This window comes from Erythrolamprus reginae, chromosome 1, assembly GCF_031021105.1.
Source record: "Erythrolamprus reginae isolate rEryReg1 chromosome 1, rEryReg1.hap1, whole genome shotgun sequence".
In the NCBI taxonomy this organism is placed as follows: Eukaryota; Metazoa; Chordata; class Lepidosauria; order Squamata; family Dipsadidae; genus Erythrolamprus; species Erythrolamprus reginae.
The window spans coordinates 393,899,448-394,032,249 of record NC_091950.1 but is presented as its reverse complement, the minus strand read 5'-3'; the positions used below and the strand labels follow the sequence as shown (position 1 = coordinate 394,032,249).

At 42.6% G+C, this 132,802-nt stretch overlaps 4 protein-coding genes across 7 annotated transcripts in view; 2 read left to right on the top strand and 2 right to left on the bottom strand.

Moving 5' to 3' along the window:
• PREB (prolactin regulatory element binding) overlaps window positions 1–2,990 on the top strand; it is a 15,215-nt gene extending 12,225 nt beyond the window's left edge. Inside the window, exons 8-9 of the mRNA XM_070734969.1 lie at window positions 2,279–2,429; window positions 2,528–2,990. Of these exons, the coding sequence (XP_070591070.1) occupies window positions 2,279–2,429; window positions 2,528–2,622 (246 nt within the window). The 3' untranslated portion in view covers window positions 2,623–2,990. The remainder of the gene's footprint in view (window positions 1–2,278; window positions 2,430–2,527) is intronic.
• A 6,806-nt stretch (window positions 2,991–9,796) lies between these two features.
• ABHD1 (abhydrolase domain containing 1) lies at window positions 9,797–32,816 on the bottom strand. The gene is made up of 9 exons (XM_070734968.1): window positions 32,612–32,816; window positions 24,524–24,684; window positions 23,132–23,311; window positions 22,918–22,963; window positions 21,165–21,277; window positions 14,156–14,329; window positions 11,592–11,640; window positions 10,654–10,819; window positions 9,797–10,576 (listed from the first exon to the last, which is right to left on the bottom strand). Exons 1-9 carry the CDS (start codon window positions 32,681–32,683, stop codon window positions 10,335–10,337), a joined length of 1,203 nt encoding a protein of 400 aa, XP_070591069.1. The 5' UTR covers window positions 32,684–32,816; the 3' UTR covers window positions 9,797–10,334.
• A 10,294-nt stretch (window positions 32,817–43,110) lies between these two features.
• On the top strand, window positions 43,111–56,978 carry CGREF1 (cell growth regulator with EF-hand domain 1). 2 transcript variants are annotated; one of them, XM_070734977.1, is made up of 6 exons: window positions 43,111–43,529; window positions 44,590–44,743; window positions 44,915–44,986; window positions 45,733–45,803; window positions 51,510–51,638; window positions 55,707–56,978. In XM_070734977.1, the coding sequence occupies exons 2-6, from the start codon at window positions 44,667–44,669 to the stop codon at window positions 56,066–56,068; spliced, it is 711 nt and encodes a 236-aa protein (XP_070591078.1). In that variant the 5' UTR covers window positions 43,111–43,529; window positions 44,590–44,666; the 3' UTR covers window positions 56,069–56,978. The 2 variants fall into 2 exon arrangements, with proteins under 2 accessions (XP_070591078.1, XP_070591079.1); XM_070734978.1 differs by having other exon boundaries at window positions 43,149–43,320.
• A 1,148-nt stretch (window positions 56,979–58,126) lies between these two features.
• On the bottom strand, window positions 58,127–93,351 carry KHK (ketohexokinase). Of its 3 annotated transcripts, none has more exons than XM_070734976.1 (8): window positions 93,140–93,339; window positions 91,904–92,020; window positions 82,339–82,474; window positions 64,336–64,408; window positions 62,571–62,762; window positions 60,933–61,021; window positions 59,181–59,338; window positions 58,127–58,469 (listed from the first exon to the last, which is right to left on the bottom strand). In XM_070734976.1, the coding sequence occupies exons 2-8, from the start codon at window positions 91,911–91,913 to the stop codon at window positions 58,384–58,386; spliced, it is 744 nt and encodes a 247-aa protein (XP_070591077.1). In that variant the 5' UTR covers window positions 91,914–92,020; window positions 93,140–93,339; the 3' UTR covers window positions 58,127–58,383. The 3 variants fall into 3 exon arrangements, with proteins under 3 accessions (XP_070591077.1, XP_070591076.1, XP_070591075.1); XM_070734975.1 differs by lacking the exon at window positions 82,339–82,474 and adding an exon at window positions 82,555–82,689 and having other exon boundaries at window positions 62,616–62,762; window positions 93,140–93,336; XM_070734974.1 differs by lacking the exons at window positions 58,127–58,469; window positions 59,181–59,338; window positions 60,933–61,021; ... (1 more) ...; window positions 64,336–64,408; window positions 82,339–82,474 and adding exons at window positions 69,374–70,852; window positions 71,764–72,514; window positions 82,555–82,830 and having other exon boundaries at window positions 93,140–93,351.
• Window positions 93,352–132,802: the final 39,451 nt, after the last annotated feature.

Here is a 132,802-nt window from a genome sequence, read left to right as displayed (position 1 = left end):
GCAATGCTCTCTACATGGGGCTACCTTTGAAGAGTGTTTGGAAACTGCAAATTGTGCAGCACGCAGCTGCACAAGCGGTCATGGGCCTGCCCAGGCAAGCCCATGTCTCTTTATTTATTCATTTTTTATTTATTAGATTTGTATGCCGCCCCTCTCCGTAGACTCGGGGCGGCTAACAACAATAATAAAACAACACATAACAAATCTAATATTTAAAATAACTAAAAACCCTTATTAACAACCAAACATACACACAAATATACCGTGCATAAATTGTATAGGCCTGGGGAGAATGAATATCTCAGTTCCCCCATGCCTGACGACAGAGGTGGGTTTTAAGGAGCTTATGAAAGGCAAGGAGGGTGGGGGCAATTCTGATCTCTGGGGGGAGCTGATACCAGAGGGTCGGGGCTGCCACAGAGAAGGCTCTTCCCCTGGGTCCCACCAAACGACATTGTTTAGTCGACGGGACCGGGAGAAGGCCAACTCTGTGGGACCTAACTGGTCACTGGGATTCGTGCAGCAGAAGGTGGTCCTGGAGATATTCTGGTCCGATGCCATGAAGGGCTTTATAACCAACACTTTGAATTGTGACCGGAAACTGATCGCCAACCCCTCCAGCCGGCACAGAGGGATACCATGGTCGATGGTATTGAAAGCCGCTGAGAGGTCAAGAAGCACCAAGACAGAGGATAAACCCCTGTCCCGGGCCTGCCAGAGATCATCCATCAATGCAACCAAAGCAGTTTCTGTGCTGTAGCCCAGCCTGAATCCTGTCTGCTGAGGGCCTAGATAATCTCTCCAACACGTTTGTTTGTATGCTTGTTTGTTTGATTGTTTGATTGATTGATTGATTTTTATGCTGCCCTTCTCCTTAGACTCAGTGCGGCTTACAACATGTTAGCAATAGCACTTTTTAACAGAGCCAGCCTATTGCCCCTACAATCCAGGTCCTCCACGGTTGGCTGCCCATTGGTTTCCGGATGCAATTCAAAGTGTTGGTTATGACCTACAAAAACCTGCATATGACCTACAAAAACCAGAATACTTGCGGGACCACCTTCTGCCATGAGTCCCAGCGACCAGCTAGGTCCCACAGAGTCAGCCTTCTCCAGGTCCTGTCAATTAGACAATGTCGCTTGGCGGGAGCTAAGGAAAGACCCTACTCTGTGGGGGCCCCAGCCCTCAGGAATCAACTCTCCTCCAAAGATTCGTATTGTCCCCATCCTCCTCGCCTTCTGCAAGAGTCTTAAGACTCATTTATGCCGCCAGGCTTGGGGCGATTAGATCTTGGTGCCCTGGCCGACGAATGCTTTGTGTGATTGCTGTTTGAATGAGTATGATAGATTTTTAACGTTATTGGGGATTTCAGATTTGTCCACCTGGTTTTAATTAATTGGATTGAGACACTGTATTTTATTGTTCTTTTTATATGTTATAAGCTGCCCCGAGTCCTCGGGGAGGGGCAGCATATAAATCCAATAAATAAATAAATTGGGCTGGTCTGCGCACAGTTGCAAGATCTTACAGCAGGCTCTATAGCAATGATGGTGAACCTATGGCACAGGTGCCACAGATGGCACGTGGAGCCATATCTGCTGGCACGCAAGCCATTGCCCCAGCTCAACTCCAACGTGCATGTTTGTGCTGGCCGGCTGATTTTTGGCTCGCACAGAGGCTCTGGGAGGACACTGTTGGCTTCCAGAGAGCCTCAGAGGGATAGGGGAGGGTGTTTTTACCCTCCCCCCGGCTCCAGGGCAGCCTTTGGAGCCTGGGGAGGGTGAAATGGAGCCTACTGGGCCCACCAGAAGTTGAGAAACAGGCTGTTTCTGCCCTCCAGAGGGCCTCCGGGTGGCGGGGGAAGCTATTTTCACCTTCCCTAGGAATTAAATTATGGGTGTGGGCACTTGCGCATGCATGATAGCGTGCAGGCACACTCATTCGGCACCCGAGGAAAAAAAGGTTCGAGTTGGGGGAAAGATCAGAAGCAATGTGAGAAAATATTATTTTACTGAAAGAGTAGTAGATCCTTGGAACAAACTTCCAGCAGACGTGGTTGGTAAATCCACAGTAACTGAATTTAAACATGCCTGGGATAAACATAGATCCATCCTAAGATAAAATACAGGAAATAGTATAAGGGCAGAGTAGATGGATTATGGGGTCTTTTTCTGCCGTCAGTCTTCTGTGTTTCTATGTTTCTATCACTGCTCTATAGGGAAAGGAGAGGAGTTACCTACCCTCCAATTCTGTGATTTTTTTGTTTCTACTTCTCCAGAGGCTGTACTACGTGCGGGAAGCCCATGGCATAGTGGTCACTGCTGTGGCCTTCCTGCCCGAGACCCCTGAACTGCTCAAGGGCAACGAGGCAGCCCTGCTAAGTGTGGCGGTCGACAGCCGCTGCCGCCTGCACCAGATTGCCTGCCGCCGTATGTTCAAAGCTGGGATGGTGGATTTAACGGTGGGTTGGGGATCCCGTCCTGCCAATACAAACTCTTTGGTGATTCCCTGCTCTTTCTGTCCCCAGGGAGCATCCCCATCTGGTTGCTGCTGCTCTTCTGTGCCGGGCTGATTGTGGGCACCGTCCTGTTACTGCAGTTGGCCTTCCCAGGGTTCCTCTAATCTTTCTTCACGGTGAGGTTCCTGGAAAGCTTGGACCGTCTCTGCCCTTCCTGTCAGGGATGCGTCTTCTCCTTTCTCACCTCTGGAGAGGGGACCCAGAAGCCAGGGCAGTGGTTGCCCCAGTGAAGTGCGTGGTCAGGTGGACTTGGCCAAGCTGGAGGCTGGACCTCACACCGATCAGGTTTTGGCCTTGAGCAGCTCTTGTCTTAAGCCCATCACGCCGAATGGGGATGAAGGAACTATATACTCCTCCGTTTTTTGACTGATCTGTGAGAAACATTCCAGCATTATTTGCTCTGAGCAGAGATTTCCTGTTTAAGCTCAGGGCTTAAACCTTGTATTATATTAAACACAATGATGGAGCAGAACCTTTCCTTCCTGCCTGCCTTGTTGGTTACTTCTCCATTTAATAATAATAATAATAATAACAACAGAGTTGGAAGGCACCTTGGAGGTCTTCTAGTCCAACCCCCTGCTTAGGCAGGAAACCCTACACCACTTTAGACAAAGGGTTATCCAATATCTTCTTAAAAACCCATATCTGGAGGCAAGCTGTTCCACGGATTGTTCTAACCGTCAGGAAATGTCTCCTTAGTTCTAAGTTGTTTCTCTCCTTGTTTAGTTTCCACCCATTGCTTCTTGTTCTACCCTCAGGTGCTTTGGAGAATAGGTTGACTCCTTCTTTCAGCTTGGGCAGCGCTGGAGGTCATAACAGAGGGGTTCTGTGGGGCTAGAAAGGAAGGAGGCTGCAGCTGCTCCGTGAAGACTCACCAAGAGACTTCTCCTTTGGAATAGCTCTGCCATATCAAGTCTAACAGGAACAAAGCTATTTTCTTATTTTTCTGACATGGCTATGTAGGAGAAGGGGTGGAGAATATTAAGGATTTGGGGATTCCTTTCCCTCTTGAGCAAGGTTTCAAGAACATCTATAACTCCACTCCAAGAATCTCTAAAAGACAGTGGTACCTCTACTTAAGAACTTAATTCGTTCCGTGACCAGGTTCTTAAGTAGAAAAGTTTGTAAGTAGAAGCATTTTCCTCCATAGGAATCAATGTAAAAGCAAATATAGTGATCCCCCGATTACCACGAGGGTTCCGTTCCAAGACCCCTCGCGATAATCGATTTTTCGGGATGTAGTGGTGCGGAATTAAAAACACCATCTGCGCATGCGCACCCCTTTTTCCATGGCCGCACATGCGCAGATGGTGGAGTTTGCGTGTGGGCGGCGGGGAAGACCCGGGGAAGACCCAGGGAAGGTTCCTTCGGCCGCCCAACAGCTGATCTGCTCCGCAGCGCGGCAGCAGCGAGGAGCTGAAGATGGGGTTTCCCTGTTGCCCAGGCAACGGGGAAACCCCATCTTCGGCTCTTCGCTGCTGCCGCGCTGCGGAGCAGATCAGCTGTTGGGCGGCCGAAGGAACCTTCCCTGGGTCTTCCCGCCGCCCAGGCAAAGGGGAAACCCCAAGATCGCTTGCTGCTTGCCCGTTCGCCCGCCCGCCCGGCTGCTCGCTTGCCGCTCGAGAGCAAGAGGGGGAGAGATAGAGAAAGAGAGAGAAGGAAAGAAAGAGATGAGAGAGGGAGGAAGAGAGTGTGAGAGAGGAAGAAGCAAGATAGAGAAAGAGAGAGAGAAAGAAAGATGAGAAAGGAAGGGAGTGACGTCATCGGGTGGAAAAATCGCGATATAGCGTTTCGCAATGATCGAGATCGCGAAACTCGGGGGGTCACTGTAATGTGTGCAAACCCATTAGGAAAGAAAGAAAAGCTCGGAATTTGGGTGGGAGGAGGAGGAGGAAGAAGAGGAGGAGGAGGAGGACAGTCGCTGCCGAAGGAAAAAGGTGAGGTGAGGGGGATCAAAAAAATCCAAAACTTTAAGGCTTAAAAAAAAAAGAGGGACTCTGAGGTGGCGAGGAGGAGCATGGGCCTCCCATGCACCCGGCGCGAATCTGCCTCCCCTACACTGCACCAGGGAGAGAAACCCAGGCGGGCGAGAGGGGGGAACCTATGTCGCCAGGCATGGGGAAATTGATTCTCCTGGCTGTCCCGCTTTACGTATGGTATGTTGAGTTGTGTGATTGTTCTTAATAAGGGTTTCTTAACTGTTCTGCTTTTTAACATTGGATTTGTAGACTGTATTGTTTGTTGGGAGCCGCTCCGAGTGCTTGGAGAGGGGCGGCATACAAATCTAATAAATAAATAAACAAACCTCCCGCTCCTTTGACTAAAAGGCGGCTGCTGCTGCTGCTACCTGCTTCCTCTTCCTTCCCATGCTGAAGGGCTCCTCTCTCCTATCACTCGCTCGCTTTGTAGCCAGCGCCTTTCCTTCAATGTCGTGACTCCTCGGTTTGGCTGAAGCCGAGTTGATCGGGCCAGGGTGAAGCGCCCCCTTTTGCCTTTCTGCACCCAGATGCTCCAGGGGGCAACTTCACGCCAGGTGTATAGGAGGCAGCGCAAGGGAGTCACCACACGAAGTGGTTTATTCCTTCTCCAAGCACCCAAAGGAAAATGCTTCATTCGCTCTGAACTGCCAAAGCCTAATTAAGCGACACCGAAAGGCTCCTCTGGCAGCCCAGAAAAGCCCGAGATGGCCAGGATTAAAGGGGGAATGGCAGGAAACTGGCTGGCCCTACATGCTACTCTCAAATTTCCTGGGAATTTTTTCCAGGCTAGAAAGTGGTTCTTAAGAAGAGGCAAAAAAATATTGAACTTCTGGTTCTTATCTAGAAAAGTTATTGTTCTGTCTGGGTCATTCTGGAAGCCAATACCAACCCAAAAAGAGAAGCCAGACACACCGATAAAAGGCAAAGGCAGTTTATAAAATTCAAGAAAAAACACAGGTAACAGAAAATGTCCTTACAAACAGGAAAATGCTGTATCTTCAGATATATCCACGAAGGCAAAAGTCCATGCAGCAGTACAGGATTCTTGCTGCCAATATGAGGCTGTAGATAACAGACCTACACCTCCCACAGGTCTTCCAAACTGCTGGGCCACAAGCCAGGAACAGAGACGCCCAGAACAAAGCAGGACACCGTAACTCCAATTGATAACACTCCACATGGCTTCAAGGGCTTGCCTGCCTTTTAAACACTGCTAAGGAGGACCACACCCAAGCCCAGCTGTTCCTAATTCAGTGCTGATAATACTTTAATTGCTCCTTTCTCTGATCTGAACGTCTCTGTTGCATGTCAATGACGGCTTGTGCTTCATCACCTAATGACTCCAAGCTACTGGCTGGGGAGAGGGCCCCCCCCCCCCAGGGCTTTCATGCTGTTCTCCTTCATCCCATTCCTGATTTTCCTCTCCCCCGTCCGACTGTTCAGCCCCCTCCTCTTCGCTGTCATCCTCCTCCGGGCATGGAGCCAGCAGAGACACAGCCGGTCCCTGAGCAGCCTCAGGCTGAACCACAACAGTTATTAAGTAGAAGTGTTCTTAGGTAGAGGTACCACTGTACTCTGAATGTATACATAGAGCAAAGATACCTGTGGTTGTGTTCGTGCATAGGCATCGTCTGTTTACAGTTTGCTTATGTCAGCAAATCATAGCTGTCCTCATGGAAAAACTGAATTCCATATTAATTTCAGCAATTAATAGTCCCTCCAGACATGGCTTCAAGTATTCTCCAATATGGATTTTTCCATGAAGTGTAAATTTATTTCCTCTCTTTCTTATTTTGGGACTTGGAAATATGTCAGCAATATCATGTTTGTTCAATTATTTTAAATCCCTAGAGTTTATTAGATCAACTTTTTCATAGAAGTACAACTCATGACTGCTGATAAAGTATTTGCCAGTCATAAAAAATGAAAATGGTTACAATTTTTTTAAAAATAGGTGGTTCTGCATCCTGCCATTTTTGTCAGGGAAGCAAGAGAGGGAATTAATGTTCCTTGAAAGTCCAGGTACAATATCTCAATTGAGTGAGCCACTAACTGAGAAGATGAAATGGATGGAAAGTTGAGGTTTCCTGTCCTTAATTGTAGAGAAAGCCTTGGATGGATCTAGTAGTGAATTTTGTTGGAGTAGCCTTTGAGGATCAGCCACAGTTGGTCTGTTGCTACATGACCTTCATATATATTATTTTTATGTTAGTAGCAATCTTTTTGGCTGTCGCCTTAACATATTTAACTAATTAGACGATGAATGTATTAAAATACCATGTGAAAGTTTTAGAGGATTTTTTTTGTGCCCAACTTTTTGGGCTAGATAATGATTCAGTATAGGGCAAAATCCGAAAATTGCTTATTTCGGTCATTGGGATATGCATGTTATACAACTACAACATGTCCTTGATGGTGTTTAATTAGTTCATTCTTCCATAACAAATATATTTCTGCTTCAAAAGATTTATGGTAGGGAAAATAGGACTATTGGGACAATCTGGACTTGGCAAGATCACAGAATCTTTCAGACCATTTGAAAAATTCCACCACTCAGTGCCCTAGTTTACACATTACACCATATGGCTTCTTTGGTTTTTCTCTTAGTTTGAAACCAGACATTCGTAGCTTGATAAATCACAGTTCAACGTATTATCTATAACAGAAGTCTTCAAAGTTTTTAAGACTTGTGGCCTCCAACTCCCAGAATTCTCCAGCCAACTATTCTGGGAGTTGAAGTCCACATGTCTTAAAGTTAGTTTTGGGACCCCTGATATAGAACAATGTGAACTTTATCTGAAATATAAGTCTACATTTGCCCTGATATATAGCTCGGATTTGTATAATGGTTTTTAAATTCAGAAGATACGGAGAGAACATTGCCTGTTATGCAGTTGAGTAAACTACCAGGGCTTTATCTGCTAACAGATGATTTCCAGAGTTTTAGATGACAGATCTTTCATTGGCCCAGTGCTTCTCAATTATTTTCTCTTACGCCCCCCCCTCCCAGGAAGAAGTAAACACTTCGTCCCCTCCCACTCTGCCGGAACAATTGTTTGCAAAATTCGGCACATTTTCGCTGAAAAAACTCAGTAATGTGTTTAAGTGACGCCTTAATTTATTTGGCTTCATGCTGTCCACTGTCAACATTTTTAGACGCAGTAAACATACCGTTCTTTCCTCGTCTCTCACTATAGTCACAGTGAACCCAAGCGCTTTGTCATATTCTCTCTTCTTAGCTTTTGTCTTAGCTCATTATCTCGGTCTCTCTCCTTTCTTTTCATCCCTGTTAAATATTTTTCCATGGTGTCTCTTAAGGATTTGTTATCTGCACTTCATATCTCCTTCTCTGTTCTATTGTTCAGTGCAAAAAAACCCCTAGGCCCTGCGGCAAAAAAAAAAAAAAGCACTTTCCCTGGGGTCACGTGCCCTTCCTGGCAATGGTCCGTGCCCCCCAAGGGGGGCCTGCCCCACTATTTGAGAAGCCACTGCATTGGCTCAATATTTAATAATTGAATCTATGCAGATACCCGTGCTATAAACATTCTTGCAATCATATTTCCTGATTGGAAGGAACTTGAGCAATGAGTATGTACTGTGATATAGTAGAGCAATTTTTCTGTTCTTCCCCTTCCTGAGTCTCCAACATACTAGCTGAAAGTAGGGGAAGCAGTAACTTCTCTTATTTTTTCTAGCTTTTACAACTTCATTCTGTTTGTGCCCTCTTTTCAATTGCATAATAATGAAATAGCCCAGTTTTGCATCTTATTGGGAAAAATATGTGCATTTACTAGATATGAACTGATTTGGTCTAGATCGGTGTTTCCCAACCTTGGCAACTTGAAGATATTTGGACTTCAACTCCCAGAATTCCCCAGCCAGCATTTGCTGGCTGGGGAATTCTGGGAGTTGAAGTCCAAATATCTTCAAGTTGCCAAGGTTGGGAAACACTGGTCTAGATTGATACCAAAGGTTATTGTAGAAGATGGCAGCAACTAAACATTGGCTGATCTTGACAGATTCAATCAAGACATGGATGAGCTCCCCTCCAAGAAATAGCAGTTGTTGGCTAGACCAGGAAATTGGAAAATCACGCCAGAAGAGGGCAGTGGAAAACTAGTCCCATTGTGCTGCAGGATTCAAGCTTGACCAAGAGAACTTTATTTTTACCAGAACAATGCCCCCCCTCCTAGAGTCTCCTCTCTTGGGGAAGAGTGATCCAGGTTTCATGCAATGGAAGTATTTGTAGCTGATTTTTCAGGGGAGGAAAAAGACCGCACATTATTAACTGCTCCCCAAGACATAAACAGAAAGAGTTCTAGAAGATAGAATGAAAGTATCTAACAAGTTACCTTCCCGACTTCAGCAGAGGCTGGTTGGAAGAAATTCAGACTGAAAATGCGGAAGGGAACTGTAGGATGAAATGTCTGGTAACCATCTCCTTTTTTGCAAAGTGTATTCTAAAATCAGGTGTTGCATACAACCCACTATTTTATCTGTGGTTTGCCCAAATTTTGAGCCAAATATTTTCATAGAGAAAAGCACACACAACTATTCTCAACCAGGGAATCCAGGATGGAGGAATTAAAACAACAGTGAACAGCTGGTGTCCTCTTCATTTATGGAACAAACAGCCATATGCCCAAATGCTGGGTCCTATTCTTTTTAATATGTTTGTGAGTGACATAGGGGAAGGTTTGGTAGGGAAGGTTTGCCTATTTGTCGATGACTCTAAAGTGTGCAATAGGGTTGATATTCCTGGAGGGGTCTGTAATATGGTAAATTATTTAGCTTTACTAGATAAATGGTCAAAGCAATGGAAACTGCAGTTTAATGTTTCCAAATGTAAAATAATGCACTTGTGGGAAAGGACTCCTCAATCTGAGTATTGCATTGTGAGGTCTGTGGTAGCAAAAACTTCAGAAGAAAAGGATTTAGGGGTAGTGATTTCTGACAGTCTCAAAATGGGTGAGCAGTGTGGTCGGGCAGTAGGAAAAGCAAGTAGGATGCTTGGCTGCATAGCTAGAGGTATAACAAGCAGGAAGAGGGAGATTGTGATCCCCTTATATAGAGCGCTGGTGAGACCACATTTGGAATACTGTGTTCAGTTCTGGAGACCTCACCTACAAAAAGATATTGACAAAATCGAACGGGTCCAAAGACGGGCTACAAGAATGATGGAAGGTCTTAAGCATAAAACGTATCAGGAAAGACTTAATGAACTCAATCTGTATAGTCTGGAGGACAGAAGGAAAAGGGGGGACATGATCAAAACATTTAAACATGTTAAAGGGTTAAATAAGGTCCAGGAGGGAAGTGTTTTAAATAGGAAAGTGAACACAAGAACAAGGGGACACAATCTGAGGTTAGTTGGGGGAAAGATCAAAAGCAACATGAGAAAATATTATTTTACTGAAAGAGTAGTAGATCCTTGGAACAAACTTCCAGCAGACGTGGTTGGTAAATCCACAGTAACTGAATTTAAATATGCCTGGGATAAACATAGATCCATTGTAAGATAAAATACAGAAAATAGTATAAGGGCAGACTAGATGGATCATGAGGTCTTTTTCTGCCGTCAGTCTTCTATGTTTCTATGTTTCTAAAACAACCCTGTGTTCTGCTGATTTGTCATTACAGCCATCTTCATCTCTGATTGCCATTCATAGCAGCAGATTCTGGCTAGGATTTCCCAATTTGAGAAAGGAAATGGGCAACCTAGGAGGACGGAAAGGATGTTGTGCATGGTGGCATGATTAGTTCTGCCGCAGAGGGGTTTCATCTCTCAAAGGGAGATCATATTCACCCTTCTGTATGGTGAACATCTTGACTCTGGATCATGTGCTGGTCATTTTTCTGTTTAAGTTCTGTCCAAGCAGCTGTTGGCTTTCCATGTCTACTGATACAGCTGCCAGCTCCTCCTGATGTTTGAAAACAGCATCCATAAACTGGCTAAAGACACGGTCCATGTAACCCTGATGGCGAGGTAGGAGTCCTTCTAGGAAGCCGATATGGCCCCCTCGCGCAGTCACCAAGAGGGCGAGGGTGGGCGCCTGCTGTGCTGTCTCCATGGGGATAGCTGGAAGAAGATGGGAATAAATGAGAGGAGGCTCCCTAGCGACCGTTCTCTACCTCCGGAAAATGTACAGGACTCACCATGCTGGGGAGAGAAGGGGTCATCTGAAGCATTCAGGCACAACACTGGCACTTGTAGGCGACACACCTTCAGGGAAGGGCTGGCTTCCTGGTAATACTCTTGGCACGACTTGTAGCCAAAGATCACCGACGTATAGCGCTCATCAAACTCCCGGATGGTGCGAGCCTGGGCGAACAAACCCAGCAGTGGGGTAGAAAAGAGAGAGCACGTAAGGGGACGGCATTGGCTGCCAATTGGTTTCCGGACCCAATTCAAAGTGTTGGTTATGACCTATAAAGCCCTACATGGCATAGGACCAGATTACCTGCGGGACCGCCTTCTGCCGCATGAATCCCAGTGACCCCTTAGGTCCCACAGAGTCGGCCTTCTCCAGGTCCCGTCAACTACACCAGTGTTTCCCAACCTTGGCAACTTGAAGACATTTGGACTTCAACTCCCAGAATTCCCCAGCCAGCGAATGCTGGCTGGGGAATTCTGGGAGTTGAAGTCCAGATATCTCCAAGTTGCCAAGGTTGGGAAACACTGAACTAGACAATGTCGTTTGGCAGGTCCTAGGGGAAGAGCTTTCTCTGTGGTGGGCCCGGTCCTCTGGAATCAGCTCCCCCCAGAGATTCGCACTGCCCCCACCCTCGTCAGGCTTGGGATGACTAGGCCCCAGCCTCTGCCCAGTAAATGTGTCGGATGTGATAGTATGCATGTGATTGTTCCATTTTAATGATTAGTTTTAAGATAATTTTTAAATTAAGTATTAATTGGCTTAGAAATGTTTTATATATTGTATCTGTTTAATCGAAATGTTGTAAGCCGCCCTGAGTCCACGGAGAGGGGTGGCATATGTCTAAGTAATAATAATAATAATAATAATAATAATAATAAGGGTCAAGGCATGGAGCGGAGCTTGAGTCTAGAAAAGGTTGGGAGGGTGGAGTGATGGTACCTTCAGCACGTGGTCCACATCCAATATCCCTTCGGTGACCTTTCTGTGCCTGGAAGGAAAAGAGCGTTATGTTGAGAATGACAGGTGTCCGGGGGGGGGGGGGGGGAGCATTTTGAAATTCCCTGATATTTCCCTGACATTTCCCTGTAATTTGCGATCTAGTTAAGGCGCAGTCATAGATGTCATACCAAACGGCTAAGCCATGGAGAAATATCAGTAGCTGAGGAAGGAAATTGTTGCCACAGTTATGCTCATTTTTGCTTGACTCCGCCAGGCAGCGCGATTCGTTGTTGGTTTTTAAACATGATTTCCCCCTGACTTTTAAACATTTTAATACAGTTTGGCTTTTCCCCCTGATTTATTCTGTTTTTTTCACGAATTCCCTGATATTTCCCAAACCGTCGATTTCCCTGATAATCCCCTAATTTCCCTCCTGTTCCAGGTTTGCTGGACATCCTGGAATGATGATTGTTAGCCGTCCTGAGTCCTGTCGGAGTGGGGGGCATATAAATAATAAACAAACAAAACAAATAGAAAGTAGATTTTTCTGGAAAGTAATCGTAATACAGCGATCCCTCGTTTTTCGCAGGGGATGCGTTCCAAGACCACCGGCGAAAAACAAATTTCCGTCAAGTAGAGGAAAGATATTTTTTTATGTATTTAACGAGTATTTGGACTTTTAAAACCCTCCCTGTATCATTAACAACCCACCGCTGCTGACCGCTGAGAGAGACAGGCTTTTCTCTGTGGTCAGCAGCGGTGGTAGCGGCTTTCCTGCAGTCGGGCGGTGGCGGATGATCTTCAGAGAGTTGAGAAACATCCACGAACAAGACAAGACAAGCCTTCCCCAATGACATGCGGCCTGGAGGAAGCCGCCGCTGCAGTTCCCCCTCCTCCCACACACACACAAACCATCCCTGCCGCGGTGTTCTAAGCCAGTGTTTCCCAACCTTTTTTGAGCCGCGGCACATTATTCACATTTTCAAAATCCTGAGGAACACTGAACGGGGGGGGGTGGGGGGGGTGGGGTGGCTAAAGAAAAGTTTTGACAAAAAAAAAATCTTCCTCCATTTCGCTCTATTTCTCCCTCACTCTTTCTCTCTTCCTTCCTTCCCTTCTTTCTCTTTCTCCATCCCTCTTTCTTTCTTCCTCTCTCTTTTGCTCTCTTTCTCTCTCCCTCCTTCCCTCCCTATATGTCTTTCTCTCTCCCTTGCTCTCTCTCTGCCTCTCTTGCTATCTCTCTTTCATTCTCTCTCTTTTTCTCTCTCTCTCTCTCTTGCTATTTCTTTCTCTCTCTCTCTGTCTCTCTTTCTCTTTCTCTGTCTTTCTCTCTCTTTCTCTTTCTCTGTCTCTGTCTCTCTCTCTCTCTCTCTGCCTCTCTTGCTATGTCTCTCTTGCTCTCTCTCTCTCTCTGCCTCTCTTGCTATGTCTCTCTTGCTCTCTCTTTCTCTCTCTTCCTTTCTTCTCTGCGGAGGCCGGCGAAGTTTTTTCTTATTTTAAATGTTCCGGGTGGCAGGGGGATGCGGAGCCCGCACGCACCCCCCCCGACATTCCAAATCCTGCCTCAGCTGTGAGAAGAAAAAAGCGCTCGGTGAAGGGACTGCATGCAAGAGGGGCCGGGCGGGCGTTAGCAGCCCGATGAGGAGGACGAGAAGCCGCTGCAGCCACCCCCAATCCCCCCCCTTCCCTGGGTACCTTCCAAAGGCCCCTGGAAAAAGGCAGGAGGTAGCAACGAGGCGCGAGGACAAGCAGGCAGCTTGGCGGAGGGGAAGCGCTGAGGGGCTCTCCTCCTTCCCCACCCCCGCGCTTCTCTCCCACCCTGGCTTTTGCTTCGCCCACAGATTTCCCCGCAGTTCAAAAGGAGGCAAGAGGTGGCCTGGATGAAATTGCGGGGAAATCATGGGGCGAAGCAAAAGCCAGGGCGGGAGAGAAGCGCGGGGGTGGGGAAGGAGGAGAGCCCGTCAGCGCTTCCCCTCCGCCAAGAGGTTATTGCCGCCGCCTCTGCCTCCACTCAGGGAGCCATCGTGGTTGAGCTGAGCGAGAGGAAAAGGCGCGGTGACCACGGTGGCTCCCTGAGTGGAGGCAGAAGCGGTGGCAATAACCTCTGTGCTTTCTACGGCAGCGTGGCTGAGCTGGACGGAGGGAAGCGGCAGCTCCCACTCGAGGAACCCACGGCAACGGGCGACGGCTTGGTGGGAGGCGACGGCGGGAGACACAGGCGGTGGGAGGAGAGGGAACCAGGAAGCGACTGTGAAGCCCAAGACCATCCACAGGACGACACTCAGGCAGGGGCGCCGGCAGCGCCCCGCCCAGCTGGAGCTTCTCGCGGCACACCTGGCCATGTCTCGCCGCACACTACTGTGCCGCGGCACACCGGTTGGGAAACGCTGTTCTAAGCCATAAGCCCCCATTGAAAAAAACCCATGTAGTAGCGAATCCGCGAAAGATGAATCGCAAAGTAGCGAGGGATTAATATACCTGCCTGAGTTAGCAAAACTGGGACTTGCCTATCTTTAAGTTTTCAATCGTGCGCTAGGCAAGGTCCCATTAGAACAGACACTTACCGCTTGACCAAGTTGCACAGGTTGCTTGTGAGGTGCTGGTTGAAGAGGAATTTGTTGAGAGGCTGCTCAAGGGAATGGGTTGTCTCAAACGAGTCCCAGGTCACTGAGCAAGTCATAGCAGCCACCAATCCAGCTTCCTGCCCCTTTTGGCCCAGATAGTTGAGCAGCAGGATTCTGTCAAAAGAGAGTGGTTTTGGGTTGGCCACAAATGGACATGGCTTCTTCCTGTCCCTTCTATGGTTAAATCAAAGGTCAGCCGGGAGCTGAGAAAGCGGCTACTTGAAGTTTTGCCTTCTCATTCCATTCAGGAGTCACAAATGCTACACTTTCCTAAAGGAATTCCCATCCTGGAATTTGATAAAGGAATATGTTTTGCTGGATCAAAGTTCAAGAGACGAGTTAGTGGACTGAATGGGTATGAGTATTTTTATGGTCTTTGAGTTTTTAGGTGGTTGTTTATTAATTGGATTCGGGATGTTGTAAGCTGCCCCGAGTCCACGGAGCAGGGCGGCATATAAGTCAAATAAATAAATAAGTAAGTGTTGTGGTTAGCTCTGGCCCAGCTCCTGCCCCAAGGAATGTGCAGGTGGATGTGGGGGAGACATCCACATGCCGCAGGCCTGTTTTGCTCCTGATGGAATCTGCTGTGAAGCCTCCTCTGACCAAGGAGGCATGAGTGACAGGGAAGAGGGGAGTTTGGCAGACAGCCCAGGAGGAGATCAATCATCTGTATCATCTTTGGATTCTGAACAAGAATTAATGACACATCCCCGCATGCGTAGAGTGATGCATAGGAGACAACAACTAAAGGATTATTACAAGAGAAAATGAGGCCACCTGTGGTTAGGTGGGGCTCTAGGAGTTCTTGAGAAAATATATTTACTTCCTGGTAGCAAAGATTACTTCTCTATTTACACTATTACTTATACTCTATCTTACTATACATAAGTGTTCTGCCAGTGTGTTTCAACCGCCCGTAATTACAGGGTAATTAGTCCAGGAAGACACACACCACATGATAAAAGGAAAACCCAAAAGTTTTTATAAACAGAAAAACAGAAACAGCTCCCTTTTTAAATGTCAAAGGGATTTTCTGGTACACACAAGGCACAGGTTAAATGCAAGCCAATTGCTCACCCCATAACTGGGAAATTGAGTCCAATTCTAAAGTCCAGAGAGTCCACACACAATCTTGAACAGCACAAAAACCACGATCTTGACGAAACAATGAATCAGATAAACTGCCATGAAGCTAAAACTCCAGGCTGTACTTTTATCTGTAGCACTAAGTACAGCAGCCCCACCCAACCACAGGTGGCCTCATTTTCTCTTGTAATAATCCTTCAGTTGTTGTCTCCTATGCATCACTCTATGCATGCGTGGATGTGTCATTAATTCTTATTCAGAATCCAGGGATGATACAGATGATTAATCTCCTCCTGGGCTGTCTGCCAAACTCCCCTCTTCCCTGTCACTCACACTTCCTTGGTCAGAGGAGGCTTCGTCGGCAGATTCCATCGGGAGCAAAACAGGCCTGCGGCATGTGGATGTTTCCCCCACATCCACCTGCACATTCCTTGGGGCAGGAGCTGGGCCAGAGCTAACCACAACACATAAGCCACACTACAACTAGTCAACCACTACTACCATTACAACAGCGGTGGGCTACGAGCCGGAACGCTAAATTGCGCTCGCTGCCACAGCTCAACTTCTTGCGGGACCAGCGTGATTTTGCTGCTGCACCTGTGGAGGCATAGAGCCGCGGGTAAAACCTCGCCATAACACGGGCGCAATTTTGCTACCTCCACAGGTGCAGCAGCAAAATCGCACTGGTTCCGCAAGAACCTATAAGACGCCACGGCGAGCACAATTTGGCGTTCCGGCTTATAGCCCCCCGCTGCATTACAACCACTGTAACCAAGTCAACCACAACCACTCAAAGATGTCATACATTTCTATATATACAAGTAATACCTTGTCTTACAAACTTAATTGGTTCCGGGACGAGGTTCTTACGGTGAAAAGTTTGTAAGACGAAACAATGTTTCCCATAGGAATCAATGGAAAAGCGATTAATGCGTGCAAGCCCAAAATTCACCCCTTTTGCCAGCCGAAGCACCCGTTTTTGTGCTGCTGGAATTCCCCTGAGGCTCCCCTCCATGGGAAACCCCATCTTCGGACTTCTGTGTTTTTGCGATGCTGCAGGGGAAGTCCGGAGGTGGGGTTTCCCAGCGAAGGGAGCATCAGTGAAATTGCAGCATCGCAAAAACACCAAAGTCCTTGAAACCCCACCTCCGGACGTCTGTGTTTTTGTGATGCTGCGACTTCACTGAAGCTCCCCCGCTGGGAAACCCCACCTCCGGACTTCTGTAGCCAGCGAAGCGCCCATTTTTCCGCTGCTGGGATTCCCCTGCTGGGATTCTCCTGCAGCATCACAAAAACACGGAAGTCCGGAGATGGGGTTTCCCATGGAGGGGAGCCTCAGGGGAATCCCAGCAGCGCAAAAATGGGTGCTTCGCTGGCAACGGAAGTCCGGAGGCGGGGCATCCCAGTGGCGGCGGTGGGTTTGTAAGGTGAAAATAGTTTGTAAGAAGAGGCAAAAAAAATCTTAAACCCCGGGTTTGTATCTCGAAAAGTTTGTATGACGAGGTATCACTGTATTTACCAACCAATCAGGTTGCAGCATATCTAGTTGATTCACAATGATTCAGCCTTCCCTACCTATAATAGCCATTACATTGACTATAGTCCTTCCTGCTTTGGGATATTATATCATGTTAGGCCTAATCCTGACACTCTGGATATAGAAAACTTTTTTTTTTACCCTAAGAGGCCACTGTTCCATAAGTAGATAGCAGAAATTTGCAATATCAGAGCAAAGTTCCTCTTTTCATTACTACATTTTAGAAAAAGTGTGTTTGGTGTTGCTGACTCATATCCACTGCCAACGTGACTGAGCAAACACAACCTGGCTACCTTTCATCTAGATGTATTAATCAGAGACAGAGTCCTATCTCAAATGCTTTGCTTTAGCTCTGTAATTGCTTCCAATATGAAATAACAGGGTGAAACTGATTTGCTCCGTGTGGGTCTTTCCTGGAGCTGTTTCACTGGCTCTCATTAGCCTCTTGGACTCTGAGATAAACCATCAGACGGTCCATGAGCAGCTGGGAAGGAAAAAACAGCCTCCGCGGAGACTTTCATCTCTAGTTTTCCATACAGAGCATCTACATAAAGAGTAGGCAGACTTTGACCTACATGCAGTCATCAATACTCTCATCTCAATACCACAAAGCATTTGCTTTTATTTGTTTTTTCCCATGGGAGAGCTTAAGGTTGAAATGAATGCCAGAAGTATTTATATCTGCTTTATTCCTCAAGAAATCCTGAATCACAATGACATTAGCCTGGTCCTTGGGAAGAGAGAAAGGCCTAGAAAGTTTAGAACTAAGACGCCTTGAACAAGATCTAAGTATTGCCCACAAGATCATATGCTGCAACGTCCTGCCTGTCAACCACAACAACACAAGAGCACACAACAGATTTAAACTTAATATTAACCGCTCCAAACTTGACTGTAAAAAATATGACTTCAGTAACCGAGTTGTCGAAGCGTGGAACTCATTACCGGACTCCATAGTGTCATCCCCAAACCCTCAACACTTTACCCTTAGATTATCTACGGTTGACCTATCCAGATTCCTAAGAGGTCAGTAAGGGGTGAGTACAAGTGCACTAGAGTGCCTTCCGTCCCCTGTCCTATTGCTTTCCTATATCTCCTATACCTTTCTTCTATTCCTATATCTCTTCTTCTATTCTTTCATTGATATGTTCTATTACTATATCTTCTTTTCTATTCTTTCTTAGATATATTTTACTATGAGTATCTCCTCTATAACCTTCATCATGTATTTTACTATGTGTATATAGATATATACCCACTAAAACCCTCATTGTGTATTGGACAAAACAAACAAACAAATAAATAAATAAATAAAAAAGAGTAAGGAATACTCTTTACCGGACTCCATAGTGTCATCCCCAAATCCCCAATACTTTACCCTTAGATTATCTATGGTTGACCTATCCAGATTCCTAAGAGGTCAGTAAGGGGTGAGTACAAGTGCACTAGAGTGCCTTCCGTCCCCTGTCCTATTGCTCTCCTATATCGCCTATACCTTTCTTCTATTCCTATATCTCTTCTTCTATTCTTTCATTGATATGTTCTATTACTATATCTTCTTTTCTATTCTTTCTTATATATATTTTACTACGAGTATCTCCTCTATAACCTTCATCATGTATTTTACTATGTGTACATAGATACCGATATATACCCACTAAAACCCTCATTGTGTATTGGACAAAATAAATAAATAAATAAATAAATAAATAAATTAAATTAAAATAAAATAAAATAAATAAAATGCCTCTGGTTTAGAACAGGTTTTTCTCACCCACATGCGGAAAAATATCCCCAAATCGATCATTCCTACGCCACTGCCATTAAATTATAAGCCATAATGGTTGCACATCTATCCTAGAACTGCAGTCTGGCTTCTACGCTACAGAGGGTAAGGAAAAGCCATTAAAAAAACAACAACTCCCAGCTTGCTAGGCTCAATCAGTAGGAACGTAGGGTGTGAGTGTACTGATACAAGGGAGAATAAGATTTGCATTTTCATTGGGAATATTATTGCAATAAATGACTCTGCTTTATAGCTTTTTTTTAAAAAAAACAGACTTTGTTCTGCATTCCTTCTTGTTTAAATAAAGTGCTTGCAGCAGTTTAGAAAAAAAGATGAAATCAGGAAATAAATAGAGCTGCTGAAATCCTTCTCTTGTCCACACCTCAAAATATGTGTGATGCACTTTGTTCCACGTGGCTTCTCACCTAAAAAAGAGGCTTACAGCAATTTTTTAAAAACTGATGAAATCCAGGGAATAGTGTGGTTGAAGTCATACATTTGCACACACCTTTGCGAACAATGAATGAATCATGCAAATTATAGGAAAAGAGCATAATCAAATAGCATTATCCCAAAGGAAAAAAGTAAAGCTACCATCAGAAGGTTGGGGGGAAGATGTATATCTGTAGGGAAAGTCATATTTATCGTATTTTGCATAGTATAAGATGCAGGGTGGAAATGTCGGTGTGTCTTATACATCGAATACAACCATGTCCTGAAACCCCACCCCTGCATCCCATTTTGGATAGAGGGTCTGGGAAGTCTGCAGAGCTATGGGGTGCCCCATTTTTGTGAGAACAAGCTGCTGTATTTTTCCAAAAATATTTTTCCAGCAAAAATGCCCGTTGTTTGTGAAAAAATGGCCCAAGGTTGTTTTTGCCTTCTAATTACCCCATCTAGCATGACCCAGGGATTAGGGGTGCAAGGGTATTATCATCATCATCATCATCATCATCATTTATTAGACTTGTATGCTGCACCTCTCCGGAGACCCGGGGCGTCTCACAACATACAATACAAAACAATATATGTACAAATCTAATAATTAAACTATGACGGTATGGTAAGTTTAAGATTTGTGGACTTCCATTCCTGAACTAGCGTGACTGGTGGAGGAATTCTGGGAGTTGAAGTCCCCAAGTCTTAAAGCTGTCAAGTTTGAAGTTTGTGAAAAGTGTATATGGTTGTAAAAAGTATACATGTTTGTAAAAAAATATTCTGCTACACTGGTATTTTATTAAACAATATATTGCACCATCATTTGGTTCAGAATACTTTTTTCCTTGTTTTCCACCTCTAAAATCCAGATCCAAAAAATATGGTAGTAGAAGTTGGTGCCTTATATGAGCCTCCAGCTAGGTTGAAGATACAGCAAAATCAAAGCTTTTGTCTTATAATTATTTTAAGGGTACAGTGTTCCCTCAATTTTCATGGGGGATGCGTTTTGAGACTGCCAGCAAAAGTCAAATTTCTGCGAAGTAGAGATGCGGAAGTAAATACACCATTTTTGGCTATGAACAGTATCACAAGCCTTCCCTTAACACTTTAAACCCCTAAGTTGCAATTTCCCATTCCCTTAGCAACCATTTAGATTATTACTCACCATGTTTATTTATTAAAGTTTATTAAAAAAATATTTATTAAAGGCGGACTAAAGTTTGGCAATGACATATGATGTCATCGGGCGGGGAAAACCGTGGTATAGGGGGGAAAACTGCAAAGTATTTTTTAATTAATATTTTTTTAAAAACCTGGTATAGACTTTTCACGAAGTTTGAACCCGCGAAAATCGAGGGAACACTGTATTGGCTTTTGGCTCTGTTGAAAGGGGGTTAGGTTGGAAAGTTTAAAAACACCCACTAGGTGTAAGTAGCACCTAGCACCCAATTACAACCAGTCTTCATGCACACATGCTACCCCTTATTTTAGCAAATTGCTGAAAATTGTGCTAAGTATATTGGTGATGCTATCTAGGAATGCTTAAGTCCCTGAAATAGATGAAACAAATCACAGAGAGTCTGAGGATTGTTCACCCTGATGTCTGTGTGTGAGTATGTGTGTCTCTGTGTGTATCTTAGGTGACGCAGATACAGCCAAATAATGTGTCACTGGTGGGTGTAAATTGAAATACACTGACATGCTGGAGGAGGAGGAGATCAACATATTTAGCACAATATTTTAACTGATTTGATTTTCTATCTTTAAACAAAACTACGATAATGTGAAATACAGAACCAGGTTGCCTCTTCTTCCTGGTATGTTCCTTGGGAGTGAGAAAAATTATGCTTCCTCATTTTTCCTTCCTTTGCCTTTGAAACGGATGTCCAAGTGCTGCCTCTATTTTGGTTGAGGCAGGCAGGATTCTCTTGAGTACCATTTGTTGGGAGTCAAGAGAAAAGGAGGGCCTTGCCTTCTCTTTCTGCTCAAGATCCCCATGGACAATTGGTGGGCCACTGTGTAACATAGAATGCTGGACTCAATGGGCTTTGGCCTCATTCAGCATGGCTTATGTTCTTATGTTCTCCCAATCTAAGTCTCACCCGCCAAGCGAAATGCCAACTGCCATCATTGGTGCACGGGGGAACCGGCGCTTGATGTGGTCCACTACCAGTTCCAGGTCCTCAGTATTGGTGGCACAGAAAGACCGGTGCGTCTAAAAATAAGAGAGAGGGAGAAAACACGATTTGAGTATTGCCCACAAGATCATATGCTGCAACGTCCTACCGGTCAATGACTACTTCAGCTTCAACCGCAACAACACAAGAGCACGCAACAGATTCAAACTTAATACGAACCGCTCCAAACTTGACTGTAAAAAATATGATTTCAACAATCGAGTTATCGAAGCGTGGAACTCATTGCTGGACTCAATTGTGTCAACACCTAACCCCCAAGATTTCTCCCTTAGACTCTCCATGATTGACCTCTCCAGGTTCCTAAGAGGCCAGTAAGGGGCGTACATAAGTGCACTGGTGTGCCTTTCGTCCCCTGTCCAATTGTCTTTCCTTTCTCTCACTTATCATATATATTTTCTTTCTTTCATATATCCTCTCCTCTAAGTTCACTTTACCCCTATATATATTACTACATGTCTATTTTTCTTCCTATGTATTTGTGTATTGGACAAATGAATAAATAAATAAAATAAATAAATGGGAAACCAAAAAGCATTCTCAAACAGCAGCAAAGAGCTGCCTCTTCTAAAAGAGAGGCATGTGTGTGCATATAGGTCAGTGTTTCCCAACCTTGGCAACTTGAAGATATTTGGACTTCAACTCCCAGAATTCCCCAGCCAGCAAATGCTGGCTGGGGAATTCTGGGAGTTGAAGTCCAAATATCTTCAAGTTGCCAAGGTTGGGAAACACTGATATAGATTACCTGCAACAGACAAGCCCTCCTTTCCCATGTAATCAAAAGGATTTGTACCTATTTCATCTGCCTACATGTACATACACACAGGGTGTCCAGGGAGAAACATTTTGAAATTCCCTGATATTTCCCTTACATTTCCCCGTAACTTGCGATCTAGTTAAGGTGCGGTCATAGATGACATCATACCAAATGGCTAAGCCATGGAGAAATATCGGTAGCTGAGGAAGCAAGTTGTTGCCACAGTTATGCTCATTTTTGCTTGACTCTACCAGGCAGCGCGATCCTTTTTTTTGTTTTAACATTATTATTATTATTATTATTATTATTATTATTATTATTATTATTAATTAGATTTGTATGCCGCCCCTCTCCGCAAACTCGGGGCGGCTCACAACAATAACAAAAACAATGTAAGAACAAATCTAATAATTTAAAAAGCACTAAAAACCCCATTATTGAAAGCAAACATACACACAAACATACCATGTATAAACTGTATAGACCCGGGGGAGATGTCTCAGTTCCCCCATGCCTGACGGCAGAGATGGGTCTTAAGAACTTTACGAAAGGCAAGGAGGGTGGCGGCAGTTCTAATCTCCGGGGGGAGCTGATTCCAGAGGGTCGGGGCCGCCACAGAGAAGGCTCTTCTCCTGGGTCCCGCCAAACGACATTGTTTAGTCGACGGGACCCGGAGAAGGCCAACATGATTTTTCCCTGACTTTTAAACATTTTAATACAGTTTGTTTCCCCCCCCTTATTTATTCCGTTTTTTTCATGAATTCCCTGGTATTTCCCTGATAATGCCCTGATATTTCCCTAATAATTCCCTGGTATTTCCAGAACCGCCAATTTCCCTGATAATTCCCTGATTTCCCTGTTTTCCAGGTTTGCTGGACACCCTGTTACTGCAATAGTTCTTACCAGCAATTCTTCTCCTCTGCATCCTCGATTATTAAACACAACAGCTCTGGAACAGAAAATGGGAAAATCTCCATAAGAAATCATCATTTTCTTATTAGCACTCAAACAGATCTCAACTCCCAAACGAATATGACGCTTGATCCAAAGTGAAACAAATCCAGTTCCTCAAATTTTAAAACATTGGGTGGCTTGTTCGTTTTTGTGTGATTCTCACCTGTAGCCGTGGCTCTGAGTGCTGCGAACCAAATGCAGAATGTATGTCTCTTGGCTGCTGCCTGTCAAGCCTGGCAAAAACAGGACAATGGGGCAGTTTTCTGGGTCAGGATGGGCCCCATCATCAGGATCAGCCCAATCCAAGAAGAGCTGCCCTCCATCTGCAGTTTGCAACAATTCACTGAATGAAATAGAAACATAGAAGATTGACAGCAGAAAAAGACCTCATGGTCCATCTAGTCTGCACTTGTACTATTTCTTGTATTTTATCTTAGGATGGATATATGTTTCTCCCAGGCATGTTTAAATTCAGTTACTGTGGATTTACCAACCACGTCTGCTGGAAGTTTGTTCCAAGCATCTACTACTCTTTCAGTAAAATAACATTTTCTCACATTGCTTCTGATCTTTCCCCCAACTAACCTCAGATTGTGCCCCCTTGTTCTTGTGTTCACTTTCCTATTAAAAACACTTCCCTCCTGAACCTTATTTAACCCTTTAACATATTTAAATGTTTTGATCATGTCCCCCCTTTTCCTTCTGTCCTCCAGACTATACAGATTGAATTCATGAAGTCTTTCCTGATACGTTTTATGCTTAAGACCTTCCACCATTCTTGTAGCCTGTCTTTGGACCCGTTCAATTTTGTCAATATCTTTTTGTAGGAGAGGTCTCCAGAACTGAACACAGTCTTCCAAATGTGGTCTCACCAGCGCTCTATACAGCGGGATCACAATCTTCCTCTTCCTGCTTGTTATACCTCTAGCTATGCAGCCAAGCATTCTACTTGCTTTCCCTACCGACTGACCGCACTGTTCGCCCATTTTGAGACTGTCAGAAATCACTACCCGTAAATCCATCATGTAAAAAGATCAGGCAAAATGTCAACAATAGTGCTCAATGTCATCTTCACTGCTCAATCCAATTATTATTTATTTTCTTTATTAATTGGACTTTTATACCGCCCCTCTCCAAGGACTTGGGGTGGTTTACAACATATAATAGAACAATGTATAACATCAAATCCAATATAAAATATTTTTAAAAACTAAACTATAAAAAACAGTCATTCCCATTTGATCAAGTTTTTCTCAACATATTCATCAGCCAGGGGGCAAGAGTCTAATGGCCCCAAACCTGGTGGCATAAATGAGTCTTAAGACTCTTGTGGAAGGCGAGGAGGGTGGGGGCAGTACGAATCTCCAAGGGGAGCTGATTCCAAAGGGCTGGGGCCCCCACTGAGAAGGCTCTTCCACTAGGCCCCACCAAACGATGTTGATGGGACCTGGAGAAGGCGGACTCTGTGGGACTTGATGCTGGGATTCATGCAGCAGAAGGCGATCACGTAATGCCCAGAAGTAGCAATGGCCTCCCTCCTTCATAGTGGACCCACCTGTTGTAGGAGACAAATGGGCAGGATTTGATAAAGACACGGACAATGGTCTGAAGCCGACCTTCAAAGCACCATGGTGTAGGGTAGAAGGTCTCCTTCACAATGGGACAATACTTCTCCAAGAAGGACTGGAAAGGCTGGCAAGCCACCAGCAGAGGGCGCTGTAAAGAAAAAGGTGGAATTACAGAGAGCGAACTTGAAACGGACTGCCCTTCAGTAGAGCCACTCCTCTACTTGCTTGCGGAGAAGGTGAATCACTCTGAGGCAACAAGGCAGGAAATCACTTGCAAATGCTTTTCTCCTCCCCTCCCCCCACTACAAAAGCTTCTCTCAATACCCAGAGAAGCTAATAAAAAGGTTATTTTAATTATGAGATATAACAGAGCTTCAAAAAGTACAGTAGAAAGCAATCATATTTATCAAGCAAGAAAGCAATCATATTTATCAAGCAAGAAAGCAATCATATTTATCAAAAGACTGCAATGACTTTCTTATGAAGAAAGTCTAGAATGGGTGGGACTCTCTAGCTTTGAAAAACACTAGGGGGGAGCACAGAATGAATAAAGGAAATAAAATAATGGAATCATATATAATTTTTCTTTCTCTCTGAAAATGCTACAGTCAGAAGCCATCTAATAAGAATAGAATGGAATGGAATTGGAATGGAATTGGAATGGAATTGGAATAGAATAGAATAGGATAGAAATTCTTTATTGGCCAAGTGGGATTGGACACACAAGGAATTTGTCTTGGTGTATATGCTCTCAGTGTACATAAAAGAAAAAGATACATTTGCCCAGAATCATGTGGAACAACACTAATGATGGTCACAGGGGACAAATAAGCAATCAGGAAAAAATCAATATTAATAAAAATCTTAAGAATACAAGCTACAGGTTACAGTCATACAGTCCTAAGTGGGAGGAAATGGGTGATAGGAATGATGAGAAAAAACTAGTACTAATAGTAGTGCAGACTTAGTAAATAGTTTGACAGTGTTGAGGGAATTATTTGTTTAGCAGAGTGATGGCGTTCGGAGAAAAACTGTTCTTGTGTCTAGTTTTCTTGGTATGCAGTGCTCTGTAGTTTTGAGGGTAGGAGTTGAAACTGTTTATGTCCAGGATGCGAGGGGTCAGTAAATACTTTCACAGCCCTCTTGTTGACTCGTGCAGTACACAGGTCTCAATGGAAGGCAGGTTGGCAGCAATTTCCCCCTCCCTGCAGACTGAGTGGGAAAAGATTTAGAACAGATTTTTTTTTAAAAGGAAGCACTTCTTCACCCGGCGGATAATGAACTTGTGAAATTCATTGCCACAGGATTGAGTGATGACAACTAATGGGTGATTTTCAAGGGCAACTGAGTAAATTCATGGAGGGAGGCCTGAAGATTCCTTGGGCTGGAAGACTTACTGTTCCTGCCCTAGCCAGTAGCTGCAAATGAATGATGGCTGAGACAGAGGGATCTGCCTCCTTGGCTTTTGAATATCTTAGAGGCAACTGGTTGGTCCCTCTGGAAAACACACTACTGGATGAAGATAACATTGGCCTGATCTATCAGGTTTGTTCTTATGCAATACAGGTATGTGTAGGCGGTCAGGCAAGCTAGGTCAAGATTACAATCAAAGAATCACGTGGAGAATTATTTTTTAAGGTCATTGTTCTGCCAGGTTTCTGGGAGGGAGAAATTGGAGGTAAATTGATCCCTCTGAAGGATATGCCCTAATTTTGCAATGCTATAACCAAACGACTTTGGCCTGTGATGCAAAGTTCAACTGAATGTAAAACACTGAACTCTGCCTGGATATCTCCTGGATATAAAAAACAGGAGGACGTGAGTAATAGTTCTACCATACGCATGAATAACTGTCTGAGTGATCTTGGGTCAGTCACTCTCAGCAAAACTCATCTCACAGGGGAGGGGGGGATTGCAGGGGAAAAATAAGAGAAGAGGGTACAGTGGTACCTCTACTTAAGAATGCCTCTACTTAAGAACTTTTCTAGATAAGAACAGGGTGCTCAAGATATTTTTGCCTCTTCTTTTAATCTCATATGAGATTAAAAGAAAATTTTACAACAAAATCCCTAGATGGCTATCTACCATGGAAGCCATAGTATATCCGAATTTGATAGACCCTACCAAGACCATAAAATATAAAGATATTTTACATCCAAATGGAGAACTTAAAACTAAACAAGAATTGGAAATACAAAATTATAGGATAGACGAGTGGACATATATACAAATAAAATCAAGATATAATACGGATAAACAAATATCAGGTATAGCAAATTCCACCCAAACTCTAGACAAGATCTTAACAGGAAACGCTGAAAAACAGATAACCAAACTATACCAGATTTTACTAGAACACGAGAAAGAAAAAGAGATGATTAAAAATCCAATGGTAGCCTGGGAGAAAAACCTACAAAGAAAAATCCATATAGCAGAATGGGAGAAAACATGGAATACAATAACCAAAATTACCCTATCATCAGCCTATAAAGAAAACTATTACAAACTATTCTACAGGTGGTATCTACCACCGGCAAGACTTGCCAAAATTTACCCAGCACTACAAAATGTATGTTGGAAATGCAATAAAGAAAAAGGAACTTTCTTCCATATGTGGTGGTCCTGCCCTAAAATCCAAAAAATTTGGGAAACAATTTACAAATGGTTAAAGGAAATCACGAAGGAGGAAATAGAATACTCACCGGAGGGGATGCTCCTCGGAATTTGGAAAAAATCTTACTCGAAACAAACCCTTTTTTAGTGACTCACATAAATACAGCTACAAGAATTGCAATTGCGCAAACATGGAAGAACAAACAGACCCCCAATGTAAATTTAATAATAGAAAAAATATATACATGTGCAGAAATGGATAAATTGACAAACCTACTTAAGGGAAACAGAATCAACGAAACTAAAAGCATGTGGAACAATTGGCACGAGTGGATTCAAAGGAAAAGATTTGTATAACCTTATACAAAATAGCAGTACAAACCTTAAAAAAAAAAGAAAATACCATTTGAATGTTTTTACCCTGTTTTGCATTGCATAGTATTAAGTTAATATTATCCATATAACAACTGTAACCGGTAAAAAAGTTGGATAAGACCTGTAAACTGTATAAACAAATTGTGATATATGTATCTATAAAACAATAAAAAGATTTGCAAAAAAAGAAGAAGATATTTTTGCCTCTTCTTAAGAACCATTTTCTACTTAAGAACCCGAGCCTGAAAAAATTTCCCAGAAAATTTGAGAGCGGCACGAAAGCCCGGCCAGTTTCCTGCCATTCCCCCTTTAATCCCGGCCATCTCGGGCTTTTCTGGGCTGCCAGAGGAGCTTTTCGGTGGTGCTTAAGGAGGATTTGGCAATCCAGAGCGAACAAAGCATTTTCCTTTCTCTGGGCGCTTGGAGAGAGAATAAACCTCTGCCAGCGCCCAGAGAAAAGAAACACTCCCTTCGCTCTGGGTAGCGACTGTCCTCCTCCTCTTCTTCCTCCTCCTCCTCCCACCCAAATTCTGAGCTTTTATTTCTTTCCTAATGGGTTTGCTTGCATTATTTGCTTTTACATTGATTCCTATGGGAAAAAATGCTTCTAATTACAAACATTTCTACTTAAGAACCCGGTCAAGGAACAAATTAAGTTCTTAAGTAGAGGTACCGCTGTATTACGTATATTTGCCACCTAGAGTTGTTTATAAAAGTAATGTGAGATAATAAGCCTCACAAGGCAGTGGATATTTGGACACTCTAGAGACAAAGTTCATTCATCTTTAATTCTGGATGGGGTTTCACTACCCCAGACAGACCAGTTACATAATCTGGAGGTTCTCTTGGATTTTTGGCTCCTGGTCAGAAAACAGGTGGCAGCTGGGGCCAGGAAGGTTTCTTCACACCTTTGAGTGGTATGTCAATTATGCCTGTATCTAGACTAGGAAGCTTTGCTCACAATAACCCATGCCCTTGTAACTGCTCATTCAGACTGTGACAGCAGCATGCAACAACTTTGGTCTCCTTATCAACATAAAGAAGACGGAAGTGATGCATCATCCAGCTCCGAAAGTCAAGTGCCAAGAGCCCACCATCCCAGTAAAGGGACAAAAGCTATAAGCAGTGGATCACAGTGCATAAACACTCTAGAAAATGTCCAGAGATACTTTACCAGAAGAGCCCTCCACTCCTCCACTCGCAACCGCATACCCTATACAACTAGACTTACAATCCTAGGTTTAGAAAACTTAGAACTACATCACCTTAAACATGATCTCAGCATAGCCCATAAAATCATCTACTACAACGTCCTTCCTGTCAACGACTACTTCAGCTTCAACCACAACAACACACGAGCACACAACAGATACGAACTTAATGTAAACCGCTCCAAACTTGACTGCGGGAAATACGACTTTAGCAACCAAGTAGTTGATGCATGGAACTCACTACCGGACTCTGTAGTATCATCACCTAACCCCCAAAACTTTACTCTTAGACTATCTACTGTTGACCTCTCCCGATTCCTAAGAGGTCAGTAAGGGGCATGCATAAGTGCACCAGAGTGCCTTCTGTCCCCTGTCCTAATGTTTCTTTTTAAAAAATTTTACTAGTATCATGTATATGAATATTATTATTATATCTTTATATACCTCCAATACGTACTTGACAAAACAAATAAATAAATAAAATATACCTTAGCAGCACCCTCTTCCCTTGCAGTGACAATTGACATTGAGGTCAACTGTAAAATCGCCAAGGAAACCTCTGCATTTGGCAGACGAATGACCAATGTGGGGAACCGACATAGAATAAGCCTTGCCACAAAGCTCTACTGAGCAATAATGCTAATTACCCTGTTGTATGCCGGTGAGACTTGGACTGTATACAGGAGATGTGCAAGGCAATTGAACCACTTCCACACGACCTGCCTCCATAGAAGTCTGAAGATCCGGTGGTAGGATAAGGTGCCTGGCACTGAGGTCCTCTCCAGAGCAGGCCTGCCATCAATTCTCACCCTGCTGATGAAAGCCCAGACACCCTGGCCATATTGCTAGGATGCCAGACCATTGCATGCCTACACAGCTCCTCTATGGATAATAAATAAATAAATAAATTTTCATAGCAGGCTTGAGTATCTGAAATGGAGTTTAGCCTTTCTAGTGGAGGCTATCTATTCTAGAGTGTCTTGGCTTTTGATGAAGCACTGATCCAGTTACAATATACTGTATATTTATTTTGGAGGTTTTTATGGTTTTAAAATGTCTTTAGTAACTTAATAATATGGTTTCATTTGTTATTCCTGTGGAACTATAGAAATTGAATGAATGAATGAATGAATGAATGATAGATAGATAAATAGATAAATAAATAAATAAATAAATTTTCATTGCAGGCTTGAGTATGTGAAATGGAGTTTAGCCTTTCTAGTGGAGGTTATCTAGAGTGCCTTGGCTTTTGATGGAGTACTGATCCAGCTGTCCAGGCTAACATGTTTCCTAGAACCAGTGTGGTGTGTAATGATCAAAGTGCTGAACTAAAAATTGGAAGACTGAGAGTTCAATAGTGTTCCCTTTGGCCTTGAAACTGTCTGGGTGATTTTGGACCAGGCGCTCTCTTCCAGGTCAGGCTACCACACAGCATGGTTGCTGAGGGGGAAAAAGGGGGGATATTATGTATGCTACCTTCAGTTGTACAAAGTAAAAGCAGAATATAAAAGTAAATGAACAATTAATTGATTGATTGATTGCATTTGTATGCCCACCCCCCGCTTCTGAAGGACTCAGGGCGGCTTACAGCAAAGATAAAGACAATATAAAAATTACAAAATACAATTAATAATAATATAAAAACCCTTTAAATATTAGTGTACTACTATCATACCATCAAACATCCCAATCAAATCATGTCTAGGCCGGAATTAAGATCTCAGTTCTCACGGGCCCCAGGCCTGCCAGCAAAGCCAGTAGGGTGGGGGCGGTATGGACCTTGGAGGGTAATTGATTCCAAAGAGCTGGGGCTGCCACAAAGAAGTCCCTATCCTGCAGGCCCACCAACCGACACTTAGTCAATGGGACCCAGAGAAGACCAATTCTGCGGGCTCTGATTGGTAAATGGGAGATATGCAGCAGGACACGGTCCCGTAAATAGTCTGGTCCTAAGCCATGTAGGGCTTTATAGGTAATAACCTATTTATAGTGCGAATTAACCAAGCTGCAAAAGCATCCACACAGTGATACATGACAGCCAAGGCAAGCACATCTCCACCCACGGGAAGGGCATAATTGCAAAGAAACTAAATACCCGGAGAGCTTTTGGCTAGAGATATGATAAAAGTCAACCAAAAGCCAGTTTGTATAGCCCTGAGTGAAGAGATGCATATTCCATAGGAAAAGAAAAAAGAAAACGAAATAAAGGCAGTTGTATTATGGGCAGAACATGTTAACACTAAAATGAAGGTGGAAAAAACAGGAGTGGGCAGTGGAAAGAAAGCAGGTAAGGAGTTTCTGTTGCTAATTATTCCTGAAGCAAGAGCAGAAAATAGTAACTTATAAGTGCAGAATGCTTCCATTGAGCAGTTTCTGGGCAATCTGTTGTAGGGGCTCCCCTGTTAGTAGGACAGCAAAACCTAGAAGGATGGAAACTGGGCTCAGAGAAAGAACCTTGCTTTGGTGACCAAACGAAAGAGAGAAAAACATGATACGAAATTGGCCACCAAAGTTGCTATTCCCCCCTTTGTGGTTTTCATATAATAATAATAATAATAATAATAATAATAATAACAACAACAACAACAACAACAACAACTGGTAGATGGTAGTTCCGGCACAAGTTCCAGTTATTATTATTATGTCAATACAACTTATTAATAATAATAAGTTGTATTGACATAATAATAATAATAATAATAATAATAATAATAATAATAATAACTGGAACTTGTGCCGGAACTACCATTTCCCAGTGGCAAAGAACTGGTGGGATCATAAGCCCAAAAAAGTGGTCGAAAATGAGCAAGCAAAACTACTGTGGGACTTCAGACTTCAGGCTGACCGAATTCTGAAGCATAACACACCAGACATCCTGATTGTGGAGAAAAAGAAAGTATGGATCATCAACATCGCAATCCCAGGGGACAGCAGAATTGAGGAGAAGCAGCTAGAGAAATTAGTGAAATACAAAGGTCTAAAAATCGAGCTGCAACGACTCTGGCACAGGCCAGTGAAAGTGGTCCCAGTGGTACTTGGCATGCTGGGCGCAGGGCCAAAGGATCTCAGTGGACATTTGAAAACCATCAGAATTGACAAAATCTCCATCTGTCAATTGCAAAAGGCCGCTTTACTGGGCTCGGCAAACATAATTCGCAGTCCTAGGTGCTTGGGAAGTGCCCGACTGGTGATGAAATACGAAATCCAGCATAGTGATCTCGTTTACTGAGCTGTATTGATGATGATGATAATAATAATAATAATAACAACAACAACAACAACAACAAGAAGAAGAAGAACAACAACAGCAACAACAATAACAACAACATTATCCAACAACTTTTTAAAAACTTCCAGTGCTGGAGCATTCACAACTTCTGGAGGCAAGCTGTTCCACTGAATAATTTTTCTAACTGTCAAGAAATTTCTCCTCAGTTCTAAGTTACTTCTCTCCTTGTTTAGTTTCCACCCATTGCTTCTTGTTCTACCCTCAGGTGCTTTGGAGAATAGGTTGACTCCTATTTTCAACCTTCAAAGATCCACACTTTTGGTGGGAACCTTCTGATCAACTTCAGAGAAATTTAAGAGTCATTTTTATTGTCCATGACTCGGAAGAAAGAAAAGACTCAGAAGCCGCTCCTGATTGGCAAACAGGCTCTCCTCGGAACTTTTCCTGCCTCCCCCTAACTGAGGGGGTAGGCAAAGTTGGCACTTCTATGACATGTGGACTTCAACTCCCAGAATTCCTGAGCTAGCATGATTGGCTCGGGAATTCTGGGAGTTGAAGTCCACAAGTCATAGAAGTGCCAACTTTGCTCACCCCTGCCGCCCGTAAGCGTGCTCAAAAAGCTGCAGTTACCGATGTTTAAGGCTGACCTTGGGGACGCGCGCCCAATAGTACAGTATCCAGCCGGTGCTGCAGCCCAGCAATAGCGACAGTCCCAGCATCGTCTCAACTTCGTCCTCCCTCGTCGGTGGAATCCGGCTCAGCCGGCGGGCGGGCGGGCAAGGAAGGCACCGCTACAGCATACAAGGCGAACACAAAAGTTAGGCACAGCCCTGAAAGGCAGGCCCCGCCCCCTTTGTGACGAGCAGGCGCATTGGCTCCGTCAGCCCCTGCGGCCATCTTTGTGATGGGCGGGAAATCATCCCGTCCGGCCCCAGGCGGAAAAGAAAACAGTCTGAAAGTCGGATATCCAGTGTCAGACTTGCGAGCGGGGTTCAAAAGTGTTGGCTGAGTACAGCATCCTTGCACTTCTACTGCCCTGTGCTACCAATACGTACTTGACAAAAATAAATAAATAAAAACTTATTGAATCGACATCCATTACCGCCCCCATGGTGTCCGCTCCGGTGTTGCTTTGCATGAAAATGAGTATAGGGCAGTGTTTCCCAACCTTGGCAACTTGAAGATATTTGGACTTCAACTCCCAGAATTCCCCAGCCAGCAAATGCTGGCTGGGGAATTCTGGGAGTTGAAGTCCAAATACCTTCAAGTTGCCATGGTTGGGAAACACTGGTGTAGGGCAGTGATTTTCAACCTTTTTTGAGCCTCGGCACATTTTTTACATTTACAAAATCCTGGGGCACACCACCAACCAAAATGACACAAAATGACACCCTAAGACACTCTCCTCTCTTTTTCCATCCCTGTCTCCTCCCCACCCTTGTGTGTGTGTGTGTGTATACACTCTTGAACCCTTTCCAAAAACAAGTGAGGGCTGGTTGTTTCTCTCTCTTATTCTTTGGGTGCTTTTTATCATATGCTTTAAATCAGGAGTCACTTCTCTCTCTCTTTTGGTTTCTCTCTCTTTCCTCTCATTTTCTCATTTCTCTTTTTTCCTCCCCTTTTTGCTCATTTCTCTCTCTCCCTTTCTCTCCTTTTCTCTCTCACTCTTGCTTTCTCTCTCTTTCTCTCTTTTCTTTCTCTCTTGCTTTCTTTCTCTCACTCTTTCTCTCTCTTTCTCTCTCTTGCTTTCTTTCTTTCTCTTTCTCACTCTCACTCTCTCAGTAAAAAGTTACGAGAACGGAATCTGAGCTTCCTTCTTCGCGGCACACCTGACCATGTCTCGCAGCACACTAGCGTGCCACGGCACACTGGTTGAAAAACACTGGTGTAGGGGACAAACCAAATTTCCTGAAATGCTCAGTTGGGGATAAAACGGGAGAATGAATAGAGAGACTAATGAGAAAAAAAACCCTCTCCAAGTTAAGGCAATAAGGGGAGAAAGAAAATAGCAATAGCATTTACACTTATATACTGCTTCATAGTGCTTTTACAGCCCTCTCTTAAGCAGTTTACAGAATCATCAAATCGCCCCAAATAGAATAGAATTAGAACATAATCGAATTCTTTATTGGCCAAGTGATTGGACACAAGGGATTTGTCTTGGTAATATGATCTCAGTGTACATAAAAGAAAAGATACACTTGTCAAAAATCATGAGGTACAACACTTAATGATAGTCATAGGAGTCAAATAAGCAATGAGGAAATAATATTAATAAAAATATTAAGGATACAAGCAACAAGTTACAGTCATACAGTCATAAGTGGGAGGAGATGGGTGATAGGAATGATGAGAAAAAACTAGTAGTAATAGTAGTGCAGACTTAGAAATAGTTTGACAGTGTTGAGGGAATTATTCGTTTAGCAGAGTGATGGCGTTCAGGGGAAAACTGTTCTTGTGTCTAGTTGTCTTGGTGTGCAGTGCTCTGTAGTGACATTTTGAAGGTAGGAATTGAAACAGTTTATGTCCAGAATGTAAATATTTTCCCCGCCCTCTTTTTGACTGGGTCCTCATTTTACCCACCTCAGAAGGATGGAAAGCTGAGGAGTCAACCTTGAGTCGGTAGTGAGATTACATTAGGTTGCTGAAAAAGCGACTGTTTAAGAAAGAAAATATTACACTACCAGACTGTTCACACCAAGCTAATCGAGGCATTAAGGAAAATAGGAAGGATGAAACATGGGACTTTTATTATGTGATTTCAATTCCAATAAATAAATAGAACTTCGGAAGATTCTGAACACAATTTGTTATGTTTGCTAGGTGAAGCTTGGATGTCCACACTAATATATGAGCAGAAGATCAAACCTTTGTTTAATTGTTTAAACAATTGTTTAATTGTTATTAAATTTATCAATTATAAATTAAAGCTATGTAACACAAGTATCCTGTAACAGGAAGAATAGACTGACACTGGTGTTAAGGTCTTTTATGTACACTGAGAGCATATGCACCAAAGACAAATTCCTTGTGCGTCCAATCACACTTGGCCAATAAAGAATTCTACTCTACTCTACTCTACTCTACTCCTACTTCTAATTCTAGTCTAGTCTAGTCTAGTCTAGTCTAGTCTAAGGTCATCATAGTGAAGTCAGTTGAAGCACTAGGCTAGGAATTGCCTTTGCACTTCTTAATTTTGGTTAGATAAAACTAAATTAAGTTTCAGGGTGTAGTGTTTATGTCAACCCCGCTCCTAAATAGATTAGATTAAATGACTGTGGGAATTAAGCCACTGATAGGAGTCCAAATATTACATTAATTTTGTTATTAAAGACTTTGGAGGAGGAGATCCCTATTAGTCTGTGGTGATCAAAAATCAGAATTTTGGTAGCATCCAGTAAAGGAATGCAATGTTTCCATTCATTTGATGTTCTGATGATGTACCTGATGAAGTGAGATGATATACCTGATGAATTTTTATGCCCTCTAATAAAGTTTGTTAGTTGGAAAAGATCTTATCAAACTTTTTCTGATTTGGGTGTTACTAAATTAACAAATTTTTTGGAATCATGTACAGTATGTGGAATAGTAAACTAATTGTGCTGGTTTTACACAGCTTGCATAGACATAGTACAAAAACTAATTAAGGTTTAAACTAATCAAGCGTGCCATATTATGAAAATGCACCTAATTAAGCATGCTGGGCAAATTCAGCCTTTAAAAGAATGATGTACTGTACTTCAGATTCAGAATTCTGCCTCTTACTCACATACTGCCTAGGTTTAGCCAAAACGTGAGGTTTCTTGTTTCTAACTGGGTGCATTGGTGTGTTGAAACAAATAGTTATTGTAAATTGTAAATATGGGTTATTCTGTTCACCAGTCAAATAAAGAGCTTGATATGAACGTGATTGTCAATGTCAACAATTTCCAGAACCATACAGCAATTAAAAAAAACTTATTGGAACATTTAAACTTGATAATTGCATTATGAGAGAAGTATCAGCCAATTCTATAAATTCAATGAAAAATTCTGCCTTAATCATCTGCCATAAAGCTGTTTTTCTTTCTTTCTAATGTTTCTAAACAGATATTTCTAAGAAACTACTCAGTCTGAAAATAATTATTTTCTTGGATAATTGCATTTCACATTGCAAACAAAACCTACTCTTTATTTTATTGTGGGAATGAAACCCAATCTTGGAATTTAGTCAACAAATCATTTTCAGGTTCCTAAATGTAGATTCCGTGTTCTCCTGAAAATAAGACCAAAGTCTTTTTTTTCTTTAGGGCCCTAAAATAAAATACCTCTGAGACCGCCTTCTGCCGCATGAATCCCAGCGACCGGTCAGGTCCCACAGAGTCGGCCTTCTCCAGGTTCCGGAAACTAGACAATGTCATTTGGCAGGACCTAGGGGGAGAGCCTTCTCTGTGGGGCCCCTGGCCCTCTGGAATCAGCTCCCCCCGGAGATTCATACTGCCCTCCCCACCTCACCTTCCGTAAGACTCTAAAGACTCCTTTATGCCACCAGGTCTGGGGACATTAGATTCTTGCCCCCTGGCCAATGAATGTGTTGAGAGAATATTGAGTGTATGGAATGATTGTTTTTTTTAATACTTTTTTTGAGTTTTAGATTTTTAATTAATTAATTGGATTCAAGATATTATATACTGTTTATTATATGTTGTCAGCCATCCCGTAACATAAATAGTAAATAATGATAAAAGAAGACAATAGGAGAGCAAGACAGGGACGGTAGGCACAATGGTGCATTTATGCACGTACAGTATGTTTGGTATTTGCCTTGTTGTGAGCCGTTCTGGGTCTTAGGAGAAGAGGGCCAATGAAACTGATCTGCGGGAACTGATGGGATAATGGGGCAAGGTAAGAGGATATATGGTCAGTAGAATTCAAAACCAAGCTACAAGGAATAAATTAGAATCACTTTATAATATGTAAATAGATATATTGCTCTTGAGTTAAAATGATACATACAAAATACGCCCCCATTTTGGTGGAGGGGTATGAATGTTGTCAGGTGGCGGGCACTAATCGCTGAGCACTTGTATGTTGTGTGTGTGTTTTATATTATAAAATGAATAAAAATATTTTTTTTAAAAAGAGTCTTAGGAGAAGGGCGGGCATAGAAATATAATAATAAATAAATAAACAAACAAACCAATAAATAACATAAAAAACATAGAAGTCTGACGGCAGAAAAAGACCTCCTGGTCCATCTAGTCTATATTTCCTGTATTTTATCTTAGGATGGATATATGTTTATCCCAGGCATGTTTAAATTCAATTACTGTGGATTTATCTACCACGTCTGCTGGAAGTTTGTTCCAAGGATCTACTACTCTTTCAGTAAAATATTTTCTCATGTTGCTTTTGATCTTTCCCCCAACTAACTTCAGATTGTGTCCCCTTGTTCTTGTGTTCACTTTCCTATTAAAAACACTTCCCTCCTGGACCTTATTTAACCCTTTAACATATTTAAATGTTTCGATCATGTCCCCCCCTTTTCCTTCTGTCCTCCAGACTATACAGATTGAGTTCATGAAGTCTTTCCTGATACGTTTTATGCTTAAGACCTTCCACCATTCTTGTAGCCTGTCTTTGGACCCGTTCAATTTTGTCAATATCAACAAATAAACAAACAAACAAACAAACAAATAAATAAATAAATCTGTCGTAAGTGGTCCCATCGGCAAGACGAGCCTTGTAGTGTTTAGCTGTGAGCAGCTCCATCGGCGCAGCAAGGGAAGCGGGTTTGGGGTGCATGGGGCGCCTCTATTCCTCCTGCCCTAGCTTGATTTCTACACATGTGCCTCACCCCACCTTGTACAGCCAGACAATAGGCGGGGCTTCACTAAGCCTTATTTTAGGGGTGGGGCTTATTTTAGGCGCATGCATGAAAATCAGGCTAGGGCTTATTTTCTGGTTTGGTCATATTTTTTGGAAAACACAATATTTCACCATTTGCCAAAATAACTTTGTTTGTTCGTTTATCTATTTGTATTTCTAGGTTGCCATTCTCCTGTGGACTCAGGGTGGCTTACAACATGAAACCAATGCAAATACAAAGTGTGAGAAACCCAATATAAACTAAAATACAATTTATTTATTTGTTTGTTTGTTTTGTCAAGTACATATTGGAGGTATGTAAAGATATAGTAATATTTGTATACATGATACTAGTAAAAAGAAAAAAAATAAGAAAAAAACCCAATCTAAAATCCCCACATAATACAGAAACTTTCAACTAGCATTAATTCAGAAACATTGGTTCATACCATGGTGGTGGGCACAAATCACTGAGCACTTGTTGTATGTTGTGTGTATTTTATATTTTAAAATCAATTGTAAAAGTTTTTTAAAAATACCGTTGGCCGAAGCATGAGGCAATGCTCAATGGCCCCAGGCCTGCTGGCATAGATGTGTTTTAGGGCCTTATGAAATGCCAGGAGGGGGGGGGGGCGGTGTGAATCTCTGGAGGGAGCTGATTCCAAAGGGTCCACTTCATCAGGTGTTACCAGTTCAAACTCCTCCCATACAACTGGACTAAGATTGATCTCTGTCACCTCAGTCAAAACTGCTCAGTCGGAGTCCAGGTTCAGGTTATTACTCATTATATACCATCAAATCATTTTATTGCCCACTTTATAGACTCATTTAGATTTAAATGACTGAACAGAATTTCTTTTCAACAAAATAAAATAAATAAGAATGGAATTAGAAAATGCCACTACATATGTTTTACAATTTGACCATAGCTGTAAAAATTAAAACTCCAATTGTTATTTACATTTAAAATATTTTAATATTCTGTTATTTAATATCTGTCCAACTGTGTTTCTGGAGGCAAAAAATTAAGAAAGTGATGCTATCATACTGTCACTAGGTGGCAGCATATCATAAACATAGGGTCATCTTAAAATAGGATTGGATGTAGGTAGCCTTTTAACAGAAGAAAGAAAACTCACAATTGCGAACTAATTGGAAAGGGGAGGAAAAGCAATGACAAACCATTTTATAATATTGCCAAGAAAGCCCTGTAGCTGGTCCATGAAATCACAAAGAATGATTTGAAGTAGGCAGATATTCTTTTATTGAATCTGAACTGCAAGCTGTTGGCTTACTCAACTGTTTCAAATAAGAGGACCTTTGGGAAGTGACAACAGAGTGAGGGCCATAATTTTATAGGGGGATAAATCATGAGTAACATGCTCTCTTCCTACATCACTGGATGGTGTAGTTGCAGGGTCACTTCTTCCCCATTTTTTCTTTCAAACACTTTAAAAAACAGGTGGCAGCTGGGGCCAGGAAGATTTCTTCACACCTTTGAGTGGTAGGTCAATTACGCCTGTATCTAGACTAGGAAGCTTTGCTCACAGTAACCCATGCCCTTGTAACTGCTCATTCAGACTACTGTGGACAGCAGCATGCGACAACTTTGGTCTTCTTATCAACATAAGACTGAAGTGATTCATCAGTCAGCTCCGAAAGCCAAATAACAAGAGCCCACCATCACAGTAAAGGGATAATTGACATTGAGGTCAACTGCAGAATTGCCAAGGCAAACTCTGCATTTGGCAGACAAATGACCAACGTGTAGAACCAACATGGAATAAGCCTTGCCACAAAGCTCAAAGTCTGCAGAGCAGTAGCTCTAACTACCTTGTTGTATGCCAGTGAGACTTGGATGGTATACAGGAGACATGCTAGGCAATTGAACCACTTCCACAGGACCTGCCTCCGTAGAATTCTGAGGATCCGGTGTCAGGATAAGGTGCCTGACATTGAGCTCCTTTCCAGAGCAGGCCTGCGATCGATTCCCACCCTGCTGATGAAAGCCCAGACATCCTGGCCATGTTGCTAGGATGCCAGACCATCGCATCCCTAAACAGCTCCTCTATGGTGAGCTGTCTAAAGGAAGGCGATTGCATGGGGGACAAAGGAAGCAATACAAAGACACACTGGGACTGTAATAAACAATTATCATATTTTCTTCAGGGTACAAATATATATGTAGTTTCTAGAACCGCTAAGTTTATAGTCAGGGCTGTTCAGATGAGAATACGTTTTATAGAACATACTGGGGTGGCATGCAAAGAAGATAAACTCACTTAAGAATATTTTATATCAGTATCTTAGATATGTTTAATATAATCCTTTGCACGAGTTATATTCTCATGTTTTACTACTCAATTTTAGCATATTATACTGCATTTTAACTTATTATTTATTCAAATTCCCTCTATTCTAGCCAATTTTGTTGTATTTTAACCAGTCACAGTTTTATGACGACTGATGTGGTCCTTTTCCTTGCTTTGACATGGTCGATTGACTAATCAAATAAAGTTGATATATATATATACAAAGACACGTTGAAAGTCTCCTTCAAGTCCCTCAATATTGACACCACCTCCTGGGAAACCCTGGCACAAGATCGACCAACATGGTGCATGCTGATCCAGCCAAGGCTGCCAGACATCTGAGGCCAGAAGAACATTCGTAGCAGAAGAGAAGCAAGCACTCCGCAAAGCCAGAGCTGCAAATGCTGCGACAATGGTGTCCACACAAGTCTGCCCAACCTGTGGCAGAACATTTCGTGCCTGTATAGGCCTCACCAGCCACCTGCAGACACATTGCGTACAACCCACAACCCATTAGATGTCCAGGTCCTCTTCAAACACAGTGGACAAACATCAGATGGATAGATTAAATGGATGATAGATAGATAGATAGATAGATAGATAGATAGATAGATAGATAGATAGATATTGAACTATAGCTTAAGTTTGCATTATATCCCTTTACAAATTTATCTATATCCATATATTTGTTAAGGAATGTAATGTATAATTTATATATAGAAGAAGATTGAACTATTCTACATATATAGTATATACATGATCATTTTTAGCTGCTGTCTGTTCACTGCATGATGAAAGCCTCTTCTGCCTATTTCCAACCATTATGGTTCTGAGCTTCCTTTTGCCAATTGGCCCCTCAATACTTGCTGGTGTTGTCAGTCCAACTTGTTTTAAGACTCTTTCATGGATGTTTTTTTATCATGTGAGATCCATTCTATGACTGCCTTGGTCCACTTGCCATCGGTTCTTCTTGCTATGTGACCAGCCCATTCTCTTTCAATTCTTTAACTCTCTTAATGATATTGTTCCTTCTCTAATCCATGTGCAGGTCTTTCTATCTGGTCCTATAATGCTGAGCATCTCACTTGTAGCTTTTGTATTGATTGTGAGTGTCCATATTTCACCCCGAAGAGAATCACTCTTCCCAAAGGGAAGATATATAGCATAGCGTATAGTTCAATCATTAAATGTTGTACCTCATGATTGTTGACAAATGTATCTCTTCTTTTATGTACACTGAGAGCATATGCACCAAAGACAAATCCCTTGTGTGTCCAATCACACTTGGCCAATAAAAAATTCTATTCTATTTTGATTATATATTGGATGTTTTTTTCTTTGGTTGTGAGTCACCTAGAGCAGTGATTTTCAACCTTTTTTGAGCCACGGCACATTTTTTACATTTTAAAATCCTGGGGCACACCATCAACCAAAATGACACCCTAAGACACTTTCCTCTCTTTTTCCATCCCTGTCTCCTCCCCACCCTTGTGTGTGTGTGTGTCCAAAAACAGGTGAGGGCTAAGTTTTTCCCCTCTCTTATTCTTTGGGTGCTTTTTATCATATGCTTTAAATCAAGAGTCACTTCCCTCTCTCTTTTGTTTCTCTCTATTTCCTCTCATGCTCTGTCTCAATCATTTTCTCATTTCTCTTTTTTTCCTCCCCTTTTTGCTCATTTATCTCTCTCTCTCTCTTGCTTTCTCTCTCTCTCTCTCTCTCTCTTGCTTTCTTTCTCTCTGACACTTGCTTTCTCTCTCTTTCTCTCTTTTCTTTCTCTCTTTCTTTCTCTCTCTCTCTTTCTCTCTCTCACTCTCTCCCTCATTCAGCAAAAAGCTGCAAGACTGGAACCTGATCTTCCTTTTTCGCGGCACACCTGACCATGTCTTGCGGCACACTAGTGTGCCACGGCACACTGGTTGAAAAACACTGACCTAGAGCTCCTAGGGAGTTGGGCGGCATACAAACTTGAATGAACGAATTCTATTCTATGCTATGCTGTTCTATTCCAAGTTACAGTCATACAGTATATACTACTATTAATTTAATTTTCTTTGATTTTCTTCTGAACTTGTTATTTTATTTATTTTATTTTGGTTGTTTTGTCAAAATACACAATAATACACAATGAACGTCATAGAGGATATATATGAGTAGAATGTATCAAAAAGAGTATAGAAGAGAAATATAGGAGTAAAATATAACTAGAGAGAATAGCAGAAAATATAAGAGATAAAAGAGATATAATAGATAGATGATGGATAAAAGAGAAGATATAGGAGATATAGGAGAGACTATAGGACAGGGAATGGTAGGCACTCTGGTGCACTTATGTACGCCCCTTACTGACCTCTTAGGAACCTGGTGAGGTCAACTGTAGATAGTCTAAGGGTAAAGTGTTGGGGGTTAGGGGATGATACTACGGAGTCCGGTAGTGTGTTCCACCCTTTGACAACTTGATTGCTAAAGTCATATTTTTTACAGTCAAGTTTGGCACGGATAATATTAAGCTTGAATCTGTTGTGTGCTCTTGTGTTGTTGCGGTTGAAGCTGAAGTAATCATTAACAGGCAGGGCGTTGCAGCCTATAATCTTGTGGGCAATACTTAGATCGTGTTTGAGGCGTCATAGTTCTAAGGTTTCAAGATCCAGGATTGTAAGTCTTGATTCGTAGGGTATTCTGTTTCGTGTGGAGGAGTGGGTTTTTTTAAAGTGGAAAATTAATAAAAATATTTTAAAAGAAAAGTCATAAGTGGGAGGAAATGGGTGATAGGAACGACGAGGCAAGAAAAGCAAAGACGCTCCCCGCAGTTTTCTCCTTCCCTCATCCAGGAGTCACGACGCTCTTTGGGAAGGCCGATTCCCTTGGAGGCTCCCAGCGCTTCCCAGCCGCCTCCCCAGCGACCGGCTCGCAAAGAGAAACGAGGGAGCGCCACAAAGCCAACCCGCCCGAGAGGAATACTAGAAGTCGGAAGGCGGGAGGAGAGAGACAGAGGCGGGAATGGACGTGTCAGCCGGCGCCCGCCTTTCCCGCCACGTGGCCCCGAGACTGCGGCCGATGGGCACCAACCGGCGCTGGCAGGAGAAAGAAAGAGAAGGCCGCGCTCTCGCTCCCTCTCTCTACGCGCCCCCTCCCGCCGCCGCCCCTCACCTCGCCCCAAAGCCCCCACGGGCGGATGCCGCGCCGCTTGGGAGAATTTGGTGAGGAGACCCAGGCTCAGCGGCGTTGCTGCTCCCGGCGGCCGTGCCCACGCCCTGCCTCGCAGAGGGTGGAGGAGGGCCGCCCTGCAGAATGGGTGTGCGGCGCCCGAGGGGAGGGAGGGTGGCACCGCCGCACTCTGCGGCCCGAAGTCCTTGAGGGCAGGAGCGGGGAGCAAGAATAGGGAAGGCTGTGCCACGTCCACCCGCAGGTCAGGCATCATTCTTTGTAACCGTTTCTGTCTACAGTACTTGTAAAGCCAAAATGTGGAGAAATTATTAATGAGAGAGTAACTGAAGGGGCTCTGCTGCGGATCTGTGTAGTAAGTGGGTTAGCTTCCTATTTGAATGACGGGAGAGAACATCCTGAGAGATGTGTTTCCCCTCAGCTGCGGCTAAATGTGATAAAAGGGTGTGCTGGAGAATCTGGGCTGCCCGCTGTCTTTCTGACAGGTAATGTGTGGGAGCTGCATGAAAGGGGTTGAGGCGACCTGGAATGTAGAAATAAGATGAGGGAAGGAAGGATGAAATACCTGCTTGATTCAGGTTGGTAAAAGATGTGGTTGTGTTCAGAAACTGACATCCTGGGTTATGGTTCAAAATAGGGTAAAAGAGATAGTAAACTTTGAATTAGAATTTCAGCCCGAGACATTTTTATTAGGAATAATCAGAGGACAACACGAAAAGGTGGACTATTATTTAATAATGCGTGTATTAATGGTGGCCCGATTGACTTTTGCACAGAATTTGAAAAAAATAAAACGTACCAACAATGGACTTGGTAATTTAAAAAAATATTAGAATGCGCAAAATGGAGCAAACTCACTTTAGAGTTACAGAACAAACAGGAAGAATATTATACTGTGTGGGGTAAATTTTATAATTGGATTGATGGACAGTGAAAAGTAAGATAAATGTAAATTAAACCAAAAATGGAGAAACCGAAGAATCGGATATGTAACGGTAAATATGTTTTCATGTACAATGTTTTGCTGCATATTTTCTCTTGTTTTTTGTTGTCACTGTGTTTTGTTTTTGTCTTTAAAAAATCAATTAAAAAGATGCTAAAGATGGGAATGATGGGATGGCTTGTTCTTAAAGGCAGTGCAGAGCTGCCGCTTGGTGGTAAATCAGACCAGACTGACTTTTCTTCCAGATGGACGGGTCGTGATATTGTCTTCTATGACTGGAAACTTTTGTTTTTGGGAGCCTATGACCTGCAATGGGAACCTCAGTGTTCATAGGATGCCATAAACATCTCTGTCGTTGCAGGTCTCCATTCCAGAGAGAGATTTCCACTTCCGCAGAACAGGGACTGAAGTGTCTTGTTCCTGCCCACCAGGACCAGAATGAGGGGGCTATGTCTAGCAGTTTGGTTCTTCATTGTGCCGGCTAGATGGGCAGCACCAAAGAACAGCAGTAGCAGGTACTACCTTAGTTGTAAGGGATGAGGGTTTCTGTGAGCACAGAGGCAGACAGGAAATTGTCTCCTAAAGGAGCCTTCCAAGCTGAAAATGGATCTACAATCCATTTTTCTGTTTGGCAGGGGTGATTTAAAGGTCTTTGTACCTGCCCCCACTCTTTTTATGTCTTCTAGGCCTGAGATCCTCCAGGATCCCATGGATCAACCCATCCTGCATCCTCTGCACCCAAGCCAAGTTTCTCTAAAGTAAGTATTTACATGTCATCCAACAGGTGTGCCTCTCCCAAAATTCAGTCCTTTTGCTACTGGGTACATACGATAAGACTGAGATCCAAGGGGTCCAAAATTTGGAAGCAGGTTGGCTGATTGCCTTTCTGTCTCTTTTCTCTTTCCATCCCAGGACATTCCCTTTCCATTTTATGTCTAAAATAACAGGGAAAGATTCCATCTCCACATTCAAGTAATGTGTGTACAATATTTCAGCTGAACTTGGGGACATTTTAGATCTGGTTTGCCTTGGCCTCCCAAAATGTTAATGTTCATAATCAATCAGGCATATTAGTAGCTGGATTTAAACTACACTAGCCTAGGCTAAAATGGGAGCTTGGGAACTTGTAGTTTAGCAAGTTGTAGGTCCCCAATTATTAGGAAGGAACACATCATTTATTTATTTGAGCATAGTATGGAATATGAATACAGCAACTGTATTTTGTTCCTTCAGATTTAGGGTTTAGTACGTTGGCTGAACTTGGGGATTAAAAACTTATCTCAACATTTGAAGAGTGTCCTTTCTGCACCATTGAGACTGGGCAGGTGTCCAAGAAAAAAGATTGGAGGCCCTAATGACTGCCTGTCTTCCAACACTGATTTTGAGAGCTACAGTATTCTCTGTTGCATTGGTTGCTATCTTGTCCTATAACTTGGTCAATATATCTATGCTGTGGTTTGTTCCATCATGGCAACATAACGGATGATGGCTTGGTCTGTTCCAGGGTGCTCCAAGACTATCTGGAGAACATTGGGCAGTTGAATGGGGATGCTGCTGCCATGACCAGGGAACAGGGTAAGAACTTTATTACGTAATGCATGTTTGGGAGGGCAGCTGATAGCTCCTTGCTCTAGGAAACAGATTAATTTTAAGCACACATTTAAAAACAGGGGGTCCAATGCTAGCCATGCAAAAGTTTATTTGACTTCTATGCTGCCCAATCCCGTGGGACTCAGGGAGGCTTACGACAATATAAAAATAATTCAATAATGGAAGAAGTCAAATATTAATACTAAAACCACAAAAACCAATTTTAAAACCATAATACTATCAAACAATAACATACATACTAATCCTCTAGTGCTATAGTCCTTTTGAAGTTGGAAAAGATGTTCCAGCAAAGTAGGCATGATTATTTGAGAAAACAACAACATATAACAAAACAACATAAGTTTTGAGTCCACAACAGCTAATTTTATAGATTGAGAGACATCGTCAGACCAAATAAAGAAAGCAAAACAAATTACATAAGCTGCCTGGATATCTTTTACCAAAGAGAAAACATCTTTTGAAATCAGACGGCTCGGCTGCAGAAAAGGTGCAGCTTCTCTTATCAGTTTGTCTCAGTCACATTATTCTGCTGGAAGGCAGAGCTGTTTCTGAGTTGGTAGTTATTTTTCCACCTTCTTTGAAGTTAACCCTTCAAGTTCGTTAAAATGCAAAGGATAATCAATCACCATTTTCCTCTTAAAAATACCTTTTTGATCACAGCAATGCTGACCCCAACAGACAAGTAAAAGGTGGTGGTTGCTTATGCAATAATTTGAAATGTTATCTGACTCAACGTGGCCATCTCTGATATTTTGCTTTCACTTTTTAATCTTTTGGTCAGTCTGAACCCACCCATGCAAAGTCTATTATTAGGTAGCCTAACATAAATCCCCAGCTCGCCTCGTACAGTCAAATGGCTAAAGTTGTGCTGGATGATTTCCCTTGCCTCTGTTCCCCTTGAGACAGAAGAAAAACAATCCAGGGTTGTTTTTTGGGTCTCCTTTACCTGATTTGCAAAGTACTGGAGACAGTTCATGGTTTTTAAAGCTCCCTTTCCTATGCTTGTTCTCCCAAATAGAACCAGAATGCTTTAAAAGAGATTCCCCCATATAGCTGTCTTTGGAAATGTATCAATGGCTAATAAATGTTAGACGTGAAGCAAATTATACAGTACTAGGCACAGATTTCCTGTGGCAAGAGAGTGCCCAGGATCACTGGAATTCAGCAAACCCTGTGCAGAGGTACACAGTTTCCTCTCCAGCAATCAGATATGTTACTGGACATGGACAAAATGAAATGTTCTTGTAATGGATTCTAGGTTTGTTCCTGTTGTTGTTGCCGATATGGATATAAATGCTGTCCTTTCAGGATGGATTCATTTTGTTACGCCAAATTTGGAAATTGATGCTTGTGATGTTTACAGCCTGCCTTGCTCATGTTATGCCAATTAAGCAGGAGACAGACAGGCCTGGTATTTTTTCAGGCATAAATTCCCACTCATGAACCAGCGAGCCCAACTTCCCTTAGAATCAGAAAATGCTTTTATTTTTATTTATTATTTATTAATTTGAGTTATATGCTGCCCAATTCACACAGGACTCACGGCGGTTTTTTAAACCTCATCGTTGAAGTATAAGAACATGAAAATGTAGTGAGCTTAATCTTTATTTTTTAAATCATTTAGCTGATATATCAACACAAAATGAGCCCAGCCAGGATCAACAAGTGTCAGAGCCAGGGGTGGGTTCCACTTAACTTAACCGCACGAATCCCAGCGACCAGTTAGGTCCCACGGAGTTGGCCTTCTCTGGGTCCCGTTGACTAAACAATGTCGTCTAGCGGGACCCAGGGGAAGAGCCTTCTCTGTGGTGGCCCCGACTCTGGAACCAACTCCCCCCAGATATCAGAGTTGCCCCCACCCTCCTTGCCTTTTGCAAGCTCCTTAAAACCCACCTCTGTCTTCAGGCACGGGGGAATTGAACTTTTCCCTTCCCCCCTAGGCTTATAGAATTTATACACCTCCAGACTTCCGTTGCCAGCAAAGTGCTCATTTTTGCGATGCTGGGATTCCCCTGCTGGGATTCCCCTGCAGCATCACAAAAACATGGAAGTCCGGAGGTGGTGTTTCCCATGGAGGGGAGCCTCAGGGGAATCCCAGCAGCACAAAAACGGGTGCTTCGCTGGCAACGGAAGTCTGGAGGCGGGGCATCCCAGCGGCAGTGGTGGGTTTGTAAGGTGAAAATAGTTTGTAAGAAGAGGCAAAAAAATCTTAAACCCTGGGTTTGTATCTTGAAAAGTTTGTATGACGAGGCGTTTGTAAGACGAGGTATCACTGTATTAGATTTATTTATATTGTTTTTTTAATTGTTGTTAGCCGCCCCGAGTCTTCGGAGAGGCATACAAACAAACAAACAAACAAACAAATAAACAAATAAATAAAACAAAACTTCCCTACTGGGTCGTATCGCGTCAGAAGTGCATGTTTTGCCCACGTTGGGTGAACTCGCACACGCGCCTACATCAAATGAAGCAGAAGCCTTTGGACATGTGCAGAGGGTTCTTTGCCAGCCGTGTTCGAGAAGTGGCGACCAGAGGACCAGTTCAGGGGAGTGGCCAGCCAGCCATCACTGCCGCTTCGGGGGCAAATTTCCGCCACCAGTTCAGGCGAACTGGTCAGAGCAGTGATTGGGTATTAAGGACACCAGTAAACAAAGGGGTTTTAAGCTTCATTAGCTCAAGCCACAGATTTAAAGGCATAATATAAAACGCATACCATACCAAGGAAGATGAAACTTAGATCTCTTACAAACTGAACCCTGAGATGGGCAGTAAATACATTTGATTTTTTTTTTTAAAAAACCCAACAACCTATCAGGAGCTCTTAATAACAACAGCAGAGTTACCATGAGGGCTGCCAGTTTCCACGGTACCCAATGCTGCGTTCTTGCAGAAGCTTCCAATGAATAACAGCAACCCCAAGATTTTTATTATTGGCATCAGAATTTCATGGCCCTGCTGTGGTTGTCAAACTGCGAGACCTGACCTTGGCTGGGTGGCACATGACGTAAATTCTGATATTTTCACAGGTTTGCAGCTACGTGGAAAGATTCTCTCTTTGATTCAGCAAGCCAGAGTGAAAAACAACCAGCTTAGTTCAGAATTAGCTCTGCACTTCCAGATTTTTTTTTTTTAATATGAAGGAGAAATCAAAACATGTTGCTAAACTCCTCAAAATAAGAATGGTCCTCAAACTACTCAAGAGAATCTGGGATTGCACTGTGGGAGAGGAAACTATAGATTCCTTAGCCACGCTGCCTCCCAGTGATCAAGAAAAACGGGAATATTATTTAGGAAAAAAACATCGGCATTCGGAGAATCGTTGAGTTGGAAGTGTCTGTGAGGCCCTAGAATCAAAACCCTTTGCTCCATCCAGGAATCCAAATGAAAGGATTCTTTAAAAAATGACTGTTCAAGCTCACAAAACAGTCCACTACCATCTCTTGAATTGGTCCATTTTCAGATGCTTTTATTACAGTGTTAAGAAGCTCTTGCTGACAAAGTCCAAAGACGGGCTACAAGAATGGTGGAAGGTCTTAAACATAAAACGCATCAGGAAAGACTTCATGAACTCAATCTGTATAGTCTGGAGGACAGAAGGAAAAGGGGGGACATGATAGAAACATTTAAATATGTCAAAGGGTTAAATAAGGTCCAGGAGGGAAGTGTTTTTAATAGGAAAGTGAACACAAGAACAAGGGGACACAATCTGAAGTTAGTTGGGGGAAAGATCAAAAGCAACATGAGAAAATATTATTTTACTGAAAGAGTAGTAGATCCTTGGAACAAACTTCCAGCAGACGTGGTAGATAAATCCACAGTAACTGAATTTAAACGTGCCTGGGATAAACATATATCCATCCTAAGATAAAATACAAAAAATATTATAAGGGCAGACTAGATGGACCATGAGGTCTTTTTCTGCCGTCAGACTTCTATGTTTCTATGTTTCTATTCATTGGGAGTCTGCTACAATGGGCTGTAAGAATATCTTTGAGGAACAGGGGGAAGAGCCCCAGCCCCAGAGTTGGCCTTCTCCACGTCCCATCAACTATACAATATCGCTTGGTGGGGCCTAAGGGAAGAGCCTTCTCTGTGGGGGCTCTGGCCCTCTGGAATCAGCTCCCCCCAGAGATTCACACTGCCCCCACTCTCCTCGCCTTCCACAAGAGTTTGAAGATTCATTTGTGTCGTCAGGCTTGAGGCCATTAGATTCTGCCCCCTGACCGATAAATGAAATGTATGTTTGCTGGTTTGAATGGGAATGATTGATTTTTTTTAAACGGAATTTGGGTTTTTAGATTAGTTAATGTTAAATTTAATTGGATTTAGGTATTTTGCATTGTTTCTATATGTTGCAAGCCACCCCGAGTCCTTGGAGAGGGGCGGCATATAAATCCAATAAATAAATAAATAACCAACAGATAAAAGAATTTGAGTCCAAAAAATGTAATCTGAGAAAACGTCTCAGAATTAACCCTTCTTAGTTATCTTATAAATAATGGCAAGGTAAGAGGGGCATTCTCAGGCTTACAAGATTGTGTTACAGTTAGTTAGTCCTTGACTAATGACCATAATTGGGACCAAAATTTCCATTCCTAAGGGTTAGGTGCCTGATTTTACAATCTTTTTGCTATAGTTAAGCAAATCACTGCAATTGTTAAATGAAATATGCAGTCAGTTGATGAATCCTCAGTGGTGCAGTGGTTAGAGTTACTTCTGCTGATCACCGGCTGCCAGCAGTTTGGCAGATCGAATCTCAGTAGGCTCAAGGTTGACTCAGCCTTCCATCCTTCCAAGGTCGGTAAAATGAGGACCCAGATTGTTGGGGGAAATATGCTGACTCTTTGTAAACTGCTTAGAGAGGACTTTAAAGCGGTATATAAGTCTAAATGCTATTGCTAATGCCACTGCTATTCTCCCTTGACTTTGTTGTTGGAAGCTGGCTGGGAGAAAGTAGACGATCATATGATCTCAGGATCATACGCAACCATCGTAGATACATGCATTTAAATATGTTAAAGGGTTAAATAAGGTTCAGGAGGGAAGTGTTTTTAATGGGAAAGTGAACACAAGAACAAGGGGACACAATCTGAAGTTAGTTGGGGGAAAGATCAAAAGCAACATGAGAAAATATTATTTTACTGAAATAGTAGTAGATCCTTGGAACAAACTTCCAGCAGATGTGGTTGGTAAATCCACAGTAACTGAATTTAAACATGCCTGGGATAAACATATATCCATTGTAAGATAAAATACAGGAAATAGTATAAGGGCAGACTAGATGGACCATGTTTCTATGTTTCTATGTCTGTTGCCAAGTGCCCAAGTTTTGATCACATCCACGGGGGTGCTATGACAGTTGTAAGTACAAGAACTGGTTGTGAATCACTTTTTTCAGTGCCTTCGTAACTTTGACTGGTCCCTAAACAAAAAGTTGTAAGTCAAGGACCACCTGTATATAAGCCTTTAATAAAAGTAGTGTTTAGTTTTCTAGCTGGGTCTGTTGTGAAGATTGACATCGGCTATGCTTTAGATTAAACCCATTATTCCACATCCTGCACCCTGATTCAGTGGAGAATAGCTCCCATCAGTAGCTTTCCTTAGGAACAGTGTTGGCCTCTGCTATTTTGGTTCACTGTTCATTCCTTCTCCATTTCCGATTCCTTCTAGCGCTCTTGCTTCTCTTTGCTCTTCATGACTATGACAAAAGTGGGTACTTGGATGGTCTGGAATTCATGAGACTGCTGAGTGAATTGGTGTCCCAACAGGCAAAAGGACAACCTGCACCAGACACGGTAGGTACATTTTATTCCTCGGTTTCAGGTAAGGTTGGCACCTTTGCCAACTCTTTTTTTAAATACTATTTTTAAAATTAAACTACAATTAAAGATAAAAATTAATGCAAACTAAAAGAATAGAAAGTGTTAACAAAATTAAAACAATAAGAATATAGAAAATAAAAAAAATATATACTGTACGAACAAATGACTTTGTCATAACAAATATAAACAATTTTGGTAAGTTTTCACTTTCTCTTAAGATACAATAAATGGTATCTTCCCAAATTGATCTCTTACCTATAAACAAATCCTTAAAACCTCATAATTCATTCCTGGTCCACAAACATCCAAGAAGTCTTACCAAAGTTATTATCTGGTTATCTATTTTTTACTTTGATCAAATAAATCTAGTTTTATGTTCCTTCCTTTTACTTTTAACAATTATTATCTTTAATCCCTTCAAATAATGTCAGAACTTGATTTCTTATTATTTTGCTTTGTTACCTCACAAAACTTTAAAAGGTTTCTTGTAAACCTAATATATGTAGCAAAATTATTCAATTCATACTTTTGATTATGTTATCTGTTTATTCCTTTTAATAATTAAGGTATCAACTTGTGTCATTTGCATTTTCAGTGCAGCATCTTTTCCCATATGATTTTTGTAGCCTCTCATCTTCAAATCCACTTTCAAATCAGTCTCAGTCTTGTCTGGTAAAATGTCTTCCTCTTAAATAACATATTTAAAAGACAGGCTATAATGGTAGACACTTTTAAAAGTAACTTTTGGATCCATTATTCATCAATTTCTCTCAATATGTCTTATGTCAAAGTATTGCTGTATTCTAAAGTAGTTCATCAACTTTAAATGTTCTTTTCCTATAATTATAATATTTAGTTCTTTCTGGGACCCTCGTAGTGTTCAACCTTCAAAGTCCCATCCTATCAAGGATTATTTCAAATTCAAAATAACAGCATTTTCCCATAGGAAGGTTTGTTATTATTAATTTTGAAAACTTATACAGTATCAAATCTATCTGTGATTTCCCCCCAAATCAATGTTCGTATCACCCTTTCGCTGTTTATTCCACATTTTTAAAAGTCTTAAGCTTGTATTTAAAACTTTTGTGAAAGATTGAAACTCACCTGCTGCTATAAAACATGCCCAACCATTGGTTCCTAATACAGTGGAACCCCGACATAAGAGCTGCTCTACTTAAGAGCAACTCGAGATAAGAGCTGGGAGGGGAGAGATATTTTTGTTCTACTTACAAGCCCAAATTCGAGATACAAGCGCCAAGGAGCTGTCTCCTGAAGCCAAACGCTAACTTCCGCGTTCGGCTTCAGGAGACAGCTGCGAAGCGGCGCGCGTGTTTTAAAAGGTTGCAGCCGGCCTGGGGGGCTCGGGGTGGTGGTGCTTGCAGCTTTCTTTCTTGCTCTTTTTCTTTCTCTCTTTTACCTTCCCTTCCTCTATTTCTTCTTTTCTTTCTCCTTCCCACCTTCTTCCCTCCCTCCCTCCCTTCACTCATTCCTCTCTTACTCTCCCCTTTCATAAGTTTCCTTGCTTCCTTCCTCTGTTCCTGTCCCTTCCCTCTTTCCTTCCTTCCTTCCCACCCTCCGTCCATTCATTCACCCATTCATCTCTTGATCGCTTAAAGCCGGTCCCTGGTGCAAAAAGGGTTGGGGACCTCTGTCCTACAGGATTGGGTGGCAGAGAAGTTGAACATATGTAAATTTAAAAGTTTAAGAAAGTTTACAAGTTAAGTGAAAGAAACTTCATTATTCATTTATATGTACATGTACATTTCTTCATTAAAAACATGTCTTTCTGCATAATTTAGACTAACTTTGTGAGTTTTTTGAGGGCTGGAACCAATTAAAATTATTTACATTAATTCCTATGGGGAAAAGTCGTTCGAGATAAGAGCTGCTCGACTTAAGAGCCCAGGTCCGGAACGAATTAAACTCGTATCTCGAGGTACCACTGTAGTTGAAAAGCAGTTAAGTAATTTCCAAAATTAAGAAATAAGACTTTAATGGACTTTGTGTCCACATAGGCCAGTGATGATGAACCTTTTTTTGCTTGAATACCCAAAGGTCACGCGCGCACGTAATAGCGCGTGTGTCTGTGCCCACACCCATAAGGCAATGCCTTTTCCCCATGCATGTTTGCATAACACCCCCCCCCCCCCATGCTGCCCCCCTGCACATGTGTGCAGGCCTCACTAAAGCCTCTGGACTTCCAGTAGGGTTGTTGGATCGTTTTTCATCCTCCCCACACTTCGGGAAAGCCTCTGGAGACTGTAGATGGTGAAAAAAGAGCCCAACCGGCCTACTGGAAGTTTGGAAATAAACTTCCAGTAGACCCGTTAGGCTGTTTTCACAATTCACAGGGTGAAAAACGGTCCAGCAGACCTACCAGAAGCTTGTTTCTGAACTTTCGGCAGGCCTGTTGGGCCGTTTTTCGCCTGGGGAGGGCAAAAAACATCCCAACGGGCCTAGAAGAAGTTCGTTTCTGAACTTTCAGTAGGCCTGTTGGGTCCATTTTTCACCACTCAGTCTCTGGAGGTGTTCCTGAAGCCTGGTGATGGCCTCCCCCTCCACCAAAAATCAGCTGGCCAACACATGCACGTATGCTATAGCTGACATAGGAAACGCCTCGCACGCCCTCAGATGTAGGTTTGCCATCATGGACATAGGCTATATTGCAGCTCTCAAGCACTCAAGTCATAAGTCAACCATAAAATGTCAGTTCCTACACTCTATTTATGAGGAGCAGCTGTCTGGATTACAAGTAGGCAATCTTACAATATCTCTTTTATCCAGAGGCTTCACTGGCCAGAATTTGTTGCTTGGCAACCAGTCTCTGCTGCAACGCCATCCCACTTTTATTGGGGAGATCACCATGGATCCTCACCAGAAATCTCCACATTTTACCAACTCTTGAGTAACACAAGAGTTGCATCTAGCTGTTCTCTCTTTGTCTGAGCCTTAGCTGAATCCCTGTATTCAGCAGATTTTTGTGTGTGTCCATTCTCAGGGATTGCTTAGACAAATCCCTTAGTTTTCTCAGCAAGAGTTTTCAGAAGTGGTTTGCCATTGCCTCTTTCCTAAGGCTGAATGAAAATCACTGGCCCAAGGTCACCCATAAATCAGATTTCCAGCCTGATACTTTAACCACTACACCAAACTGGCTCTCTCTCTCTCTCTCTCTCTCTCTCTCTCTCTCTCAGTAGATAATAAGCTGCAAAATAGTGTACACCTGTTTCTATTCTAAAAGTGTCTTGTTGGCCATGGTAGGAAAAGGAAGCTAAAATAATAATAATAGTAATAACATCAACAACAGAGTTGGAAGGGACTTTGGATGTCTTCTAGTCCAACCCTCTGCTTAGGCAGAAAACCCTACACTACTTCAGACAGATGGTTATCCAACATCTTCTTAAAAACTTCCATTGTTGGTGCATTCACAATTTCTGGAGCCATTCTGTTCCACTGATTGTTATAACTGTCAGGAAATGTCTTCTTAGTTCTACGTTGTTTCTCTCCTTGTTTAGTTTCCACCTATTGCTTTTTATTCTACCTTCAGGTGCTTTGGGGAATAAGTTGGTTCCTTTTTCTTTGTGGCAACCCCTGAGATATTGGAACACTGCTATCATGTCTCCTCTGGTCCTTCTTATCATTAAATTAGACATATCCAATTCCTGCAACCGTTCTTCATATGTTTTAGCCTCCAGTCCCCTAATCATCTTTGTTGCTCTTCTCTGCACTTTTTCTAGAGTCTCAATATCCTTTTTGCATCGTGACGACCAAAACTGAATGCAGTATTCCAAGTGTGGCCTTACCAAGGCCTTATAAAGTGGTATTAACATGATCTTGATTCTATCCCTCTGTTAATGCAGCCTAGAACTGTGTTGGCTTTTTTTGGCAGCTGCTGCACACTGCTGGCAAGTAAACTTAGCTTGATCCAGCTCAGTTTTTGATCTTTTTTTGCTTATAGAAGATGCCAGTTACATTGTTCCTTATCTTAAGTTCATGTTGATAATTGGAAAGCTTTCTTGATTCCCTCTGCTATTCTCCTTTCAGGTAGTGCCAATGGTAGACAGTATCTTGGAGACTCAGGACTTCAACTGGGATGGACTATTGGAGCCTTCCGAATTGTTTCTTCCTCCCCGGCAGGGAGAGAAACCAAACTTCCTTACTGCTGCCGGTGAAGAAGATGGTCCACTCCCGTGGGCACTCCCTAAGCCAAATGAACCAGTGATTGGTTTGCCAAGTCCTTCCGACCAAGAAATCAATGGAGACTCCCCACCTGCACCAAAAGTTCGGGAACAAGACATGATGGATGACCAATTGTGGAGCATGGAGAAGCATGGGGAACAGCTCAGCCAGGAAACTGCAGGAGACCCAGATCAACAAGGGAAAGAGATGCCTTCTGCTCCAGGAGATTGAAACACACCCTGTACAGACTTTAGATGATTAGCCAAAAACAAATGAGAACCGGAGGCCTCCAGGTCAATTTCAGAAATGGAAGGCAGATAATCACTCTTTTCCCAACATTTCCTTCTGTGCAATCTGTTCTGGGTTTCCAATTCTTCTCTTTACCAAAGCAAAACAGAATCGGACTCCCTGCTCAGTCAGCTCTGCACCTTGTTATCTAACGAGATCCTTTTTCCAGCTTTCAAGGGATAACATACCCTTGAGAAATGAGAGTCACTGAAATGTTATCCTAACACAATGGTTCCACTTCCTCCTCAGCGCACCTGAGTGCATCATTCAGACAGGGAAACCTCTTCCCTCCCTCCCCCAGGACCACAGCCTTTGCAGGTGGTGATGCTACTACGTAGGTAGGAAAGATTTCTCTAAACTGAAAAGCCTGTCTCAGCAGGTTGTCTTCCTGAATAGTCCTTCTCTTCACAGAGCAGGCTCTCAATTCCAGAAGGTCTATTTAGGATCTCTTGCTCTGCCTTCCTGAAGTAAGAAGCTGGTGCACAGAGACAGGGCTGAATTTACAACTAATAATTTCCCAGTCTGGCCAAGGATTTATATGTGCATTTCAGATGACCCTTCTGGTCATTCTCTTAGCAGATTCCTTTGGGGGAAAAAGTCTATTCAAAACTGCAGAAGGCATCACTTGTTTCTTTTGCCCATCTCATAGAAGTGACTCTGACATTAAAACGGAAACCACAACCCATGATTTCCAAGGTTAAATTCCAATCATGAAAGAGAACACGTCAACAAAAGCACAGCTCACCCAGTTCAACTGTCTGGTCCAAGTCCTAGGGATATAGCCAGAGATGCAATATGCTTCTCCCAAACTTCTGTTTTTTCAAATCTGCCAATAAATCATCTTCAAACTGAATTATGTTTCTGGGCCATATAGAAAGAGGAATCTTAGTGGCTTGGAGAGGCGAGGAGGAACTTCCCTTACAGGGTAGGGAATAATCATAGTACTGTATCTGGCAAAGAGGAAAATGTCAAGGACTGTGACATCAGATTAATGAACTGGGCAACTAGCTGTCTGTACTGTGTATTGTCCCTCACATATCTTCAGCAGGAAAAGAAGTAGGCTTAGTAGTGGGGAGGGCTGTTCTGGCCGTTGTTGGGTAGCATGGATTAAGTATTTTTTTTTCTCTGCTATTGCCATATTTTTGAAGTATAAGACACACATTAGTTTTGGGGGAGGAAAAAAGGGAAAAGAATCTGCTTACCAGATATTCATCTGGCTAGCAAGTCTGGTCAGCTTCAGCACATTATTTTAATCCCCTGGTTAGGGCTTTAAAATATCTTATTTGGAGAGAGTAACAATGAAAGAGCTTGCAAGCAGATAAGAGTTGGGAACGTCATTAGCACCGGGTTAGGGCTAGAAATAAACATTTGGAGCAAGTTAGAGAATAAAAAAAACTTGCAAAGACTTAGGGCTTGGAAAACATTCTTAGCAACTGGTTAGGGCTAGAAAAAAACATTCGGAGCAAGTAGAGCAATGAAAAAAACCTACAAAGACAAGGTTTTGAAAACAATGGAAGAGCTTGCAAGTGAGTAAGAGCTGGGAACATCGTTAGCACCTGGTTAGGGCTGGAAAGAAACTTATTTGGAATAAGTTAGACCAATGAAAAAAAAACCTGGAAAGACTTAGGGCTCGGAAAACATTCTTTGCAGAGAGTAACAATGAAAGAACCTGCAAGGTAAGAGCTGGGAAGATCGTTAGCACCTAGTTAGGGCTGGGGGGAAAAGCTACATTCAAAGTATAAGACACCTGAATTTTTAGCCTATTGGGGAGGAGAAAGGTGCATCTTATACTCTGAAAAATACAGTAAATTGCTCCCAGCCTTAGTGTCCCAAATAACAACAAGTGAATCACCAGCATCTTAATTCCATGTCCTCTCTCCTCATTACTTCTGGATCTGGCGAGGCACAGGCAATCCCTTTGCTTTCAGGCCTGCCTGTTTACATACACACACACGCAAACCTTGACTGTAATTCCTTGCGTAATCGACCAGAAGCAACCAGCAGCTTCAAGCATTTTATTTATCTTTTTGTGGTTATACAGCGAAACCCTCTTTTTCCTCCTGGCAAGAGACAGGAGCATCTGAGCCAGCTCAGCCAGACTGCATATGGAATGTGTGGCAGGCAGCCTGACATGTCTTCCCACCTGCAGGAGATGCCAGCAGTGCCAGTGCCACTAGGAAATAGTAAACTACTGTCAGAAATACAGTGTCAGTCTACGGTCCAGTGAAATCCAGCAGGTACAGCTTTCAGGATGTTGCTCACACGATCCCATCGTACCCGTGAACCCCGCACTTCCGGCCTGCCACCTGGCATCCGTGGGTTAACGCCGCAGGAAGTGTTTTCCCTGGCACAGAAAAGGAGAGATCAGTTCAGCTTTAGGGCAGATGGGCATAGCTGCTGTTCTTTAAAGTGCAGGAGGTGGAAGGACGATGGTCAGAAGTTTCCTCACCATTTAGATCTGCTACTCGATGCTATTAAGACAGTGGTTTGTTGTGCAGCTTAAAAGTATTCTGTCCAAGACACAAAAGCAATTGCAACGGGTTCTGCCATTCATGCCACACCTACAGCAGTGGTTTTCAACCTTTTAAATGCTGCGACCCCTTAATACAGTTCCTCATGTTGTGGTGACCCCCAACCATAAGTCTAGCGCCAATTCTCCCAGCAGAGCTTTAAGCTGATTGGCAGGAAGGCCAGAGGGACATCCCCACTGTAAACGCCTGATTGGTCGGATTGCAAAACTATGTTCCAAGGTGCCAGAATAGAAGCTTTAGTTCCTAACACCATGGGGATTTTGTCTTTTCCCATGGTCTTAGATCAGTGTTTCCCAACCTTGGCAACTTGGAGATATTTGGACTTCAACTCCCAGAATCCCCCAGCCAGCGAATGCTGGCTGGGGAATTCTGGGAGTTGAAGTCCAAATATCTTCAAGTTGCCAAGGTTGGGAAACACTGTCTTAGATGACCCCTGTGAAACATCATTTGACCCCCAAAGGGGTCCTGACCCCCAGATTGAGAACCCCGGACTTACAGGAAAATGAGAAGCACCCCGAACTTACCCTTGCTTAGAGCCAGGATCACAGCCGCGTTGAATGTGTCTCCAGCCCCCAGAGTGTCCACCACCGTTTCAGGGGAGAATGCGTCTGAATGCACCAGCAGCCCATCTGGTCCCATTGCATCAGCTCCGTACTCAGCCCAAGCACAGATCAAGGTAGCTCTAGAAATGGAATGCAGAAACGAACCTATGTAACGTTTTGGATTCATCAAATGAATAAATACAAATTGGTACACAAGCAGGCAGCTGCATGAATGCATTCCTTCTCTGCAATATTCCAAACCAGGAAAAAAATAAGATGCTTTCCAGGTGTTGCTAAAAGGTGGTACATTTTCACACCTGTCTGCTGCATAGTATTCTGGCGGGACTGAATCCAAAGCACTGGATAGCACTAATAGATACTTTCCTCCCTATTAACTTCCATATAAAAGATTCTCTGCTCCAGGTATTTGGGACCTCAAGAGCATATCTGAAGGCGTGTGAATTACTGCTAGAGACTTTGGCATATACAGTGATACCTTGTCTTACAAACTTAATTGGTTCCGGGACGAGGTTCTTAAGGTGAAAAGTTTGTAAGACGAAACAATGTTTCCCATAGGAATCAATGGAAAAGCGATTAATACGTGCAAGCCCAAAATTCACCCCTTTTGCCAGCCGAAGCGCCTGTTTTTGCACTGCTGGGATTTTCCTGAGGCTCCCCTCTATGGGAAGCCCCACCTCTGGACTTCTGTGTTTTTGTGATGCTGCAATTTCACTGAGGCTCCCCTCCATGGGAAATCCCACCTCCGGACTTCTGTCTTTTTGCAATGCTGCGATTTCACTGAGGCTCCCCTCGCTGGGAAACCCCACCTCCAGACTTCCGTTGCCAACGAGGTGCCCATTTTTGCGCTGCTGGGATTTCCCTGCAGCATCACAAAAACACTGAAGTCCGGAGGTGGGGTTTCCCATGGAGGGAAACCTCGGGGGAATCCCAGCAGCGCAAAAACGGGTGCTTCGGTGGCAACGGAAGTCCGGAGGTGGGGCATCCCAGCGGTGGCGGTGGGTTTGTAAGGTGAAAATAGTTTGTAAGAAGAGGCAAAAAAATCTTAAACCCCAGGTTTGTATCTCGAAAAGTTTGTATGACGAGGCGTTTGTAAGACGAGGTATCACTGTAATTGGAGAGGCTGACTGTTGATTGTCCACCCATTCTAATAATGTTCCCAGGCAAGAAGCTGGACCTGTCTGGGCTTTCCTTTCAGCTTTCAGCCTTTGGCCTAAACAGAAAGAAAGAGAGGACAGACCTTAAGGGAACACTAGATAGGAAGGGGCGAGATAAATCCAATCAATAAAGTATTAAAAGAATTGTGCTTCTGATATAGGATTGCTAACTAAAGCTGCTGCAAAAGACATTGTGCAACAAGCATTTAATCTGGTTTGGAGGTATCGGCAATTCAGACGTGATCAGTATAGTACTGGCTTAGCATGGTATGGTCAGCCTATTGCAGTTTATTCAACTGGGCTCAGTTATACGTGGTTTAGCACGGTCTGGTGTGACTTCAGTCTGAACTTAGCTGTTAAGAAATATCTCTAATGCTGTTGAAAAAGAGTCTTCTCCAAATCATTAAATGACTTGTGATTTGAAGTTTCTTACAATTGGTGAAGTTGGTTGACCTCTACTTTTGTCCCTGAGATTCTCTTCAGTCTGCTATTATTTCACACCACCCCTAATAACTGGTGAAGGATCCAGGTTTGTCCCCATGTTTTGGTTCCCTCCTACCCTGGCTTCAAGCGCCCGTAGAGCCCCTTCACAGCTTCAGGAGCTGAGTAGAATCCAAATGTCTTGGCCACATCTTTGCTGACAAAGACCTAGATGAAGAGAACCACAACAAAGTCACCACTTTTTTGCTATTACGTACGGTAGCATTTCTTGGTGATCAGATAGTACTAAGTGCCTTCAAGGGCTATGTATGAAGAAAATGACTGTCTCACAAGAGCATTGGGGTGTATTCTGGTCAGACATTTAAAGAATTTCACTTTACAGCTGTAGAAATCCCCCAGGAATATTGCTGTTTACCTCTGTGCACACAAAACTCATCAGGCAGAAAATCTCTGGAAATGAGTGACTGAAACAGTACCATTGATTCAGAAAGTGAACTCAGAATCCTTAATAAGGATTCTAACAGGGGATGCCAGTACATCTTCAGTAGCCACAGGGGGAGGAGATGGCAAAGCCTCTCAGGTTTATCCTATGAGAGGAACTTAACTGAAGGGCAGGTTGCTCTTCATCATTGTGCTTTCTTGACCAGCCATTCATTCATTCATTCATTCATTCATTCATTCATTCATTCATTCATTCATTTCATTTCATTCATTCATTCATTCATTCATTCATTCAACTTGTATGCCGCCCACCTCCCCTCTTCAAACAGGTACAACCTGGGCTACACATGGTCTTGGCCAGTGACAGCATCATATTAATTCTATCTGGCCCAGAAACTAAGCAGAGTCACACCAGGCTATTCCTTAGAAGGGTGGCTTTCCAGTAAATCTCAAGGTTACCGATGCTGAACTGGAAAGCCAAAAACACCTCTTGGGAGAGACAGTTGCAGTTTATTTGTAGGCTACTTTTAAGAAAACTCCATGGATGTACAGTATCTACGGAACCATTAAAAGTTAGGCCAAACACAAAAATAAATGACATTTTGGAGTATGTATCTCCCCTCCTAAAGGATTTCCCCCATACCGTATTTTAAACTTACGATCACAAATTTTTGCTGCTCAAGTGAGAAATTTGTTAAGTGAAATTTTCTCCAATTTACTACTTTTCCAGCCACAACTGTTAAGTGAATCTCTGCAGATGTTCAATTATTGACGCAATTGTTAAGTTGTAAGGTGGCTTCCTCATTGACTTTAGCAATAGCAATTAAGACATATATACTTCACCATGCTTTACGGTCCTCTCTAAGTTACAGAGTTGGCCTATTGCCCCCAACAATCTGGGTCCTTATTTTACTGAACTCGGAAGGATGGAAGACTGAGTCAACCTTGAGCTCTTCAGCAGAAGTAGCCTGCAGTAATGCCTTCTAACCACTAAGCTACCACTGCTTATTGGAAGATCACTAAAAGTGATCGCATAACTCCTGGATACTGCAACCATGCTAAATATGAGTCAGTTGCCAAATGTTTGAATTTTCATCACGACTATGGAGATGCTGCAATAGTTATAAGTGTGAACAATGGTCACAAGCCCCTTTTTTCAGTGCTGTTATACTGAAATAGTCATTAAATGAACTATAGTTAAGTTGAAGACTATGTACAAGGGGGTTTAAATCAACCAAGTCTGCATTGGCGTTTTATTCTCCATATGTGGAAAAGAGCTCCAATTAATGGCCAGAAGGAAGTGGCTTCCACTTACATCAACCTGCATCATGCCTTGACCTCTTGAGTCTTGACCCCTTACCACATCTCCATAGCAGAACAGCTGGTACAATTCTGGCCTGGTCTTTTCTACCTCCACAGATGTGGTCACTCGCTCAGATGGTGGCCAGGTTTGGTTATACTTTTCCACCCGTTGCAGCATTTTAACCTGTTCCAAAGCATTCCGCCCCTAGGAGAAAATACTATTGTTAGTGACACAATCTGAGATGTCTGGATTTGATATTATTCCTGGAATTATTGATAGCCTTTGTGAGCTTAGATGCCTCACCACTTATAGTAATTGGGCCATTTGTACTTGCTACTTCCAAAATAGATACCCAGCCACTTATAGAATAGAATTCTTTATTGGCCAAGTGGACACACAAGGAATTTGTCTTTATGGATTGAATAGTGGACTGTGGTGTATTTGATGATCCAAGAAACTCCAGCGAGTATGAAATACTTTATTCTCAACAGTGAATAGGCATGGTTGGTATGTATTTTAAAAGTTTTGCATTCACTGTTCAGCCTATTGCTAGGTTCATCTCAAGTTTCTAGTTGTTTATTATAGGCTATGTTAACAAAATAGTTAACTTGGTTAACCTATTTTCTGATTTCACACAATGCACTGAACCATAAACCAACAGGGTAGGTTCATACATGATAATTTACAGAATAATTTCATAAATCATCATATTGTGGAAACTCATTCTATGTGGCAAACATATGGTCTAATCCTAATCAAGTGCAATCATTTGTCCAGTATATTATTCTTGGCTAGGATTAAATCATTCATATGAATTCGTTAAAAGTAGACATGAATAAAGCTCTAGTCCCTGGTTTTCCTTGCTTTGTTGTTGAGTTATTGGTTTCATTGAGTATTTGGATTTTAGTTGTGATTGCTGTTTTGTTTTATATTAAAATGTCACACTCAAATTTTCTTTCAGAGGTACCATTCCACTGAGTCAAACAAACATAAATAGCATGCAGAAGATAGAAAATAGGGATACCGTGTTTCCCCGAAAATAAGACACTGTCTTATATGAATTTTTGTTCCAAAAGTTGTGCTACGTCTTATTTTCGGGGGGTGCCTTATATTTCTCAAATAAGACAAATTCACAGGCAGAAAAGCTGACACCCCCAAAGAAAGTGTACCGTACTGTACACTGATTACGGCACGGTACCTGTCAGTATGGCACCCACACACACAAACGACAGCACTTATATGGTACAACAGTATACTCCCGCTATTGCAGCTTCCGGCCACCAGAGGAACTACAGTCTACACACTGTAGTGGAGACTGTAATGGCGGTGAGACAGCAGCGGTGAGTCCAGTCTGCTGTACTGGACGGTACAAAGCGATGGAAGGGGCCAGCAGGGGACGCCACGTTATTACAGTACCGCTATGAACAGCTTTGAATGGTACCGTATGTTTTTCCACCGTACCATATGTAAACTTGACTACGCCTTATTTTCGGGGGGTGCCTTATACAAATTCTGCAAAACCTCTGACATGCCTTACTTTCGGGGTACGTCTTATTTTCGGGGAAACAGGGTAGGAAGGAAGAATGAAAGATTGGCCCAATAGAGCAAGCCGTCCGTAGACAAATGCTCAAAGAGATGGGAACAATTCAAACTGATACTGACAATTCACTGCCATGGAACATCACCTGCCTATATGTAAAAGGGTGCCCGCATTTGACCACCACCACCTTATCACAGGAACAATTGAGACCAACCCACTTTCCGGTCAAGGCCTTACCTCCCAATGGATCCACTTGTATTGAGACAGGTCAACTTTTTCAAAATCAGCAGCTGTCACATCTGGCAGATTGCTGCAATTGGGAGAATGGAAAGTGGGAAGAGGAAGACAAAGGTTTAATTAATGCAACAAACTGATTTCTCTTCCATCTTAAATCAGTGAAACGGTAAGCAAATGCATACTTACCATAAAATAAAACAGGAAACGAAACACCTATTGACTTACTCAGCTCAAACTGTATCCTGTGCAGCATCCTGTTTTCTTAGCACCAAACCCAATAATTCTAGCCAATTCAATGGGGACATGAATTGTTTTCTTATTGCTTGTCCCGAGTTTCCAATGAATAAACATATTGCCTCTGAATATGGCGGTTCAGTTATATGCAGAACTAATTTTGCAAGCTTAAAGTTAATTTCACCTCCTACTGGGAGCAATTCCAAAGTTCTTCGGAGCTGCTTTGAGTTACACATCCAAAGGCTTTAAGCTGCACAGGCAGCCATCCCCCGTCTCTATAACTTCATTCCTTTCCCCACAAATTTGACAAAAAGACATATGAAGAAATCTCCTGGTAGATGTATCACATACAATTGGTATGGAATTTATTTACTGTAGAACTGTACCTAGGCATCTAACGGAATCATAATAAACTATAATATGCCAACCTCTTTCTTTGTTTCCATAACAATCTGAATTTGGAGCCATTGCTTGAGGTTAAATTGTAATGTACTGAGAATAAAGAAAGCAGGCAGTATACAGTGAACCCTCGAGTTTCGCGAGGGTTCCGTTCCAGGAACCCTCGCGACAGTCGATTTTTCGCGAAGTAGCGGCGCGGAAGTAAAAGCATCATCTGCGCATGCGTGATCTCTTTTTTTAAAAAAAAAATTAAAAAAAATGGCCGCGCATGCGCAGATGGTGGGGCGACGGCAGTTCGGAGGCTGGCAATGTTTACTTTCCATGCCGGCCACCCCCCACCAGCGCCTCCGAGCTCCTCGCCGCCCGCCCGATTCGCCCCGATTCGCCCCTCTCCCCTATTCGCCCCGTTTTTTTGCCCTGCCCAAGTTGCTAGTCTTCAGTTGCTAGTCCTCAGTGAGGAAATTTATTTTTTGATCCCAGACTTCATTTCAAATCTGGTTTCTTGCACTGCCCAACCAATTTACTAGTCCTCAGTGAGGAAATTTACTTTTTGATCCCAGACTTCATTTTAAATCTGGTTTCTTGCACTGCCCAACCACTATGCTAGTCCTCAGTGAGGAAATTTATTTTTTGATCCCAGACTTCATTTCAAATCTGGTTTCTTGCACTGCCCAACCAATTTACTAGTCCTCAGTGAGGAAATTTACTTTTTGATCCCAGACTTCATTTTAAATCTGGTTTCTTGCACTGCCCAACCACTATGCTAGTCCTCAGTGAGGAAATTTATTTTTTGATCCCAGACTTCATTTCAAATCTGGTTTCTTGCACTGCCCAACCAATTTACTAGTCCTCAGTGAGGAAATTTACTTTTTGATCCCAGACTTCATTTTAAATCTGGTTTCTTGCACTGCCCAACCAATTTACTAGTCCTCAGTGAGGAAATTTACTTTTTGATCCCAGACTTCATTTTAAATCTGGTTTCTTGCACTGCCCAACCACTATGCTAGTCCTCAGTGAGGAAATTTATTTTTTGATCCCAGACTTCATTTCAAATCTGGTTTCTTGCACTGCCCAACCAATTTACTAGTCCTCAGTGAGGAAATTTATTTTTGATCCCAGACTTCATTTCAAATCTGGTTTCTTGCACTGCCCAACCAATTTACTAGTCCTCAGTGAGGAAATTTACTTTTTGATCCCAGACTTCATTTTAAATCTGGTTTCTTGCACTGCCCAACCACTATGCTAGTCCTCAGTGAGGAAATTTATTTTTTGATCCCAGACTTCATTTCAAATCTGGTTTCTTGCACTGCCCAACCAATTTACTAGTCCTCAGTGAGGAAATTTACTTTTTGATCCCAGACTTCATTTTAAATCTGGTTTCTTGCACTGCCCAACCACTATGCTAGTCCTCAGTGAGGAAATTTATTTTTTGATCCCAGACTTCATTTCAAATCTGGTTTCTTGCACTGCCCAACCAATTTACTAGTCCTCAGTGAGGAAATTTACTTTTTGATCCCAGACTTCATTTTAAATCTGGTTTCTTGCACTGCCCAACCACTATGCTAGTCCTCAGTGAGGAAATTTACTTTTTGATCCCAGACTTCATTTTAAATCTGGTTTCTTGCACTGCCCAACCACTATGCTAGTCCTCAGTGAGGAAATTTACTTTTTGATCCCAGACTTCATTTCAAATCTGGTTTCTTGCACTGCCCAACCAATTTACTAGTCCTCAGTGAGGAAATTTACCTTTTTGATCCCAGACTTCATTTTAAATCTGGTTTCTTGCACTGCCCAACCACTATGCTAGTCCTCAGTGAGGAAATTTATTTTTTGATCCCAGACTTCATTTCAAATCTGGTTTCTTGCACTGCCCAACCACTATGCTAGTCCTCAGTGAGGAAATTTATTTTTTGATCCCAGACTTCATTTTAAATCTGGTTTCTTGCACTGCCCAACCACTATGCTAGTCCTCAGTGAGGAAATTTACCTTTTTGATCCCAGACTTCATTTTAAATCTGGTTTCTTGCACTGCCCAACCACTATGCTAGTCCTCAGTGAGGAAATTTATTTTTTGATCCCAGACTTCATTTCAAATCTGGTTTCTTGCACTGCCCAACCAATTTACTAGTCCTCAGTGAGGAAATTTACTTTTTGATCCCAGACTTCATTTTAAATCTGGTTTCTTGCACTGCCCAACCACTATGCTAGTCCTCAGTGAGGAAATTTATTTTTTGATCCCAGACTTCATTTCAAATCTGGTTTCTTGCACTGCCCAACCAATTTACTAGTCCTCAGTGAGGAAATTTACTTTTTGATCCCAGACTTCATTTTAAATCTGGTTTCTTGCACTGCCCAACCACTATGCTAGTCCTCAGTGAGGAAATTTACTTTTTGATCCCAGACTTCATTTTAAATCTGGTTTCTTGCACTGCCCAACCACTATGCTAGTCCTCAGTGAGGAAATTTACTTTTTGATCCCAGACTTCATTTCAAATCTGGTTTCTTGCACTGCCCAACCAATTTACTAGTCCTCAGTGAGGAAATTTACCTTTTTGATCCCAGACTTCATTTTAAATCTGGTTTCTTGCACTGCCCAACCACTATGCTAGTCCTCAGTGAGGAAATTTATTTTTTGATCCCAGACTTCATTTCAAATCTGGTTTCTTGCACTGCCCAACCACTATGCTAGTCCTCAGTGAGGAAATTTATTTTTTGATCCCAGACTTCATTTTAAATCTGGTTTCTTGCACTGCCCAACCACTATGCTAGTCCTCAGTGAGGAAATTTACCTTTTTGATCCCAGACTTCATTTTAAATCTGGTTTCTTGCACTGCCCAACCACTATGCTAGTCCTCAGTGAGGAAATTTATTTTTTGATCCCAGACTTCATTTCAAATCTGGTTTCTTGCACTGCCCAACCAATTTACTAGTCCTCAGTGAGGAAATTTACTTTTTGATCCCAGACTTCATTTTAAATCTGGTTTCTTGCACTGCCCAACCACTATGCTAGTCCTCAGTGAGGAAATTTATTTTTTGATCCCAGACTTCATTTCAAATCTGGTTTCTTGCACTGCCCAACCAATTTACTAGTCCTCAGTGAGGAAATTTACTTTTTGATCCCAGACTTCATTTTAAATCTGGTTTCTTGCACTGCCCAACCACTATGCTAGTCCTCAGTGAGGAAATTTACTTTTTGATCCCAGACTTCATTTTAAATCTGGTTTCTTGCACTGCCCAACCACTATGCTAGTCCTCAGTGAGGAAATTTATTTTTTGATCCCAGACTTCATTTCAAATCTGGTTTCTTGCACTGCCCAACCACTATGCTAGTCCTCAGTGAGGAAATTTATTTTTTGATCCCAGACTTCATTTTAAATCTGGTTTCTTGCACTGCCCAACCACTATGCTAGTCCTCAGTGAGGAAATTTACCTTTTTGATCCCAGACTTCATTTTAAATCTGGTTTCTTGCACTGCCCAACCACTATGCTAGTCCTCAGTGAGGAAATTTATTTTTTGATCCCAGACTTCATTTCAAATCTGGTTTCTTGCACTGCCCAACCAATTTACTAGTCCTCAGTGAGGAAATTTACTTTTTGATCCCAGACTTCATTTTAAATCTGGTTTCTTGCACTGCCCAACCACTATGCTAGTCCTCAGTGAGGAAATTTATTTTTTGATCCCAGACTTCATTTCAAATCTGGTTTCTTGCACTGCCCAACCAATTTACTAGTCCTCAGTGAGGAAATTTACTTTTTGATCCCAGACTTCATTTTAAATCTGGTTTCTTGCACTGCCCAACCACTATGCTAGTCCTCAGTGAGGAAATTTACTTTTTGATCCCAGACTTCATTTTAAATCTGGTTTCTTGCACTGCCCAACCACTATGCTAGTCCTCAGTGAGGAAATTTATTTTTTGATCCCAGACTTCATTTCAAATCTGGTTTCTTGCACTGCCCAACCAATTTACTAGTCCTCAGTGAGGAAATTTACTTTTTGATCCCAGACTTCATTTTAAATCTGGTTTCTTGCACTGCCCAACCACTATGCTAGTCCTCAGTGAGGAAATTTATTTTTTGATCCCAGACTTCATTTTAAATCTGGTTTCTTGCACTGCCCAACCAATTTACTAGTCCTCAGTGAGGAAATTTACTTTTTGATCCCAGACTTCATTTTAAATCTGGTTTCTTGCACTGCCCAACCAAGTTGCTAGAATAAAACCCCCCAGCCCTCACCTGTGTTTGAATTTCATTCACTCACTCAGTCATTCATTCATTCTTCTCTATGCCACTCAGTCCCAACACTGTCAACCCACAAATTACCATTTCCCATCCCCTTAATGTACTGTACTGTACCTCTACCTGTACCTGTACTGTACACATTGAATAACACACTTAGTCATCCTGATAGAAATAACAAAAATATTTATTTACATTTTTACATTTTTTGGGGGGGGTTAGCATAACTAGGATAAATCTGGATCTTCTTCTATCACCATGTCTACAATGGACGCTGCAGGTGATGTTGTGGCAGACCTCTTGGTTCTCGTGACAAACATAGTTATGGGCAGTTGTTGGCGCTTTTTCTTTTCCTTGGCTAACAAGGCTCTGTATGGTGCAATGGTGTTGTCAAGGGAGGCCTTAAATTGAAAATAGCGAGTCATGTGGGGATCCCAAAGTTCCGCCATGCGTTGGAGATTTGCAGCAGCTTTGTTCATTTCTGCAAGCCGCTCCAGCGTTAGGCCAACATCTTCTTGTTCCTCACCTTGTTCAGCTCCCTCTTCCTCCTCTTCTTCACTCGCTGACCTGGTCAGCTCCTCCAGATCTTTGTCTGTCAGCGGTAGGCCATGCTCATCAAGCAAACCATTGACTTCCTCTGGTGTCATGTCAACGAAGCCTTCTCCACCCAGTGCCTGTGCCAGCTTCACAGAGTTCTGGACTGCAGCATCTTGAATTTCTTCGGGAGCAAACTCCCTGTGAGCATGCACCACTTCTGGCCACAATTTCTTCCAGCAGGCATTCATTGTCTGCGACTTCATATCCACTAAGGCACTCCGAATGTTCGTCAGACAAGATGCAATTGTGTACTGACGCCAGTAGGCCTTCAATGTGAAGTTTGCATCAGCATCCATTGCTGCCACGATGCTTGCAAGAGAATTGCGCATGTACAGTGCCTTAAATGCGCGGATAACACCTTGATCCATCGGCTGGATAAGCGATGTGGTGTTTGGTGGCAAGAATTCGACTTGCACCCCATCATGTTCATGTTCCAGGTCATCATGGCCTCCCGCATTGTCCATTAGGAGAAGCACTTTGAAATTGAGTCCTTTGCCAGCCAAATAAACCTGCACCTGTGGGATGAAGCACTGATTAAACCAGTCCCGCGTGAGGGGTTTTGTAATCCATGCTTTAGGATTATGCATCCAGTACACTGGCAATGAATTCTTGTTTCTGTTCTTGAGGGCTCTTGGATTTCGTGACCTATAGATTAGCCCTGGCTTCAGCAAAAAGCCTGCTGCATTCCCACACATGATCAAAGTCACCCGATCTTTCATGGCCTTAAAGCCAGGGGCTTTGGCTTCATCTTGCATCAAGAAAGTCCTTGAAGGCATCCTCTTCCAGAACAGGCCTGTTTCGTCCATGTTGAACACCTGTTCTGGAAGGTAGCCCCCTTCTGCAATTAGCTCTTTAAACGTGCCCTGGACAAAGTTTTCGGCTGCACCTGTATCTGCTGAGGCAGCTTCTCCGTGCAATGACACACTCTTCAGGCCATAGCGCCGTTGAAATTTCTCAAACCACCCTTTGCTTGCTGTGAATGTGGCTGGGGCTGAGGCTAAAGAAGCAGATGTTGACGGCTGGGGGTCTCCAGGGTCATCAGCGCCTTCATCTACAGAGAATGACAGGAAAGGGAGAGAGAAGTGACTTGAATGAAAGCATACAGTCCTTCCTTCCCTTCTCTCCTTCCCTCCCTCCTTCCCTCCTCCCTCCCTTCTCTCCTTCCCTCCTACCTTCCTTCTCTCCTTCCTTCCCTCCCTCCCTTCCCTCCCTCCTTCCCTCCTTCCTTCCCTCCTCCCTCCCTTCTCTCCTTCCCTCCTTCCTTCCTTCTCTCCTTCCTTCCCTCCCTCCTCCCTCCCTTCCCTCCCTCCTTCCCTCCTTCCTTCCCTCCTCCCTCCCTTCTCTCCTTCCCTCCCTCCTTCCCTCCTTCCTTCCCTCCTCCCTCCCTTCTCTCCTTCCCTCCCTCCTTCCCTCCCTCCTTCCCTCCCTCCTTCCCTCCCTCCTTCCCTCCTTCCTTCCCTCCTTCCTTCCCTCCTCCCTCCCTTCTCTCCTTCCCTCCTTCTCTCCTTCCTTCCCTCCCTCCCTTCCCTCCCTCCTTCCCTCCTTCCTTCCCTCCTCCCTCCCTTCTCTCCTTCCCTCCCTCCTTCCCTCCCTCCTTCCCTCCTTCCTTCCCTCCTTCCTTCCCTCCTCCCTCCCTTCTCTCCTTCCCTCCTTCCCTCCTTCCCTCCCTTCCCTCCCTCCTTCCTTCCCTCCTCCCTCCCTTCTCTCCTTCCCTCCTTCCTTCCTTCTCTCCTTCCTTCCCTCCCTCCCTTCCCTCCCTCCTTCCCTCCTTCCTTCCCTCCTCCCTCCCTTCTCTCCTTCCCTCCTTCCTTCCTTCTCTCCTTCCTTCCCTCCCTCCTCCCTCCCTTCCCTCCCTCCTTCCCTCCTTCCTCCCTTCTCTCCCTCCCTCCCTCCTTCCCTTCTCTCCTTCCCTCCTTCCTTAAAAAACACTTAAATACACTTATAAAAAACACCATTCCTTACCTCGGTCTACCCCATCTGCATCTGTGTGTTCAAGACGGTTGTACAATTGCTGCGCCTTGGTTCGGATAGTGTTCGTATCCAAAGCAATGCTCTTTTTTCGGCAGTCTTCTAGCCACACAGACAAACCAGCTTCCATCTTCATAAGCCTTTTGTTTCTAGGCGTCACTACTCTTTTGGCAGCCTTGTTGAATGATATCAGAGAAGTTTGCCTTATCTTCTTCTCATCTTTCTTAATGTATCGCACAGTCGATTCGTTGAGCCCATAATGGCGACCAACCTCTACATTAGAATGTCCCGCTTTCAGCATGTCCAACAGTTCAATCTTTTCCTTGATTGTCAACATCTTCCGGGTCTTTTTAGCATCGCCTCCACTCCGGATTGAACGTTTAGGTGCCATCTTCAAAGAAGATCCAAACAGATCCAAGGCACAGATGGAAGACACAGATGCAAAGCACAGCAACTCCAAGGCAGATGGAAGACACAGATGCACAGATGGAAGACACAGATGCAAACCACAGCAACTCCAAGGCAGATGGAAGACACAGATGCACAGATGGAAGACACAGATGCAAACCACAGCAACTCCAAGGCAGATGGAAGACACAGATGCACAGATGGAAGACACAGATGCAAACCACAGCAACTCCAAGGCACAGATGGAAGACACAGCTCGAAGGAACTGCTCGAAGGAACTGCTCGAAGAAACGTCTGGAAGGAACGGCTCGAAGGCTCGAAGGAACGGCTGCAAAAACTTTTGCAAAAGTTGCAAAACCGATTGCAATTGCAAAGCTGATTGCAATTGCAAAGCTGATTGGCCGAGATTTCGGCCAATCAGCAATGACGCGTGACGTCATCGGGCGGGAAAAACCAAGCAGTTTTTTTTTTTTAAAATTTTTCTTTTTTAAATTTTTTTTTAAATTTTTTCCGGAAAATCGCGATGTAGCGCTCGCGAGAATCGAGATGGTAACAATTGGTTTAAAATAGCGAAATAGCCCTTTCGCGATCCTTGAGGACGCGAAACTCGAGGGTTCACTGTATACACATAAACTCAAATACATTATCATAGAACTAGATGGACCATGAGGTCTTTTTCTGCCGTCAATCTTCTATGTTCCTATGTTTCTAGAAAACAATGATGGCTATTAGTCTACACAGTGGTTCTCAACCTTTCTAATGCTGCAACCCCTTAATACAGTTCCTCATGTTGAGGTGACCCCCAGCCATAAGTCTAGCGCTAATTCTCCCAACAGAGCTTTTGGCAGGAAGGTTAGAGGGACACCCCCACTGTAAACGGTTGATTGGTCGGATTGTAAAAATATGTTCCAAGGCGCCAGAATAGAAGCTTTAGTTCCTAACACCAGGGGAATTTTGTCTTTTCCCCTGGTCTTAGGCTACCCCTGTGAAATGGTCATTCGAACCCTAGGTTGTGAACCACTGGTTTGGTCAAAAGTAATGTGATGGGAGAATTTAGAGAAATAAAACAAGCACCAATAGAAAGCGCTCAGGCGGTAATACTTTTGGGTTGGAAGGATGCAACCAAATGGACAATGCAAAATTGGTATAGGTACATGGTGGACCACATTCAATTTGAGATTTATGGATAAAAGGATGAATTTGGTTAATGAAACTGACTTGCGACAACAGATGGGACGATGGGACAAGGCAAGACGATATATGGCGAGCAGAATCCGAGACCAAGCTACAAGAAACAAATTGGAATCACTTTATAATAAATAGATATTTTGCTCTTGGGTTACAATGGTTTATACAAGAAACACACCCGATTTGGTGGTGGGGTATGAATGTTTGTCTGGTGGTGGGCACAATTCACAAAATACTTGTTTTATGTTGTGTGAGTCTTATATTGTAAAAAATCAATAAAAATATTAATTAAAAAAAAGAGAACCACTGGTCTGCATAGTGCTAAAAAATAAAAAATAAACATGAGAAAAAAGTCTAATCTCAACTGCTTGCTAAGCCTGTAATAATTGCACATATAAGCTATTCAGTAACAGTGAGATTGACCTGCCTACCCTTGCTCTGCGTCTATGAATTGTCCTGGACTTTCCGCTATTACGGCAGCAAGCTTGACCCGAATTGAGTTTGATCCTCTGTTCTCAGTTTGTTCCTTTTATTTCATAGTCCCCTCACTTTGAAAACACTGCCTTAGCACTAGGCCATACTTAGGGGCTTCATCTGGAGATATTGAGCATGGAAATGGATGACATTTAATTCTCAGTCCTCAATTTTACTGTACCCGAAATGGATTTGGTTTTAATGATTAACCCACTATCCTAGGAGATAGACACAGAGACTGCTTTGATCAAAGGCCACAAGAATCACATTCAGAAAGATGACAAGCATGGGCCTTCGGCATGTCCCCAAATTATTAACCAGACCTTGACTCTCTATTGGTAATGGGAGACAGAAAACGCACACTTCCCACCCCTTGAAAAAAGCTAAGGGAAGGGAAGGTATCACATAAGCTTTTGCATATACAATGATACCTTGTCTTACGAACTTAATTGGTTCCGGGAAGAGGTTTGTAAGGTGAAAAGTTTGTAAGACGAAATAATGTTTCCCATAGCAATCAATGGAAAACTGATCGATGTGTGTAAGCCCAAAATGTAACCCTTTTTCAAGTCAAAGCGCCTGTTTTTGCGCTGGTGGGATTCCCCTGAAACTCCCCTCCATGGGAAACCCCACCTCCTGACTTCCGTGTTTTTGCGATGCTGTAGGGAAATTCCAGGAGGGGAATCCCAGGATCACAAAAACGGGCGCTCTGGAAGTGGGGTTTCCCAGTGAGGGAAGCCTCAGCGAAATCGCATCATCGCAAAAACACAGAAGTCCGGAGGTGGGGTTTCGAGGACTTCCGTGTTTTTGCGATGGTGCGATTTCGCTGAGACTTCCCTCGCTGGGAAACCCCACCTCCGGACTTACGTTGCCAGTGGAGTGCCCGTTTTTGCGATCCTGGGATTCCCCTCCTGGGATTTTCCTACAGCATCACAAAAACACGGAAGTCAGGAGGTGGGGTTTCCCATGGAGGGGAGCTTCAGGGGAATCCCACCAGCGCAAAAACGGGCGCTCCGCTTGCAACGGAAGTCCAGAGGTGGGGTTTCCCAGCAGCGGGGGCAGGTTCATAAGGTGAAAAAAGTTCGTAAAAAGAGTCCAAAAAATTTCGAACCCCGCGTTCCTATCTTGAAAATTTCGTATGATGAGGGGTTTGTATCACGAGGTACCACTGTATTTGTTTTATTTGTTCTTTCAATTTGTCTAGCCACCCATCTCAACAAGCGACTCTGAGTAGCAATCTTAAATAGGAAAGCAGTTGAACACCCAGTTACCCTATGGGATAATAAATACATTTTATAAATTAATTAATTAATAAATTCACATCACACATATAAAACCTAAAATAAACAGCAGGAAAATATCACAATTAACAGTTCCTAACACAGTCAGGAGACAAGAGCCTTCAGAAATTGGGCTCCACAGGCCAGGTGGAGGACTCGGACTTTAGGGCAGTGGTTTTCAACTCTTCTAATGCTGTAACTCCTTAATACAGTGCCTCATGTTGTGGTGAGCCCCAACCATATGTTTAGCACCAATTCTCTCAACAGAGCTTTAAGTTGATTGGCTGGAAGTTCGGAGAGATACCCCCACTGTAAATGCCTGATTGGTCAGATTGTAAAAATATGTTCCAAGGCGCCAGAATAGAAGCTTTAGATATTTATTTATTTATTTGTTTGTTTATTTATTTATTTATTGTTAGAGTTGGAAGGGACCATGCGGGTCATCAAGTCCAACCCCCTGCCTAAGCAGGAACCCTATAGCATCCCAGCCAAATGGCAGTCCAATTTCCTCTTAAAAATGTCCAGAGTATTGGAGTTCACAACGTCCGCTGGTAGGTTGTTCCACTGGTTAACATCATAAGATCCTAACACCATGGGAAATTTGTCTTTTCCCATGGTCTTAGGCCAGTGTTTCCCAACCTTGACAACTTTTTTTTTTAAAAAAAATTTAATTCAATTTTATTACAACACAAAAAATACTTAAAGAAAACGTGCCCAACACCAATAAAACCCCACCACCATTTAGGGGGTTAAATTATTTGCAATAAGTTTCAATTTCTTCCTTAGCTCCGTTTACATTTCTTTACATACAAAAAGTGATTGGAATTTATTTTTCACACTGTCGTCATAAATTCTACTTAAGATATAATTTTTCACCTTATTCCATCGTGCCATCAGCTTCTCCAATTTATTTTCATCAAAGTTATTTAATCTTATTTCCATAATTTCGAAGTGGATGTGATCCACCATGTACCAGTACCAATTCTGGATTGGAAAGCGCTCAAGCAGTAGTGGTATTAAGGTGGAAGGATAGCAATAAATGAACCAACCTTGACAACTTGAAGATATTTGGACTTCAACTCCCAGAATTCCCCAGCCAGCAAATGCTGGCTGGGGAATTCTGGAGTTGAAGTCCAGATATCTTCAAGTTGCCAAGGTTGGGAAACACTGTCTTAGGCGACCCCATGGGAAATGGTCGTTCAACCCCCAAAGGGGTCCCAACTCCCAGGTTGAGAACAACTGCTTTAGGGCATTTATGAAAAGTCAGTAGGGGCATAAAACACACTTACCGTAATTTGGTAAGAGGAAGTCCAGTACATAGAAATATACAAACTCTGTATAGGTTACCCTCAGTTATTTAATTTATTTTTGCAGTTGTACAGGCTTAACCTATATGAATACTGTAGTTGATTTTTGTATCCCCTCGTGACTGATCTGTCCAGCTTACATCTCACCCGCTGTTGTCAAAATCCCAGGTTGTTTCCTGCTGTGAGTTGGTGGGAGTCACATTTGAATTTCTCACTCTGTGAACCAAAAAGCTTCTTGGGAAGGAGAAGGCCACAAGATGACACAACCATATTTGGGAAGGATAATCAAAGATTAATATTGGGAATGGTGATTGGCAGCAATCTGGACTGAATTAGCAATTGACCAAGAATTAATAATAAATCAGATTTTAAATCTCCCACTGGGTGGCACCTCTGGAGGAATTGGAGAGGCATTTTAAGTCCTATTTTGACCTGCTCAAGCAACTCTTATTTTCCCCAATAAACTGCAACAAGAGCTATATTAATTTCTATATGGTCCAAGGAATTAAGAACTGGATACTGTTCTGCCGGGCTCTCTGATAGGAGCCTCCTGAAAATTCAAGGGTACAAATTTCAGACACACACACACATGTTTGAAAATTCAAAACAATGTTCTTTATCACAAAATTCAAAATAAACAAAGCACTCTTTTTGTATTGCAAAGAGCACTCTTCCCAAACAACTAGGTAGTCTGTACAATCTCCCTTAAGCAGTCATTAAGTACTTAGCTAGCAACTGTGAAGAAACTTCACACCCCTTCTTCTTCCAATGAAGTGAGACACACACACATTGCTCTGCTTTGGTTCCAAAGGCGTGAAAAAGCAACAAAGTCCAACAACACAAGATTCCTGACGAACTCCGATCAGATATTCTTCCACAACGGCCAAACCCACATGCTGCTATTTATAGCAGCAACCCTAATTACTGGAGCCCCACCCAAACACAGGTGGCCTCCCCTTATTTCCTGTAATATGTTCTTACTTGGTCTCTTCTACGCATAATTCTGCGCTTGCGTGTGTCCAAAATATCATCATCTGAATCAAAGGAAGATAAGGGAGATTGCCTGCCTGGGCTGTGTGCCAAGCCCTCCTCTGCCGAGTCACTCCCACCTTCTTCTTCGTCCGAGGAAACTAAACTCTGAACTGATTCTGTCGGCAATAACACAGGCCTATGACATGTTGAAGTTTCCCCTGCATCCACCTCCCCATTCCTTGGGGCAGGAGCTGGGCCAGAGCCAACCACAACAGATACCGTATGTTATTTCTTAACAAAGCTATTAAGCATTACACATGTGGTCCTGCTTTGAATGTAGAGAGGGGAATCTATTCATTTACTGGATGTTAATTCTCCGATGAAGAGGGGGTAGGTTTAATGTATCTTCCTTTATTTTGACTGGTTTTAAAAGAACAGGTCAGGTTCTTTTTGGTATCAAGCGGACCTGTAAGTGTAACTTAGGAGAAAAACATCTAGAAGAAAGCAATAGGAAAGAATTGTCATATTCTTCCCTCAAGTCAAGGAAGTTTTTACTTTTCAAAATGTTTATCGCTTCAAAATTATAATAAAATTTAACTCAGTCCATGTGACTCTGGATTTCTTGCTAATTCAGACATGCTATCTATTAGGCGATACCTATTTCTCTCGGGATCAAGAATCTCAATCTGTAAAATGGAATCAAGCTATCAGAAAAAGAAAACTTTAGGCAATGGCACGATGAGCCGGGGTGGCGCAGCAGGTAGAGTGCTGTACTGCAGGCCACTGAAGCTGACTGTAGATCTGAAGGTCAGCGGTTCAAATCGCATCACCGGCTCAAGGTTGACTCAGCCTTCCATCCTTCCGAGGTGGGTAAAATGAGGACCCGGATTGTGGGGGCAATATGCTGGCTCTGTTAAAAAAGTGCTATTGCTAACATGTTGTAAGCCGCCCTGAGTCTAAGGAGAAGGGCGGCATAAAAATTGAATAAACAAACAAACAAACAAACAAACAAGTAAGTAAGTAAGTAAATAAATGCTTACTGCATGCAAAGCAGAGTTTCTCCCTACACACAATAAAAACAAGTGACCGTCTTTATAATTTGCTAGCCCTAACTTCATTATGATTCTTTAATGGCTTAGCATATTGTGCAAATCCACTATATTCGGTTAGTTTATAGAACAGTGCATTGTGTCAATCCATGGGTTGAAAATAGATTGATTCAGTAATCTGGTTAAATGATGCATAAATATTGTGTAGGTGTTAAAACCTTGCTAGGCAAAAAAGTCACGTTATTAATATTTGACAACCAGCTTGATCGTTGTTCCATATGCACTTTGGAAGTACAAAGTGCTTTTTATTTTTAATTTATATCCATGTGGTTATCAAGTAATTATGAGATTAGTAATTAATATTAGCAAATAATTAGTAATAGAGAGGAAGGAATAAAACATGGTATATACATACATGTCCACAGGCTACCTTTTATTGTGGTAAGCAACATTATACAGAACAGAAAAGAAGTACGGAATTAAGGCAACATTCTTAAAGGCATGAGGTTAAGAAAATAAAAGGAGTTATAAGTAAATCTAGTTTTCACCAACATCATTCTCAATACCGCTCTAGACCTGCTTCAAATTGACTATTCACTAAACATTCAATTATTTTCATAAACATTCAATTATTTTCATGCATATTTTATTTCCATTTCATTGCACTTGGTAATCAACTTTCAACATCATATTTGCTCAAAATTCTATAATGAAGTCCTATTCTTTGTATCTCACAACAAAAACCATATAGTACCTACTTCTTTCAATGATCTTTTGAGGGGGGGGGGATCTGGTTTGCACATCTTTTGTCCACCATAAAGCTGCATTGCACTTGTGAAATAATGCACCCTGTTATTGCTCCCACTTTTTCTAACAGGATTCTACCAAATGTTTACTAGGAACTTAATATGCTAACATACTTGTATCTTTTTGCATTGTTCATTCTTGTTACTTTTCCTTTTAGTTAGGGTAACAGTAACAGCATACTTCCCATCTTAAGGCTCAGTAATAGCCTTTCAACACACTAAATAAACTATAGTAGACATATCAGAAGCAAAAGAGTTACAATAATCTACAGCTAACAAACTTAATTTTTCCAACATTCTTGCAGGATGAATGACTACTTAATAATCAATATGTTCTTAGACACTAAATGTTATTTTATTTGTTGGAAGGTCTTAGTTTAGTTCTCTTCACTTGCTGTCGTCATACAAACGTTTTGAGATACAAACCCGGGGTTTAAGATTTTTTTTGCCTCTTCTTCCAAACTATTTTCACCTTACAAACCCAAGCTGCCGCCACTGGGATGCCCCGCCTCTGGACTTCTGTTGCCAGCGAAGCGCCCGTTTTTGCGTTGCTGGGATTCTCCTGAGACTCCCCTCCATGGGAAAAACCACCTCTGGACTTGCGTGTTTTTGCGATGCTGCAGGGGAATCCCAGCAGCGCAAAAACGGGCGCTTCACTGGCAATGGAAGTCCGGAGGTGGGGTTTCCCAGCGAGGGGAGCCTCAGCGAAATCACAGCATCACAAAAACACGGAAGTCCGGAGGTGGGGTTTCGAGGACTTCTGTGTTTTTGCGATACTGCTGGGATTCCCCTGCAGCATCACAAAAACATGGAAGTCCAGAGGTGGGGTTTCCCATGGAGGGGAGCCTCAGGGAAATCCCAGCAGCGCAAAAACGGGCGCTTCAGCTGGCAAAAGGGGTGAGTTTTGAGCTTGTACGCATTAATTGCTTTTCCATTTATTCCTATGGGAAACATTGTTTCGTCTTACAAACTTTTCACCTTGCAAACCTCCTCCATAAGACAAAGTATCACTGTATTTCCATACACATTGCTTAATAAAGTGTCTCTTCTCTTTTTATTGTAACTGTTCCTTGTTCTGTTCAACTATATTCCTTGTTATTATTTTTCCCATGAACATTATGTAACATCTTATTCTGATTTTTGAGCAGTATTTATCTTATACGCATCTATTTCCCATTAACAGCCTTGTTCCTCACACTGCTAAACATCCTTTTTTATATCATCATTTTAAACTTCTCATTCTCTATATTGGGCAAGATCTTCAAGCAGATTTTAAACATCATGCCTAGGAGCACTTAGCAGGAGTGCAAGAATTAATAGCAGCCAGCATGAGCTTGTAATAAACAAGACTAACCTTGTCTCCTTTTCTCACTGAATTACTCCATTTCTCACATTTACTTAATAGATCTGGACATCGGGGTTCTCATGATATCCTCATTATTAAAATGGTATAATATGGGCTAGATGATGCAACTATTAACCCAGTAATTATAACCCATAGTACTCATAACCAGCTCCAGTTCAGCTTGGAGAGTGGTATCAAGTGGATTGCCATGCAGCTATTTCCTGAGGCCCTTAGCAGTTTTATTAATGATTTGGATGAAATGGGAGAAGGAGCAGTTTATAAGAAAAAGAAAGGAATGAAAATCTAAAGCTTAAAAAAAACACAATGCAATTTTATGAACCTTCTTCACTGTGTGAGCAAGCAGCTAAAATAGGAAGCTAAGAAGGGCCTATTAAACCATTTACGGTAATAGTGCAGTGCTACTTCATTCCTTCCTTGACCAGGTTCTTAAGTAGAAAAGTTTGTAAGAAGAAGCAATTTTTCTCATAGGAATCACCGTAAAAGCAAATAATGCATGCGATTGGGGAAACCACAGGGAGGGTGGAGGCCTTGTTTCCTCCTAGAGAGGCCCCACGGAGGCTTCTCCCCACCTTTTCCGGCCCTGTTTCCTCCCAGGAGATTCCTAGAGAGGCCCCACAAAGGCTTCTCCCCCGCATTTTCCGGCCCTGTTTCCTCCCAGGAGATTCCTAGAGAGGCCCCACAAAGGCTTCTCCCTGCCTTTTCCGGCCCTGTTTCCTCCCAGGAGATTCCTAGAGGCCCCACGGAGGCTTCCTCCCCCGCCTTTTCCGGCCCTGTTTCCTCCCAGGAATTTCTAGAGAGGCCCACGTAGGCTTCTCCCCACCTTTTCGGCCCTGTTTCCTCCCAGGAGATTCCTAGAGAGGCCCCACGGAGGCTTCTCCCCACCTTTTCCGGCCCTGTTTCCTCCCAGGAGATTCCTAGAGAGGCTCCATGGAGGCTTCTCCCTGCCTTTTCCGGCCCTGTTTCCTCCCAGGAGATTTCTAGAGAGGCCCCACGGAGGCTTCTCCCCGCCTTTTCCGGCCCTGTTTCCTCCCAGGAGATTCCTAGAGAGGCCGCATGGAGGCTTCTCCCCGCCTTTTCCGGCCCTGTTTCCTCCCAGGAGATTTCTAGAGAGGCCCCACGGAGGCTTCTCCCTGCCTTTTCCGGCCCTGTTTCCTCCCAGGAGATTTCTAGAGAGGCCCCATGGAGGCTTCTCCCCGCCTTTTCCGGCCCTGTTTCATTCCAGGAAATTCCTAGAGAGGCCCCATGGAGGCTTCTCCCTGCCTTTCTCCGGCCCTGTTTCCTCCCAGGAGATTCCTAGAGAGGCCCCATGGAGGCTTCTCCCCACCTTTTCCGGCCCTATTTTCTCCCAGAAGATTCCTAGAGAGGCTCCACAGAGGCTTCTCCTTGCCTTTTCCGGTTACAGTTTCGAGGCTCGGGTTTGTAAGTGGAAAATGGTTCTTGTGAAGAGGCAAAAAAATCTTGAACACCCAATTCTTATCTAGAAAGTTCGCAAGTAGAGGTGTTTGTAGGTAGAGGTACCACTGTATAAACCTAGTCCTAGCTATATTCTTTGTAATCTTTTCCTGAAACAAGCAGTTGCTGTAGCAGGCCAAATCCTCACCCACCAGACACAGCAGTCAAGGCGACCTGGCCTCTACTGGGATGCTGAGAGTCCTTTTGTGCACCCATTGGGGGAGTAGGGGGAGATTGGAGGCAGCAGAGCCAAAGTGGGGCAGGTCTTACGTGTCATAAAGAGTAACTGTCCGAGAACCGTTGCGGCAATTGATGAGGCAGCAGGCACACGGTGTCTCCCCCCTGGCTCTGCCAGACCAAGTGGACAACTTCCACTTTGCGCCGTTGGAAGTCGGACAAGATGAAGCTTGGGGCCAAGGAAGAGACAGAGAGAGAGAGAGAAAAAGACTATTAGACTTCACTGCGAGGAATGCTCAACCTACGCACCTGGCGGCGTGCAGGATCGTGCGGGTGCCCGTGGCTGAGTTGCTGATCACCGTTGACACGGGCAAGCTGCAGGCCAGATGCAGAGCCACGTGGCTGAGATCCACCTCGTAGCGCCGGAAATCATCGCGGACGAAGCTGGGAGGGCAGAAAACATGAGCATCTTCTTGGGTGGGTGTGGTTCTGTTGGGCGGAACCGAAGGCAGATGCTCCCGAGCTTCTCTTCAAGACTGCAAGGCTGTTATGCCCGCCTGGCAAAGGTTGTCAGTGGGCTAGAAGCTGTGAGGACAGAGGGAGGTGACTGTCTGAAGAAGCAGATTAAAAAGGAACTCCACAGTTTGGAAGGCGAGAGCTCTGATGCCCTCGGTGCTTAGCAGTTTATTTTTTAAAAATCTCATTACATTTACTTTGGAGCTTTGCTCCCTGAAGCATATGCTGTCCAGGAGTCAACAGACAGAATTTATGCTATGGTAAGCAGGAGGATGGGAATAGAATGGTACCCTTGACCTGCCACAGATCAGGGCCACAAGAAGTCTGCTTCCTGAAAGCAAAAGGTCATAAATTTAGCGCTTGAGAATATTAGACCAGTGTTTCCCAACCTTGGCAACTTGAAGATATCTGGACTTCAACTCCCAGAATTCCCCAGCCAGCATTCGCTGGCTGGGGAATTCTGGGAGTTGAGGTCCAAATATCTCCAAGTTGCCAAGGTTGGGAAACACTGTATTAGACTGATCATCACCAACTAGCTTCAACAATTCACGTCAGGATCTAGCATATGCATTTACATAACATGCCAGGTTTGATTACATGGTAGTTATTTTGTGGCAATATATGGGGGTGACAGAATAGAATAGAATAGAATAGAATACAATGGAATGGAGTGGAGTGGAGTGGAGTGGAGTAGAGTAGAGTAGAGTGGAGTACAGTAGAGTAGAATGGAATGGAGTGGAATGGAGTAGAGTAGTAGAATAAAATAGAATAGAATAGAATAGAATTCTTTATTGGCCGAGTGTGATTGGACACACAAGGAATTTGTCTTTGGTGCAGATGCTCTCAGTGCACATAAAAGAAAAAGATACATTTGTCAACAATCATGAGCTACAACACTTAATGATTGTCATAGGGGTCAAATAAGCAATGAAGAAACAATCAATATTAATAAAAATCTTAGGATACAAGCAACAAGTTACAGTCATACAGTCCTAAGTGGGAGGAAATGGGTGATAGGAATGATGAGAAAAACTAGTAGAAATAGAAGTGCAGACTTAGTAAATGTTTGACAGTGTTGGGGGAATTATTTGTTTAGTAGAGTGATGGTGTTCGGGGGGAAACTGTTCTTGTGTCTAATTGTCTTGGTGTGCAGTGTTCTGTAGCGACGTTTTGAGGATAGGAGTTGAAACAATTTGTGTCCAGGATGCGAGGGGTCAGTAAATATTTTCACAGCCCTCTTGTTGACTCGTGCAATATACAGGTCCTCAATGGAAGGCAGGTTGGCAGCAATTGTTTTTTCTGCAGTTCATCTATGTCATTAATTTGTTTCAATATGTCGTGTCAGCCTAAACTATTAATTCAGTACCCAGATAAAGCATGTTGTGCAAATATATTCCAAAAAAATCTGACTCCCAAAATCTATCTCAGGTTAATTGCTTTGAACAAAAGCTTCTAGAAGTTGGCTCCTTCATTGCCTTTTCATTCGAAAGCCAGCTGTCTTTTAATCCATCTGATGCCAGTAACCATTAGCAACCCATCCCTACCTGTTAAATTCTTCAGGTGAAACTGTATCCAGTACATATCAAGAAAATCTCTTGCATTTATTTCAGGGCTGAAATTCAGCAGTTTCGGACAGATTCTAAAGCAGTGTTTCCCAACCTTGGCAACTTGAGGGTATTTGGACCTCAACTCCCAGAATTCCCCAGCCAATGTTCGCTGGCTGGGGAATTCTGGGAGTTGAAGTCCAAATATCTTCAAGTTGGCAAGGTTGGGAAACACTGTTCTAGAGCAGCGTTTCCCAACCGGTGTGCCGCGGCACACTAGTGTGCCGCGAGACACAGCCAGGTGTGCCGCGGAGCTCCTAGGGAAGCTCCAGCTGGGCGGGGCACTGCCGGTGCCGAGGCGGGCTTTCCCGAAACGGACGGAGAATGCCCTCTCTCGCAGCCCCCTGGCTGGGAGCGCTTTCGCTGCGAGAGAGGGCTTTCTCCGTCCGTTTCGGGAATGCCCGCCCCGCCCCTCTCTCTCGCGCGCCGCTCCCCTTTTCTCTCAGCCCTCCCTGGCTTCGCTTCTCAATCCCTCCCTCCTTCCGTCTTTCCTTCCCCTCAGCCGTTCTGTCTGGGGGGGTCTCCCGCTCTTCCCTTCCCCGCCTCCCAGGCTTTGCCTTCACCACCCCACCCCCTTTTTGGTTGGCAAGGAGTCCTTTGCCGCATCCTGCAGTTCGCACTCGGCTCGAGGCCGCTTTCGCTGGCTGCGCTCTTTCTTTCTCTCTCTCTCTCTCCCGTGAGGCGGGGGAAGGAAAAAACCAAACAAACAAAAACTTCTTGCAGCGGGCCCACGTGCACGCTCGTGCCCGCGCTCGTTCCTTCAGCAGCGAGGGAGGGAAGTCAGAGGGCGAGGGAGCGAGCGAGCGCTCTTGTCCTCGGTGCCCTCTGCAGCCTGCCTTCCTTCTTCTTTGCCGCCGCTGAGGGACGGAGAGAAGGATAGAAAGGAAAGAGGGAGGGAGAGATAGAAAGGAAAGAGGGAGGGAGAGATAGAAAGAAAATAGATAGAAAGGAAAGAGGGAGGGAGGAAAGAGGGAGGGAGAGATAGAAAGGAAAGAGGGAAGGAGAGATACAATGGAAAGAGGGAGGGAGGAAAGAGGGAGTGAGAAATAGAGTGAAATGGAGGAAGAGATATTTTTGTCCAAACTTTTCTTTAGCCCCCCCGTGCCCCCCCGCCCGAGAGAGAGAGACATAGCAAGAGAGAGAGAAAAAAAGAAAGAAAGAGATAGCAAGAGAGAGAGAAAGAGATAGCAAGAGAGAAAGAGAGAGAGACAGAGAAAGAGAGAAAGAGAGAGTGAGAAAGAGAGATAGCAAGAGACACAGAAAGAGAAAGAGAGATAGCAAGAGAGAGAAAGAGAGACAGAGAGAGAGAGAAAGAAAGAGATAGCAAGAGAGACAGAGAAAGAGAGAGAGAGAGAGAAAGAGATAGCAAGAGAGACAGAGAGAGAGACAGAGAAAGAGAGAGAAAGAGAGAGAGAGAGAAAGAAAGAGACATAGCAAGAGAGACAGAGAAAGAGAGAGAAAGAGAGAGAATGAAAGAGAGATAGCAAGAGAGGCAGAGAGAGAGCAAGGAAGAGAGAAAGACATAGAGGGAGGGAAGGAGGGAGAGAGAAAGAGCAAAAAAGAGAGGAAGAAAGAAAGAGGGATGGAGAGAAAGAAGGGAAGGAAGGAAGAGAGAGAAAGAGGGAGGGAGAAATAGAGTGAAATGGAGGAAGAGATATTTTTTTTGTCCAAACTTTTCTTTAGCGCCCCCCCCGTCCCCCCGTTCAGTGTTCCCCAGGATTTTGAAAATATGAATAATGTGCCGCGGCTCAAAAAAGGTTGGGAAACACTGTTCTAGAGAACTGGTAGTGGCGATTACACGCAGTTCAGAGAACCAATAAATCGCAGCACTGACTGGCGCCGCCCCTTCCTGCCCCTCCCACTCACTCCTTCTTTCTTCCTTCTTGGGCTCATACACACAGAGCAAACATGAGAAGGAGGCGAGAAGCAGCCACGTTGAATGCTAGAAGACTTGGCCAAACGGTTCTGTGGGCGTGGCTTGGTGGGTGTGGTTTGGCCTGGCCAAGCTCACCAAGCCACGTCCACAGAAACGGTAGGGGGGGGGAATTTGAATGTCAGCCCTGATTTATCGTATGGATTTTCTGGTTGGGTAAATAATTAAAACAAGGCTCCATAATTAAAATAAGGTGGCCTCACATCAACACAATTTCGTCAAGTTTTAGAAGCATGTACCAGGATTTATGATGGTCTATGATGGTGATGGTGAGCCTATGGCAAGGGTGCTACAGACGGCAATGCAGAGCCTGCATTGGCTGCTGATTAGTTTCCGGTCACAATTCAAAGTGTTGGTAATGACCTATAAAGCCTTACATGGCATTGGACCAGAATACCTCCAGAACCGTCTTCTGCCGCACGAATCCCAGTGACCGATAAGGTCCCACAGAGTTGGCCTTCTTCAGGTCCCATTGACTAAACCACTGTTTCCCAACCTTGGCCACTTGAAGGTATCTGGACTTCAACTCCCAACAAACAAACTGCATTCCTGACTGTACCCGTGGTTACATCCACTCAGTCTCCTGGAATCTGTCTTCACATGCTCAGGATAGACCTTGCCGAAGGTCAATGACCCATCGGCTACTTTCAGTGTGGTATGGCCAGCCTGTCAAAGCTGTTGCCCGATGTGTGGCCGCTGTGCATGCTACAGCTACTAGGAGCCACAGGGGACAGCTGATTGACAGGTGGGGACCAAAGGTGAACGAGCTGCCCTAAAAACTGCCCTAAATGAGCTGCCGTAAAAGGACACAACATGCCCCTACACCAAAGGTGCTACCCCTCCCTGAGCATCCGATACACCATACACACTTATAGAGATGCATAACGATCATTTCTAAGTAGTGGGTGCCAGTGATCAGATAATTATGATACCCTCACTTAGTTAATTAAGCATTATCTTTGTTCTTCCAACAGTTTCTGTCCCAGCGCAAGTGTTAATTAATTTAGCAATGCTACAATAATTCTGTGCAATTGCCAATTACTGACAATCTGAACGGTCATTGTGTTTGTATCACAAGTAATTTAAGCTTTCATTAAGTTATCAGACCATACGTTTTGCCTTTCCTTAACGGTTTACTCCCAGTTTCTATTTTTTTCTATCCACACGTCGGAAAGACTGGTTAATTGAAAGTAATAATTCATACATGAAGTAGAATAGAGTTCACAGAAACTTCTATTATACTATACAGTGGTACCTCTACTTAAGAATTTAATTTGTTCCGTGACCAGGTTCTTAAGTAGAAATGTTTGTAAGTAGAAGCAATTTTCCCCATAGGAATCAATGTAAAAGCAAATAATGCGTGCAAACCCATTATTAGGAAAGAAATAAAAGCTCGGAATTTGTTGTGGTTCCGTCTGAGGCCCCTCAGGGAACGGCTGATCTTCTGTCGGTTTCCAGCTCAGAGGGAGAGGATGAGGAACAGGAGGTGCAGGCAGACGAGGAGGAGGAATTCCAGGCTGAAGAAGAGGGAGGACAGCCAGAGTCCCCCCAGAGGGAGCTCTCCCCAGCAAGCAGCCTGGATTCCTTAGAGGAAAATGCACAAGCCATAATTGATCTGCGACAGAGAAGAGCTACACAGCGAAGGGACCAATTGGCTAGGTACTTTCAGCATTAAAGAGGCAACAGCTGGGTTTGGGTGTGGTGCTCTTTGGAAAGGCTAAAAGGCAGACCCACCCTTCCTGGCTTGTGGAGTTTTATCTTTGAGAGTCTTGGGACCTAGCTGTGAACTTTGGCATCTTGGAATCCTGGTTTGTGCCTTTGACTACTGAAACCTTGGGATGGGTGTGCCAGCAAGAAGCTTGCTGTATTGTCTGGACATCAGGACTCTGCTGTAAAGTATTATAGCCTGTCTGTTGGGAAGAACAGGTTTTCCTCTGTGTTTATTTTTTCCAGCTATAAAGTACTTTTGCTTTTACCAGAGTGTCTGGCTGTTTTTTCCAGTTGGTGTTGAGGTCTGGGGGAACCCAGACAGAACAGAATTTGGGTGGGAGGAGGAGGAGGACAGTCGCTGCCCAGAGCGAAGGGAGCGTTTCTTTTCTCTGGACGCTGGCAGAGGTTTATTCCTTCTCCAAGCGCCTAGAGAAAGGAAAATGCTTCGTTCGCTCTGGACTGCCAAAGCCTTCTTAGGCACCACAAAAAGGTTCTTCTGGCAACCCAGAAAAGCCCAAGATGGCCAGGATTAAAGGGGGAATGGCAGGAAACTGGCCAGGCCTTAGTGCTGCTCTCAAATTTCCTGGGAAATTTTTCCGGGCTCAGTTCTTAAGTAGAAAATGGTTCTTGAGAAGTGGCAAAAAAATCTTGAACACCCGGTTCTTATCTAGAAAAATTCTTAAGTAGAGGCGTTCTTAAGTAGAGGTACCACTGTATTTCTTTGCTGTAGTCTGAGGCATGCATATTTAGGAATGAGAGCTAATTACGCTTTCTGTGAATAAGCATATAGGATTGGTCTATTATTAACTTTAAGAATTTCGTAAGACCCATTCATTGTACATAATATGATTTAGTCTTTTAAGCTTCACAAGATTCCTTGTTGAAATTAATTATTTTAAGGGAAGGGATTATTTTGTAAAAATAGAACAATATTAATGAAAATAAGATCCTTTAGAAGCAGAGGCAGAAAAACATGCCTGGCATCTGTGTCTGAATCTCATACCAAGTCTGAATTGTTGATCATCTGACTATCAGCAGCACATGATTCCAAGGACGTGCCTTGGCACATCCCAGCTTGGAAGAGAAACAAAGTTAAATGACAAAACAAAAATAAATAAAGACAAAAACCAGGAAGATAGAAACATAGAAGTCTGACGGCAGAAAAAGACCTCATGGTCCATCTAGTCTGCCCTTATACTATTTCCTGTATTTTATCTTAGGATGGATATATGTTTATCCCAGGCATGTTTAAATTCAGTTACTGTGGATTTATCTACCACGTCTGCTGGACGTTTGTTCCAAGGATCCACTACACTTTCAGTAAAATAATATTTTCTCATGTTGCTTTTGATCTTTCCCCCAACTAACTTCAGATTGTGCCCCCTTGTTCTTGTGTTCACTTTCCTATTAAAAACACTTCCCTCCTGAACCTTATTTAACCCTTTGACATATTTAAATGTTTCGATCATGTCCCCCCTTTTCCTTCTGTCCTCCAGACTATACAGATTGAGTTCATTAAGTCTTTCCTGATACGTTTTATGCTTAAGACCTTCTACCATTCTTGTAGCCCGTCTTTTTTTTGTTACAGCCAGAAGAACCTTATTTGAATAAATGAAATCATTGAAGAATTATTATTATTATTATTATTATTATTATTATTTATTAGATTTGTATGCCGCCCCTCTCCGTAGACCCATATTCAGGGTTGAACTAGAAGCTAAATGGACTGCATTCACACAACTTGCTGACCCCATACAAAACAAGTTTTGTAAGTAATTAACCTTTTTAATATAAAAAGTTTTTATTTTTTTCCAACAAACAATGCATCATCAATCACAGTGTGTCATCTGGGTACAACATTTTCAATCAACATCCTTTCTTTTACCACTATTTTCTTAATATATACACAACTCTATTTTTACAATTCAATTAACTTATCCTATCACCTTTCCCTTTCATTTTATTTCACTCCATATCTTTTTTCATTCATATTCATTTTCTATCTAATGATAGAAACACTCCCATATATCATAACACTCTGAATCTTCTTTCCCTTTAATTGTTATTGTTAATCTGTTCATTTCTACACATTCCAGTGTTTTCTTAATTATTTCTCCTTTTGTAGGGATTTTACCTGCTTTCAATTTTGTGCAAATACACTTCTCACTGCAGTTATTACATGAATAATCAAGTATACAATTTCTTTACTATATTTCTCTGATAAAATATGCAACAGGAACAGTTCTGGTTTTAAGTCAATGTGTTGCTGTGTCATCTTTTCTAACCACTTTCGAATTTGTACCCAATAATTTCTCGCTTCTGCACATTTCCACATTTGATAATAAGATTCTGATGCCTGGTGGGAAATAATTAACCTTAATGTGAATCCAGCCCCAGGTCTTTATATAATTTGGTTTAACATGTTAAATGAACTCTGACATTGTGTGAACTTTATGGTCACTTCATAACAGAGTACATACTGTTATATCAGTATCTCCTGTCACATCCAAATAACAGCTCAGTTTAGATTTGCACAAGATGTAGAGTTTGTTTACTGAATTAAACTAATTCTCTTGATTTGTACAATACTTTAAACCAGTGTTTCCCAACCTTGGCAACTTGAAGGTATTTGGACTTCAACTCCCAAAATTCCCCAGCCGTCTTCTGCCGCACGAATCCCAGTGACCAATAAGGTCCCACAGAGTTGGCCTTCTCCGGGTCCCGTCGACTAAACCAGTGTTTCCCAACCTTGGCCACTTGAAGGTATATGGACTTCAACTCCCAGAATTCCCCAGCCAGCATTTGCTGGCTGGGGAATTTTTGGAGTTGAAGTCCAGATATCTTCAAGTTGCCAAGGTTGGGAAACACTGCTTTAAACTATAAACGACTAGGTTTATTAAAAAAAAAACCTAAGCCACAAAATAGTCCACAAAACTTAGTGTGTCGTGAAAACAGAGTCCACCTGTGATGCAAATCCATTACAACTTTTTCAATTCCAGGCAAGGAGCCATATCAGTGGACAGAGAAATATATATGCCGGTATATATATATATCTGCAAAATATTTTAGACTGGATACTGAAAAGAAGAAACATTTGTAGACTGTTGGGCCAGTTACTTGGTTAATCTGAGAACCCTAGGAAGGAAGTAATGGCAAACCACTTCTGAAAAATCTTGCCAAGACAACTGGAGGGTCTTCTTTAGGTAATCTCCGGACATGATTGAATTGGGGAGAGGGATGAAAGAGTAGTAAGATGGGATATAAGATACAAGAACCGTTTTCCCCCCAAACACCATCACTCCGCTAAACAAATAATTCCCTCAACACTGTCAAACTACTATTACTACTAGTTTTTTCTCGCCGTTCCTATCACCCATCTTCTCCCACTTATGACTGTAACTTGTTGCTTGTATCCTTAAGATTTTTATTAATAGAATGGAATAGAATTCTTTATTGGCCAAGTGTGATTGGACACACAAGGAATTTGTCTTTGGTGCATATGCTCTCAGTGTACATAAAAGAAAAAGATACATTTGTACAGAATCATGAAGAATTAATATTGATTGTTTCCTGATTGCTTATTTGACCCCTATGACAATCATGAAGTGTTGTAGCTCATAATTCTTGACAAATGCATCTTTTTCTTTTATGTACACTGAGAGCATAAGCACCAAAGACAAATTCCTTGTGTGTCCAATCATACTTGGCCAATAAAGAATTCTATTCTATTCTATTCTACTCATGCATAAAATAAATACATTTTTCATGAAGTGCAGACACATATCTACTCTTCCTCCTCTGGTTCTCAATGTGTGTGTGTCTGGCTGTAGAGTGTGTATCTCTGCTTGTGGGTGTATGGGTCACAACCCCCTGTCTGTATTCAGCTGGTACTTACTTTGCAGCATGACCAGGAGCTAACGAACCCATAAAAGCACAAGGGGCTCCCAGCAGGGCCAGGACGGTACAGGTGTTGGAGGCATTCCCTCCACGTTGCCAGCGCTGCGACAAACATCTGGAAAAAGAAGCCCAGCCAACATCAGCCTCCAGCGTCCCATTCTGATAAAGTCAGCCAAGTTATCCAGGACTCCGGCAACACTTCAGGGCTTTGCAATTGGTGCATTTAATGCATGTAGTGCATCTAATGCAGTGTTTCCCAACCTGGGCAACTTGAAGCTATCTGAACTTCAACTCCCAGAATTCCCCAGCCAGCATTCGCTTTACAATTGGTGCATTTAATGCATGTAGTGCATCTAATGCATGTAGTGCATCAAATGCAGTGTTTCCCAATCTGGGCAACTTGAGGCTATCTGAACTTCAACTCCCAGAATTCCCCAGCCAGCATTCGCTTTACAATTGGTGCATTTAATGCATGTAGTGCATCTAACGCATGTAGTGCATCTAATGCAGTGTTTCCCAACCTGGGCAACTTTCAGCTATCTGAACTTCAACTCCCAGAATTCCCCAGCCAACATTCGCTTTACAATTGGTGCATCTAATGCATGTAGTGCATCTAATGCATGTAGTGCATCTAATGCAGTGTTTCCCAATCTGGGCAACTTGAAGCTATCTGAACTTCAACTCCCAGAATTCCCCAGCCAGCATTAGCTGGCTGGGGAATTCTGGGAGTTGAAGTCCAAATAGCTTCAAGTTGCCCAGGTTGGGAAACACTGATCTAATGCATTTAGTTCGTTTAATGCATTTCGTGCATCTAATGCATTTCGTGCATCTAATACATTTAGTGCGTTTAATGCATTTAGTGTATCTAATGCATTTAGTGCATTTAATGTATCTAATACATTTAGTGCATTTAATGTATCTAATACATTTAGTGTATCGAATGCATTTAGTGCATCTAATACATTTAATGCATTTAGGCTGCTTCGGGACCCCAAGGCAATACTTCCACCCTCCCTCCCTCTCTTCCCACCCCCGGAACCTGCTCCGAGGCCCGGTTGCGGTGAACTGTTCCCGCTTATCCCAGGAACACGGAACCGGGCAAAGCGGGAAGCCCCCCTCCCTCGACCCGGGTTAGTAACCCTCCCCGCTCCTCCGTAGTCTGCACCCAGCCGCGTCTCCTCGCTAGGCCTTTTGCCGGGTTGAGGGGGGGGTGGCAGGCGGGCAGCAGCGGTACCTGGTATCCGAATCCTCCTCCGGATAACTGTCCACCACGCTGATGATGTCCAGGCACACGAGCCCGATGCACAAAATGCGCTTCTCTTCCTCCATCGGGCCGGGCGGGCGCCTTCCGGGGCTTCCTGTCACTCGGCGGGACGCTGGTGCCAGCCGGGGCTCAGAGCACTCTTTTCTTTTCTCTCTCTCTCTCTCTTCTGCCGATCTCGCCCCGGGATCTACGGCCGCCTCCGCTCGCTTCTAAGCCACTCGCGCGGCCATTGGCGGGAGCGCAACGGCGGTCGGCTCCGATTGGCTCCCTCCACACGGTATGCAAATCCTATCCTTGAGTTCGAAGTGAGTTTCTTTCCCTCTTTTGGGGTGGGGCTTCTTCCCTCCGCCTCAGCCGCCCGGGAAGCGCCGGTGCCAGTTTAGCGAAGGGGTAGGCAAAGTTGGCTCTTCTATGACAGGTGAACTTCAATTCCCAGAATTCCTGAGGTAGCATGATTGACACAGGAATTCTGGGAGTTGATGTCCACAAGTCACAGAAGAGCCAATTTTATCTACCCCTGGTCTAGCGGGAGCGCCGTTCAGTGTCACCCGCCTTTTTTCATCTTTGGAGCTCAACGGCCCATTGAAGCTGAGCTCCGTCGCTGAACTCCCGGCAGAGAAAGTAAGGTCGGCCGGCCTGAATCGTACCTGCCCACAACGCATAGCATAGCATAGAGCAGTGTTTCCCAACCTTGGCAACTTGAAGATATCTGGACTTCAACTCCCATTCGCATTCGCTGGCTGGGGAATTCTGGAAGTTGAAGTCCAAATATCTTCAAGTTGCCAAGGTTGGGAAACACTGGCATAGAGGATACAAGATACGATATTGGATATAGCAGTGATGGTGAACCTATGGCACAGGTGGCACACATGGAGCCATATCTGAGGGCACGCAAGGCGTTGCCCCATATCAGCTCCAGCACACATATACACATTAGTCAGCTGATTTTCAGCCTTCTTTAGAATAGAATGGAATTCTTTATTGGCCAAGTGTGATTGGACACACAAGGAATTTGTCTTTGGAGCATAGGCTCTCAGTGTTCATAAAATATAGATTTATTTATTTATTTATTAGATTTGTATGCCGCCCCTCTCCGCAGACTCGGGGCGGCTCACAGCAATAATAAAGACAATGAAAAAACAAATCTAATAATTTAAAAAACACTAAAAAAACCATTATTAAAAGCAAACATACACACCATGTATAAACTGTATAGGCCCGGGGGAGATGTCTCAGTTCCCCCATGCCTGACGGCAGAGGTGGGTTTTAAGAAGTTTACGAAAGGCAAGGAGGGTGGGGGCAGTTCTAATTTCCAGGGGGAGCTGGTTCCAGAGGGCCAGGGCTGCCACAGAGAAGGCTCTTCCCCTGGGTCCCGCCAAACGACATTGTTTAGTCAACAGGACACGGAGAAGGCCAACTCTGTGGGACCTAACCGGTCGCTGGGATTCGTGCGGATTTGTCAAGAATCATGTGGTACAGCACTTCATGATTGTCATAGGGGTCAAATAAGCAATGAAGAAACAATCAATATTAATATAAAACTTAAGGATACAAGCAACAAGTTACAGTCATACAGTCTTAAGTGGGAGGTCCTCCGAAGGCTGAAAACAGCCCCCCAGAGCCTCTGCATGAGGCCTGTACTTACCTGGCATCCAAAACGGGCTGCCTGGAGACTTCTGGGAGAAGAGGGATGGCGTGGGCAGGGCCAATTGAAAACCAGCTGACTGGTGCATGCATGCACTTGAGCTAAGGTAAGGCAACGCCTTGAGCGCCCGCAGATATAACTCTGCATGCCACCCGTGGCACCCGTGCCATAGGTTCACCATCACGAACCTACTGTATACCATTTCAGATAAGTGATTGTCTAGTCCTGGGATAGGCAAAGTTGGCTCTTCTATGACTTGTGGACTTCAACTCCCAGAATTCTTGAGCCAATTATGCTAGCTCAGGAATTCTGGGAGTTGAAGTCCACATGTCATAGAAGAGCCAACTTTGCCTAGGCCTCGTCTGGTCTTTTCTTAAAAACCCCAAGTGACGGAGCGCTCACGATTTCTAGAACTGCTTTCTAAACGATATCTAGAACTGCTGTTGTGTGGGGGACTTGGGCAGTCCCATCGCAATTGAAAAGGTTAACTTTCACATGATACATTACCTAGTTATCAAATATTAGCATGCTTTTTGAGATTAATCATAAAGTAGCTGGGTTTACCCACTAGGCTAAACTGCAGAAAACCAAACCAGAGTTAGGATGAGATGAAAATGCATTTGGGGATTGTATAAATGGATGTTCTATGCATGACTTGTCGGTTGGCTACTTTATTATTATTATTTTTATTATTATTTATTGGATTTGTATGCCGCTCCTCTCCATAGACTCGGGGCGGCTAACAACAATGATAAAAACAGCATGTCACAATCCAATACTAAAACAACTAAAAACCCGTATTATAAAACCAAACATACACACAAACATACCATGCATAAATTGTAATGGCCTAGGGGGAAAGAATATCTCAATTCCCCCATGCCTGGCGGTATAGGTGAGTCTTGAGTAGTTTACGAAAGACAGGGAGGGTGGGGGCAGTTCTAATCTCCGGGGGGAGTTGGTTCCAGAGGGCCGGGGCTGCCACAGAGAAGGCTCTTCCCCTGGGGCCCGCCAAACGACATTGTTTAGTTGACGGGATCCAGAGAAGGCCAACTCTGTGGCCAACTTTGTGAAAGTTTTGACCCAGATCACAGGCGATGATACAACAGGAGTCTGAAAGAAGGAATGCCTATGCAGTCAACCAGTGTCAGTAGTATCCGAGATCTATTCCAATTCCAGTGGTTTTAAAAACAGCCAGTACTACTACCTTATGTCAGAGGTTTCTGTGTCTAAAAACAACCTGATCTGAATTACAGAAATTGCAGAAAAGTGGGGTGGCACTTCTGCATACCTGACCCTGCAAGAAGCCTTCTATTTTTGGTTTTGTTGACTGTTTCCCCACATGCAAATCCAGTTTATTTATTTTATTTATTCATTAATTAGATTTGTATGCCGCCCCTCTCCGCAGACTCGGGGCGGCTCACAGCAGTGATAAAACAATATACAATAACAAATCTAATATTAAGAGTCTAAAATAACAATTTAACATTAAAAGCCTAAAAATCCCATTATTTAAAAAGCATACACAGTTGTAAATTATTATTATTATTATTATTATTATTATCATCATCATTATCATTATTATTATTATTTATTGGATTTGTATGCTGCCCCTCTCGGTAGACTCGGGGCGGCTAACAACAGTGATAAAAACAGCATGTGACAATCCAATATTAAAACAGCTAAAAACTTTTGTTATAAAACCAATCATACATACAGACATACCATGCATAAATTGTAGAAGCCTAGGGGGAAAGAATATCTCAGTTCCCCCATGCCTGACGACAGAGGTGGGTTTTAAGGAGCTTACGAAAGGCAAGGAGGGTGGGGGCTATTCTAATCTCTGGGGGGAGTTGGTTCCAGAGGGCTGGGGCTACCACAGAGAAGGCTCTTCCCCTGGGTCCCGCCAAACGACATTGTTTAGTTGACGGGACCCGGAGAAGGCCCACTCTGTGGGACCTAACTGGTCGCTGGGATTTGTGCAGCAGAAGGCGGTCCCGGAGATAATCTGGCCTGGTGCCATGAAGGGCTCTATAGGTCATAACCAACACTTTGAATTGTGACCGGATACTGATCGGCAACCAATGCAGACTGTGGAGTGTTGGTGTGACATGGGCATATTTAGGGAAGCCCATGATTGCTCTCGCAGCTGCATTCTGCACGATCTGAAGTTTCCGAACACTTTTCAAAGGTAGCCCCATGTAGAGAGCGTTACAGTAGTCAAATCTCGAGGTGATGAGGGCATGAGTGACTATGAGCAGTGAGTCCCGGCCCAGATAGGGCCGCAACTGGTGCACTAGGCAAACCTGGGCAAACGCCCCCCTAACCACAGCTGAAAAGTGTTTCTCTAATGTGAGCTGTGGATCGAGGAGGACGCCCAAGTTGTGGACCCTCTCCAAGGGGGTCAGTGATTCTCCCTCCAGGGTAATGGACGGACAGATGGGATTGTCCTTGGGAGGCAAAACCCACAGCCACTCCATCTTATCCATGAGAGATTTGGAGCCTTATGGACATCCCACTCTTTTCCTTCTACTATGCTGTCTCAGCCATGGTTCAGCCTTCTCTCCTCTCCAGATGACCTCATCCGGAAAAAAGAATGGAAAGTTAATGTAACCATCACAATCTTTATTAAAAATTTGCAGGAGTAAACATGCAGTGCTTCCTGGGACAGACACCAGGTATGTATGCAATGTTCTGGCATGGCATGTCTGCGCAGGGGGTGAGTTTGTAAAGCTTTTATTTTTAGCCAAGACACTGAGCATTCTTTAATCAAAGGTGCAAAACAGACTGTCTACTAAAAATCTGTGGGAAACTAACTTATCAGCCTGTGAAATGCCTTTCGTGTAAACACCTCTCTGCACCTGCCATTTATCTCCCCATGTACATTTAATTATTTATTAGACTTCCCTTCTCGAAGTGACTCAGGGTGGCGTACAACATAATGAAACAATGTGTATAAAGAAATCTAATTATTGTTAAAAAAAATATTTATAAAATCGTAAAAAATAACCATGTACAGTCATTCCCATTCATTCAATTCAATCATTCACAATATTGAAAGTATTTGGAGATGGGCAGCATACAAATCTAATAAATAATAATAATATTTATTTATTTGTTTGTCTGTCCGTCCGTCCGTCCGTCCGTCCGTCCATCCATCCATCCATCCATCCATTCATTTATTTATTTATTTATTTTATTTGTATGGCGCCCCTCTCCGTGGACTCGGGGCAGCTAACAACAGTGATAAAAACAGCATGTGACAATCCAATACTAAAACAACTTTAAAAAAAACACCTTATTATAAAACCAAACATACATACATACAAACATACCATGCATAAATTGTAGAGGCCTAGGGGGAAAGAATATCTCAGTTCCCCCATGCCTGATGGCAGAGGTGGATTTTAAGAAGCTTATGAAAGGCAAGGAGGATGGGGACAATTCTAATCTCTGGGGGGAGTTGGTTCCAGAGGGCCGGGGCCACCACAGAGAAGGCTCTTCCCCTGGGTCCCACCAAACAATATTGTTTAGTTGACGGGACTCAGAGAAGGCCCACTCTGTGGGACCTAACTGGTCGCTGGGATCCGTGCGGCATTATTATTATTATTATTATTATTATTATTATTATTATTATTATGTCAATACAACATAGCAAATGAGATCACTATGCTGGATTTCATATTTCATCACCAGTCGGGCGCTTCCCAAGCACCTAGGACTGCGTGATGTAGCGGCGAATTATGTTTGCCGATCCCAGTAAAGCAGCCTTTTGCAATTGACAGATGGAGATTTTGTCAATTCCGATGGTTTTCAAATGTCCGCTGAGATCCATTGGCACTGTGCCCAGCATGCCAAGTACCACTGGGACCACTTTCACTGGCTTGTGGCAGAGTCGTTGCAGCTCGATTTTTAGATCTTCATATTTCACTAATTTCTCTAGCTGCTTCTCCTCAATTCTGCTGTCCCCTGGGATTGCGATGTCGATGATCCATACTTTCTTTTTCTCCACAATCAGGATGTCTATTGTGTTATGCTTCAGAATTCGGTCAGTCTGAAATCAGAAGTCCCACAGTAGTTTTGCTTGCTCATTTTCTATCACTTTTTCGGGCTTACAATCTAGTCTCTTACGGTCCCAACGCCTGCCAGCACAGGTAGATCTTCAGAGCTTTACAAAAGACCAGGGGGGAGAGGCCAGTACGTTATCTCCGGAAGGAGTTCGTTCCACAGTGAAGACTCTTCCCCTAGTGCCTGCCAGATGACATTGTCTGGCTGACGGGAGCTGGAGAAAGCCAATTCTGTTGGACCTAACAGGTCACTGGGGTGCATGAGGCAGGAGACGGTCCCGTAGGTAATCTGGTCCTAAGCCATGTAGAGCTTTGTAGGTCATAACTAGTACTTTGAATTGTGCCCGGAGACCAATTGGCAACCAGTGCAGCTCATGGAGTGATGTTAAGATGTGGGCAGATCTTCGGAGCCCCCCAATAGCTCGCGTGGCTGCATTTTGCACAATTTGCAGCCTCTGAACACTCTTCAAAGGCAGCCCCATGTAGAGAGCATTGCAGTAATCGAACCTCAATGTACATCCCGTTATGCGTCTACTATTTTTTATTCTAAAACCTGATGCAGTGGTTAAATATGGCTAGGTACACTGATGCAAGATGAATGTGTAGACTTGAACAAATGAATATAACAAATAGATCATTTCGGTTCCCTTTGTGCTGCAGCAGACGAAAACATTTGTTCCCATATAAGCAATCACAGCTTAAAATGGGCCTTTTGGAAGCCTCTCGGGCTGTTTTCTCCCCAAGTGCTTGTTTTGAATGGCAGGAGAGGCATCCAGCTCAAGGTGATTTAGGATTCTTCGTTTTGAAGATTAACAAGTGCACATGTGCCTCTCTCCCTGTTACACGCACTGGAAAGAAGAAAGGATCCTGGAGCCCTCATGAAAATTGGAAAAGAGGCAGCATTTCTCCAGAAAATCCTGCAGGTTTCCTTGTGAGTTGTCTGCTCTCAAAGTAAATGGGGCCTAGTTAATTCATTCCTGTATTAGCAGCCATCATGTGAAGATGTATTTTTCATTTGTCTCTCATGACCTATTTAATTTTCTACTTTTATAATAAAAAGAAACCTTGTTTTGAAAACAAATGTATCCTCTTTCACTCCATCGCCTCCGGGATGATTTAAGGTTCAAAATTACGCTCATCCTGACACTACTATCAATGTTTTGTTTGATTAGTTGCACCAATAAACATATTGAAGCCGGGTCCAAAGACGGGCTACAAGAATGGTGGAAGGTCTTAAGCATAAAACGTATCAGGAAAGACTTAATGAACTCAATCTGTATAGTCTGGAGGACAGAAGGAAAAGGGGGGACATGATCGAAACATTTAAATATGTCAAAGGGCTAAATAAGGTCCAGGAGGGACGTGTTTTTTAATAGGAAAGTGAACACAAGAACAAGGGGACACAATCTGAAGTTAGTTGGGGGAAAGATCAAAAGCAACATGAGAAAATATTATTTTACTGAAAGAGTAGTAGATGCTTGGAACAAACTTCCAGCAGACATGGTTGGTAAACCCACAGTAACTGAATTTAAACATGCCTGGGATAAACATATATCCATCCTAAGATAAAATACAGGAAATAGTATAAGGGCAGACTAGATGGACCATGAGGTCTTTTTCTGCCGTAAGTCTTCTATGTTTCTATGAAGCTAGCTTTATTGTTAAAGAAAATCTACTACTCTATTGGCAGGTGTTTTCTAAGGCTGAAGATATAAGCCATTCCTCCAATATGATTTATAGTGTTTTCACATATACTGAAATGGTGTGTCTTCATTTTATTTTATTTTTTTGGCACAATGATGGCTGGCGACTCTGGAAGATGCTCTAAATTGCTAGTGGGGGAAATGAATAGAAAGATCCTTTCTCTGAGCAAAATTAAACTGGCTACGACTCTTCAGATAAAATATGTGTCTCACCTCCCAATTTGATCCATACTTCCATACACTGTGTTCTTGCTAATAAGGCAGCTGTATAGGGGACCTCTCTGGGAGGTTGTAATGTTCAACACTCTTTCCAAACAACTATTTTTATTTGCAGTCAATTGAAATTATGCAGAACCTGTGTCAGGAATTTCCCTGTCAATGTAAATTCAGAGAGGAGTGTGAATTCGTTTCTGAATTAGTTGTTAGATGTTGTGGTTAGCTCTGGCCCAGCTCCTGCCCCAAGGACTGTGGATGTGGGGGAGACATCCACATGCTGCAGGCCTGTTTTGCCCCCCCCCCCAGTGGAATCTGATGATGAAGGCTCCTCTGACCAAGAAGACACGAGTGACAGGGAGGAGGAGAGTGTGGCAGACAGCTCAGAAGGAGATTAATTATCTAGCGCCTCCTTGGATTCAGAACAAGAGTTAATGATACAGCCACGCATGCGGAGAGTGATGCATAGGTAACAACAACTGAGAGATTATTATCAAAGAAAATGAGGCCACCTGTGGTTGGGTGGGGCTGTGGTAATTAGTGAGGCTGCTATAAATAGCAGCCTGTGGGTTTGGCCATTGTGGAGGATTATCTGATCGTTGTGTTTCGTGACTGCTTTACTGACTTTGACCTTTTGTGGGCTGATTTTTCCCCACTTTGAAACTAAACCAGAGCAAAGTGTGTTTCACTTTGTGAAAGAAGAAGGACTGTGAATTGCCTCACAGCTGCAAGCTAAGTATCACAGAACTGATAAGGGACTTGTACAAATTACCAGTTTGTTTGGAGACGAGTGCTCTTTGCTATACCAAAAGAGGGCTTACTTTATTTGAATTTTCAAACGTGTGTGTGTCTGAAATTTGTACCTGTGAATTTTGGGGAGGAGTCTACCAGAGAGCCCGACAGAACATTAGACAGCGTATATGAACAAATAAAGGGGTCTAAGTAGGCCACATTATTACCTCTGGCATAATTTTATTTAGACAGGTACTGTAAAAGTGCATTACAAATGTTCAAGCAAGAGATTTAGACTGAGAGGAGGGGCATAGATTTCTTTTTAGTACCAGGTTATTGTAGCTAATAGTCAAGAAGGGCTGACAGTAAATAATAATAGCAATAACATTTATATAGAATAGAATTCTTTATTGGCCAAGGAATGTGTCCACACAAGGATTGGACACACAAGGACACACCACTTCATAGTGTTTTACAGCATTGCCTAAACTGTTTACAAATTCAGCATATTGCCTCCAACAATCTTAATCCTCATTTTGCCGATCTTTGAAGGATGGAAGGCTGAGTCAACCTTGAGTTGGTCAGGATCCAACTCCTGGCAGTAAGCAGATTTAGCATGCAATGCTATATTATATCCACCACGTGGTGCATCTAAAATAGATGCTTCGGTAGCTATTGATCTTTATGGTTATTTTTGTATTCTGAATCATTTATTTATTTTTTATTTTATTTATTGGATTTGTATGCCGCGCCTCTCCGTAGACTCGGGGCGGCTAACAACAGTAATAAAAAAAACATCATACAAATCCAATACTAAAACAACTAAAAAAACGAAACATCCATAAAAACAAACATACCGTACATGAATTGTAAAGGCCTAGGGGGAGAAGAAATCTTAATTCCCCCATGCCTGACGGCAGAGGTGGGTTTTAAGGGGCTTACGAAAGGCAAGGAGGGTGGGGGCAATTCTAATCTCCGGGGGGAGTTGGTTCCAGAGGGCCGGGGCCGCCATAGAGAAGGCTTTTTCCCTGGGCCCCGCCAAACGACATTGTTTTGTTGATAGGACCCGGAGAAGGCCCACTCTGTGGGACCTAACCGGTCGCTGGGATTCATGCGGCAGAAGGCGGTCTCGTAGATACCCTGGTCTGGTGCCATGAAGGGCTTTATAGGTGATGACCAACACTCTGAATTGTGACCGGAAACTGATCAGCAACCAATGCAGACTGTGGAGTGTTGGTGTAACATGGGCATTTTTGGGAAAGCCCATGACTGCTCTCGCAGCTGCATTCTGCACGATCTGAAGTTTCCGAATACTTTTCAAAGGTAGCCCCATGCAGAGAGCATTACAGTAGTCGAGCCTCGAGGTGATGAGGGCATGAGTGACTGTGAGTAGTGAGTCCCGGTCCAAATAGGGCCGCAACTGGTGCACCAGGTGAACCTGGGCAAACATCCCCCTCGCCACAGCTGAAAGATGTTTCTCTAATGTGAGCTGTGGATCGAGGAGGACGCCCAAGTTGCAGACCCTCTCCGAGGGGGTCAATAATCCCCCCCAGGGTGATGGACGGACAGGTGGGATTGTCCTTGGGAGGCAAAACCCACAGCCACTCCGTCTTATCAGGGTTGAGTTTGAGTCTGTTGACACCCATCCAGGCCCCAACAGCCTCCAGACATCACTTCCACTGCTTCGTTGACTGGACATGGGGTGGAGATGTAAAGCTGGGTATCATCAGCGTACTGATGATACCTCACCCCACCCCATAGATGTTAGGACTACAAAGGATCTCCCAGGATATATCTTTTAGGGTAGGGATTTGGCAAGATTCTGTCCATTAGGGGGAACCAAGTAAAAGATGGGACTTGACTGGATTTCATAATGTCATTTTTGAGTTTGGGCCTGTCCCAATCCTAGCAAGACTGAACAGTTGTGCATCTTGGTCTGTCGGTTCTACGGACTTTTCACTCTTGGCTTTGAATGGGGCTCGACTACCCCTCTCTGGATTGTGGGGTCTTCCTAAATTCTCAGCTCCTGGTTGACAAGAAATGTATACAGAGGCCAAGGGTCTGTATGGCAACTGTACCTTTTGCTGTATTGAGGGATGCTCCTTGTGATCACTCATGCTTTGGTCATTTTGTGGGTAGACTGTTGCAATATGTTTTACATGGGTTTAGCCTTGAAGGTAGTTGTCTTGTCAGAGAGATGGCGGCATATAAATTTAACAAATAAATAAATTATAAGATCACTTGGAAGCTTAGCTGATCCAGAATATAGCAGACAAACAGTGATGGGCAAGTCCCATGCATCCATATGTGAACTCTGTGAGCTACACTAGTTGCTAGTTGGCTTCCAAAAGCAATTCAAGATACAGCCAAAAAAGGTTGAACTATCTGAGAGATCTCCTGTCTCCTATAGCATCTGCTCTTTCAGTTCAGTCCAACAGGATCAGTTTGTTTAGATCCTATCAATTCTATGATGTCATCAAGCAATGCACAAGGAAATGTATCTCCCACACCTGCCCTTTGAAACAATATTCTCCCCAAAGATGTTTGTTGTGTTCGTTCAAAGAAATCACAGAAAATCGCTGATTGGTTAAGACGCGGCTAAGTTTAGGTTGCCGCCAAAGGTTGCCGCCAAACGGTTGTCCGTTAAAAAGCCCACGCATAAGCAAAGGTATAAATAGGGCAACAGATTAGCCGTTGTCCTTGTTGGGAATTGCTGTCCAGAGGAATAGTTGACTGTTATACTCTGTTAATAAATAATGGTTGAATGAACAGAAGTCTCCGGTGCAGTGATTTAACAATATTTATAGCCCCCACCTTGCCTCCCTTTAAGTCAGTGGTTCTCAACCTTTCTAATGTCGCGACCCCTTAATACAGTTCCTCATTTCGTGGTGACCCCCAACTATAAGTTTAGCGCCAATTCTTCCAACAGATCGTTAAGATGATTGGCAAGAGGTCAGAGGGACACTCCCCCTGTAAACGCCTGATTGGTTGGATTGTAAAAATATGTTCCGAGATGCCAGAATAGCAGCTTTAGTTGCTAACACCATTGGAAATTTGTCTTTTCCCATGGTCTTAGGCGACCCCTGTGAAACGGTTGTTCGACCCCCAAAGGGGTCCCGACCCCAAGGTTGAGAACCATTGCTTTAAGTGATCTTTAAAAACCATTTTTGTATTTTCCCCCTCAAGCCTTTTAATTGAGGTGGTGTTGATGTGGAAATAATAATAATAATAATAATAATAATAATAATAATAATAATAATAATTATTATTATTATTATTATTATTATTTGGATTTGTATGCCGCCCCTCTCCGCAGACTCGAGGCGGCTAACAACAGAATAAAAACAGTATGTAAATCCAATACAAAACAGCTAAAAAACCCTTAATTCTAAAACCAAACATACATACAAACAATCATACCATGCATAAATTGTAAAGGCTTAGGGGGAAAGAATATCTCAATTCCCCCATGCCTGACGGCAGAGGTGGGTTTTTAGGAGCTTGCGAAAGGCGAGGAGGGTGGGGGCAATTCTAATCTCCGGGGGGAGTTGGTTCCAGAGGGTCGGGGCCGCCACAGAGAAGGCTCTTCCCCTGGGCCCCGCCAAATGACATTGTTTTGTTGACGGGACCTGGAGAAGGCCCACTCTGTGGGAAATACAGTACTGTATGTTGGTCCTCAGACTACAGTATTACTACTTTTTATATCATGTTTTTTTCTTTTAACTTTGTGAAGCTCAGTAGTTGTTTTGGAATTGGGTGACCTAGAAATTTAACAAACAAACAGGCAAAAAAGCTACCCCAGTTTCTTTTTTCTATGTCTGGTACAATTGGCTTCTTTGAAGCTTTGCTGCCAGAGATTGAACCAAGGTAAGTTGTCTGTTAAGAGGATACTGACAAGAATTGACCTCAGAGAATTCTGGCTACAAAATTAAGGAGGTCAGTATAGGAAAATTAGGCCACTCATTGAACAAATCTTATAGAGCCTTTTGATGTCTGTTATGATGTATTGCTTAGTTTATACAATCACACTAAAACACAATTTCTAAACCGTAATGAGATGGCTCATAAAATAGGTTAATTAAAAACTATACAGACTACATCCAGGCTTATTGCAGGAAAGAGCAACTTTTCTGCAACTATGTCACATTTTGTGTTATAATGAAATCAGCCTTTGGGAATAGCAGCAGATGTTACCAATACAATGAACTGATGAAATTGAAAAAAAAATGATATTAGATCAAGACACATGAATATCAGAAAGCTAGAAAAACAAATCCCATAAATGTAAGAATATTTTTAACTAATAAAGATCAGTCATTAGGGTATTAATGGGGCGCAGGTTTACCACAAAAGGTCCAAAATTTCTTCTAGTAAATCTTTCTCTTTTAAAGACAAGCCACTATTTATAGCAAAATTGAATGTTTCAAGTTTCATATCAAGTTGGAAAAAACATTTCATCCAATCCATCTGTGAAGGATTGGGTAAAATAATTTCATAGCATCTCTTTCTTGACTGTCAACAGCTGTGCTCTAATTTATTTTTCTCGGCAATCAGCCTGAATAAACACATCCACATGTTAACATGTTGGATGGCATACAAAATAAATTGTTAATGTATATTTGCCTTGAATGTTTCGTAGTTTGACATCTTAGGTCTTGTCCCTGTTTACTTGAGAGCTTGTCCAGTTCCCAAAAAATCTTATCAGTTCCTCAGTATATTAAGAAGGTCAATATGTTTTGTTCTGTTGGGCTCTCTGGTAGAATCTTCACAAAAATTCACAGGCACAAATTTCAGACACACACACGTTTGAAAATTCAAAACAATGTTCTTTATAAGGAAAATTCACTTAAACCAAGCCCTCTTTTGGTATAGCAAAGAGAACTCGTCTCCAAACAAACTGGTAATTTGTACAAGTCCCTTATCAGTTCTGTGATACTTAGCTTGCAGCTGTGAGGCAATTCACAGTCCTTCTTTCACAAAGTGAAACACACTTTGCTCTGGTTTAGTTTCAAAGCAGGGAAAAATCAGCACACAAAAGGTCAAAGTCAGCAAATTAGGCAGGAAACACAACGATCAGATAATCCTCCACAATGGCCAAACCCACAGGCTGCTATTTATAGCAGCCTCACTAATCACCACAGCCCCACCCAACCACAGGTGGCCTCATTTTCTTTGATAATAATCTCTCAGTTGTTGTTGTCTATGCATCGGCTCTCCTCATGCGTGGCTGTATCATTAACTCTTGTTCTGAATCCAAGGAGGAGCTAGATAATTGATCTCCTTCTGAGCTGTCTGCCCCACCCTCCTCTTCCCTGTCACTCATGTCTTCGTGGTCAGAGGAGCCTTCATCATCAGATTCCACCGGGGCAAAACAGTCCTGCAGCATGTGGATGTCTCCCCCACATCTACAGTCCTTGGGGCAGGAGCTGGGCCAGAGCTAACCACAACAATGTTTAGTGCTGATCTTTCCTTAGGCAAGATGAATAGTGTCCACACAAGGTCCGTATGTATTTCAAAACATCAATGCTATCACTAGACCTGGATCAGGTGGTTTATTGCAACAATAAATAGGTCACACAAAATGTTCTGGCAAACATCAGAGGTATGGGTCTTGTGCTTTCCTTATTCCATTCTGTTCTTTTATCAAGTGTTATCATCTAAAACGTTTGAGTATATCTTAAACCACTGTTTCTCAATTATTTTCCGTTACGCCCATCCCTAGGAAGAAGTAAACATTTTGCGCACCCCCCCAACTTTCAGATCTAGGCCCCAATGGAATTTTAGTGTTAATATCTATTATTTTACTTATTATAAGCTGCAAGCAAACTATTGGCCAGGGAAGGCTGCTCTATCCACTTTTATTTATTTTTATTTTATTTGTTTGTTTTGTCAAGTACGTATTGGTGGTATACAAAGATATAATAATATTTGTATACAAGATACTAGTAAAAAAGAAACATTAGGATGAGGGATGGAAGGCACGCTGGTGCACTTATGCACGCCCCTTACTGACCTCTTAGGAATTGGGAGAGGTCAACAGTGGATAGTCTAAGGGTAAAGTTTTGCGGGTTAGGTGATGATACTACAGTCTAGTAGTGAATTCCATGCATCAGCTACTCAGTTACTAAAGTTATATTTCCTGCAGTTGAATTATAGTAGTTTACATTAAGTTTGTATCTGTTGTGTGCTCGTGTGTTGTTGTGGTTGAAGTTGAAGTAGTCGTTGACAGGAAAGAAATTGTAGGAGATGTTTTTGTGGCGGGCTATGCTTAGATTGTGTTTAAGGTGACGTAGTTCTAAGCTTTCTAAACCTAGAATTCTAAGTCTAGTTGTGTAGGGTATTCTGTTGCAAGTGGAGGGCTCTTCTGGTAAAGCATCTCTGGACATTTTCTAGAATGTTTATGTCCAAAATTCGGTGTGGGTTCCAGACAGATGAGTTGTATTCAAGGATTGGTCTGGTCAAAGTTTTGTATGCTTTGGTTAGTAGTGGGAGATACACTTACCTGGGAGTAAGTCACACTGTACTCAGGGGAGCCTATTTTCGGTTAGGCAGGCATAGGCTACCGTCATTGGGGCCATCTTTTGACACATGGCCAAGCCAGCTTAATCAAGATGATGTTTTGGGTCACTGGCCTGGCCCATAAGTGCTGGGCACTCATAGCGAATGGTGTGGAAGGAGGTTTTAGGGTGCCGTTCGAAGCTTTCGCCTAGTTGCAGAGGATGCTCCTCCTTGCCCCAGCAGCAGGTTCGCCACACCATTCATGGCTACTGCAGCACCCACCAATAACAAGAACCCAAGCAGCCTGGCCTTCTTCTGGGCTCGGAGCAGTGTGCAACTGGAAAAACACTTCCTGTCCGGGGGAATCGATTGAGAGGGACCACGCAAGTTCCCCGGAGTCGCACACGCACACCCTGGCATTGCTCTGCTCCACTATTTGAGAACTGCCTTAAACCCAGAACTTAAAATATAGCACTTGAAGTTGCTATGACACTTGTAATCTTCTGATGGTTACAACGAGGGTATGAAATTCCAAAGTTAAATTGGAATTAATTTTTAGTTTATTTTTATTGTTAAAAAATGGATGAAATGTGGGTGTTGTAAAAAGTAATAGAAACTAAGAAAAAAGTGCAGAAATTAAAAAATAGGAATGTAGTAAAGAAAAAGAAATATATATAATGAAATGATTATCCATTCATCACAATTTTATAATTTATCATTTTTTCTTAAAATACAAATGATCTCTTCTCAATCCCATCTCTTATCTATAAATGTCCATAAAACCTTGTCATTTCAATCCTGATAGCAGCAAACGTCTATTAAAAGTTATCACAGTTTGCAACATGTCTATTTCAATCTTGATCTAATAAACCAAATTTATATTCCTTCTTTTTTAACTGTTTTGATCTTTAATTCGTTCAAATAAAGTTATAGAAATTGATTTCATTTCCCCATTGTCTATGCACAAAATCCTTTTAAACTTAATCAGATCTCTTTTTTTAAATTCTATGTAGAAAAATTATCTAAGTTGGTCTTTGCATTGTTATTTGTATATTCCTTTTAATTATTAAGATATTAAACACATCTGTATATCCCATTTTTTTCATATTCTTTTTCCATATTCTTGTAGCTTGTCATTTAGAAATTCACTTTTTTATCAGTCTCAGTCTTGTCTGATAAAGTTTGTTTCTCTTCCATAACATATTTTAAGTGAAAGAAGGTGTCTGATTGTTTCTTGCATTTCCAACAGGTATCTTTTAGTTTTGGATAAATCTTTGCAAGTCTTTGAAGGGGCATGCATCACCTATAAAAGAGTTTGTAGAAATTTTCTTTATAAGCAGCTGACAATGTAATTTTGCAAATGAAATTCCAGGATTTCTCCCACTCTGCTACTCTATTTTCTATTCTATTCTATTCTTCACAAATAATGGTCAAAATGTCCAACAACAAAGTATGTTGCCCATTCTAAATTAGTAAGTTAATTTAAATGTTGTTCTCCTTTAATTATAATCTTTAGTTCCTTCTGGGATCCTTTTTGTTCGACCTTCAAAGTCTCAACTTATTATGATTTTGTTTTTAAAGAATTCAAAATAACAGCATTTCCCACAGGAAATATTCTTATAATTAATTTCAAAATCTTACTTCAAATTCACCTGAACCCTTAGGCCATTTCTAACTCTCCTAAACAAGAATATTTAAGTTCTTAAACATGCATTTAAAATTTCTTTCACGAAGGATTGAAGGACATTCACTTACCATTTCAAAGGTACCTAAAAGCTGAAAAGCAATTAATAATCAATTTTCAAAAGTGATAAGAAAATGAAGTATGCAAACCCCCCCCCCAACCCTCATTGAATATAAAAGCACCAATTGTAGGATTTGGTGAATATTTTGTTCCTCATTTCCCATTACTTTAAATCCATCAGAGGCTACTTTTTTGTGGTCCACTCATGAGGAAGAGCCATCTAGATCCCTCCTGTCCATGTTTTCAGAGGAATCCTGAAGGATCAGTCCATTTGCCATCTCATTGCATTCTAACTTCTACAGGTCGTTGGTTCTACTCTCAATGGAGCTATTTTCAATTCACATTTCCCCCCAGAAGTCCCTGAAAGTTCAATTCAATTCAATTCAATTTATTAGATTTGTATGCCGCCCCTCTCCAAAGACTCGGGGCGGCTCACAACAGTAATTAAAAAACAGTATAACAATGGAACAAATCTAATAATAAAATTATATAAAAAACCCCAACATTTTAAAAACCATACAGCACATACATACCAAACATAAAATATAAGAAAGCCTGGGGGGGATGTCTTAATTCCCCCATGCCTGGCGATGTAGGTGGGTCTTGAGTAACTTGCGAAAGACAAGGAGGGTGGGGGCCGACACAGAGAAGGCTCTTCCCCTTGGGCTCGCCAAACGACATTGTTTGGTCGACGAGACCCGGAGAAGGCCAATTCTGTGGGACCTTATCAGCCGCTGGGATTCGTGCGGTAGAAGGCGGTTCCGGAGGTATTCTGGTCCAATGCCATGAAGAGCTTTAAAGGTCATTACCAACACTTTGAATTGTGACCGGAAACCGATCGGCAGCCAATGCAGGCCACGGAGTGTTGTAGAAACGTGGGCGAATCTAGGAAGCTCCACGATAGCTCTTGCGGCTGCATTCTGCACGATCTGAAGTTTCCAAACACTTTTCAAAGGTAGCCCCATGTAGAGAGCATTGCAGTAATCGAACCTCAGGGTGATGAGGGCATGAGCGACTGTGAGCAATGACTCCCTGTCCAAATAGGGCCGCAACTGGTGCACCAGGCGAACCTGGGCAAACGCCCTCCTCGCCACAGTCGAAAGATGGTGTTCCAATGTTAACTGTGGATTGAGGAGGGCGCCCAAGTTGCGAACCCTCTCTGAGGGGGTCAATAATCCCCCCCCCAGGGTAATGGACGGACAGATGGAATTGTCCCTGGGAGGCAAAACCCACAGCCACTCCGTCTTGTCTGGATTCAGTTTGAGCTTGTTGACACCCATCCAGACCCCAACAGCCTCCAGACACTGGCACATCACTTCCACTGCTTCGTTGACTGGACATGGGGTGGAGATGTATAACTTGGTATCATCAGCATATTGATGATACCTCACCCCATGCCCTTGGATGATCTCACCCAGCGGTTTCATGTAGATATTAAATAGCAGGGGGGAGAGGACCGACCCCTGAGGCACCCCACAAGGGAGAGACCTAGAGGTCGACCTCTGACCCCCCACTAACACCGACTGTGAAAGATTAAAAGATAACAGAAGATTTAGGCCAATTTTGTGCCAATAGTATTGTCTTTTAATGTGCACTTGGCTGTAACAGCTGGTCAAAGATGATATAATTTAATCATATGTATTGGAATGACATACAATTAACTAGTGGATTTAAGACAAGGTCAGAATGTTTCAGGAAATTAAGTTTTGTTTAGAAAAACACACTGAAGCATCATAATTATAGGTAATAAAGAAAATAGCAATAATTAGCTGGCAAGACAATAGGCACCTGTAGGGTCGTTTAGTGCAATACACTTTAGAAAAAAAGGCAGGAAATTACTTTAGAAAAAGGCTTGGAAAGAAAAGATCACCCAACAATTGTTTTGATTTATTCCTTCCTGTACATAGTTTTCCTTTTTATACTTCTATTATATTCTTTTCCCTTACTTTCCTTTTGGAACACTTTTCCACAATGCACAATATAAGACAGGGTCATCTGACAATATGATTTAAAATGCCGTATAATAGAAGAGGATGCTTCAAAAATCTATATGATGTTGCGTGTAGTAAATAGGTAATTTATAAATAGGTAATTTACCCATACCACATATCGGACATTAACACACTTGAAAATGTCCAAAGATAGTTCACCAGAAGAGCCCTTCACTCCTCCACTCAAAACAGAGTAGCCTATGAAACTAGACTTACAATCCTGGGTCTAGAAAGCTTAGAACTACGACACCTTAAACATGATCTAAGTACTGTATTGCCCACAAGATCATATGTTGCAACGCCCTCCCTGTCAACGACTACTTCAGTTTCAATCACAACAACACAAGAGCACACAACAGATACAAGCTTAATATTAACTGCTCCAAACTTGACTGTAAAAAATCCGACTTTAGTAATCGAGTTGTCGAAGTGTGGAACTCATTACCGGACTCTGTAGTGTCATCCCCTAACCCCCAACATTTTACCCTTAGACTATCCACGGTTGACCTCTCCAGATTCCCAAGAGGTCAGTAATGGGCATACATAAGTGCACAAGCGTGCCTCCCGTCCCCTGTCCTATTGTCTTTTCTATAACTCTCTATCTTTTCTTCTATCACTATTTCTATATCTCTTCTTCTACTACTCTTCCTATGTTTTATATTATTCCTACATCTTCTCCTCTATTCTTCCATTGATTGGTGTGTATATCTCCTGTAAGCTCATTGTGTTTTGGACAAAATAAAATAAATAAATAAATAAATAAAAGAATGTCTAATCACATTCAAAAAGTAGCTTCTAAGAACAGACACCTGCACTGGCTGCCGATCAGTTTCCGGTCACAATTCAAAGTGTTGGTAATGACCTTTAAAGCCCTACATGGCATTGGGCCAGAATACATCCGGAACTGCCTTCTACCGCTTGAATCCCAGCGGCCGATAAGGTTCCAAAGAGTTGGCCTTCTCTGGGTCCCGTCGACCAAACAATGTCATTTGGCGGGCCCCAGGGGAAGAGCCTTCTCTGGGGCGGCCCCAGCCCTCTGGAATCAACTCCCCCCAGAGATTAGAATGGCCCCCACCCTCCTTGTCTTTCGCAAATTACTCAAGACCCACCTTTATTGCCAGGCATGGGGGAATTAAGATATTCCTTCCCCCTAGGCCATTACAAGTTATGCATGGTATGTTTGTGTGTATGTTTGGTTTTTATAATAAAGGTTTTTAGTTGTTTTATTAATTGGATTGTTACATACTGTTTTTATCATTGTTGTTAGCCACCCCGAGTCTGCGGAGAGGGGCGGCATACAAATCCAATAAATAATAATAATAATAATAATAATAATAATAATAATAATAAATAATCTATGATGAGATATATAAGATGGCGGAAGAGTCTTCGACTTTCCATTTTAAAAGGTGAAATAGATCTAAAGTCCTTTTTGCAATCCCTGCCTTTTGGAATCCTGTTACTGTGGAGATGTTGTGTTTTGTGTAAAATTCCACGCAGCTGTACTGTGGACAAGGACAACTGTGAGTAGAGGTGGGCTCCAGCCAGAACACTAAATTGAGCTTGCCGCGACGGCTTGTGAGTGCTTGCGGGGCCGCATGATTTTGCTTCTGCACCTGTGGAAATAGCAAAATCGCTCACGGAGCTGCAGGTGCACCTTGTGATTTGGCATGTGTGGAAGCAAAAACACCTCGCTGAAACATGGCTTAATTTATGGCTTAATTGTATTGGCAGTTCTGTGTTAGCAAAAACTTCAGAAGAAAAGGATTTAGGGGTAGTGATTTCTGACAGTCTCAAAATGGGTGAACAGTGCAGTCAGGCGGTAGGGAAAGCAAGTAGGATGCTTGGCTGCATAGCTAGAGGTATAACAAGCAGGAAGAGGGAGATTATGATCCCGCTATATAGAGCGCTGTTGAGACCACATTTGGAATACTGTGTTCAGTTCTGGAGACCTCACCTACAAAAAGATATTGACAAAATTGAACGGGTCCAAAGACGGGCGACAAGAATGGTGGAAGGTCTTAAGCATAAAACGTATCAGGAAAGACTTAATGAACTCAATCTGTATAGTCTGGAGGACAGAAGGGAAAGGGGGGACATGATTGAAACATTTAAATATGTTAAAGGGTTAAATAAGGTCCAGGAGGGAAGTGTTTTTAATAGGAAAGTGAACACAAGAACAAGGGGACACAATCTGAAGTTAGTTGGGGGAAAGATCAAAAGCAACGTGAGAAGATATTATTTTACTGAAAGAGTAGTAGATCCTTGGAACAAACTTCCAGCAGACGTGGTAGATAAATCCACAGTAACTGTATTTAAACATGCATGGGATAAACATATATCCATCCTAAGATAAAATACAGAAAATAGTATAAGGGCAGACTAGACTAGGTCTTTTTCTGCTGTCAGACTTCTATGTTTCTATGTTTCTAATACAATGATGGCACATGATGAAGCCATATCTGCTGGCACTTGGGCAGATATCCTATCTCAGCTCCAATGTGTATATGAATGCCATCCAGCTGATTTTTGGCTCGCCCAGAAACTCTGGGACGGCATTTTTGGCTTTCGGAGAGTCTCCAGGGGGATGGGGGAGAGCATTTTTGCCTCTGGAGCCTGGGAAGGGCAAAAAACAAGCCTACTGGGCCCATCAGAGTTTTGGAAATGGGCTGTTTCAAACCTCCAGAGGGCCTCTGGGTGGAGGACATTTTTGCCATCCCCAGGCATTGAATTAAGGGCGTGGGCAGTCGTGCATGCATAATAGCACACGCACAAGTGTTTTTGACCCCCGAGGAAAAAAAGGTTCACCATCACTGGGTTAATATATGATCTTATTCAGACATCACGCTAAGACAATAGCTGGGTTCCCACAGCACACTGAAAAACAAATTACCAATCCCACTTCAATTTACTGCAATGTGTCTTGCTAATCCAACCACCTGGGCTATGAGCTGCTCCTGTAAATCTTATTCCTAACTACCGGTAGTTTTCTTTATAACATGGCTCTTGGTCCTTTCACATTTTGTAAAATGCATTTATTTATATGCAATATTATTAATATGCATGGTGCTGAGCAGAGTTAGGAGTCAAAAGAGGCTCCTGTTTCCAAGGAGCTTATAATGCAAGATATAACCTCATAGTCAAAATAAGGGAAGGGTGAATGTGAATGAAAGGTAACACTTTTCAGTTTGATTCCAGTTGAACACAAAATTAATTAATGCACTGATTGACGTTAAATGTTAAAGTTCAGTGCCAACTGTCTGGTTTTTTTAGTTGTGACTTTGATAAAGACATTTTGCAAAAATGATGATTTAATTGCCGCAAATCAATTTATCATTCCTTCCACTTACACTTGTAAGTTGATCACAAGCTTTCTAACAGTTAGGAAACAGCAGGTGAAGGTAGGCAAAATCACATCAGATACCTGCCCACTGTGGGCCCCCCCAAGGCTGTGTACTCTCACCACTTCTCTCTATATACCAATGACTGTATCTCAATGATCCATCTGTTAAACTACTGAAATTTGCAGACGATACAACAGTGATTGGACTCATTCGAGACACCGATGAAACTGCATACAGATGGGAGGTTGAACAACTAGCCTTGTGGTGTGACCAGAACAATCTGGAACTGAACACACTCAAAACCATAGAAATGGTGGTAGGTTTTAGGAGAAACCCTTCCATCCTACCACCTCTCACAATACAGGACAATACAGTATCAACAGTAGAGACCTTAAAATTTCTAGGTCCTATCATATCTCAAGACCTAAAATGGTCATCTAACATCAAAAACATCATTAAAAAAGCACAATAAAGAATGCTCTTTCTGCGCCAACTCAGAAAACTCAAACTGCCCAAGGAGCTGCTGATACAATTCTAAAGAGGAATCATTGAGTCTATCATCTGCACCTCTATTACCGTCTGGTTTGGTTCTGCAACTCAACAAGACCGACACAGACTTCACAGGATAATCAGAACTGCAGAAAAAACAATTGCTGCCAACCTGCCTTCCATTGAGGACCTGTGAAAATATTTACAGACCCTTCGCATCCTCGACATAAACTGTTTCAACTCCTACCCTCAGAAGGTCGCTACAGAACACTGCACACCGAGACTAGTAGACCCAAGAACAGTTTTTTCCCAAATGCCATCACTCTGCTAAATAAATAATTCCCTCAACCCTGTCAAACAATTTACTAAGTCTGCACTTCTATTTCTACTAGTTTTTTCTCATCATTCCTATCCCCATTTCTTCCCACTTATGACTGTATGACTGTAACTTGTTGCTTGTATCCTTATGATTTCCATTTATATGGATTATTTCCTGATTGCTTATTTGTACCCTGTGACAATCATTAAGTGTTGTACCTCATGATTCTTGGCAAATGTATATGTTCTTTTATGTACACTGAGAGCATATACTCCAAAGACAAATTCCTTGTATGTCCTATCACACTTGGCCAATAAATATTCTATTCTATTCTTGGCCAATAAATATTCTATTCTGTTCTTGGCTAATAGTCTATTCCATTCTATTCTATTCTATTCTATTCCATTCCATTCCATTCTATTCCATTCCATTTCATTCCATTCTATTCCATTCTATTCTTCTGCTTTACCCCTAGTGGGAGCTCTCTACTTCCTGGATGTCATTCATTTTGTTCCTATTTGTCCGGTGGGGAAAGTACAGAAGGTTTACCCAAGATCAAAGGGGATCATCTTTCCCATTTCTGCATCTGTCTTTTAATCAGTGGGTGATGTGTAATCAAGCAAACCATTCATATTTTACCTTCTGTTCTTCATTTACAAGGTTGAAGGCAACTCATTTGTCTAACTATGTTTCCACATTGAAATCACTTTTCAACTTTTCCCTAGAATCCAAAAGGAATACTACATTATTTTGGGATTTGACAATTAGACGTATTTATAATTATAGAAATACTGTGTATTATTAAATTTTAGATTTAAAATATTTAGGTATTTCTTATTTCTAATGATTTTAAAGAAAGTAGAGAGTTACAATTTCTGTATCTCTTTTTTTTAATTCTTTGCTCTTCCTTCCCCTCCTCCACTTTTTCCTCAATTGTTCATTTGATTTTATATTTTACCTTTTGTAAAAATGTAACAAAATATATATTTTTAAAAAATGAACACAATCAAAGCACAGAAAATAATGATTCTTTTAAAATCATTGCAATCATGGCAATATTATGAAATAAACAGCAAAAATATGATTTCCATTTGCTTCTCATGGCCACTTCAAACCACAATGTTTGATATTAAGAGCCCATAGACAGTGCAAGTAGCTATATTTGTGGGAGCACATAAAACAATAGGGAACAATAGGGATCTGCAAACACATCAAAAACCATATCACAATAGTACAATAACAAGCACACCAGCTCACCTCCCCCACAGATTCAAATCACTTGCAAACATTCCCTCTCCAGAATATTCATTTGCGTACCTAAGAAAACATCTACAAAAATTTCATTTCAGTGAATCAGCAAGAGAATCAGACAATTAATGTTTCATTCACTGAGTCAGACATAATTGAAACCAAAGTTGTTAAATTGTTATGTCTTGTTTTATGTGGATTGAGGAATGGGCTCATTTCTGTTCAAATACACATAGGACATTTATATAGCTGGCCATCTTAAGTCAATTACACTGGGTTGCTCCCAATACAAATGTCGTAATGGCAAGTACCATAATGGCAAGTACAAATAAATATAAAAATACCAAATGCCAGTGCTGAAGCATCCCCAATGTTCAGTCACAAATTAATCTGCAACCCAATGCTTCATGGCATCGGACCAGAATATCTCCGAGACCACCTTCTGCTGCACGAATCCCAGAGACCGATTAGGTCCCACAGAGTGGGCCTTCTCCGGGTCCCGTCAACTAAACAATGTCGGTTGGCGGGCCCCAGGGGAAGAGCCTTCTCTGTGGCGGCCCCAACTCTCTGGAACCAGCTCCCCCCAGATATTAGAACTGCCCCTACCCTCCTTGCCTTTCGTAAACTCCTCAAAACCCACCTTTGTCGTCAGGCATGGGAAAATTGAGATAACTCCCCCGGGGCCTATACAATTTATGTATGGTATGTTTGTATGTATGTCTGCTTAATAATGGGGTTTTTAAAATATTTTAAATTGTAAATTATTAGATTTGTTATGAACTGTTTTATTGTTTTGTGAGCCGCCCTGAGTTTACGGAGAGGGGCAGCATACAAATCTAATAAATAAATAACTAATAAATCAGCCACAAAGATTTTCATGACTAATTAAAGCAGAATATTCAAACAGTTTCCACATACAATATACAAACCTCTAGCATTATTTATTTATTTATATTTATTTATTATTAGAGTTGAAAGGGACCATCAGGTCATCAAGTCCAACCCCCCTGCCTGAGCAGGAAATCATATAGCATCCCAGCCATATGGCAGTCCAATCTCCTCTTGAAAACGTCCAGAGTTGGGGAGTTCACAACCTCCGCAGGCAAGCTGTTCCACTGGTTGATCGCTCTGACCATCAGGAAGTTCTTCCTTATTTCCAGGTTGAATCTCTCCCTGGTCAGCTTCCAGCTGTTGTTCCTCGTCTGGCCCTCTGGTGCCCTGGAAAATAGGGTGACCCCCTCCTCTCTGTGGCAACCCCTCAAATAGCTGTATACTGCTATCATGTCCCCTCTGGCCGTCCTTTTCTGTAGACCGGGGTCCTCAAACTTGTCAACTTTAAGACTTGTGGACTTCAACTCCCAGCATTCTCCAGCCAGCATAGTTGGCTGGAGAATTCTGGGAGTTGAAGTCCACAAGTCTTAAAGTTGCCATGTTTGAAGACCTCTGCTCAAGACAATTCTGTAGGTGCAGAGGTTTTCAAACTTGTCAACTTTAAGACTTGTGGACTTCAACTGCCAGTATTCTCCAGTCAGGTATGCTATGCTATGGAGCAGAGGTCCCCAAACTTTGCAAGTTCAAGACTTGTGGACTTCAACTCCCAGAATTCTCTAGCCAGCTATACTGGCTGGAGAATTCTGGGAGTTGAAGTCCACAAGTCTTAAAATTGCTAAGTTTGAAGACCTCTGCTATGGAGAATGCTATGCTGGCTGAGAATTCTGGGAGTTGAAGTCCACAAGTCTTAAAGTTGACAAGTTTGGGGACCTCTGCTGTAGACTATCCATGCCCAGTTCCAGCAACCTCTCTTCATAAGTCTTGGTTTCTAGTCCCTTAATCATTTTGGTTGCTCTTTTCTGCACCTTCTCCAGAGTTTCAATGTCTCTTTTGAAGTGTGGTGACCAGAAATGAATGCAGTACTCCATTAGGAGAGACTGTAGTCAGAAGCTGGGTTTACCCCATTTGCTTAGCCTAGTTTTTGTGCAAATCTGTTTTCTGAATTTTCACAATACACAAAACCAAGAGCTACCAGGATAGTGTGGTACACACATAAAGCTAATCCACAAAATAACATGCCAATCATGCTTAGATTGTTCTATGAATACAGCCTCTAAGTCTGTAACTGAACTCATTATGTAGTACCCTGACAGCAACCTACACACAGAAGAAGCCAGTCTCATTATTGATTTCACATTTTCTGTCCTTTTACCTTAGTAGAACTGTGCCTATCATTGCTGACAGCAGTTGATGGTCTTTTGGACTGAATTAGGAGTAATTTTGACATAATCACTAAGCAAACAAATCCCATATCCTTTGTTGTAACTCCCAGAGCTTTCTCCATCCAGAATTGTGAAAAATAGCAGCTTTGTTTCCTGCTGTTTTGAAATGTGAAATACTATGGTGTTTTGTTACTTAAAATAGGTTTATAAATCCTCAACCCCATTCAAAATGGGGAAATAAACTTTTACTTCTCAATAAATATGAAACATTGTTCAATCAACTGATTTTTTAATCCTAAGTAAGAATCCAATTATAGTGTTTATTTATTTTCGAGACTCTTTTCGAGATTGCCTCCTACCCCATAGCTCCCAGCGACTGATAAGAGACCTGGAGAAGACCAAAGGGTTGGTCTTCTCCAGGTCCCGTCAGCTAAACAGTGTTGGCTGGGGACCCCGCGGGGGCGGGCCTTCTCTCTGGTGGCTCCGGCTCTTTGGAACAAGCTACCTCCCGAGATCTGGATTACCTCCACCCTACTAGTCTTTTGAAAAGCCGTAAAGACCAGGCTTTTCCAGCAGGCCTGGGGTCACTGATCAGATGACATACCATCGAGATCCAGCCAGTAGAGACACGTATAATTTTTAAAATACTCTTTGAATTGTTGATTTCAAATTGTTCTGAATTGTTTTTAGTGGTTTTATTTTTGCATTTTATTTGTATTTGGCTTGAAAACCACTCAGAGTCCTTCGGGAGTTGGGCGGCATGTAAGTCCAAATAAATAAATAAATAAATTTAACACATGGCCTATACAGTGGTACCTCTACTTACTAACTTAATTCGTTCTGTGACCAGGTTCTTAAGTAGAAAAGTTTGTAAGTAGAAGCAATTTTCCCCATAGGAATCAAGGTAAAAGCAAATAATGCGTGCAAACCCATTAGGAAAGAAATAAAAGCTCAGAATTTGGGTGAGAGGAGGAGGAGGAAGAAGAGGAGGAGGACAGTCACTGCTGAAGGAAGAAGGCGGCCTGACAGTGAGGTGAGGGGAATCCAAAAAATCCCAAACTTTAAGGCTTAAAAAAAAAGAGGGACTCTGGGGCGGCGAGGAGCACACGCCTCCCATACACTGCGCCAGAGAGAGAAACCTAGGGGGAATGGCAGGAAACTGGCCAGGTCTTCGTGCCGCTCTCACATTTCCTGGGAAATTTTTCCAGGCTTGAGTTCTTAAGTAGAAAATGGTTCTTAAGAAGAGGCAAAAAAATCTTGAACACCCGGTTCTTATCTAGAAAAGTTCTTAAGTAGAGACGTTCTTAGGTAGAGATACCACTGTGTGTGTATGTATGTATATACATATATATATATATATATAAACATTTCACCTATGGGGGAAATAACTCAGTGAGAGCAACTTTTATTTTTATTTTTATTTATTCAAGTTTTATGCCTCCCTTCTCCTTAGACTCAGGGCGGCTTACAACATGTTAGCAATAGCACTTTTTAAAAACAGAGCTAGGCTATTGCCCCCACAATCCAGGTCCTCATTTTACCCACCTCGGAAGGATGGAAGGTTGAGTCAACCTTGAGCCGGTGATGAGATTTGAACCGCTGACCTTCAGATCTACAGTCAGCTTTAGTGGCCTGCAGTACAGCACTCTACCTGCTGCACCACCCCGGCTCATGGAGGGTGGAAGTTTTGAGTTGTCCTTCCTACATGACAAAAAAGAGGTGACTGTTAGTATTGCCTGGAAACCATCAGTTCAAGTATCCCAATGACATTGGTTTGGAAATCATTGAATTTATCTGCACAGAAGGGGAGATGAATTTCAAAGGCAACTCACTAGTTTAAACAATCTCCTGACCTGTTTACCTCCCCCCCCCCTTAATAAAGCAACAAAATAAATGCAACTGATTTCTGGTAAAAAAGAAATCACCTAGATTAATTTAATTTAATTTAATTTAATTTAATTTGATTTGATTTGGTTTGGTTTGGTTTGGTTTGGTTTGGTTTGGTTTAGCTTAGCTTAGCTTAGCTTAGCTTAGCTTAATTTAATTTAATTTAATTTAATTTAATTTAATTTAATTTAATATGAAATATCAATGTTAAAAAGCTCAATGTTCAAATACCAATGTCTAGGCCAGGGTGTCAAACTTTCATTGAGGGCCATGTCAGGTTGTGTTTAACCTCGGGTGGGGGGGGTGTCATGTGGGCAGGGCTGGGATGGGCACAGCCAGCTCGACATCACTCATGTCGGGAGCACCTGGGTTGGCCCGGCAGGGTGGGAGTATCCTCCTGCAGCCCTCTGCCAGTGAAAATGGAGCTCATGGTCCTCTGGGGCTCTGTTTTCGCTGGTAGATGCACCACAGGACATTTGCGGTTTCAAGAGCAGCCTCACGGACAAGATCTAAGCACCCCATGGGCTGGATTTGGCCTGCAGGCATTAAGTTTGATACCTCTGATCTAGGCCATCTAACTATTGAAGGACACTATCGTTTATATTTTAAAAAACCAGATTCTGCACCAGTATATGCCCTCAGCTTGAAACTGATCACAATGAAATCTACAGTTTGATGTGGGACCTCACAATCACACTAAAGAAGGGATACATGTTGTTCTGTCGAGCTCTCTGGTAGAATCCTCCCAAAAATGTACAGATACAATTTCAGACACACACACGTTTGAAAATTCAAAACAATGTTCTTTATAATGAAAATTCACTTAACAAGCCCTCTTTTGGTATAGCAAAGAGCACTCGTCTCCAAACAAGCTGGTAATTTGTACAAGTCCCTTATCAGTTCTGTGATACTTAGCTTGCAGCTGTGAGGCAATTCACAGTCCTTCTTCTTTCACAAAGTGAAACACACTTTGCTCTGGTTTAGTTTCAAAGCGGGGGGAAATCAGCACACAAAAAGTCAAAGTCAGTAAAGCAGTCACGAAACACAACGATCAGATAATCCTCCACAATGGCCAAACCCACAGGCTGCTATTTATAGCAGCCTCACTAATTACCACAGCCCCACCCAACCACAGGTGGCCTCATTTTCTTTGATAATAATCTCTCAGTTGTTGTTGCCTATGCATGGCTCTCCGCATGCGTGGCTGTATCATTAACTCTTGTTCTGAATCCAAGGAGGAGCTAGATAATTGATCTCCTTCTGAGCTGTCTGCCACACTCTCCTCCTCCCTGTCACTCATGTCTTCTTGGTCAGAGGAGCCTTCATCAGCAGATTCCACCAGGGACAAAACAGGCCTGCAGCATGTGGATGTCTCCCCCACATCCACAGTCCTTGGGGCAGGAGCTGGGCCAGAGCTAACCACAACACATGTCCCATTTGTACAGTGGATCCCGGCAGATGCTATGTGAGATGTGAATTTTATTCGGGATTGTCCATTGTTGACATGGTAGTTCAAAGCTTGGCAGCTTTTTTGTGGGGTCATTTATGGGTCTTCCTATATTTGGGCATTTTATGATCCATTTGGGTTTCCATTGGGAAACGATGTTAACGTTGTTAAGCAGATGTTGTGTGAGTGCCAGTGAGGGCTTCCTGGATTTGAGTTTTCAGGCTGATAAATTAGGAAGGTCGGTGTGCACAGATACTATCTTTAAAAAAAGATAATGCAAATCAAGCCAGAGGTTAGTTTATACAATAAATCATAATTAGAGTTCAGAATGAGTTGAAGCTAATAATGGAAAGAATAATAAAATAACATTTTTAGATAGGTGAAAAGGGAAAGAAAAACACTATATCAACTGCTCCGTTGGCAAAATGCTAAACCGGTGTAAAGAAAAGAGAATGATTCTCCACTCCTATTTTTGGATGCCTTTTCCTTAACAACAACAAGAAATGTTTCACAGTAAATCTTGTGGAGAAAGATAAAGAGGAAAGATTGAAATTTAAGATTATTTGAAATGTTAGTTTTCCTCCTTGAGTTTAAATCTTCCTGATTAAAGGCATCCAAGCTTAGATTACTGAAGGAACTACTAAACTACTTGTTGTGGTTAGCTCTGGCCCAGCTCCTGCCCCAAGGACTGTGGATGTGGGGGAGACATCCACATGCTGCAGGCCTGTTTTGCCCCCCCCCAGTGGAATCTGATGATGAAGGCTCCTCTGACCAAGAAGACATGAGTGACAGGGAGGAGGAGAGTATGGCAAACAGCTCAGAAGGAGATCAATTATCTAGCTCCTCCTTGGACTCAGAAGAAGAGTTAATGATACAGCCACGCATACGGAGAGCGATGCATAGGCAGCAACAACTGAGACATTATTATCAAAGAAAATGAGGCCACCTGTGGTTGGGTGGGGCTGTGGTAATTAGTGAGGCTGCTATAAATAGCAGCCTGTGAGTTTGGCCATTGTGGAGGATTATCTGATCCTTGTGTTTCGTGACTGCTTTGCTGACTTTGACCTTTTGTGTGCTGATTTCCCCCCGCTTTGAAACTAAACCAGGGCAAAGTGTGTTTCACTTTGTGAAAGAAGAAGGACTGTGAATTGCCTCACAGCTGCAAGCTAAGTATCACAGAACTGATAAGGGACTTGTACAAATTACCAGTTTGTTTGGAGACGAGTGCTCTTTGCTATACCAAAAGAGGGCTTGGTTTAAGTGAATTTTCATTATAAAGAACATTGTTTTGAATTTTCAAACGTGTGTGTGTCTGAAATTTGCACCTGTGAATTTTTGGGAGGATTCTACCAGAGAGCCCGACAGAACAACTACTGAAGCTTTATTTATTGTCTTTCAAAATTTCTGGAGAACTGATGAGGTGCATGATGACTGAAGAACATGAAATATTATCCCTATCTCAAAAAAATGAAAGATCTAGCAAATTAGAGACCAATCAGCCTAAAATCAATATGAAGAAAGCTTCTAGAGCAGTTCATAAACAAATTGATCCGAAAGCACCTTGAAAATAATCTGGTAAGTACCAGAAGTCAGAATGGATTTGTCAAAAGTAAATCTTGACAGGCTAATATTTCTCACATTTTGATAAACAACCAGTTTAGTGGGTTGTGGGAATGTCATAGATATTATGTCTAAATACACACTGGATTCAGCATTGCATTGCATTTGTATTGATGAAGAATTCCATCTTATGCTGATTAGCCAGCCAGTTAAATATGGACTGCATGGTATGACAGTTACATAGATACATATTTGGCTGAAAAATTAATGCCTTAATAGTGCTTATAAATATTTCTTTATCAAACTGGAGAAAGGTATTGGTTGACTGCCATGAATTTCAGTGCCAGATCCTCCTGTTTTAATGTTTTTTTAAAAATGATTTGGATATAATAGAAAAAGAAAATGTTTACCAAATCTGTAGCTTATCCAAAATGTGTGGGAGAACTATCCTAGAATACTTGTACTTGCAAAATTTGGAACAATCTCAATAATTTGGAAAAATTATCCAGAAATAAAAGAATAAAATATATCAGAGAGAAATGCAATATTTTCTACTTAGGATAGAAACAAAAATGAAATCCAGAGGTATAGGATGGGGGATACTCAATCAGGTGATAACAGCATTTGCAACCGAGTAAGCATTGTGATGTGACTGTAAAGAAAGCAAATAGAATTTTAAACTGCATCAACATTAATATAAATTTCTAAACCACAGGAAGTAATTATTCCATTCCATTTTGTTTTGATTAGATTCCAATTTGAGGGCGTTTTGGGGTGTGTGTGTGGAGGATGGGTTTATTTTTTTGCTACTTGTAATTTCCTGGAAAACTTTTTTCGGTCAAAGATTAAGAGAAACCAGAAAATATCAGAAAAAGGCAACAAATTACTAAGTACTGTACTGTACTATCAAACATTGAAGGAGCTGGCATATGATAGCACTCTTCAAATCCCAATGTCAGATAGAATAAGATGAAGACCTATTCTCTATTATTTCAGTGCGCAAGACACAGAATATGTATTATATTCTGTAGTATAGAAAAAATTGTATTATAGGGAAAAACATACAAGAAATTTGACAATGGAACCAATTAGTAGAGAAACGTTGGGCTGCGCTTCACACTAAATTGAGGTTAAACAACCACCAATTGGAAGGGCCTTGGATTCCTGCGTGAAGCACAAGGTCAGATTTGATGGTGTAAATGTTAACTCTGTTTTCCCATGAGTTGTTTCTGTTTTGAAAAAGAACTGACATTCTCTTCAATGATTTATGTTCTTTAAAAAAAGCTTGTGTGAGTAAATTAAGTGAACTATTCCATTAAAAAACCCCTAGTTTCTTCCTGCACCTCTTTGATTATTTCCTGGTACAAGCAAAATCAGTGTCTTTGTCTCAAGGCCATGCAATATTTATTTATTCATTCATTCATTCATTCATTCATTCATTCATTCATTTATTTATTTATTTATTTATTTATTTATTTATTTATTTATTTATTTATTTATTGGATTTGTATGCCGCCCCTCTCCGGAGACTGTATACAATATATATGAAAAGTGGGGGGTCACAGAAAGAGAAGAATAATCCTGCTGGAATAATCCAGTTCCAATCATGGTATTTCCTGCTCATGCCTATATTTTTTTTGCACTTTCAATATTCAGATTTTTAAAATAATTTAGAGCTGCCTTATGTTTCTTGATAAATATCCACAGTGTTTTTATACCTGGTATTATTCTGGTGACCAGAAAAACCACTCAGTTATCTTCTGAACTTGGATCTGCTGTTTCAGTTTCATTAACACAACACTCCAGATCTAAATAATAATAATAATAATAATAATAATAATAATAATAATAATAATAATAAACACAACACTCCAGAGGGTGTAGGACAACTCGTCACCATGGCCAACTTGCCACAGCCAATTTACCAGAGGACAATTTAACAGTTTTAACAGATTAGGAGAGTTGAAAGGGATCTTGCAGGTCATCTAGCCCAACCCCCTGTCCGAGCAGGAGATCCTACATCTGCCTCTACCTAGGATCAAACTCACAACCTTCTGATTGTGAGGCAAGAGCTCCACCTCTAGGCCACAGCAATTTGCCAGGGCCAAGACAAAAGTTAACTAATATCAAATAAACGGTGGAATAGAATCATTAAAGAAAGGATGAAAAATGAAATGTAAATGACAAAAAATAAAATATTTTAAAATTATTTTAAATAATTACATAAAATTGTTGAATTGTCCCGCAACAAGTTGTTTCGTGAATTGGTCATGAGGAATTGGCGCAGTAGTGAGTTAACCATGGCAAGTTGACCGCGGCGAGTTGTCCTATTCTGCGTTCCAGAGTAGACGGATTCATGTGTGAATGGGTGTTTAGATCAAAAGAGGTAAGGGAGGAAAATGGAGGAAAGGTCCTGCATAGGTTTTTTCATTTTCCATCATTTATATGGGAAGTATTGTAGGTACTAGAAGGAATGCAGAGAAGAGCAAAATAGGTGATTAGGGGACTGGAGGTTAAAACATATGAAGAACAACTGTAGGAATTAGGTATGTCTAGTTTAATGAAGAGAAGGACCAGGGGAGACATGATAGCAGTGTTCCAATATCTCAGGGGTTGCCACAAAGAAGAAGGAGTCAAAACTATTCTCCAAAGCACCTGAGGGTAGAGCAAGAAACAATGGGTGGAGACTAAACAAGGAGAGAAGCAACTTAGAACTAAGGAGAAATTTCCTGATGATTAGAACAATTAATCAGCAGAACAGCTTGCTTCCAGAAGTTGTGAATGCTCCAACACTGGATGTTTGTAAGACAATATTGGATAAACCTCCGTCTGAAGTAGTGTAGGGTTTCCTGCCTGTTCTGACTAGGTTCCCCCAGACGTCAACACCAACTAAAAAGAGTATCCAGACAAGCTGGAAAAAAGCAAAGTCATTTAATATCTTTGAAAACAAACACAGATAACAAAAACTGTTCTTACAAACTGGAATGCTATGAAGCTTCACAGAAGAGTCACGATGGCCAGACAATACAACAAGCTTCTTGCTGGCACACACACCACTGTAGATAATAAAACCCACGCCTCCCCCAAGTTTTCAGCCTTCGAGGCCACAAGCCAGAATCAGAGACGCCAAGGATCGAAGCAAGGTCACAGGACTCCCAAAAGATAACTCTCCACAATACAGGAAGGGCGGGCCTGCCTTTTCAACCTTTCTGAGGAGAACCACACCCAAACCCAGCTGTTGCCTATTAGGGATGGAAATACCTGGCTAATTGTCCCCTTCGTTGTGCTGCCCTTCTCTGCCTCATATCTATGATGGCTTGTGCGTTCTCATCTAATGACTCCAGGCTACTCACTGGGGAGAGCTCCCCCCCGGGGGTCTCAGACTGTCCCCCCTCCTCCTCGTCCTGACATTCCTCTTCCCCGTCTGCCTGGTCCTCCTCCTCCTCCTGTTCCTCGTCCTCCCCCTCTGAGCATGGAGCCGGCAGAGTTCCAGCCGTTCCCTGAGGAGCCTCAGACTGAATCACAACACTGCCTAAGCAGCAGGTTGGACTAGAACAGTGTTTCCCAACCTTGGCAACTTGAAGGTATTTGGACTTCAACTCCCAGAATTCCCCAGCCAGCGAATGCTGGCTGGGGAATTCTGGGAGTTGAAGTCCAAATATCTTCAAGTTGCCAAGGTTGGGTAACACTGGACTAGACCTCCAAGGTCCCTTCCAACTCTGTTATTTCTATTTCAGTAGAGCTACCAACACTGATCTCTGCTCTTGGTGGGTAGATTTGGCTCTAAGTGGCTGTCTTTTTGGGGCAGGCAAGAGGCCTCTTGTTGTGGAATCGGACTTCCCCTTCAATCCCGGATACCTGTTCCATTCGTGCCCTTGCAATAAACCTGTTTTCTGGCCTGCTTGTCTCCCTTCTCCCTTTATAGTCACATAAAGCCTTTCGTAATCGTGGGACTTTGCACAAGGCAGAGGCGTTCCTTCTTTGCGAGTGCGTATAAATATGGGCCGGGCACTTCAATTGCTTCATTTTCTATCGCAAACCTTTTTTTCTTTCTTTCTGCATTTGCAGTATGAGGACACTGTGGCTCTGAAGAAGCCCTGCTGTGAGCATGGCTCCCACCCATTTTCCTTCTTGTCAGCAGGGAGCTAGGAAGGAAACTCCAGGCTCTTTACAGGAGAGACATCTTGTGATCGGGTGGGAGGGGGGGAAGGCAGGGAGGAGGATTAAGCAACACCTGGATTAATGTGTAACTGACAGGCAAGGTGTGGCTGGCAGCAGCAGGGAACACGCGAGGCTTCCAGAGCTGAAATGGATCCCCACAAGGGACAGGTTTGTTCAAAGGTGTCCTGGGGAGAAGGTGCATAGCCCTGACGTTCTACACCAGCATGCAGTATGTACCTCTACTTAAGAATTTAATTCATTCTGTGACCAGGTTCTTAAGTAGAAAGGTTTGTAAGTAGAAGCAATTTTTCCCATAGGAATCAATGTAAAAGCAAATAATGCATGCAAACCCATTAGGAAAGAAATAAAAGCTCAGAATTTGGGTGGGAGGAGGAGGAAGAAGAAGAGGAGGACAGTTGATGCCCAGAGTGAAGGGAGTGTTTCTTTTCTCTGGCTGACTGGCAGAGATTTATTCCCTCTCCAAGCACCCAGAGAAAGGAAAATGCTTGGTTTGCTCTGGACTGCCAAAGCCTCCTTAAGCACCACTGAAAGGCTCCTCTGGCAGCCCAGAAAAGCGCGAGATGGCCGGGATTAATGGGGGAATGGCAGGAAACTGACCGGGCCTTCATGCCACTTCATACTGGGAAATTTTTCCAGGCTCAGGTTCTTAAGTAGAAAATGAAGAGGCAAAAAAAATCTTGAACACCCGGTTCTTATCTATAAAAGTTCTTAAGTAGAGATGTTCTGTATACCTCTTGATGGGGAGTGTAGTATTCCTTGTGTAGGTAGAAAGGAAAGATGCAAAATCTTCCCCAGGCCAGAGTCCAGAACTGGGCATCAGACACATATCCCATATTCCGAAAATCCTTTGGAGGAAGGAGATAGACACACAGCTCATCCAGCCCATCACACATGAACATCAACACAGATGTCTGTAGTTTCCATGTCTGTCTTTGTGGTTGAGTGGCTCCGAAACTGTCAATCTGTTTTGGCAAGTATCATTCCTCAGATGCCAGTAAAAGTGTACTTCATAGGAATAGAGGCTGAAGCTTAATTAGCTGCAAAACTCACCTGATCATCTTTCTTTAAAACCAGCTCTGTGTTCTAAAACAACTGAAGCAAAGAGAAGAGCAGCTCTGGGGATGTGCAGAGTAAGGGGCGTGCATAAGTGCACCAGCATGCCTACCATCCCCTGTCCTAATGTTTCCCTCTTATTAGTATCCATATCATGTATATAAACAGTGTTACATCTATGTATACTACCAATATGTACTTGACAAATAAATAAAATAAATAAATAAAATAAAGTGCCTACCAGTTCCCACTGGACTGTTTAGAACCAGATAAATCAGCTGTGCATCTGACTTAGCTGCTATAAAAGGCTGTAACATTGATGGCGAATCTATGGCATGGGTGCCACAGGTGGCACGTGGAACCATATCTGCTGGCACACTAGCAGTTGCCCTAGCTCAGCTCCAACGTGCATGTGTGTGCCGGCCAGCTGATTTTTGGCTCACACAGAGGCTCTGGGAGGGTGTTTTTGGCTTCCAGAGAGCCTCCAGGGGAATGGGGGAAGGCATTTTTACCCTCCCTCGGCTCCAGGAAAGCCTTTGGAGCCTGGGAAGGGTGAAAAACAAGCCTATTGGGCCCACCAGAAGTTGGGAAACAGGCCATATCCGGCCTTCAGAGGGCCTCTGGGGGTGGTGGAGGAAGCTGTTTTTGCCCTCCCCAAGTATTGAATTATGGATGTGGGCACTTGCACATGCATGATAGCATGCGCCCACGCTCTTTCGGCACCCCAGGAAAAAAAAGTTTCGCCATCATTGGGCTATGACATTGGCTCAGCTTTGCTCTTTCAGGATTTAGAGTTTTCAGCTCTTGAGTGTCAGGCTGTGCATTTTCAAAAGGACAGACAAGCTTGATTTATGTTCATGCTTTTTACCCTTCCGTTTTGTGCAGGGTGTGTTCTCAAGCTGCTGGCTGCCTTAACAAGTTGCAGGATTGTCGGTCATTTTTGCACAAATGTGAAAGCAGCCACGTGAAAAGAAAACCACCATGTTAAAACATTTCTACCCGCCTCCCACTGAACCAATGCCCAGACAAGATAGCTCATATGCAACTGCACGTCTAATGGCAATGTTTTTATGCACCTAGTGTGCAGCAAACGAGGCATTGATCCTTCCCCTTGCCACATTGCAGGCCTGCCCTTTTCAGACTGCACATGCCATATGGAGAGCATGGCACAAACTCAATGGGCAAAGTTCAAAGGAAGCTAATCAATGTTCACAGAGAGTCTAAGGATGGGGTCCACAATGCTTTACTGCTTGAAGCAGAGCTGGAAATGGTATCCTCTTCCAAATTTATGCTAGCCAATTTATCGCAATACACCAGAAAGAACATTTCTCAAGCTCTTTTCCCAGTCTCTGACAGTACAATCCCAATATAGCAAATGAAAACAGTAGGGATCCCCCCCCCCTTCTTTGTGGCACTTACAACCTGCTGAGACAGACAACTTATTTTGCTTTGCCTTAGGAACATAGCACCGACTAGTTGGAAACTGTCTTCCAGCTGTCTAGCTCACTCTAACCCAAAGGCTGGGAAATGACAGCACTTTTTAAAGCCAGGAACCACATGAAAACTATAGTACAGTCAGTGGAATTGTACTGTAAAAAAAAGAAAGCCCAACAAGCCCAAATAAATCCCCATATATTATCCACATCAAACCAGCAGATCTACATATACATGATGCGGCTTTCCATATTTTATAGTCTTCCATTGCTCCAAAAATAATAAATGTAACCCTAAACTACCACCTCTGGCCTAATTTACAAAGATAGTGCTGGAACATAACTGAGCAGCCTTATTTTTATTTATGCTGTTGGGCTAGGGTTTATTGCTATTTTATATTGCTATGTTTTATAAGCCAGCCCGAGCCATGTGGAATTGGATAGGAAATAAAGTTGTTAACTTTAACAACATCTAAAGCTACTCATCATAACCTTCTTCCCCTTTTTCGAGGGGAGGGGGAACACTTTGTGCAGAGACAGTTGTGTGAGTTTTAGATTCCAGGCAACCAAATAACATTTGTTTCAGAAAGAGACTGCAGTTTATTCTGAAATAAAACAGTGACAAGTCTGAAGTGGGAAGACCTTTAAGACCAGGATCTAACATTCTCTCCTGCAGTCTGGCTCCTACTTCTCATAGTTTAGTCTTTTTGTGTTTTTTTGTTGGATTGTGCGTTGATATTGTGTGTGTGTGTGTGTGTGTGGAAACTGTCTTCCAGCTGTCTAGCTCTGTGTGTGTGTGTGAAAGAAAGAGAGAGGGAGGGAGGGAGGGAGGGAGGGAGGGAGGGAGGGAGGGAGGGAGGGAGGGAGAGAGAGAGAGAGAGAGAGAGAGAGAGAGAGAGAGAGAGAGAGAGAGAGAGAGAGAGAGAGAGAGAGAGAGAGAGAGAGAGAGATATTAAACCATGTCATTTAAGTCCAGGCTTCTTGTACTATGACAATCGTTAAGTGTTGTACCTCATGATTCTGGACAAACATATCTTTCTTTTATGTATACTGAGAGCATGTGCACCAAAGACAAATTTCTTGTGTGTTCAATGACACTTGGTCAATAAAGAATTCTATTCTATTCTATTCTATTCTATCATTAAGTGTTGTACCTCATGATTTTTGAACAAATGTATATTTTCTTTTATGTATACTGAAAACACATGCACCAAAGACAAATTTCTTGTGTGTCCAATCACACTTGGCCAATAAAGAGTTCTATTCTATCATTGTGTTGTACCTCATGATTCTTGATAAATGTATATTTCTATATAAATAGAGAATTCAATTCTATTGGAACCAGGTGAGGTGAAGGAATCTATCCTAAATTAAGGCCGCTGGTCTAGTTGGAGTAGGGCCAGAAAGCGATGCCGGCGGCTGCTCGCTCAGGCCTTGTGAGCACACAAGTCCACACGCGACCCAGGCAGTGGACTCTCGATTCCCCGCAGACCCTCGTGGCGAGTTTCCTCCAACCGAGGGCGCCACAACTGTTCCCCACCAACCTCCAGAAAGCGACAAGCCGTCTGCAAAATATGGAGATCTATTCAAATGTGGTTGCTGAGCCCACCCTTCACAGACAGTGGCGTCTCCTCCTGGGTCGGCTGCGTCAGGCGCCTTTTTGAAAGGAGTCTGCTGGCTGCGTTCTCACAATAGTCTTGATCCCGTGTGTGTGTAGACCTGGAGGCTATGATTGCGTAACATAACGGTTAGAGTTTGATTTGGGGGAAGTGACAGCTGACTGGGATTACCTCAGCGGCCGGTGTATTATGTGAACCCAGTCAAAGGCGTTATTTAGGAGCGAGTTAAGCGCGTTGTGTGAACGT

Excerpts from the sequence above, each read along its gene's own strand:
- KHK (XM_070734974.1), bottom strand. The coding sequence starts at position 72,160 with ATGGCACCTAAACGTTCAATCCGGAGTGGAGGCGATGCTAAAAAGACC. Across the intron at positions 70,853-71,763 it reads TGCAGATGGGGTAGACCGAG|ATGAAGGCGCTGATGACCCT; the intron begins GTAAGGAATGGT and ends CATTCTCTGTAG.
- CGREF1 (XM_070734977.1), top strand. The coding sequence starts at position 44,667 with ATGAGGGGGCTATGTCTAGCAGTTTGGTTCTTCATTGTGCCGGCTAGA. Across the intron at positions 44,987-45,732 it reads CCAAGCCAAGTTTCTCTAAA|GGTGCTCCAAGACTATCTGG; the intron begins GTAAGTATTTAC and ends GGTCTGTTCCAG. Across the intron at positions 45,804-51,509 it reads TGCCATGACCAGGGAACAGG|CGCTCTTGCTTCTCTTTGCT; the intron begins GTAAGAACTTTA and ends GATTCCTTCTAG.
- ABHD1 (XM_070734968.1), bottom strand. The coding sequence starts at position 32,683 with ATGCTGGGACTGTCGCTATTGCTGGGCTGCAGCACCGGCTGGATACTG. Across the intron at positions 23,312-24,523 it reads CCATTTGTCTCCTACAACAG|TGAATTGTTGCAAACTGCAG; the intron begins GTGGGTCCACTA and ends TATTTCATTCAG. Across the intron at positions 10,577-10,653 it reads CCCCTTCTCTCCCCAGCATG|CTATCCCCATGGAGACAGCA; the intron begins GTGAGTCCTGTA and ends ATCTTCTTCCAG.